The sequence below is a fragment of the Colossoma macropomum genome, unplaced genomic scaffold (assembly GCF_904425465.1).
Source record: "Colossoma macropomum unplaced genomic scaffold, Colossoma_macropomum, whole genome shotgun sequence".
NCBI classification, from domain to species: domain Eukaryota; kingdom Metazoa; phylum Chordata; class Actinopteri; order Characiformes; family Serrasalmidae; genus Colossoma; species Colossoma macropomum.
In genome coordinates, this window is record NW_023494784.1 from 36,317,164 (window position 1) to 36,453,877 (window position 136,714).

The 136,714-nt window shown below is 39.6% G+C and overlaps 3 protein-coding genes across 3 annotated transcripts in view; all 3 read left to right on the forward strand.

Annotated features, from left to right (window-relative positions):
• The first annotated feature begins 13,849 nt into the window (after positions 1 to 13,849).
• Positions 13,850 to 94,684, forward strand: fstl1b (follistatin-like 1b). Its single transcript, XM_036570665.1, has 11 exons — positions 13,850 to 13,960; positions 14,089 to 14,145; positions 68,963 to 69,064; positions 72,929 to 73,058; positions 77,193 to 77,225; positions 77,765 to 77,895; positions 83,485 to 83,603; positions 85,653 to 85,765; positions 89,829 to 89,939; positions 91,137 to 91,228; positions 91,956 to 94,684. The coding sequence occupies exons 1-11, from the start codon at positions 13,958 to 13,960 to the stop codon at positions 91,995 to 91,997; spliced, it is 933 nt and encodes a 310-aa protein (XP_036426558.1). The 5' UTR covers positions 13,850 to 13,957; the 3' UTR covers positions 91,998 to 94,684.
• Positions 94,685 to 96,387: 1,703 nt separating this feature from the next.
• Positions 96,388 to 110,750, forward strand: lrrc58b (leucine rich repeat containing 58b). Its single transcript, XM_036570677.1, has 4 exons — positions 96,388 to 97,073; positions 106,496 to 106,624; positions 108,049 to 108,326; positions 109,428 to 110,750. The coding sequence occupies exons 1-4, from the start codon at positions 96,619 to 96,621 to the stop codon at positions 109,619 to 109,621; spliced, it is 1,056 nt and encodes a 351-aa protein (XP_036426570.1). The 5' UTR covers positions 96,388 to 96,618; the 3' UTR covers positions 109,622 to 110,750.
• Positions 110,751 to 127,924: 17,174 nt separating this feature from the next.
• The window catches only part of gpr156 (G protein-coupled receptor 156), a 26,769-nt gene continuing 17,979 nt past the window's right edge, over positions 127,925 to 136,714 (forward strand). Inside the window, exon 1 of the mRNA XM_036570689.1 lies at positions 127,925 to 128,134. The gene's annotated coding sequence lies outside the window, so the exon portion shown is untranslated. The remainder of the gene's footprint in view (positions 128,135 to 136,714) is intronic.

A 136,714-nucleotide genomic window follows, 5' to 3' on the forward strand; every position in this document is an offset into this window, starting at 1 on the left:
CTTATTTCATTTCAGTACAGTAAACTCAACAATAAATAAAAATGAAGTGCTAAAACTTGTAGAAAAAATACCCTGTATTTTTGTTCCCTGTAGAAGATGTGTTACCTTATTTTCACTTAGAAAATCAATAAAACCTCATCTGAACAAGAGTATTCCAACTTTTACACATGACAGAATCATGTTATCATGTATATAATATGCAATTTATATATATATATATATATATATATATATATATATATATATATATATATGTATATATATATATATAACAATGTGCCTATTAAAGTGCACCTAGAAACATGTAAAAGGCACTGGATTATTTTGTATTGCTCCTAGGTAGCATAAGGATTAAAAATACATCACACAGATATCTTACACTGCGTTCTCTTACTATACTGTCAGTGTCTAAAGCATACAGCTGAAAAAAATATATTGAATCTCCTTTGATAATTTCAGGTTATTCATAGTTGACAGAGATATATGTGAAATCAATGCTCTCCTTTGTTGGTTCCATGTTCTTCAGTTATGTTTAATTTTACAAGATACACACATAAAGGTTTTTCACAGCATGTCTAGTTCTGATTCTGCTAACAGAGTTTTCTCCTTTACAAGTATGTTGGCTGATGAAGTCCGATTCAGGAGTCAGTGGACCCTTCAGTGCAGGCTCTAGAAAAGCAATAACAGAGTTCTTCAGAAGACTATAAGCCTACTTTACACATTTCTCAATTTTTTAATATATTTTTTTAGCCAATTAAAAACAGACAAACCAAAAATTACATACCACATTTGAGCATCCATTACAAGGTCATCAAGCCATCTTCCATCTTTAAATGACTGGACATATCAGTGTAAAATGGAATGCATGTGTTTAGCCATCCTCTAGGTCTTTAACTGCTCAGTTTTTTTTTTTATTTTATTTTGAATGAGAACATTTTTTGGATGGTGGGCTATTCTCAACCCAACAGTGGTCTTGATGTGTAAAAATCCAGCAACACTGTTAGGGCCACCATACAAGTACCATATCAGTGTCTCTACTGTTCTGATCTACCACTGTCTAGTCAACAGCAGTCCCAGAAACTGTCCAATAATTACAGGGGTTAAAGACAGCTGATAAAATGTGCATGACAACATATGGGCTACAGCATCTACAGTGGACTATCAAAACAAAGTGTAACTAAACAAGAATGCTTTGACTGGCACTTTGGAATGCTTTGGAAAGAATGCTTTGGCTGGCAATTGAATGAAGAGATGTCAAACTTACGTATATTTCCACAACGATATAGAGTCAGGTTTATAAATATTTTGATGTCAACAAGGTTATTTTTATCATATATTATATTAACATATTGGAGTTTTTATCAACGCCATTAGTAACAGGACTAAATTGCTATCCAGTATCAATAGTCATGAACTAGATTAACTGGCTGTCCATGATCAATACAATCGATGATGGAACTAACTGGCTATCCAGGATAAATAGAGCCAGGAATTGGATTAACTCATTAACAAGGACTAAAACAGTCAATTATAGGTGTAACTGGCTATCCAGAATGTATACAGCTATGAACTGGATTAACTGGCTATCCAAAATTAAAACAGTTAATAATATGACTAACTGGTTATCCAGGATCAATACAGTCATGAACTGGATTACCTACCTATCCAGGATCAATACAGCCATGAACTGGATTAAGTGCTCATCCAGGATCAGTACAGTCATAAAATAGATTAACTGGCTATCCAGGATCAACACAATCAATAAAGCAAGTAACTGGCAATTCAGGATCAACACCATCGGTAACAGGATTAAATTGCTGTCCAGGATCAATAGTCATGAACTAGATTAACTGGCTGTCGAGGATCAATACAATCAATAATATGACTAACTGGCTATCCAGGCTATACAGACAAAAACCAGATTAACTCATTAATAAGGATGAAACAGTCAATAATAGGTCTAACTGGTTATCCACAATGGATACAGCTATGAACTGGATTATTTGGCTACCCAAAATCAAGACAGTTAATAATATGACTAACTGGTTATGCAGGATCGATACAGTCATGAACTGGATTACCTTCCTATGCATGATCAATACAGCCATGAACTGGATTAACTGCTTATCCCGGATCAATACAGTCACAAACTAGATTAACTGGCTATCCAGGATGAACACAATCAATAAAACAAGTAACTGGATATCCAGGATCAATAGCATCAGTAACAGGATTAAAGTGCTATCCAGGATCAACACAGTCAATAATATGACTAGCTGGCTATCCAGAATCAATATAATCATTAACTGGATCGTAACAGTTTATGACTGTATTGACCCTTCAATAAATCTAGTCATCAACTAGATTAATTGACAATCTAGGATTAAAACTATCAGTAATAGGATTAATGACTTTCCAGGATCAATACTATCAAAAAAAGAATTAATTTGCTATCTCAGATTAACTCAGTCATTAGTTGACTATCGAGGATCAGCAATTATTGGCTACCCTGGACAAGCTGCTCATCATGTTGTGAAAAGTACTACTAAGTTTGCTAGCATGTTAACTAGATACGTTTTAGGTAGATCCTAAGTTGATCTGTTAGGTATTTGTGAATGTTGTCAAACATATCCTTAAAAAAAAGACACTTTTCTTAGATTTACTGTTTGGTAAACACAACCTAACTAGCCAGATAGCCAGGTAGCAATGCTACATGGTAAGATAACTGACCAGCCTGTATGAGAGACTCAATATTATCTATTCACACTACCTGTTAGTTGATGAAATGACTAAAATTTTGTACCCATTTGTTTTATCCTAATAGATTTCAGTATGGAAATCATAAACGATGTATTTGTGGAGTTGTTGCTCTGCACAAGCAGGAGGCACTGGTAGGAATTTGAAAAACAGCAAAGGCACAGGCTGATCATGTCACAAATCGTTGATCGGACAATAGTGGCGTTTATCCAGGAAAAGAAAATAAATGATTGTCCAGGAGGCGCCACTTATGAAAATCACAACGTGCTGGAGAAGTGCCCCAGTGGATTTTACGCAGTGCTGTAAAAGGTGTCCCTACATGCGTGAGAAGGTTTCCTAATGGATGCCCCTCTAGTGGAGAAAATATGATGTGGTGCCATATAGGTGCCCTTAAAGTGGGATAAACCTAACCTTCCCCACAGGTGCCTTTCTGATGGAAAAAATTCATGTAGTGCCCTCTTAGATGTCCTTCCAAGTGAAAACACGATGAAGTGCCCTTGCAGTGGAGAGAAAATAGTCCCAGTGAAGAAAATGAGATGCAGTGCCCTACAGTCTCCCCTACAACATGCCCTCTAGGGCGGGCTTTCCTAAAAGTGGGTGGTGTGATGACAGTCTAGAGGTGCCACTAAATGCTTTGATAAGACTTTGAGTTTCCTCTCAAACCCTGCTTACATTCAGAACATACTATATGGCTGCTGACAAGTCTATTTTGCATTTTTGCAAGGGGCCGATAAATTAGATTAATATCCAGCATTTTGATTTAATCTCAACTGCACTGTCCCTGTTTTTTATTTTTCAATGTATCCTTTAGGTTCGTCAGATTATGTTACGTTAATTGTATTTGGTAGTAAAAGACAAAGTAATCTGTTGCCAACGATGACACAAAGTTTAAAAAACTCATTTTCATTGTTAAAAAATGATCTATTTCATCCATTGAAGTTTTCAGCTTTAGCCATGCCCCTTCCAGAATGTTCAGATGTCAGAGTGTGTGTGTTTGTGAAATAAATGTTAATGGACTCCTTTATGTTTTACTTTGGAGGTGTTTGTGATTTTTTTTTTTAACCCTTTTGTGCCAAATGAAGGCTAAAGCAGAGGGCTAATAGCAGGTTTTACAGTGATCTGGCTATGTGTTTGTGTTGTATTTCTGGGTTGTGTGGTGATAGAGGTGGTTTCTCTCACTCTGGCTAGTGATGGCAGGTTCTGGTGTGTGAATCATGTTGCTATTTTTAACCCATTGTTTGTAATATGAAGGCTAAAAGCAGAGATGTAATATAAAAGTAGCGAGTGGGTTGTGGGTGTTTTTGGAGCTGGATTGCTGGCTGATGGATGGTCACAGGTGGATGAAATCACTGTGGATTGTAAGGTCAGAGTCTGATGAGTGATCTGATGTGTGACTCATGTCACTGTTTTAACCTTTTGTTGGAATATGAAGACCAAAAAACAGAGCAAGAATATCAGGTCTTTGGAGCCAAATTACTCACTGATGCTGACATCGCATCTCGATGACGTCATGTCTAGTTAGTTAGGGCCAAGTCTGCTGAATGGTCTGATATGTGTACTGACATTTTGGTCCACAAATTGGGCGCCAGGCTTCGGGCTTTGGGTTCTCAGGGTTAAAATCATTCCCTGTATGTTTTTTATCATATAGGTGTGGTTGTACTTTTAATCTGGATTGCTTATTAACATAATGGTAATCCTTAATCAAGGATGAAGACTATTTCATCATACATGATACATCACGGTTTTTAGCGCTGGTGGGGCCCCATGTCGTGCAATAGGTGCCCATGATATTTTTTTCGCCCGTGCCCTCCAAATAGCCACCACTGCTTGCAGTCACCAGGGCTCAACCCACTTCAACACCTATGGAAGATCTTTTGCTTAATTGAAGGAATATCTTCAGGAAGAGCTGTGTTTTATCCCTTCAACACAGTTCCAGAGATCTGTATAATCCATACCAAGGTGCATTGAAGCTGTTCTGGTGGCTTGTGGAGATCGAACACCTTACTATGTTGGTTTTTCCTTTAATTTGCCACCCATATGGCAGGTGTTTCCGATAAAATGGCCAGTAAGGGTAGGTACAAAGTAAGTGTACATAATAAACTGGCAACTCACTGTTTGTGCGTGTCAGTAATACTCAGCTGTCTGCCTGTTTGAAAAGCAGATCTGAGATTGGTGTCTTTACAGTGTGAAGAGTTTAGACGCTGTGCTTGTACAGTACATGCCTAACAGCTGCATCCACGTATCCCGATAAGAAATTCATAGCTGTGAGGATCCAACCCCGGCTAATCTCCTTTACAGCCGAGACAACAGCGGCTAGTAGCCAGGCTGTTTCAGCAGCATCATTAGCTACCACGTGCGTGTAGGAGACGTGCCTTTGATATCACACTGACGGCCTTTTCTTTGATGCCACAGAGATGTCTCTCACACTGACAGCACAGAGAAGTTACACAGTACTTTCTTCTGCGATCTTATTCAGGAGCATGACATCCTGTCAGTCTGTGTGGGACTGGAAGCACTGCTGTCAGAGTCACACTGACAGTGATAGAACCATAAATTAATGCACTGGTGAGGAACGAGCATGTCCTATAATCAAAGAAAATAGAACAAATTGAAATTCAGACTGTGAAAGCCTGGCTGAATCTTTTTTTATTTGAAGTCATTAATCTATTATAAGCACGAACGGCAAAAAAAAAAAATCACTGTATGCAGAATTATTCATCATATTAATTATTCAAACTACAATTCAGAGGGATCTTCAAAAAAGAGTACTAGATATGGAAGATATCACAAAATGGTCTCATACAAAATCATAATAAAGTATGCAATAAAATAGAAATCAATATCAACATCATGTCACACATACAATGTATGTAGCATTTAGGTGTGTTATGTAAGTGTCATTTGCATGCGTCTTTATAATTCTACTCAATTAGTTAAAAAACCCAGTGCATTAACTGAGACAGTAATAAGCTAAACAGATACAGAATCTTCCTTTATAGGATACTTTTTTGTTCTCTATCGAAACACAAAGAGTTTTAGTCTGTATTTATTATTTTTGCCACAGCCCCGTGTTTTAGAGCAGGACGTTAGGCTGCCTCTCTGTCCCTCATGGTCACGTGGTGAGCAGGTAGATCTCATTGTTTTGAAGTAAATGTGTCCCAAAGACTGAAAATCAGTGTGTAACATTAAGAATTGTCACTACCGAAACACGTAGTCTCTGTGATGAAGACAATTTTGTGTTTTAATGAAAAATATTTTAAGCTGTACTGGTTAGAGTTTTTGAGTTCTGCTAAAATTAGCTACAGTTGTCATTGCTTAAACATTCGGTAAAGTTTCTGTAATGTTATAATTGTTTTGTTAGTGAGAAAGTCACACTCTCGCCCTCTCTCTCTCTCTCTCTCTCTCTCTCTCTCCCTCTCTCTCTCTCTCTCTCTCTAGCTGTCTATCTAACTGTCTCTCTATCCAGCCCTCTCTCTTTCCTTGGTCTCTTTTGTCTCTCTGTATTTCTCTCTCACTCTCTGTTTGTCTCTCTGTATTTTTCTCTCACTCTCTCCTTTGTCCCTCTCTCCATCCCTCCCTCTGTCTCTCTCGAACCAACTCTCTTTTTCAGTTCAGTTCAGAATAACTTTATTAGACTGTGAGGTACAGTATTGCTACGGCATCAGAACAGTAGCAGTGAACATCATGAAAAGTAAGATAAAAAGAACCAACATAATTAATCACCATATTAATTATTATAATCACAATATTACAGTATTATTATCACTGTAATTATAATCATACTAATTAAACATACTAATTTTCTCTCTCTTTCCATCTCTCTCTCTCTGTCCAGCTCTCTCTACGTAGCCCTCCTTCTTTCTCTTTCTCTCCATCTCTCTCTCTTTCCATCTCTCTCTGTCTCCATCTATTTTTCTATATTTCCATCTTTCCCCATTTTTCATCTCCCTCTCTCTATCCAGTCCACTCTCTTTCTCTCTCTTTATATCTCTCTCTCTCTCTCTCTCTTTCTCTCTCTTTACATCTCTCTCTATCTCTCTTTCTCTATATTGTCTCTCTCTCTCTGTTGCTGTCTACCTGTCTCTTGTTTATCTCTCTCTGTTTCTTTATCTCTTTCTATTTTTCCCATCCTTTTCTACATCTTTCTTTCATCTCTCTTATTGTTTCATCTCTCTATCCACCTCTCTCTTTTTCTCTCTTTCCATCTTTCTCTCCATCTCTCTCTCTGCATATCTTTCTCTCTCTCTTTATCCCTTTCTCTCCATCTCTCTCTCTCTCTTCCTCCCTCTCTATCTTCTCTCTCTCCATCTATTTTGGTCTATCACACTTACATGTTTCCCCATCTTTCTTTCTGTTTTTCTTTCATCTCTCTCTCTTTGTTTCATCTCTCTATCTAGTTCTTTTTTCCTCTCTTTCCATCTCTCAGTCTCTCTGTCCCCTCCTTCCATCTCTGTATCTCTCTCTCTTTCCTCTTTCTCTGCCTCTTTCTCTCTCTCTTTTTCTGTATTTCTATCTCTTCCTTTCTGCCTCTATCTCCCCACTATGCTTTCTTTCTCTGCTTCCTCTCCGTCTTTGTCCTCCTTACTGAGTCCTTTATCTGTCTCTCTGTACCTGCCTGGTGGTCTGGCTGCTGTTTGTGGCAGACAGAGATAAAGGGATTTTAGAAAAAAAGAGAAAAAAAAGAAGAGAGAGAAAGACAGAGGGTTTATCTCATGAGTCTGTGTTCATAGACTCAAATGCTGTGTAACATCTTTTATCTCTTTATCACGTCTTTGCGAAGACAGACTATTTTGCTGAAATTACATTAGGATCCTCCGTTAGTCCTAATCTCACTCCCTACAGATAGAGAGATTTCAGACAGACAGCCAGCAGGTTCGTCCCTCCCCTGACCCTGCTGGCAGAGCAAGAGAGAGAAAAGAGAGACTGTCTGCAGTCACTATATAGAATGTGAACTCATTAGGATCTTATTTGACATGCAGTGACCAACAGCAGCTTTGAATAGACACTCATTACCTGCTAATGTATGGCATAAGTCAGCATGCTTGACTGAAAGGCATTAATGAGAACCCAACCGAGAGCAAAATGAGCAAACATCAGCACTTTTGTCATTTCTGTTTCCTTTCTACTGCTGTCTTCCACCGTGAGTACTAAGAGTGATTTGGACATGTGGAGTTGCTAAATTTGTTGTTTTAATATTGCTTTAAATGTGGATTTACTGCATTCATCTACTGAAAATTCACCCAGTAAAACAGGCTTCATGTGCAGGCCCATTTTCCTCCCACACCCCACCCACGCTTGACATATGCTTTGACATACAAGAATTAATGCTTAATTAAAGTTGCACCACGTAAATAGCGTTGATGAATCAGGAGAAAAACATGCTAAAACATGGTGAGCATGTGTTCTGCTGTGAGTCGTTTAAAATAATAATTTAACAAAGTCACAAACGTTGCACTGGATTTTGTATGAGTTTTTCCAAGATGAAAAGAAGGTCCGGCTTAATGTTTAGGTCTCAAATGCAAAATCAACATTAAACTGAGGAAGATTTGAGGACAATAGTGGACAATTCATTTACATGCTCAGGAGACATGTCCTCCTTTGAACACTCTCGTAATCATCAGATTTATCTTGTAAAAGAGGTCCAAAGCACAGCTGACATTACAAAATATTCTTCTGCACTTTGTGTGCAATTATACATGTTTTTATACATACATATAATTGCAGAGTGTCATTTTACAGAACTGGATTAAACCTGGGATCCTTTTGGAGATTGAATCTACTCAGAGTAGTAAATCTTAAACGTACAAGTTCAGTGAAGGGTAATTTTAATGTTACCGCATACAAAAATATATTTGTATGTATCCAACTTTGTGGGAACATGTTGGAGAAGGATCTTTCCTGTTCCAGCAAGATTGTGCACTAGTGCACAAAGCAAGGTCCATAAAGACAATAGGTTAACTGGGTTTGGAGTGTAGGAACTCCAGTGGCCTACAAGAGCCCTGACCTCAACCTCGCTGAACACCTTTATGAACCAGACCCCTCATCATTAGAGCTTAAACCAAGTGCTGGGCGATATAAATGCATTTAATATTACAATATTTTTGGAATAAACAGTTGTATGCAAATGGTTTGGGTGCCCCAGTCAAATAACTTGTTTTGTTGAGTGAAAATAAGTTAACATATCCTCTACAGAGAACACAACTTCTGCACCTTAACACACAGTTACTGCTTATCTAAACATTATGAATTTAACATATTGGGATAAAAATAAAACATAAATGAGGTCTGTGCAAAAGTAATGTCACAGTTTACATTTTATATTTGATTTTTTCGTGTTAAAACATATGCACTAAAATTAGCAGTATAAATGCTATATTTACATGTGTTCTCTGTAAAGGATGTTTCAACTTATTTTCAATTTGATCTGGGGTGGCAAAACACATGACTAGTGTAAAGGTACTTTTTAGCTCTTGATCTCTCACTTTTCAATCTCACTTTTCTTTTTCTTAATAGAAAACATGAACATTTTGATTTCTTGGGAACATCTACCTGTACTCAAAAACAACACACTGTGTCTAGTTAAGAAAAAGGACTTTCAGTTTTCTTATAAAACAGATAACATGATGCAAAATATGGTAAAACGGTTAACACAAAAGGTGTGATGCTGTTTGACGCATCTTTTCTGAGAGTGTGCAATTCTTTTTTTAATTAGAAAAAATAAAAGAGCCCAATTTTTTTTTTTGGTTGTCTGTCCAGGAAAAAAGGAACTTTGTCCTGGAATACAGGCATTTTCATAAGTTACCAGTTACAAGTCATAATTCATTTTTACATGACCTTTTTTTGACCTGTCTTTACCCCTTGCATAATACATCAAACTTGTATTTCTAAGAAGCTACAAAAATCCAGTTTTTCATGATGTGTGTCCTATAAATGGGAAGATTGGGTTCTGTAGCTGACCTGACATCTGTTCACCTCAGATTGAGCTGAAGTGGCAACCCAAGTTGCAGTCATTGTTGGCTCAGGTGTAGTAGCAGCGTTTACAGCCACACAGAAGCATATGGAAATACCCCAAAAGGATATCAATACAGTCCTGTGTGCATTTATGAGATGCAGCTGCAGCGATAAATCTGTTGAATTTCACATCACATTAAATCAGACAGTGACAGAAGAAGATGTAGCCCAGCAGGCTAATCAGTACCGAATCTGCCACACACCTGTCCCTAATCCACAAACACATTCAGCTCTGTGTGAACGAAAGAACCCAATAAAGCTACATCTCCGCCTGCCAGGCTCACTTCAAACACTGAACCCCTTAAAATGCCAGCCTTATTACATCCTAATGCTTGTTATTTTGTAGCTACATGGAAAACAAGGCAAACTGACTGAGTTATTCTTACGTTATAGAAGTAGGTAATGGAGGCATGGACCCTCTGGCAGGTCTTGGGCATTTAATGGGTTAAGTTTCTAAAAGCAAGGTGGCTGAGTTGAAGGCTTTTTCCTTTTCTCCATCATGCTGTGATTAAAAAAAAAACATATGACGCACACACACACAGTTCCTATGATCAAAACACTTGAAATACTGCGCAGCCCACTCACTGCTGAAGGCAAAAGTGTAATTATTACTTACAAAAAAATGAAATAAATAAATAGCAGCAAAGTCTTGTCTTTAAAAGTCTCTGCCCACAGTGGGGTTCTCGTATGAGGTGCATATTTAAACATGCTGTTTTCCTCTGATTATTGTGTACCTTTGTGGATTAGAGAGGCATTTATATTTAATCAGTCATGTAAAAATGTTGCCCCCCTCACCGTCTCCACCCAAAAACAATCAAAATTCAGCATCTCAGAATGTTTTGGCTGATTACGGGAGCAAAACACAGGCCACAGACTGTACTTGCATTTACTAAACAATAACAGCTACAAGCTTTTACGCTGCTTTGCCGCTTGAATTTAACGGTTTAAACCGTCATTCTCTTATCACGACTAGATTTAATTATAGCGTGCAGTGTGCCATGATTTTTTATTATTATTATCATAAATCAGATCATCTAAAATTTGGCATTCACAGATGGAAACTTAACAGTGAACTCCAGAAATCATTTCATGCTTATTTAAGCAGAGTATTAGACGTTTCCACAAATGTTTTATCACATCATCTGTAGCATTTCTCATGGAAGGCGCTGCTATTCTGATTATCCAGCACAAGTGTTCATTCGGTCTGGTTAGGATAATAATAGCAGGGGTCAGGATTTCCCACCTCCAGTGTCATATTCAACTACACACTGTTTTCCAGCAGTTGATCGATCTCCAAAGGGACCTGATCATAAGCTAATGATGATCGCGGGTACAGGAAACATGACAAAACACTGGACTACAGGCCTGAGATGGGGAAAAACTGAGACTGATGTACACTATATGGCCAAAAGTATGTGGACACCTTACCCTCACACCTATATTACCTTGATGAACATCACATTGTAAAATAATTAAAATAGAGTTGTCCTCCTACCTTTGCAGCTGTAACAGTCTCCACTCCTCTGGGAAGGCTTTCCACAAGATTTTGGAATGCGTCTGTGGAAATTTTTGCCCTACCCGAGGTCAGGCACTGATGTTGGACAAGAAGGCCTGGCCCACAATGGGCGATCCTGTTCATCCCAAAAGTATTCAGTGCGGTTAAGATCAGGACTCTGTGCAGGCCACTGGAGTTCCTTCACACCAAACTCACCAAACCACAGGGCCACAGTCATGCTGGAACAGAGGGCTGGAACATTAATTAAAGCTGTTTATTTTCTGGATTTCACACTCTAGGAAAATAAAAACATGAAAAGTGGCCTGTCCACAAGCATAGGCACATTTTTATTGTATGTTGCATATTTTTCAATATGTTAAATCAAGCAAATACATAGAAATTGTACAGAAAAATGCCATATTAAGTTGCCCTCTGTGGAGGATGTCTTCGCTTAGGAAGTCAACAAAACGCCACTTGACTGGGGCGCCCAAACTTTTACATACTTGATGATATTTACGCCCACATTAGAATTTGCCATAAAGTGTGTACATTGCGGTTGGCCTGGATATGATTAACTGAGTGAAAAACTAATAAGAACAATTGATCCATTCATAATAGGGTTTTAACACATTGTAAAGGGCTGCTAGCTTTTTTTCAAATTGAAAACAAAACAAAAAAAAATAAATAAAAAAATGGAAACATGTTATTCCAACAGTGACAATATGTAGCCATCAAGTTTCTTTGTTCTTTGTCTGGTCTTGTGTATTCATTTCTGTGCATTTGCTCTGTGGATTTGGTTTGTTTGCTCCTTGCCTGTGCTTTTGTCTCCTTGTGAATCCTTGTATAATTCCATGTTTGTGTTGTTGCCTCAATGATCTCCTGTATGTTGTGGTGTATTTGAAATAAAGTGTAAAGACTCATACACACATCCTGCCTCTACTCCTCCCTAACCTACACCTAACACAAAAGTCAGGCACTCTACACCTACACTTTTAGCAAACATGGTTTTGTTCATGGCTAGAACCATTTTATAAAGCTTTAAAGAGCCACATACTTTACATAATTTACAACAGCAGAACTTCTTTGCATGTTGCAAATGGCCTTTACAAAACAAAACAAAGCATTATTACAGCAATGTTGAAAAACCATAATCATAGTGAAATATTGAGTAACTGATGACAGATGTACATCGTGAAGCCTAGATAATCACAAAAAAAATGTTAGTATATTCATTTCAAAGGGTACATCGAGATATAAAGCAGAGATGTTTAGAAACAGACAAGATGAGCTGATTAATGTTTTAAAAGCAGGCTGTCCTACAAACAATGCAAGCAAACCTTCAGGAAGGCTCCAACCACCACAGTCCCTCATTATCTATGATTTATTACTGAGTCACTCTTCCTGAGGGTCCGTGGATTTTAGGTCCTGTGTGTGTGTGTGTGTGTGTGTGTGTGTGTGTGTGTGTGTGTGTGTGTGTGTGTGTGAGTGTGTGAGTGAGTGGTTAGCTTTTTTTGGGGACAAAATGTCCACAGGATGATGGAAAACATGAACTTTGATGGTTTTCAAGAGGAAAACTTTATTTTGTAGAAAAAAAGGATTATTTATTTCACTAGGAAAAGCAAAATAGGTCAAGCTTGCTTGCAGAGGTCAGGGTTAGGGTTTGGTTAGGTGTTAGTTGTAACATATCAGCATTTACATACAGTTATGCACATACAAAATACAAAAAGTCAGGAAAACACCCAATACAAACTTGAGGGGGTGCATGCATTTAGCTCTTTGTGCCAAACATCTCCAAGAGGATACCATTTTAAAGGTAAATCACACCGATTTTTCAAAATTTATGCACAATTCTGTGGTTAAGATGTAAGCAAAGTCATTAATTTCTAAAGAAACTTGCTGAGTCAGAATTGTTCAGAGTGGTGGTGAAAAGAACCACATCTAAAGAGTTTGACGTCTCTGAAAGCTCCCTCTCAGAAAGATATCACATAAAATGGTTATGAATACACAGTCTGCTGTCTGAGCCATTGTTTTATGATAGTTTTGAAAACGTTTTGGTCTAAAACATACCCGTTTTTTCAAAATCCATTCATGGTTGAGGGGTACATGCAGGTCGTTGAGAGGCAAAATAGCCCCCAGAGAATTTGTGGATAGTAAATAGAATGGCTACATTTGCATTGTAGACACTGTGACCCCTGGTTCCTATCACCACCACTGTAAGTAAAAACAGAGAGGACAGGTTTCTTTACAATGAGCTATTTTACAACAAACCAGTCTGAATGACTTTGATCACATCTCAACAACTGAATTATGCAGAAATTACGAAAAATTGGTGTAATTTACCTTTAACGTGGTGGGGAAGTCTGGCCATCATTAAATTTAAAAGGGGATGCAAAGAGCTAATGTTAGATTTAAGTATAGATATTGCATAATTTACCTGTATGTAATACTAAATCAATGGAAATACCCCATAAAGGGAGGAATACAGGGTTTCTGTGTGTGTGTGTGTGTGTGTGTGTGCGCGCGCGCTCGTTCTTCGGTTCGAAGCGTTTTCATTGGCCACGTCGCGGTGGGGGGCGGGGCCAGACCCAGCGCAGATCCCCTGATTCCTGAGCGCTGAGTTTCCTGCCTGAACTCCACCAGCAGGAGGATCACCGCTGCTCTCCGCTCACAAACCAGCCCGAGCTGCTCGAGAAAATGGTGAGTAGGCTAAACCGAGAACTCCACGCTCTCTCCTCCGTCTCACACATGCCTATTGTCTTCTCTCCGTCCGTTTGCTCTTCATTCTTCGCTCATTTTCTCTTTCTTTTTCTCCCACTTATCTCCAGATGTTCCGAAGTATCTCCCTGGTCGTCTTGCTGGCCATAGTTTGCTGTCACGCTGAGGTAAGTTACTCGGAAAGGGAAAAAAATCTTACATTCGTTTGTTTTAGAAGTATAAAGAAGAATATTTCCAAATAAATCCTAAAATAACTTGCAAAGCAGCTCTTATTTCAACTTGACAGTCGTCCTCGGTCTCTCCTTGGTGGTCGCTCCCTCGAGTAAACTGAATTCTTTACGTTAGCCCACCTCTCCCAAATACTGAGTGTGCTGGACGGTGTTGAGGTCATGAAACTGATAGCTTGTGTTGGCGAACTGATTACTGAGGAGTGTGTGTGTGTGTGTGTGTGTGTGTGTGTGTGTGTGTGTGCGCGTGTGTGTGTGTGTGTGTGTGCGTGTGTGTGTGTGTGTGTGTGTGTGTGTGTGTGCGCGCGCGCTCTCTCTAATCTCCTTTTAATCATTAGTTGGATGCAGTAAGGTTCAGGTCTGAGCTTCTGAAGAGAGAGAATTCATGTTATTGAGTCTAACTGTGGACCATCCAAGGAAAGGGGAGGTCTGGTATACTGACTGACACAAACACTCTTCCCTTCTGAGAAAAGACTGTTAGAAACACTGGAATTTAAAACATGATGGTTTTCTAATGACAATTGGCTTAATGATACCTAGAAACCACTAGTTTCCTGTAGCACACCTTCAGATCTTTAGTGGTTTTAGTGGAAACTACAGTGACCAACAGAAATGTTTACCTGTTACTATAAGTCTGTGATTGTTTTTTCAGGGTTAGCTCAGTAGAACAGTTGCAGAGATCTTTTACAGAGATGTTCCCGAGTCACTTTAATTGAATCCCAAGTCGAGTCTGTGAGGTGTAATTCTGAGTCGTGTCTAGAGTCTCTAGGGTGCAATTTTGAGTCGGGTCTAGAATCTTTGAAGTGCGAGTCTGAGTCGAGTCTGTTAGGTGCGAGTCTGAGTCAAGTCTCAAGTCTTTGAGGTGTAAGTCCAAGTAGAGTCTCTGAGGTGTGGATCCGAGTTGAGTCTCAAGTCTTTGAGGGGCAAGTCTGAGTCAAGTGTAGAGTCTTTGAGGTGTGAGTTTCAAGTCTCTGTGATGCCAGTCCAAGTTGAGTCCCTTAGGTGTGAGTCCAAGTCGAGTCTCTGGGCTTTATCTGAGTTGCAAGTCTGAGTTGAGTCTCTGAGATGCATGTCCGGGTAGAGTATCAAGTCTTTGAGGTGCAAGTCTGAGTTGAGTAGCTGAGATTTGGATCCGAGTTGCGTCTCCAGTCTTTGAGATGCAAGTCCAAGTCTCTGAGGTGCGAGTCTGAGTCAAGTCTAGAGTCTCTGAGGTCTGAGTCCAAGTTGAGTCTCTGAGTCTGAATCAAGTCTCAAGTCCCTGAGGTGCAAGTCCAAATTGAGTCTCAAGTCTTTGAGGTGCAAGCCTGAGTCAAGTCTTGAGTCACTTCATATGAGTCCTATCTTTAATTTTGAAGTTTCCAGTTTTAGGATATTAGAATTGGCAGATTCTTAATTTTGCCACTGGACGTATCTTTACATTCCACCGATATTTCAAACCAGTATTCGATTATGTATTTCTCTGAATCCAAGTTGAGTCTCAAGTCTTTGTGATGCAAACCCAAGTTAAGTCTCTACCACTCTACTAGGCAACTAGTATGTGTTACTGTGCTAAAATGTCTGCATTTTATTCAGTGTAATGCATTTATAGCCCTTTTTGCATTTTTGCTGCAATGCTAGTCCAGGTAGATTTAGTCCCAGTCTCAACATTTTATAAATGTATCGGCGTTAGTACCAGCAGACATCTACATGGAAAATATTGGATATTGACATCGGCCCACAGTTCCCTTATCAGTGGATCTCTAATTCTGATGGACACACACAAATAGTTGGTTCAGCAGAACAAGTGCAAATATTTTTGATGTCAGTGAAGATAACAGTGACGGCAGTGGTGAGATGAGACACAGGCAGATGCGGGACCCTGGACCTGCAATGTTCTCATGCACATGCAAACATTTAAATCAACAGGACACTTGCAGACGTGCTTGATACTATGGTGGTGGTGATGATGATGATGATGATGAGAGGCAGGCTGTGATGTATACAGTAAACACACAGCTGTTAAACCTATGCAGATGAGAATCTGTTGTGATGAAAGATGATTGGTGCAATGTGCTGCAGCCTCAGATGGGACTTGGATGCTGTGTTTGTTAGCATTGGCTCCAGCGCATTGTCACATACAGTGGTGCCAAGTTATGAAGCTCTGCGAACTTCAGCATAGGATGTTAACTTAAACCTCAACATTTCTGAGAAACGTACTGACTCAGATTTCTTTACAGTGGTGGTGATAGGAACCAGGGGTTGTGATGTTAACAGTAATATCACTGTTGTTGGAAGAAAACCTCATATCTCTAAAATAGTAACTTTACAGGAGAAGGAAAAAACCTACTTTACTTTTAATGTAAGTCATCTTTCCAAGTCATTTTGGGCCATTCTTCATGAAACTTACACATAATAAAAGGGACACAAGCACTTTCAAATGATGTCAAAAACTGAAATCCGGAAAAAAATGGCGATATAAGGTTTTCTTCCGACAGCAGTGATATGCAAATATAGCCATTTTATTTAAAATGACCAGTGAACCTGCATATGTCTTCTGAGTTTTTATATGTAATGGTATAAATGGTAACATAGCGGTAAATTCTTTGGAGACTATTTTGCCTCACAACGACCTGCATTTACCCCTCCGCCATAAATGGATTAAAAAAAATAGATATGTTTTAGACCAAAACTTTCTCAAACCTATTGTAAAACAATGTCCCAGACATCAGGCAGTGTGTTCATAACCATTTTATATAATAACTTTCTTCAAGGTTTTGTTTGTAATGTTGATAAATGAAAAAATAGAAGTAAATATGAAAAATTTTGTTTTCTTTGGGTAATATTTGTGTGAGCATGTGTGCACATTTAACAGTGAAGTGTATAATTTCTACAGTACAGCCAGTGTTAGCTTAGTAAACATATAGGGAACAATTTGGCCACTTAAGTAGCTGCATATAAGAAAGAAGGACAGAAAATTAAGTCCTTAATTGCAGATATACATATAACAGTTAGTCATCAGCTAAAATATCATAACTGTGACAGCACTAACGCCATCAGAAGAAGAGGCCTTGTTCACTAAATGGCATCCGAGAGCTGGAAGCATGATGGAAAATGAAGCATTTACTGAGAATAAGAATGAGGACCGGACTCTGTGAGAACGTTTTAATTTCATAAATGTTTGCCTTTGCAGTGATGAGTGAGCGTCTGAGCTGAGTTTTATTGTGTGTTAGGTTAAGAGCATTTCTTAAAAGCTCAAGGCTCATTCAAAGGCTTTATGCATGAAAATGTGAAGGAAGTACTTTCACGCTGAAAGGATAGCTGATAAAACATTCAAACTGAGACATGAGCATCTCTTAATGGGTGTTAATTCACCACTTACACCCCTCCCCTCCCTACACCCACACCACAACCCCCCCCATTTCAGGCTTCTCAGACTTCTTTGCTTATCCTTTTCACTGTGCCTAGCTCTGCTTTAGCTTTGCAGCCTGTCAGATGTTTAGTCCCCCCAGGGTATGATGGGCCGCTTACATAGACATGCTCTTAAAGGGTGTCGGCTCAAATTAAACCCCACTACCTTTCACTCTGTGAGCTTGAATGCCCCCCACCTCTTCCACACACACACACACACACACAAGTCCAGGCTGGAGAGAAGCTGTGTGGAGGACAGATGGAATGCCAGCCCTGGGATAAAGAGAGAGAAAGACAGCAATGCAGTTTGTTATTGTGTTTACAAGTATGTAAATTATTCCACATAAATGCGTAAGGGCTTTTTAGAAAACAATGAAACATACTGTTAAATGTTGTCTGCATATGAAAACAATGTTGTCGCTGTCGTAAGAAATCCTCTAACCTCAGAAACGGTATTTTTATAGGAGAAGGAAAAAATATTTTAAGAAAATGATATTCATGTGATTTTGGGCTGTTTCTGTTGGTCTATTCAACACCAGATGTACACACAATATAAAAGGCAGCTGGTCTTTTTTGAATGTTGTAAACTTTGTAAAATGGAAAAAGGGCACTCACTGTAATTTACTATTACACTGACTATCGTATTTTGTAAGATATTTTAAATATATTACTCGAGTGAATGTCTGATGCGGTGTTAATGCAAGCTTGTGTTACTTGATTTTATGTGTTCATAGCTGTCACATCTTCATGCCATAACTAGCTACGAGCACACAGAGTTCTGGACTTCGGTCATTTCGAAAGGTGAATCTCCAATCATGAGATTCATTGTGGATAACCGGATAATGTAATAGCTTCCATCCCAAGACCTCACAGTCAGCAGTGACCTGATTGGTTCTGCTGACCTCAGAACAGCTATAGTTTTCCACAAACTGCCCACAGTTTTTAGCTCTGCATTAGACTTTACGTGACTTGACTTCTTGTTATCATGTATAGTTTAGAGATGCACAGAGATATCAGAGTCATATCGGTCTCAATAGGTATCTGCTAAATAAACAAATATCGGGCAGATGATTAGACTTGGCTGATATTTTAAAACAGTATTAGATGATGCATTTATTGTACAGTGGAAAAGCAGAACGGTAACATTTTCTTTTAAGTTCTAGGTATTAACCAGGTAAATAAACAGATACTTCAAAGTAACAGAGACTTATTTTGGGTAACATGTTTCCAACTAAGACATTTTGCTAAATTACACTGGAATTCCAAAAAGGTTCAACTGGATAAGTTAACTTTTGAGGTATGAACTCAAGAGTACTGTGTATAAACAGTGATCTAGTAATTGCCTCGTACTTTAGTAAGTACCTAGTACTCTTACCTGGTTGATACCTAGAACATAAGGGACTGTGAAAAGAAGTGCTACTAAATAGGATGTTTAGGTGATGCTGGGATACTGTGCTAAAATGACTGCATTTTATTCATTCAAATCAAATCATGTTTTTTTGTCACATCACATTTACACAGGTGAGTAGAAATCTTAGATGCATAGTACCCTTGTAGTGCTTAAATACAAAATTATACAAGAAAAGAAAATACCACTGCTGTCAGAACAAAACCTCGTACCTAAAAAAAAAGGTAATTTACAGGAGAAGGAAAAAACATTCTCAATTCTAATGGAAGTAAATGGAGAATTATTTTTTTCAGAGTAATTTTGGACCATTTATGTTGATCTGTTCAACAAGAAGTTTTGATGCAACATAAAGAGCAACTGTCTTTTTCAAATTATGTCAAAAAATGAAAAACGACAAAAATGGAGATTTTGTCCCGACAGCAACGATATATACAGCAACAATATACATTAGAATCTAAATATATACACATATACACATTAATATACACTAATAATTAATATCATATAAAAATAAATGTTACATTTCTCTGTAATGCTAAGCCAGGTAGAGCTAGTCCCAATTTATTTATTTTTTTTAATGTTTACGTATCCATATTGGTGTTGGCAGATCAGATATTGGCATTGGCAATTGCCGTATCAGAGCATCCCTGGTACAGGTATGCAACGCACATTCTATAGGCTAATATATACAATAGCAATGAATGTGAGGGCTTGTGTAAGAACATATGATACAATGTGAGTGTTTATGAGGGCAATTAGCTGATTGTTAAATTGTAAAATGCCAACCCTATAATATGTTTTATATGGACTATTCGTAATGGGGCTAGATAAATCGGCGGAGAGAAAATGCCATCTTTGCTTTAGGATACAAACTCCATAGTTGGCTACATGTAGAGGTGAAAAACATAAAGGAGGTTCAGATTTGACAGTTGCTTTAGTACACATATTTTGCAGTTTGTTTACTGTTATTTCTGCAAAATGGAACCATAATTGTGAGCCTAGTTATGGCACTGCACATTTTCAGTGATTAAATTGGACACCAGTCCAAGAACTGTTAATAAAGGATTGCTGTAGGTCTCCCAGAGCGCAAAAACTGTTGTGTTTGCAGAAAAAAAGCTGACAGCTGAAATGACCAGGAATCCAGAAACGGCCTAGCGCTCTTTCTAACCCACTTAGAGAAATATCAAATTGAAATGAATAGGATGTTTTGCACCCCATCACACGGATAACAGAAGATGAAGGATGTCTGAAGCATATACTGAAACATGAGCACATGCACACACTGCAACAGAGAACAGATCTGAGCTCCTCTAGGCTTTTTTCAAAGAGGGCTGAATGACACCGAGGGAAGATAATACAGTTATCTAAATCTGATCCTGATAGTGCCGTACTGATAGAGGATTAGGCCTGAGAGAGAGAGGGGGGGAGAGGCCCTATTAGTGGTGCTCAAGCTCCGACCAAGAGAAGAGCCCTTCCCAGATAGCGGGAGAGGAAGAGATATGAAGAAAAAAGCGAGATGAGGGGAGAGATAGAGGTGGGGGAGAGTGAAAGGGGCTTGGTGGGGGGTATACGGGAAGGAGAAGGGGAGGATATAGAGATAAGCGCGGGGGAGAGAGCATGAGATACAGAGAGAGCGAGAGTCATTGGGTGAGAGAGATAGAGAAAGGAAGGCTGTGGTAGAGAGAGAGCAGTGACTCCCCAATGTAAGTGTAGCACAGATGCAGCTGAAGATCAGCGCTAGTCCTACAGTGATGAGTGATGTGCTCCCAGAATGCTCTCTTCTGCAATTAGAGCTAATCAGCATGCATACAGGAGCTTCACATCGGCCTAAACAGAGCTCAATGCACAGAAAACTCACTGAGCTTAAAGCTTAGCTTGATGAAAGGTCAGATTTCCATAACTTCTCCAGTTTACTCCGAATTTCGTCAGCCAAGATACGTTTAGAGTTGGAAGTTTTCTTCTTCAGTTTTGCCCTGGGCTACATGCTCTTTTACTGTCCTGTTGCGGCTCCACAGCAGAAATAGATTTTTATGTAAAAATAAAATGATCCTCCTTTGCAGCAAAATAAAGCTCTGCTGATCATTTTAACACAGTCTTAACAATAAAAGGTCTTAAATGCTGAAGTTAATGTATAACTGCTAATTCACCAACCTTTAACCTTGAAAATTGACACGCAGACTGCTGGTCATCATAGCAGCGCAGACAACTGTCTCGCCTAGCTAGTAGCTAATGAAAAGGCAAAGAGAGAGATTTAAGATAAACAGATAAATAATAATCTGCATCCAGAAATGCTGGTGCCTCAAGCACCATTTAAGATGGAACGGGAAATTTAGAACAAGAAGCTGGTGAATGCGAAGATGACTTAAGCCTCATAAAAAAATCAAACGTTGAGGGACATTTTACAAGAAACTATTCCACTTTTACAGAAAAGTTTCCTGCTGGAGATGTGAGAAAAGTGGCTAAGCTGACCTAAAGCATAAAGCAGAGCAAAGTCTGTATGCATTTTAGCCTATGCTAGGACATCAGCACATACTGAGACAGACTTACAGCCAAGATGGTAGAATGGACATAAAATATTGTGGCTCCCAAGGTGGTTTGATTTTTGTTGAAAGGACACAATGGCTCTTCTTAACATTTGGGTTGCCGACCTCTGCACTAGGCTAATACCTGACAAGCAATGACAAGCTTATACTGCACCAAATCCAAGCCTACATCATTACAGACTTGCCTGAAACTGTTAAGTTGTATAGTAAAATCAAATAAACAAGCTTATGTGGTTTTTGAAACTGTATGTCATTCTCTTATGTGTAAGAATGGAGAAAGGTACATCACATAGGTAAAAACCTGTAGTAGCAGCTATCAGCAGCTACTATAAACATTGAATTTTGTCAATGCTTCTGTCCATTTTAAAGATAGGAGTATCTCATACACTGTTACGGGTCCATTTGGAATTGCTTAACAACTCACCACAGTTTGAGACGAGTATATAATGGTTTAATCATGCAGCTTGTACAATGCTAAGCTTGCACTTTTTAGCTGCATTAGTCTCTTAACTCAAGTGCAAAACTACAAACACAAACTTTGCATATATTGTCTGTTGATCGATTATATTTAGAGTAAACTGAGAGAAACCTGTCAGCTTGAAGGACATATTCACTTCTATCAAAGCTATCAGAGACAACCTGGCTCCATTTTCTATTACCTCACAGACATTAAGTCCGATATTTATCATGCGTCACTAAAGAATGGCTGTAGTTTAGCTGCTAATTAATTTCCCCTTGAGCCAGTGCTGATGGGGATGCTCTGGAGAGGACAGGAATGTGTTCCCTCAGGCTGTTTGTGCTCAGAGCAGCTGGGCAGGGCTCACTTTCTGGCTGCAGACGATGAGGACCTGCTCTCTGTGGCAGCACATGGCCTAGTTATACAAATAGCTCGTCTATAGGGAGAATGAGCGCCCCTGAGTGAGAGCTGAAGGGTTTGAAGGAGTTAATCAGCCACTAGACTTCGGTGTGCTGCTTGCATTGTGGCGACTTCATTTCATGGCCAGAGTCGGGCTTTTTGCTTTCAGCCTATAATAAAAACCCAAGGCCAGTTTAAGATGCTTTGTTTGAAGAGTTGGAAGAGTGTGCTATACTGCAGTCTGCTGAAGTCTGAATAAATATTGCTGTGGCAAAAAAGGAGATGTTTTCGCTTGGCTTGGCCAAACATTCTCCGATCGCTGAAATCATGTTGTTTTCATACATTTAGGGGACTTCATAAAGAGAATGAGACTTAAAAAAACGTGGGATGAATGTGGGATGTGGAAACAACATGAGGTCACTTTCCAATGTTTGAATGCTGCACTTCATGTATTTATTGTACATGGATATATACATCAATGACGTCTGTAGTTAAAAAATCTAGAAGCATGGGGGTGAATTGAGAGATACTGTATTTCTTTCTGCTTTGTTAAAGGGGAGCTCCTCTGAAATTTCAAAATTTCTTTCTGATTATATAGTTAAGATGTAAATAAAGTCTTTCAGAGCAGTTTGGTGTGAAATGATAACCTTATTGAGTCAGAATTTTTCACTGCAGTGGTGTTAGGAACCTGACACGTGAAGCGTTCAATGCCTCTAAAATCTACATCACAGAAACGGTCCCTAAACAAAACCAGATTTAGATTTACCACTATTTTACCAATATTAACATTACATATAAAAAAGAGGACAAGTGTAGGTTTACTAGTTATTGTGTTTTTTTGGATAGTAAATACCACCAACACCGCTGTATGGAAATCTTTGTAAGGATGCAGTGACCAGGACTTTTTATGGCCCATTCCTTTTAGATGTCTCTACAGCCAAATTGTGTAATGGGCTTTTTTGGCTGATTTTCATTAGCCTTCACTGGCCAAAGCTCAATTTTTGTTGCATGTTTAAAAACAAAGACAATAAAGTGCTACATTGAAGTGAGATGTAACAGGCTATTTAATAAGGATGTAACAGTATATCATAATATCATGACACCACAATGCAGAACAGTGACAATCAGACAGTGGCATTGAGGAGAATGGAAAATCATTTAAACATTAAATGCAACTGCATTGTTGGAACATGTACAGACGACTGCACCAATTACACTCTAACACAGTTCTCTCCAGCACTCCTTTTCCTCTTAGCTCTGGTGTCGTTAGTAAGCTGTGCAACAACATGATTCTAATCATCATTTTTCTTCTCTGAGATTTTGTTTAAATATGGTCAGAAAACTGAATTATGAATTCAGTACTATAAATCAAACTGTATGCTTGCCCTTTCTGTGCATAATTATGCTATGACATTTTGGTGTATGAGCAGCATTCACATGCAACGGAAGTGCACTTACCTGACTCACATTATTTACATCATAAAAAAGCTGGCAGATTATCAGTTTGGAGCAAAAATCTGCCGATTCTGATCGTGCATCACTATTTCTTTGCTTGGTTAGATGTTGCATTTGTTACAAGTCCTAGAACCTCTTTACTAAGAGTGAGCATAGGTTTGCCTGTGTTCTGAATATTGCATTAGTATTAATATATTTGTTGTGAGTGCAATATCAGCTTCACTCGTATGTACACTCATACCCTGCATGCCCATATATGCTGATTCAGCACCATTTGATTGAATGCAAAGGTTCATACAGCAGCTTTTTTTAGTGTATCTTTTTCTGCCTCTCTCACTCTCTATTAGCTTTGCTTATATCTCTCTCGTCCCCTCACTGTTTCGTAAATTAGATTTCTGTGCATCTTGGCTCTGCTCTTTTAACATCGCTCATTTACCACCTGTCCTCTCCTGTTTTCTCTCTCTCTCTCTCTATCTATCTCTCTCTCTTATAAAAGTGCACTTGTCCTGTCATGGGCTTTGTGCTGCTGTTTTACAGCCTTAGTTTTGTGTGGCCATCCCTGCTGGCTCGGCTTGAAAGAGCGTCGTAATGAGAGGGAGGGATGAAAAAGAGCGAGGGATGAGCAGACGGAGGAAAATTACACCAGCAAAAAGAGAGGCTGGCACTTCTGCTCAGTTTGTTGCTCCTGATAGTGGCGAGGGAGGATGGAGAGGTGTAAGGAGGATGGAACAGAGAGCTGTACTGTGTGTTTGTCTGCAAATTCTCATCCTAAATGTACTTAGTCTCTCGATGGTTTACTGCTAGTGCTGGATGATATATGTATCATTTATCAGTAATTTTTTGTTTTAACATTAAATCCATGATAGCGTTGCATACCATAAAATAGCAGTGACCTCCATGTTACTGAGTAGATGTTGTTTTTATTGTTTTGTGCACTTGGTATCCTAACCTGGCATGTAAAAGCAATGTATGTAATTAAGGGGCATAACGATACATGGTTTCAGGTTTGATACTAACCTGTTCAATTCGATTGTTGATAACAAAATAAAGCCCAGGAATGCCAACCTCTTAAATTTATAAGCACCTTCAGTAAAAAAGACTAATCATCCGAGTGTGGGTGTGTGTATACCATAAGCCACACCTCCTCCCAGCCCATTTAAATCTGGTAGGGTGTACCTGGGTGCCTAGTTTTAATCACTGTCCATAGAGAAGTGTGAGTAGTGGGCCTCAGGTATGAGTTTTTTTACAACCACACTAAAGTTATCCTGTTTAGCTGAGCGGCCATTCATAAGCCATTCCTTTATGTCCACGGCCTCAAAAACAAAGTGGACTAGTTCAGATGCAGCAAAGTAGACAGCCGAAAGTGATTGACGGTCTTGTTTTAGACGCTTTTAAATGAAAATGGAAACACAGCAGACCCTTGATTACCTCTGGCTGTCTAGTTTGTTGTATCTGAAATAGTCCACTTAGTTCTCAAGACAGCGGACAGGAATGGCTGGTTGTGGTTAGCTTTAGCCTAACATGGATACCTGAATGATTGACATACTTTTGTTTCCTCTCATAAGACCTGAGAAGTTCCCCAAGTCTAAGAGTACCGATGAGTAAATCTCATGTAGTGGAGTTTTGTTTCATCTGCATATAACCCAGCATTCTTTGTCAGGCAGAAAATCAACATTATACTGGCATTAAGATATGTTTATAAGTTTAATAGTTTAATAAATTGTACAAAGGGAATAGTTAGATAAAGGCTAAGCAGAAACAGAAAAAAGACAATGAAAGAACAATAATTTTCATAATATAAGCACCCAAATGTTCGAGGTAATCCACTTTTTGAGGCAGTGGACATAAAGCAATTGCCAGTCTTATGATGTTAGCCTTGCCTAACAGGGAAGTCAGACCGATGAGGCTTGACTGAGGAGCCGCCTGACTCTATCAGCTACATCAAATGGTGTTACAGTCTCCTGGCCTTGTCTGCACAATAAGCCATAGACCAGCTCATCAGCTGATTAGCAAAGCCTTCATGAACTAAATTCAGAGCATTAGATGAGAGTAAATGATGATATCCATAGAACTTTGACCCAGAAAGTCCCCAGTTTGACATGTCTGCCACAGACCAATGGCTGCGATACTTTCCAAATTCCAGCAGTGCCTGTTTAGTGTTGATGTGTATGTGAAACACACATATGAGAAAAATGACATGAAATTTGGCAAAGCTGAAGCTGGCGTCTTACCGGCGCTGGAATATAAGTGCTGCTCCATTTAAGGTGGAGTGGAAAATTTAAACAAAACGCTGCTGAATAAGAAGTCAGCTTCAGCCTGGTAGAAATTCAGATGTGAGACAACGTTTAGCACCGTTCTGTCTGGGCCTGCTGAGCTAGCTAGAAAGCATTATTGACATATGTTTATCTCTAGATATTGTTTACTTTTGCTTTTTTGCACAATTAAATATTTCAGGTTTACTTTGGTTGCTAAAATGGTTGCATATAATATATGGTTATATACATAAATATATACACACTGTCATATAGCGTAACCATCAGAATTATGAATTATGCCATGATATAATTTTTGCCAATACCACCCACTGCTAACTGACAGTGGTTTCCAAGGAAGATGATAAATAAGAGATGCTCAAGAACCTTGAGGGCGTACTGCCAATATAGTTGTGAATTTTAACACACTATTTTGAATTTGATACCATGATACATTGATATATTTGTAAACTATTATAATATTGAGTTTTATCAGTACTTCTCAGCACTGTTTTCTCCTATTTGCCTCCTGGTTTTGCCTTCTTCCACCTCTCCTCACCCACTTGTCAGCAGTACTGCTTCCTTTTCATGGCTGTTGCTTGGTGTAGGAGTGTGAAGCTGCTTAACTGTAGCACATTATCATTTGTTTCTCATTTCTGCTTTTATCCACATTGAGAATAGGGACCTGAAGAGAGAAATGACTTCAGACGATGTGGAAAAACTCCGAGGAGTTCAGAGCCATTATTCAAATTTCAGTTTATTTAGAAGCTGTCGGTGATACAGCCGTCTCACAGCTCCATGACTCATTAATTGCATTATCATAATGTGCAGCTAAAGAGGTGTGGATGGTTGCTAAGGGAATAAAGTGCAGCTTGGGACTTTCTCTCTTTTAGAAAGCAGTGGCCTTCTAACAGAGTGGTGCTTGACTTTGCTCTGGTGGCCAGTGTAAAGAAGAAGGCCATTGTGGAGAATACAGGTCTGGAAATGAGCGCACTTCCTTCTGCAAACACACGTCAGCCATTACCAAGTCATTTCCCCATCCACCACCCCCACCAGGAGGACTGCTGTCTGGGGGAGCTCTTAGCAGGACTCAGAGAAACACAGAGAGAGAGATGGTGTTAAAGAAATAGCTTGTCGAAAAAACAAATGTAGACAATTTTCTTCTAACTGCAAATGTAGTTTAGCCCAGACGTGCCATCTGCCATATGGGCAAATGTATGGATAAAATCCAGGTTTTAAGATGGCGGCTGCTGTTTTTAGCTACATAATTTGTCCATTTCTATAGATAACAGTCTGTCATACAGTATCAGAAACCACATACGCAAATCTATTTGAGATTTAAGCAGGAATCTTTTCTTTGTAAGTGCATTACTCTTGTTCTTGTAGGCAATCAGTGTACACGTACAAAGAATGCCCTGTGAAAACGCTTTAATGACCAAGAAATTTTACCCTATTTCTCCCCTTTTGGTGTAAAATGGGCTGTCGTGTTCTTTTGTAAAGCTGTGCAAGCATTATTTTGTAATCTTCGAAAATCTTGTAATTTAGAAAAATAATTGTTGTCCAATTGATCCACATTCAGTTACAAAATACCACATGTGAGCATTACAGAGCCTCAAACTACAGCTTTTACGTCCCTTGATGGTAATACAATTGGCATATATTTACAGTCTCGGCTAGTTTCTAGCATTGCTTAGTCATTTATAACACTTCAGTTTGCCAATATTTTGGTTTCCAACCCAACAAACATGGAAAACCACTGGATGTTACATGCTGTGCTGAAATTAGATTACTTGTAATGGTTGTGATACTACCAGTTTGCACACACATATCAGGACACTTCATCCAGATCAATATGTTAAACTGAGTCTAGTCCATAGCGAATAGGAGGGCCTGTTAACGGCCGACTGGCAAAATCACCAAACTGGCACCCTTCTGGACAAGCTTGTCCAGTTCACTCTCTACCGAAGAGTAAATGTTGTGTACTGGACATTCGTTTCATTTCCATGGTCAGGCTTAAATTATTTAAATTTATTTAGGCATTTATGTATATATTTAGTTCGTTATTTGGTGATGTTCTGTTTGTATAGCCTATAATTAAGTTTACTCTTTTCTATTGTATAAAATTTTGATCTGACTATAGATGAGAAAAATTGTACAAAGGGAATAGATAAATAAAGGCAAAGCAATACCAGAAAAAAAAAACATATGAAAGAAAACAAAACAGTGATCATTTTCATAACATTAGCTCTTAGTAGTTTGCAGTATACTGGTTCAGAGTAATCGGACATAAAGGAGTTGCTGGTCTTTTGGAATTAGCTTTAGCTTTAGCATGGATACGTTTACATTTAAGGCATTTAGCAGAAGCTCTTATCCAGAGCGACATACAAAAACGCTTTGTTGTTCACACAGACTACCCTTGAGCTAAGACACTGCCAGAAACAAGAGTCAGTACTGGTACCTATAAAGAAAGACACAAAATACAGAAGTAAGACCTGGCAAAAGTGCAGTGCAAGACATTTCCATTAGTGCTAAACTAGTGTTCTTATTCTGGACACCAGACCAATGAGGTTTGATTGAGGAGTCTCGATCTTTTGCATCAGTCAGCTGTATCAGGCGGCATTACAGTCTTCCGGCCTTGTCTGCACAACAAGTCATAGACCACCTGGCACTGATAGCGTGAATGACTGTAATATTTTTGTCCGGCAGTTGGAGGCTTAAGTGAATGGGACGCAAGTATGAGACAATTAGGTTGGCTAAAGCTACGACTAGGGATGCATCAGTACCAATACTGGTATCAAGTATCAGACCAATACTGTGCTAATTTACTCGTGCTCATAAAAATTCACCGATACCAACATTTTGATACTAGCTACTCTGTGTGACGTAAGCTGAGTGTAGCCACCGTGCCAATGAAGCAACGACTTAAGCTGGCAGTGAAGGAGGCTCACACAGAGGTGTGGAACTAACTCTGTGGTGGTCAAACACAAAGTTACTGGTCATTTTAAATATTCCGCTTTAGTATATTCCCACCGGACTGACACAGATTTTTCCCCAATTTAAACACAATCACAACCACTTTCCCAATATGTCAACATTTCCTACCAAAGTCTGTCTGTGCTGACTTTACTCTGTTTGACTGAATAGAATAGCGAGGCTGTAGAGAGACAGTGTTGTCCTACCTTGTCCATCACCACCTGGTTTGCTTTCAGTGCTCAGTGTTAGCAGCGCTGCTCAGTATCTCTGTGCACAGTACTCGGTGCGCAGCGTGTTATTTTGAATGAAACAGGTTTAAGTGAAATTGATCATGGACGGAGCGTTTTCATACAGGGTCAGTATAAATCATAGGCTTTGTCTGTACATGATGGTCTGTTCAAACGTACAGAGTGACTCACCAAAGAACAAGATTTCTAAAATTACACAGTGTATGTCTGGCTTTAGAGGACATTCAGCTACAGCTCAACCAGCAAAACTAAATACTTCAGATGTAAAATTCCACAAGTGAGCTAATCAGATGCATTAACCTCTGATGTGATCCCTGCTGTCACTGTGCCATGGAGACTGTTGAAAGAGACAGATCAGGGTTCAAATTTATGAAAGATGCTTTACTTACAGCTGTACAGAAGCGATTTACTGACGTGGAACAAAACCTGCTCTTCTCCACTGCGGCGCTGCTCTATCCAAGACAACGAATGAAATCATCTAGATTTCAATGATTTAACTGTTAATGTACGTTGCGTTCATTTACACTAACTACTTAATTCTGCGTAGGTTACTCAGTATGGTATTGGACTTTGTATCGGCAAGTGCTAAAATATGTACTCATTTTGGTACTTGGTCTGAAAACAATTAGTAACGATGCATTCTTAGCTACAACAAAAGTTAAAATTGGCTACTTATTTGAATTTCCCATTCCAGCTTAAATGTGCAGCAGTTACATTCAAGGGCCTTTTAATTATCGGCCCCTGGCTGTTATCTTCGCCAACAGCAAAGTTGATGTCGCTTGTCCTGCCCACACAGCTTTAGCAAAACTATGTGTTCACCACTGTTTCAGTCTGTTTGAGTCTAAATATTTAGCAAGCAAAAGCTAACTAGCGAGCTAAAGACAACCCAACCCAGCATAACCAAAGCTATCAAGCGTGCAGGCCGGGAGCGTTTTACAGAGGGATGTCAGTCAAGCTCTTTAGAATATTAGGGCCATGTCCAGACAGTCCTCAGTGCTGATGAGTGAGTTTTAAGCAGCATTTTATGATATAAATCATTTATGATATGTTTTTAGCATTTAAACTTTGCTGGACATTTGATATAACACTCAATTTTAGTATACTTTAACAATATCACCTAGTTTGAGGCAAGAGTGTCAGGATTTAAGCATGCAGTTTGCACAATATTAGTTAGCATACTTTGCATTAGCTTTTGTAGCTCCAGTGTGAAACTGAAGAAGCAAACTTTGTGCTCCAAACTTGGCATTCGGGGTAAGAAAAATATGTAAATTAGATCCTCCATCAAACCATACCTTTAAGAAATAGTGTGTGAGAGATTTGGCAATAGGGTGAGTGCGTAAGACAGCAGAAGAAGAAGGACTGCCGGCCCAGGAAAAACCAGAAAATGAAACGAAGGAGGGAAAGGGTAAAGTGTGAGATGGATAAACTAGGAATAAGATGGATAGACTCACTAAAAAGAGAGAAGGAGAGGCTATAAAGTCATAGCTGTGTGCTTGGAAAGAGTGAGAGGGAGGACAGATAGAGAAAGTGTGTAATTAAACAGGCTGGAAAGGAGGACGTATAGAGTGAAAGAGGCTGTATCGGTGACACCCTGCACTCTGGCTGCTTGCCCTGTGCTGGCTCTCCCCCCAGCGGCCCACACCCAAACCCAGGCACTGCGCTGCTGCACAGCCAGCAAAATGGCCTCCAGTTGGGGAGTAGAGGACTTTTAGATTCACTCAGCGACGCTGGAGAGCATATTCACCGCTGATTTATTTTCTTCAGCAGGATGAGTGTACTGGCAGCAGCTGCTCTGTCCTTGTGGAGCCCGTCAGTACACTCTGCCACTTAAGGATGTCCTGATCCAACTCGAAAGATCAATATCAGAGCCGATCCAAGCATATTTTAGTGGATCAGAGTTGGCTGTGTTAAGCCTGACCCAGTTTCGGCCTCGTGATAAGGCTATTTAACCCCTTTTGCTCTATTTACGCCACTGTCAAGGAGGTGCAATACAATATTATCTACAACATGGCGCAATGAGGCATGTTTTCAGAACTTAACAATCGGTTTATATATCTATAATGTGGAACTGTTATTTTAAAGTGGAAAATGAATACTCGTAGCCGCTTCTAGTATTTCATCACTGTCCTTTACGTTGTATGAATATTTAAGGATGAATGACCCTGTAGAAATGTAACACTGTAACATTAAACTAAAAAATAAGGACGGATTTGCCTTTACCTGTGAAGGCACCATTTTGGAGATACATTTTAGAGATACATATTTCTTAATTAATTAATTTCATTATTTTTTGGACAGCAAAGATTTGCAATGTCAGTGTTTTGACTGTAATTAATCTAGCTGCTTTTACCAAAAGCTGTTAAAATTGCTATGAGTAAAGTTAGATTGTTAATAGCTGAGAGAAAGAAGTAGGCCACACATTATATATTCAAGATGCCATAAGGTGATCATTTAAATAAAGAACGTAGCCAAAAGAAGACCAAAACATATTTTGTACATAGTAAAACAGAAGTGATTTATTGCAGCATTTAAAGTCATTAGCAGCTTAGTGTTATTTGGATTGGTGTTGCTAACTTTGATGCATTCTGCAGCTGTTTTATCTACACAAAGAGTTCTTTGTAAAATGCCATAAAAGAGCCACTTTTCCCTGAACAACCGTGTTTGAAAAAAAAGATATGAGAGCGTGAAAAACATTTTAAGGTTTAAAGAACATTCACATAATGTATAGGTTTGCATTGTGTGGAGGTTCTCTGAATGTTAAAAAGGTTCCTTACACTCTTACATCTGATTTACGAAAATGGTCCTTTAACCATTAAAACGTTCTTTGGGAAGAATGCAAAAGTACTGTTGTAATATTGTATATAAAAGTAATACATAAAAGTAATATTGGATCAGACATAGTGTCAGCAGATGCTCACTGTTGGGTCCAGGTGTCCTTTGCACTCTCCTATAACTCAACAACTACTCAATCAGTTTGTTGTCTGTGTACTAAATTATAAGCCCTAGGATGTAATATGCCAGGAATTTAAAGGGGTAAAGGACCTGCATTGGGAAGGTGGGGAAAATAACTGGATGGGGACATTTGTACTTCCAACCAAAGCAGAATGAACAACCGCCAAAACCTTTAGCGGTGCTCTGCTGTGCCTCGTTGCCTTTCATGTGACACATGAGGTGGAAGAGGGGCTAATCTCCTATCTCACTGTCCACTGGGCCCTGAGTAAGAACCAAATAAGGACCTGGCCTGTAACGGCTACTCCTTGCTCACATGTGCTCTCCTTCTCAGCGTCTTTGTGCTGGTGTTGTGCTGAACTCTCTTTAGAGGCATTCAGACGGGATGACATCACTCTGTAATGGCGTTCCATTCAAATGAAGAACAGGGGAGCACAAAAAGCGGATCAGCTCCTCCGTTGATGTTCTTCTTTTTTCTCTGCCCTTTCTGTGCAACGTCTTTTGTGTCCAAGAAACGAGAGGACGGTCAGTGTACATAAGTGTGAAAGAGAGACCATCACAGAGAACTGGAGAGGGATCAACAGCTCACATGTGACAACGTCTCCCTCTCTTTTCCTCTCTCCTTCTGTTTTTTTTCTCTTTATCTCCCTTGCTTTCCTTCTATTTTCATCTCTTTCCCTCCTTCTTTTCTTTCGGCCTCTCTTTCCCACTATTCCTGTCTTTGCTTTCTTTTCCTCACTCAATTTCTCATCTTTTCCTCTCTTTTTTCTCCTTTTCCTCTCTCTCTCATTCTCTACCCTTTCCCCCTCTCCCTCTCTTTCCTCCTTTCCTCCCTCTCTTTCTCTCATTTCCCTTTTTCCCTTTATCCTTTTCTTTCCTTCCTTTTCCTCACTCTCCCACTCTTTCCCCACACCGCAATTCTCTATCTCCCTTTCCTTCCTTTCCCTCTCTCTCTCTCTCTTTCCTCCTTTCTCTCCTTTCACTCTTTCTCACTCTCTGTCCTTTCCCTTCTCTCTCTTTCTTTCTCTCATTTCTCTTATCCTTCTTTTCCGTTCATACCCCTTTCTGTCTTTCTCTTTCCTTCCTTTTCCTTACTCTCCCACACTTTCCTCACACCACAACTCTCTCTCTCTCCTCCTTTTTCTCCTTTTCCTTTCCCCCGCTTTCCCTCATTTCCCTTCATCTAACTCTTTTCCTCATGTCCCTCTGTCATTGTCTTTGCGTCCTCTATCAGCGCCTGTGTTCACAAATTGGACGTGAGGCGATTTGCTGACATGGTAAAACTGAAATTTGCATATATGCACGATTTTCAGATCATAAGAGGCTGTAATAATAGTGTTGCTTGATTAATTATTTAATAGTCTGAAGAAACAATGCACACTAGACACTTTTATGTATTGTGCCAGTGAGCTATAAACCCATCTGAGCTTGTCAAAGAAAGATCTCATACAACTTACTTACAATAATAGTCTCTTTAAAGGTACATATAAGTCTGTACAAGAAAGCATCACAACTTTAGGCAGACTTTGTACTTTAGCTTGAACATGAATAGAGGCTGAGAAAATTCCAGCTTCCACATGTCTGTTGATCACTTTGTTACCTCATAGCCACAATGACAGCCATTATCAGATAATCATTAAACAAAACATGAAAAATAAGCAGCCTGTTCATCATCTGTCCAAAAGTTGGCTTAACTTCCACTTAACATATTTTAATTGTCTGTGAACAGCATCCTTCACTTACAAAAATAAGTTTGTATATTATGTAAGCATTATTAGTACCATTCATGCCGCGATCCATATGGTCTTATGTAAGTAATCTAAGCTGCAGAAGCAGCCTGCTGTGACTTCAGTGTTTTTGTGATGTTACGAAAACCATCACATTTACCTGTATCTGTCACGCATCCTTCCAGCCTAGACTCACACAGGGACTCCATTTCCCAGAATTCCTTGGGAGATCATGTGACTTCAACCTCATCGTACAACCAATCGTCGCTCCAGCTCTCCCGAACACTGATCTGTTTCACCTGTGTTACCTGTCGTATGACTTTCCTAGTTTAGTATATAAGCCAGGCTTTGGAGTAGTATAATTCTGAGGTGTTGTTTCTCCTGTAGAACTACAGAGTGTTTCCATTGTGCTTTTGGTTGCCCTTTTTGTGTATTGGACTCTGGATGTTTGTTCATTGCCTTTTGTCTGGGCCCTTCTGTTGATGTTTGCCCTGTTTTTGCCTTTTTGCTGTTTTGGGTCATTGCTCCTTTAAAGGTGGTAGAGGAGAAATGTGTTAATTGAACCTGACCTTGACACATATTTAAGAAATGATGTCCAAACGTGACATGAATCCTGTCAGATTCAGACAAGACTTCAGTCTCTAATGTGGACACTACTGTTTTTTTTAATTCTGCATAATTAGATCATTAAGATGCAAACAAAGTCATTCAGATTGCATCGATATGAAATGCTCCATTCTAGAGAAACTTACTGAGTCAGACTTGTTCACAGTGGTGGTGATAGGGACCAGATGTCTGTAGAGTTGAGTGCAGGGGTGTCCAATCTTATCCGGAAAAGGAACAGTGTGGTTGCAGGTTTTCATTCCAACAAAGCAAAAGCATACCTGATCAACTGTTTTAAGACTGAGGCTAATTGAATAAACATGTCAGCTGAGCTACACCGGCCTTCGGCCACACTGGCCCTTTGAGGATAAGATGGGACACCCTGTTTTATTGCTTCTAAATGCTGTATCACAAAAAGTTTTTACATAAATTGGTTACAGACATGTTGCTTGATGCCTGACACATTGTTTTATGATAGTTTTGAGATGTAATTTTAGGCCAAAACATACTTTGTTTAATTTTTTTAAGGAGAGGTACATTGCGGGATGTGGTAAAGCAGAATAGTCAGTTGTTTTTCAGATTTTCCACTATTTTACAATTATCAGCATTACATATAACAACTCAGAAGACACATGCAGGTTCACTGGTGGTTTTGGCTTATAAATAAAATGGTAGTATTTGTATTGTAATTGGTTTCTATCACTACCACTGTAAAGAACAGAGTTGGTAAGTTTCTCTACAGTGTACCACTTTAGAGCAAACCATACTGAATGACTTTGTTTAATGTCAACAGTTGACTCATGCAGAAATTTTGGAAAATTGGTGGAATCCCCCTTTAATAGTTGCTCTTTTTAACGAGGTTTGATATCGACACTCATCTATGGCTAAACATGCGCCCAGTTAGTACAGTGCCGTTCTTGAGTGCTGGAGACATTCAGGGTTGTTTATTAGTCATAGTTCCTCTGACCCAAATAACAGAGAGTTTTGGCACGAGATGAGCCCAAATGAGAACGACCCGTGAGAGAATGTAGCAGAGAGGAATTTTGCCACTCCCTCCGTCCCCCCATCCTCCAATTATTTCTTTCTTCTGTCTCATTCTGTCACTCTGCGTCCTCCCTTCATCCTGCTCTCTCTCCCTTTCCCTAGCTTTCCCTCTCTTCATATGTCTCTGTCTTTATCTCTTGCTCTCCTTCCTCCCTTCCCTCCCTCTCTCAATAGGAAGCATGTGTGTGGAGTTGAAGCAGCGCGTCTGTAAAAATGAATCACGCTGTTGTTGGGTCATTTGTTGTAGAGCCTGTCAAGGTTTTTGGTGCTAAAGCGCAGTGGATGGTGGGGAAAAATAAATGAAGGACAAAAAACATAATTGATGACAGACACTTGGAGAAAGAAAACAAAAACATGATGTCATAACCGTGTAATGTTGATGGTACTGATTAGGAATCGCATCATCCTTCTAAACATCACGTAGACACTCACACAAACTCTCTAAAGAACGGCCTCCAGCTCTTCTGCACGTGCAGACGGCTCCAGTTTCACTCTGGCTTCTCGATGAGTGGGGAAAATAACGGCAGCTGTGCAGGACTCTGTGAGCGTTACTCGCCTGTTTGAACATATTCCGACCTTGATTTATACCTATTAACAAGCTAGAAGGCCTTTTTTCAAAATAATGTGAGATTTGACTTGGTTAATATGATTTAAAGTTCAGACAAATAATGCTAATGTTGATAACAGTGAGTAAGGCCTAATCCCTTTTCACCTTTTGTCTCTACCACTTAGCCCTTACCCCTCTGTTTTGCACATTCACGTCCAGGGGTAGGGTGTCCCGATTCTTGTTGAGATAGAGGGGTAGGGCCAAAGGCTACATGGCCCTCCAAAAGGAGGTCTTTCAAAGGCACACTCCAAACAGAGTGTTATGAGGGAAAAAAAGAAAATCCGGCAAGAATGGCTGGGCTGCGCAAGTGACCAAATAAACCCATAAATGTGAGCATTTTCTCCCATAAAAATTTATGATAGCCACTGTATTATCTTAGTGTAATGTCGTTTCAATGTTAGCTATGTTAGCGTTAGGGGTCCGCTGATCGTTAATTTTTACAGATTCTGATTTCTTCATGATCAATAGCTTGTTCTTATGTTAGGAATACACCGATATGGTCTTTTGGGCCAATTTGGGCCAATATTTTTCATGCACATATCTGCAAGTACCATCGTGTTTAGAAAATGTAGGAAGTTAGACTACGCCTATCTAGATTAGCATTATTAAGTGCAACATTTATTTCTATGGGGTTAAAAATGCCGTAAATGAATAAAGTACAGATATTTAAGCACAGTAGCTCAACTGGCATTTTAAATTTGTAGAAAAAAAATCAGCTGCTTGTTTAAATAACATGAATCAAATAAATTGCTACATCAAAAGTAAGATGTAATTGGCTATTTAGCATAATGAGTCTTGCATAATTATGTTACGATATTATGCAGCACGAGTTAAAATGCAGCACGCCTTGGCAACCCTGGGCAGATATTTCCAGTCATACAGGATTAGAATCTCTTGGAATGAGGAGAGACCTTTAAACCTAATGCAGACAGTCACATTAATGTTCTAAAAACATGCGAAATCACTGGTAAAATCGGACAAACATTGCATAGTTTGGCTCAAATAACACACAAAAATGTGTTTTTGCAGTTTGGCTTCTGTGCATGCGCATATCTCCACAACAAGGGGGAGCTTTAAGGCTTAACCAACTGTCTCCTCCTCGTTAATAACGTATCAGGTGCTGATCACTTGTCTGAAGCAAAAATTCGTTCCTATCATGCATCTGTAGTCAGCATGTTGGTCAAGTTAAGGCCTTTACTCGGCCCTGATAGCTGCTGAAGTAAAACTCCTGTTATCATCCATTCGTTCATGTTTTCGTTATTGAACGCTTGGCTTTGCTGTCGAAAAAATTGATTTGGTTAGTATGTGTGTGCGTGTGCCATCACAAGCAGGCAAACATGGATGATTCGATGAGTGTGAGAGGTTCATCGTGCTGCTGGCTCAGCAGTCCTGTCTAACAAGGTCATTGATTGGGTCAGCACACTCATGCTCATGTATTGGCCATTATGAACCTCACATACAGACGCTCACATGGCCTGAGACTCAGTCATTAACTATCACTGCTGCACTCTGTCTCTGCTTATTCAATAACATCTGTCAGCATCTGTTCACATGCAATCGGCTGCTGTTTTGCTCCTCAGTGTCTGTTCAGGACTGACGGATGTCCTGCGTGTTCTGTGTTTTATTCACTGTTCCATTAGCTCAGCTATTTTTGTTTGTTTGTTAGATTTTTTTGATGTTATGTCGTGATGTTCTGCTCTTTCCTGTTTTGTATGCTGAGTAAATTGCTTCTCCATCTGCTGGGTTCATTTGAGACGCTTTTTTTTTTTTTTAATAGAAACCATCATGTTTGGCTGTTTGCACAAACTCACGCACACAGAATCAAAACATGCAACACAACATGACCCACTCAGCCTCGCCGCTGATGGAGCTGGTGCTGTGTTGCAAAAATACGCTCACTTGCGTGCTCTCTCTCTCTCTCTCTCTCTCTCTCTCTCTCTCTCTCTCTCTCTCTCTCTCTCTCTTTCTCTCTATCTTTTCTCTCGCTCTGCTTCTCTGTTCCTATCCCTGTGCCTCTTCCCTCACTCTCTTCTTCTACCTCCCCTCTCTCCCTCCCACTACTCTCTCCCGTTCTCTTTTTCTCTCTGTATATTTTTCTTTTTCTCTCTTGCGCTCTCTCTCTCTCTCTCTCTGTCTCCCCTTTGTTTTTTCTCCCTTTCTTCCTCTCCCTAGCCATTCTCTTTTTGTCTCTCTCCTTATTTCTCTCTTTTTCTTTCTCTGTCCTTTCTCTATTTCGCTCTCCTGCTCTCTCTTCCTCTCTCTGTGCCTCTTCCCTCACTCTCTTTTCTTCTGCCTTCCCTCTCTCCCTCCTCTTCTCTCTCTCTCTCCCACTACTCTCTCACTTTCTCTTTTTCTATCTAGATATTTCTCTCTCTCTCTTTCTCTCTCTCAGATGTCAGTTGTGTGTGTTTGAGCCAGGCTGTAGCTCGGCAGTGCCAGTGTGGCATCGTCATGGTAATAGCACAGATTCTGTTTGACAGGCCTATTTGCTAAGATAATGGGCTGAGCAGGTAGATGCCAGATGGATAGAAAATGTGAAATGCTCTCTATCTGTCTCACTCTCTGTCTCACTCTCTTTCTGTCTGTTTCTCTAGGTATATATCTCCGTCCTTTCGTTTCTTCCACCCTACCACAGTCTTTATTTTTGCCCAGTTTGTCTTGCCTGTTGTCCCTGGCCTGCTATAAATTGTTCTGTGTTTTTCACTGCTAATGCTGTAAGTATGTGAGAGAGTGCATGTGTTGTCTGGTCAGTCTTCCAGATCTTTGGCTCTGTCTTCACAGGCTTGGTTTAGACTTTCCTTGCCATGAACAAATTACCAAACATTTATTCCTAAATATTGCTGAACTTTACTGAATATGACTCTGTGTATGAATCACTGTTTATCTTACCGGACATCTTGCTGGAAATACATTCATAGTCTTTCAGTTTGTCCCCTTTAACTCATTAAAATCTGCCCCAGAGTAGTTGGTGTGTGTGCATGCCCACATTGATCATAGTCAAATGGAACAGCATGTGGAATTAGAGCTTTCTGTGCGCTGCCATGTTTTCTATCACTGTATAAAAGACTCTATGCTGCCTTTATTGTTGGATGCACTGAGATTTTGTAAGAGACATTCAGAGAAGAACTCACATCAATATGGAAACACTTTATTAATCTGTTTCATTAGACTAAACGTAAAAGGTGACAGAGGTGTGAAGTATATTTCTGTTCGCTCGCTCAAAATGGTAGATTATAGCTGTGTCCCAGTTCAGGGGCTGCATCCTTGGAAGGATGCGGTCTACGAAGGCGTTTCCTTCAAAGGCTGCTTAGACCTGCGAAGGCTGAACTGAAATGAGATGGTCTGCTCTATGCCGGATTTCCAGTTTGCGCCACAGCACCACAGTTCCAGCCCTTACTGGTGTGTTACAAAAACACTGCTCCTGTCAAGTTATTTTAAAGTTATTTGAAAACGGAGCCAGAAACTTTTATTTTAGTTGTTTATTTTTTCATTTATTAGAGATGGAGATGCTTCTCTCTGAAGGACACGTTTCTCAGCCGCGTATGAAGGAGCCTCGAAATGGGACAGTCGATTCGCGCCGCTGTGACTCAATCTGCCTTCAAATGCAGCCTCAGAAGGACGCAGCCCCTGAACTGGGACGCAGCTAAAGACGCTCAAAAAACAGCATTATTAGATCTTGTTTATTAGCTTTTTGCCTCTGCATTCAAGAGATGACCACACATTGGTTATTTATTCCATCATACACGCCACAGCCTGTTGAGGAGGTCAGTAACTCTGAAGCTGATGATGCTCGTAAGGTCATAGCCCTTTAATCGTGCCTTTCCTTTCACACTCATTAGCAGGGAAGGCTAATGGCTAGCATACAGATTTCACTGCCCAAATATCAGCAGAGCTAATTGGCTAGCTCGTTAGCTGCCAAATGCGCTGAGAGAAGCACGCCAAGAGAAGTTAGCCTCTCCAGGCGTTTGCCTGCTGATATCAGTGAGCTGTATGCAGATAGGACCTGTGGAGGAGTGGTGGGAAAGGGATAATGGTGTCACTTCAGCTACAGCAACCAATTTACAGCCTGTGATTCATTCAGCTGCAAACAGGCCTGTTTACACTTTGCCTTAACTGCTGATCACCGGCACTGGATCTTCATCCAAGTATGTTTATGCTTGCCTTTTACAAATGTAGTTTCTACGTCCAGATATTGATGGGATCTGATTTCCCCATGAAATATTTACATTTTTAAACTATGATGCCTGTGCAGAGAATACATGTGCTGGGTTTGCTTTATAAGGCATTTTACAGTCACAGCATAGAGCATTCCAGACATCTGAAGTTAGACAACTTAAGAAAAGATAAGTTATATACATGGGGAGAATGTGTTTGAGCTCGCTGTAAAAGGGGTGTGGTCACTTCTTTGGTTCGTGTCCTCAAACTTTCAGACTTTCAGCTGTTCTTTGACGCTGCAGCCTGGCTCTCCTTTCAAAAAAATCTGCTCTTCATTGTCCCTTGTATGACCTCTAGTGACCCCAGGATCCTGACCCTGGGAACTCTTTCTCAGGTCTCCTGAATGTATTATATTGTGGATTGATGTTTAATATAAAGAGCTAAGGGGATATACAGTCCAGGGAACATAGGGCCCTGGAAACTTAGGTGCGCTCCTTTATGTGTTTATTTAACAGCTACAGCTGAAACACAGACCAGAGAAAAATATAGATTAAAAATTGCAGATCGGTGTGAGGGGACAACTGGATCATCTTTCACTGGCAGTGAACTTTTGCATTCGTAAACCTATCTCTAAATGCGCGTGCAGACACTGAACTATATGAGAGTTGAGAGCAATACTGAAAGTTGTGGGTTGGACTGCATGCAGCGTTGGACTGTGAGTGTTGACAGGCTGACGACACACACAGATTCAAACACAATGCATGATACAATACATACATTGCATTGTATACATCAATACATTGCAATCGCAGAGATGCTACTTTTGTCTTCTAAATGCATGAACAGACAGCATGCAGACATGGGAAGCATCAAAGGATGAAAATAATGTTAAATGATGCCAGCAGAGAACAAAATCATCACCAGTTCGCATCATCAAATGACATTGTGATAATTAGTGTCAACCAGTTCAACCACTCATTTGATAGCTGTGTTATTCTGTTAGGACCAAGCTCTTACAGGTGCTTAACTAAAGTGCTATAGGTACCACCTTTATCGTCATCCATCAGGGATGCACTGAAAGTCTTAAAACTGAATTTTAAAATTGGCCAAAATTTCAGGCCATCTGAAAAGCTGACAAAAAATTTTAATGGTAACAAAAATGACAAAGACATTTTTAAAACACGGTTTGTTTACTCTACTTTTGTCTACTGGTTAGTGCGGATGCATTCAAACAGTTGAAGATGCAGCAGATCAACAGTGATAATGTTGGCTGTGCGGAACTATTTTACATTTTCTATGAATGACGTTAGACAAGAGATGTGTAATCATTGTTTGTTGTGCCATGTTACTAAATGTACTACATGTATTACTAAACTTACTGTCATTTTCACTCCTTCACTGTTGTCGAGGACATTGGATTTTGTGGCACATGCTATAGCCTGCATACTGTAATAATTTTACAAAGTTTATTTTATATAAGCTCTTTTATGAGTTGCCAGTTTGTTTCAGTTTTATGGCCCAGCCTATCCCGAATTTCTCTTTCGGTTTTGGTCAAGAATTTTCATTTTGGTGCATCGCTAATAAACTTTAAATGTTTACACTTTTAGCGATGAAGAATTGGTTTATCCTTGCATTCCTGTGAGCGGTATGTCCATTCATATGGGCACCTAAAGCGTTATTTGTAACACACACACTCATACTATGGCGAGAGCTGTCTTACTCAAGGACCTTGCTGGCCTTGCTCATTCACACAAGAATAACATTATTACTGGGGCATTTTCACCCCCTGGTGTTGTTAACATTTCCTGTTATATGTACACACACACATACACACACAAACACACACACACACACACACCGTCTCACACCTTCTGATATAAATCTCCCACCGGAACTGCTGATTTCAGCATGCTGTGGTGTTTGCAGACAGCGTGGCATTTGCACTACAGTTATGGATATGTAAATGTCCCCATGGTGTGGAGGGATGGTGGGGTGGCGGGTTGGGGGGGGTGGTCGGTGACAGTTTTCCTATAGTCTTAGAAAGAAACAAGGGGGGAAAATATAAATATAATAAAAAAATAAACCATCTCCAGTAGAGTCTCTCCATCTGCTCTTCAGGGGTCTGAATGTGGAGCTCTAATCAAACTGGGTCTGTAGTGTAAGTTATTAAAGAAAAAGCGTCTCTCTCTCTCTCTCTGTTATCAGCTCAACAGGCCCACGGCTGTTCCCTGCTCAGCTCAGAAAATAATGAAGCCTTTAACCAAACAAGCTTTCAGGGGGAAAAGTGAAACATCCGGCTGTTGTGTGAAAAGGAAACGAGGCAGGCCTTAAAGTTTCCCTTCATTACTTTCTTTTTTTCACTGCAACTCTGTTTTAGACTAGTGTGTTTGTTATGGTTCATTTGGGAGTCTTCCAGATTCTTGTTTCCTGTTAACTGTGTCTGTGTCTGTGTCTGTGTCTGTGTCTGTGTCTGTGTCTGTGTGTGTGTCTGTGTGTGTTTTCTTGCATTTTCCAAACTTTGTAGGAAAACCAGAGATAAACAGGTTTAACCTACCAGACCAACAAAATGCCTTTGTTTTTAGTTACTGAGGTTAAGATTAGAGTTAGCTTTAGATGTAGATACTTTTTATATGTAGATACTTATATAAAATAGATTATATACGTGTGTGTGTGTGTGTGTGTGTGTGTGTGTGAGTGTGTATATGTGTATATATATGTATATATGTACACCTCCTCCACATCCTTCACCAAGTTCTGACTTAGTTCTCTTTGAATGCTCTTTCAACACGCTCATCAGATTCATCCACTCGGGGAAGGGGTCTGAAGCACAACCAACACTATAAAATGTTCCTCAGTACTTACACAGTGTAGCTTTAATTTGAGATTTTCCATTTACACATTTAAAATGCCAGTTTGGCTCATTAAAGAGCAAATGAATAATGTTATTTATACAGTGTTGGAAATTTTTACCTTGAAAATAATGTTATTTATGTTACAAATTTCTATTGCTAATGTGCTTCCTGTGTTCATTTAGTCCACTTTTGTGTATAGAATTCTCTTTGTGGTGCGAGTAACAGTTAAAATTAGTCTGTAAAGAAATTGGAATCAGTTATAAAAACTTAAATGTTTATATACAAAAAATGTGAGAAATGACTGTTATTAAATAGTTATATAGTGTATTATTATATAATGGCTGCACATCCTACCATTATATAAAAACAGATGATGTTTGTGTGCATGTATGCCTGTGTGTGTGTGTGTGTGTGTGTGTGTGTGTGTCTGCATGTATGCCTGTGTGTGTGTGTGTGTGTGTGTGTGTGTGTGTGTGTGTGTGTGTCTGCATGTATGCCTGTGTGTGTGTGTGTGTGTGTGTGTGTGTGTGTGTAGTGGTCTGTAGAAGACACAGGGATGAAGTGTGTGATTGGAGCAGGGGACTTTGCACACGCTGCCTCTTCATCCTTAAATAGACACCTGGATATGTGTGTAGCTCTGCGTGTGTGAGCAGCCACTGTGACCTCACATCTCTCTGTCCATCTGTTATCTCTCTCTCTCTCTCTTTCTCTGTGTCTCTCTCTCTCTCTCTCTCTCTCTCTCTTTCTCTCACTCTCTCTCTCTCTCTCTCTATTTCTCTCTCTCCTCTTCCTCTCTCTTTGTCTTTGTATCTCTCTTCACCCTCCTCACTCTCTCTCTCTGTTTCTCTCTGTCTCTCTCTCCCTCTTTTCCTCTCTTTCTCTCTCTCTCCTCTCCTATCTCTCTCCCTCTCTCTCTTTCTCTCTCCTCTTCCTCTCTCTCTGTCTCTGTATCTCTCCTCACTTTCCTCACTCTCCTGTCTCTCTGTGTCTCTCTCCCCCTTTCTTTTCCTCTCTCTCTCTCTTTCCTCCTCCTCTCTCTCTGTCTCTCTCTCCTCTTCCTCTCTCTTTGTTTCTATAACTCTCTCCACTCTTCTCACTCTCTCTGTCTCTTTCTCCCCTCCTCCTCCTCTTTCTCTGTCTCTTCGTCTGTCTCTCTCTCTCTCTCTCCTTTTTCTCTTTCCTCCTTTTCTCTCTCTGCTCTCTCTCTCTTTCTCTTGCTCTCTCCTCTCTCTCTCTGTATCTCCCTCTGTCTCTTCCTCCTCCTCTCTCTGCTCTCTCTCTATGCTCTCCCTCTCTTAACGCTCTCTCTATGCTCTCTCTCTCTGCTCTCTCTCTCTAATTCCTGTGTGTTTAGTCAGCTTAGCTCCTTCGCAGTCAAACTAAAATGCGTTTCAGTTTTTCCTCTGCCTCAGATTTCAGATGTGCTCTTCACCTCTTTCTCACCTTTTACCTTCAGCTGTAGTGTGTGCAATAAACAAAATCTGTGCTTTTAAAGTGAAAAGTCTTTGGCAACTTAAATTTGCACATTTGTGTACTGAAGATATGAGGCTAATGTAGCTACATATATTGGAAGCTTATAGACACTAATTAGCCTTGTGCAATATACTGCATACATTAGCTTTGTATCTCCTGTGCAGACTCCATACATATTTTGTTTGATCAAGTACATTTGGCATAAGGGGGGAAACTATATAAATTAGTCTGCAGACAGTGTCTTTAATTCTTTTAATTACTTTCTCATTTCAGTCTAATCTTTGTCTAAGACTATAGATTAGCTGGTCTTAGAAGAAAAGGACCACTTTTATCAGTCAGGATCAGAGCCTTTTCCTGTAAGTGCATTCAGCGTAAGAGCTGCTATTGAGTCTGATGAGAGCTTTTGCCTTGAAAGCACAACAAAGTTCTCTATGCAATTATAGTCTGATAGCTGAGACCTGCCTGTTGGAAATGTGCTGGATATTACAGCGAGACTTCACCCTGCAAGAGGGTCAGACGTGTTGCCTTTGTGAATAAAATTCTCTTTATGGTTCGAGTATTAAGACATATTATCGTAATTAAAGAGATTGCAGTTAATCCTACAGAGTTAATTAGGCCAGTTTCAGTGCTCCCTGGTGGATGAGCAGCTGTGTGATGATACAGCCGTCTGACCGGTGTTTACTTCAGTGCGCCTCTTGAAGAGATAACATTAGCTCAAATGCCCTGTCAGCTTCTTCTTCTTCTTCTTCTGGATGGACCTTTTAATTAGCAAGCGGCTCACCTGCTTAGAACGCAAACCACCAAGCAAGCTCGTTCTTCCTTCTCTCGCTTCTGAATGTCAAAGCGTTTCATACTCTGCGTGTAATTTTAGTATCATGTACCACATGACTTTTCTTGCTAATCGTTTTAATACCTGACTGTAAATGTTAAGGTGAAATGCGGATAAAGAGATGAAACAGAGCAGTGTGACGACTGCAAAGCTTCTCCGTGCTGCAATGCAGATGATCAGCAGTTCTGAGGTCAGATTCGAGGGCTTTTGGGAGCCCACTGAGCTTCATTACAGGGGCAAGAAGCGAGCAGCAGGGTGACTGGAACACATACGCGGGTTTAATCAAGGCCGTACTCTCAGCAGGCAATGGTGGTACACCATTCAGCACTCACTTAATGAATGCGAGAATATTTTTGCTCTCTCTGATTCATGCGAAGCGGTTTGTTCTTGTTTTCAGTGCTGCACTCTTTTACTCATTTCATTATTATTGTTTTTATTCTGTGTAGAGATACACAATATAATGTTTGTTAATATAACAACGCAATGTTGGGTGTTGGGATGAATATTGAATGGGAAAAAAAGAATTAATGTGATCCAGTCCTGCAGCATATCTATCCTGAAATCTAAGACTGTAATATAATAAGAGTATAATATAATAATAATAATAATAATTAATTATGTATTTAGGCTATACAAATTATATTCTAAAATATATTATGTATTAATATATATAATATATAGTGAATGATAACTGCAAATGAGTTGCTCCCCGGATAAAAAAATTACTCACCTTGCATGTTAAAGGTGGTAGTAACTTCAGGCTCCTGCAGATGGCATTGCACAAGGATGATCAGACTATAAATACCTGCGGGGTGAGCGACAGGATTCATGGATTGAGAAGAGGTGGTACAGTGCAGTGAATGTCTCGCTCGATGTGTGGAAAATGGGACGTAAAGCAGATGTTAATGATTAGCAAAAAGGAGTGACTGCATTTGGGCGTGCCAAAGGCCATAGTGTGAAGGAAGTAGCTGAATTTGCAGGTGTATCGAAGCGTACAGTCATACGGGTTGACCAGCAGTGGCAAAAACTAGAACTAGAGGACTAATTTAGTTTTAAACAACCATACATTCCTAAACACATCTGCAGCTTAATTGTAGACCACCTCCGCTATAATGACAGAATACAGTTTTGTAATATGTAAAGCATGTGGACATTTCTTTGGAACTCCCATCTAGCAGTCTGAAGGTTCTCCAGCAGGGGCGCTATGAACCACCTAAGTGTTTGCCATTTAAAAAGAAACAGCCGTAAACCTCAGCAGGATCTAACCAAAGCATGTGTTTGCAGCAACAACTGAGGTAAATCACAGGTAAAAAGTTTATCACTAAAGGGTATTTAATTACTCAGTATTATATTTGTTATTTCCATTAGAAATTGCATTAAATTACTTAATGCTGCAAAGCATCTAGACTAAAGACTGTAAAGAACGCAGCTGAAAAGGACCTGGTTTTTGTTTCTGCCGGTGTTCAAACTGTTTGTGTTGACCGGCACAGAATAGCATAGGGCACAAAAAAAAAATTAGTGTAGTAGTCATCTAAAGAGTCTGTTCATCTGAAGAACTGTAAATACATCATTAAATATCAGTTTGCAATATCTGTAAAATCCACACAGTATGATGTTTTTCCCATGTTTTCCAGCCATAGCATCGTGTGCATTTTCATGCACTGTATATTTTCGCTGCATCTTGACTGGAAATATTTTTCGTGAAGCACATAGTCACTTTCTCTGCTTTAATGGTGACGATGGTGGCAATAATGTCAGAGATGATGATAATGTGAGACTATTGAACAAACAAGATAGCTGTTTTTCTGAGAGGACTATGAAAGAGGGAGATAGAATGCGGGAGTGAGAGCAAGAGGACTTTAAAAGTCAAACTGAAATCATTTTCTTACCTTGGTAGGTTATGTTCCTGGTCATATAAAGCACGATTGATCAAATTATATGATTTAAAAGGTGAAATTCTAGGCTGGGAAAGATAACATTAACCTATAATGTCATATTTTACTCTCCCTCATAGTGTGCTTTGCTTGGAAATATGTCAGGATATGGAAGGAAAATGCTTATGATTTCCTATTCACATCGACTTTAAAGAAATACCCTAGAATTTTTTATCTGCCACTACGGTTGATTATCATTGAGGGTAATAATTTCCCTGTACTTTCCTGCATTTTGAAAGAACAGAAACACTGTTGACTTATAATGTACTTCAGAGCTGCCAGAACCACAGGGGGAGTGAGCAGGCATTTGACCCACCATTTATGATTGAGTTTAGGCCATTTACATCAAAAATAAACTCTACACTCTGTTTACACTGCACTAATTGCTGACCTATAGACAAGACCAGACAACCAGTCCAGGCGTTTTCACAATTACATGGTGCAGGCCTGTCGAACTTTTGTATTCACCCATTTTCAGGTCCGCGCCAAACACTTGAATCATGGTCTGGCAAAAACTGCAGGTCTCGGTCCGCTTCTATGCGAACGCTGCTTCAGTTCACAGTTGGTGGGAACGCATTTTATGAGGGTCCACACCTAAGAAGGGCATTCAGCTTTAGAGCACACTTTATTACTTCTTCTAGCAGCACATCAGCCCTGTACTCATAACGTTTTACTCTTCACAGACACCCATATCATTCTTGCAGCATGAACTGCAAACGGCACATGATTTTGGCACATGCATCGCAGAACATATTTCTGGCCAAGCATCAGCGACCTGAGGGGTTCAATTTAAAATGACAAACCTTTCAATCATAAAGACGCAGAGATACTAAGTTTTATTATTTCAAGTAATGTTTATTATTATTGCTTTGACTGTGATACGCACTGCTGTTAAGCATCTCTGTTTTCTAATTTTCAGTTTTTATGGTGGTAAATATGAGAGTAACAATAAACAAAGTGCAATTTGGAGCTTTTTGGTTTTCACATTACAGTGTGAAGCCAACCAGAGCAAATGAAAAAGATATAATGTCACAAAAACCCAAACTCTGGTGTCGACTTTAGATGTTCTTCAGTAATGTTAGCTAGCAGCATTTGCTATCTGTGGCTGGACCCAGTGAAGCGCAGGGTCAAAACACTGACACTGTTCATTAATAGGTCTATAGAGACGTGTTATTAGCATGAAGGTGGGTTTAGTCAGTCAGTGGCTTAGTTGCATTTAGTCACTCGGCCAGCTGTTTTTGTTTTTTTTTAAACAAGAAGTTTTGCCCCACCTGGTATACTTATAGTAGGACCCAATGGGAAGCTGTATTAGCAACTGTGTGTGCTTCAATGTCGATGGGTTTTCTATTCTTTTACTAACCACAGGAAACGCGTCAATATTACTGCCAGTTTTAACGGATCATATGCAAAAGTATTTCTTAAACGTTTTTTCCTAAATGAGCCTGCCGGAAAGGCCCCATGGAGTCCGTAACGGAGGACAAGATGGAGAATGATGTTTTTGAGGAGGTGGAGAGAGTGTAAAAAGCTGGCATTTTTACAGCCCTCGTTTTACTGCAGTGTGAGGTCAGGACAGAGCAGGACAGACACCTGCAGACCTGTAGAAACAGCATCAAACCTCCCCTCTTTCAACTGCTCTCCAAACACAAACTCTATTTTCTCCACAGCTGTTAATTACATTTCACATTCATTGGCATCTCCATCTGTTTCCAAGGACTTTTTTCTCTGTCTGTCTGTCTCTCTGTCTAAACAGCTATCTAATCTCCATCAGTTCTTCTTGATTGTATCTCATTTCGCATCTCTTGGTCAGCAGCGCAGAGCAGCCTGGTCTCCTGGGCCTAATTTAAGGTATTCGGCAGAGACAAGGAGGTGTTATCAAGACAGAGAGCAGGTGAAGAAGGAGTGAATGAAGCGAGAGAGTAAGAAAATTACCATCAGGCACTGAGACCGTCTTTCCAAAAGGAAAAAAAAACGAGGAGAGAGAAATTGAGTCAGGGAGAAAGGCATGATGAGATGAAAATTGTTCTGCTGATTTTGGAAGATGCTGAGTGAAGGAGAAATTTGGGGAGCAACATTAAAAGTGTACACTTTGTATGTGAAAAATACTGTCTGATAGAGTCTGTTATCTGTCACAGTGAAGGCTTTCTTAGGAGAAAGGTAAAGTAAGATATGTAGAGACTTTAAAGGAATATTTTTAAGAGAACTTCTGTCTGCTGCATCTGTGTCCATTCCCACAGGCACTATGGCTGGGTGATATGTATCTATTATCACAATATTTTCAAGTTAAGAAAACAGGATGATTGATTATATCTCTTTTTTTGTAATATTCAAGTAATATGCTGTCTTTAGCTGATGTGCTTTATATAGCATTAACAGTTTTAATGAAATTCTTTAGTGAAATTACATATTAAATAACAATACTGAGTAACTCAACATCATTTGAGTTGTTGCTTCGCCCCTCGTTTTGAAAATTGTGACTGCAAACATGCATTTGTGTGCTCCTTCTGGTGTGGGTTTCTTCTTTTTAAATGATGCATACAAAAGCGACTTGTGTGCTAATAGATCCCCCTATTGGAGAAACATTTGACTGCTTGTCAGTAATGGTTGGTGTAGTATAGTGGATAATACTGCTGCCTGCCACATGCCTCACTGGGGTTTAATTGCCTGCTCAAGCAAGCACACCACACTAATAAGAGTCTTTGGGCAAGACCCGTAATGCTACATTCACCTTCATTTGTCACACAATGCAAAATTGTAAGTCGCCCCGGATAAGACTGTGTTCCAAAAGTGTAAATGTAGTGCTAAGTGTGTGTAAGTAAATGAGTGACTTCTAAAGCCATGTCCACATGCTTTACATACATAAAAGCAAGGTAACAACTCAGCTATAGATGCCAGTGGGGAAACCATAAAGTATTACATTGTCATAAGTTTACAAATCATCCGAGCCATAGGGATGCTTAACCCCTTAAATCCCAGGCTTATTACATACTTACTAAGGCTTATTATTCAGTAACTACAAGGACTTCAGTGCAAACTGGCTATTCTTAGGTTATAGAAATGTGTAATAAAACTATGGGCCTGCCATTGGGCCCTCGCCATTTAAGGTGTTAAGCAGTACAGAAAATACCACAAATTTTCCTTAGGCGGTATGTCGCGCTGTGGGAAACCTGGAGCAGAGACAGTGGGGAATTTTCTCTACTGTAGCCTAAAAGCTTGTTCATTTTATTAGTGGATAGCGCTGTCGCCTTACAGCAAGAAGGGCCTGGGTTTGATCCCCCGGCTAGGCAACCAGGGTCCTTTGGAGTCTACATGTTCTCCCCATGTCTGCATGGGTTTTCTCCAGGTGCCCCGGTTCTCTCATACAGTCTAAAGACATGCTGTCAGGCAGACTGGAGACACTAAATTGCCCCTAGGTGTGAATGTGAGCATTAGGGGTGCAGGGATTCTTAGATGCATCGCGATGCGGATGTGAACGATTCTGAATCGATTAATAAATGTCAAAAATCGATTTTCTAAATATTTAATTTATAACATAATGTTGACGGATCGCAAAAGGCGTAACTGGAAGTGGGGAAGTGCAGCGCCCGGACAGTCTGTGGCGGCACATAACAAAAACACTACTGGATGAGTGAGAAGTCTGACCGGCTCTGCATTAAAGCCAGGTTAGGTCAGGAGTCACAACCCAAATGTTCAGAAGAGCCATTTTGCCTTTCAACAAAGTCAAACCACCTTGGGAGCCACAACATTTAATGTCCAGTATGTCTCAGTGTGTGCTGATGTCCTAGTATAGGCTAAACAATATAAACGAGAGCGCAGATTTACTCCGCTCTGCTTTAAGCTTCAGCTATAGCCGCAGAAAACCTTTCTTCAAAACTAGAAGAGTTTCCTGTAAAATGTCTCCGCGTCCGGCTGTTTTACGAGGCTGAAGTCGCTTCTCATTCGCCGGCTTCTCATTCTAATTTTCCCGTTCCACCTTAAATTCTGCCTTAGGCGCCGAATGTAACTGCTACACCATTTAAGGTGGAACGGGAAAATACGAAAGAGAAGCGAGTTAATTTTCGAATAAGTCCTCCAAATGTTCGTCTTGTCTCTGTTTTTTCGTTCGCTACTGGCGAGGCCAGACTTCGGTGCTATGTGACCTGCTGTCTGCTGTCTGTTCTCAGTCGTTGAGAACCAGGGCTTTCGCGTTATGCTGCACACTTTGGAGCCGAGATTAGGCGTCCAGTCTCGAAGGTAACCCCACACACACACACACACACACACACACACACACACACACACACACACACACACACACACACACACACACACACACGCTCTCTACAACGAGACCAAAACCGAAATTATAAAATCACTAAAGAAAACGGGAAGGACGGCTGCAACGCGCTGCGTGGACCCCCATTACCACTGGATCTTATATCAGGGCAACAGCGCATTTTATCGCAGATGAGTGGCAGCAGCGTCTCTGAATGAGAGCCTTCTAGTTCACTTACCACATCACTTCCATTTGATTTATTAATAAAATATATTTTAGATATGTAAAGCAAAGTATTTGTAATGATCCATAATGCATTTACATTATGGATCATTACAAATACTTTGCTTTAAAACTACCAAGTCCTCAGACAGTAGGAAGATAGAAATCCTGTATAGAGAAAAAAGATGCATCGAGATGCATCGAGATGCATCGATAATCGTTTAATAATCGCATCGCAGCCCTCTGAATCGTAATCGAATCGAATCGTGAGGTGCCTAAAGATTCCCACCCCTAGTGTGCATGAATATGTATGTTTGTGTGTCTGCTAGTGAACTGGCAAACTGTCCAAGGTGTTTCCTGCCTTCCGCTCGATGAACGTTGGGATAGGCTCCAGCACCCTCCGTGACCCAGAAGGCTTAGAAGATGGATGAATAGATGGATAGTTTTCTATCAGATCTATTTCCCACATCTCTTACATCTCCCTTACACTTAGGCCCAATACTTTGCTGTGTACTCAGGCAAATGCACTGAATTATTGTTCATGGTAGTAAACTGAATGCTGCAGAGGCAGCAGATGGACTTGGTTAAAAGAAAGGCTGGAGTATTCCTTTAAACAGAGAATCAGGCAATGATAAATGAAGAAGTCAGCAGCACTCTATTCAATCACACCGTGAATAGAGTGCTGTTGGCCTTTTGGGGTTTGTGGGTGCACATTTATTTTCATTATAGCCAGGTGGGCCACAGAAATTATCAGTCATCTTGCGCTTTGATCAATATGTAATTATTAAACTCTGTGTTCATCTTTGGACTGATAGCTGCTGAGCGGCCTAAATAAGGAAAAGATGAGCAATAACCTGAGGTGATTTACAGCGTTTTGTTTTATTGATTGCCACCATCTTAGAGCCACACTGAGCCTGTAGAGTGATTTTGCAGGAGTAAGACTGGCTTGGTTGGTTTTATTTATTTATCAACTTTCACTGACTGCGTGAGATGCACGTTGAAAGAAACAAGTAGTTTAGCATGGGGACGTGTCACTAGCAGCGTGTTATGCTCGCGATCAACCTGTGCTGGGAGGGGAAGTGTGAAAAGGTTTAAGCTCTGAGCAGAAAGCTAGATGTGCATGACTGAAGTGCGTTTCTCACTGGCTCTGTCATTTAATTAGAGCGTCCCGCACTCCCTCTGCGCGAAGCGTTTCTCTCTCTAACCCTCTTCTCTGTTCCATGCCTCTCTTGCTCTCACTCGCTTTTGTCTTTTGTCAGGCCCCCTCCCGCTTACTTGCTTCGTTCTGTTCTTCGTGTCTTCTGCAGTGTGTGGATCTGCTCGGATTTAGCTGGCTGTCTGTCAGAGGAAGGCTGCTCTAACCTGAGGCACAGAGCTCAGCCAGTCTGACATGGCATAAACAGGAACAGCTCTGATTTGAGCCAGAGTTTCAAACCCACACTGAAAACTGGATATCTGGGTATCTGACAATCATAGCATGGAGGAGAATATCAGTGAACTCTGGTGCATCGATCTAAAGGTGGTAACTGCATCAATTTTAGAATATTTCAATCCGTGTTCATCCTTTAGATTTATATGCAGGGAAGCATGTGCAGATTTTTTTTTTAAATAAAATTCTCAGGCTGTTTTTAAACTTTAACATTTGACAAATTTAAGCAAAAGTGTGTAGTCGTGTCTTGTTGTCCACTGAACAGTTCCTCCAGTCAATTTTGTGTATTCGGCTCATTTTTAAAAATAATTCTGAATAATAGAGTAATTTAATCAATCAAATTGTGGTGACGTGGAGATTTCAAGATGATCTAAATAATTTCTTAACGATTTATAATCGACACAACATACATTAGTGAAATGTAAATGTTAAAAGGAAAAAAATAATTTAATAAGTTATATATGGTATAAAAATTGGGCGAGGGGGTGGGGTTAGGGTAACACTGACATGTAGTCCACCGTTTGGGCAGCCCTGGTCTTAATGTCAACCCTGTTGATCAAAAGATCGCAAGTTAGATGTCCGGTGATGCCATAGCTGTCTGTGGCTAGGAGTCCAAGAGAGCATAGCTGGCCTCGATCTCTCTGGGTGAGTAGGATGGCCCTTCTTCTCCCCATCCCTGATATTAGCCAACACGGGCATCTGTTAGCTGATGTAACAGATCTGGCAGTTAGTGTTTTCCTCCAAGCATTTTGAGCTGTCCAATGATGTTGCATTTGACGTCAGTTTGAAAAGATGTAGTGGTGTCTTAAAGGAAGCTAAACTTAGCATGCGAAACTGGTCATGACTGAATTGCGTAAAATTAATAATTATAATTGAATTCAATCATTGCAAGAGTAGACATTTACACCCATTATGGCATGGTTTAATTTTTTTTAAAGTATATGTCTAAGCAGTAAAAGTCTTTTGTGCCCTTTTTTGTGACCTCTATCCAGTATTTTTTGCTGAAAGGATCATTTCTGTAAGCCACTTTAACCTCAATTTATTATCACTATATGCATATGAAGTCCACAGTTTCAATTATCCTGGACCTTGAGGCTCTGCTGCCTGATAACAGTGTATGCTGTCTATTAACTCTAGAGGTTCTGATACAGACTCTACCCTTCTTCACAGTCCTTACAGGCCTTATATCCTCTAAAACTTTACTTATGGAGACATGTCACTCTACATGTACGCAACATCTCTTTGTTCTGTCTGTTATGTTATACTTTGCCCCTCTGATACATGAGAATATTGCCTATGACGCGTTGTTGAGGATGTGTTTGAAAGGGCAGATGTAGCACAGCTTTATTGCTTACCATGCTAACTACTCTAGCTGATGTTAACTAGGTCCAGAAACAGTGTAAATACATTTCTCTGACTAACATGTTGGCACACCATCCACTAAGGAGAAAGTACCTTGTATAAGATGACGAGTCTTCGCCAGCATCCAGTGTAGCTGTAGTGTTAGCTCATCTGAAGAGGCAGCCTCCGCTACTCATCCAACACAAAAACTACTGATTTTTCTCTGCTTTTTTATAATAAAACATGTTTTTAAATGTATTTCTCTGCTTGCTGCTAAATATTTGTGTTACTGATTTTTTTAGCCTCTTAGCACCAAAGCTATCACCTAGAAGACTAAGCCTCCAACCAAACATACATTTTGACCAAGGTATTAACTTCTGCAAAAACTTGAATATCAAAATTAGTCTGAATACAAATCGCTTATGTTAACTGTTATATGTGAAAAGTATTTTTAGAGGGTTAATTTGCTAATTCCTTTCTGTGTTACATTGCTAAGGCCAAAATTGCATTAACGATTAGTAAATTATATGTTGTGCAGTGCTGTCACTATTAGTGAGACCATTAGCGAGAAGCATGTGTTTGGGAGGGAAGTGTGTGTTTCTCTGTGGTCTCAACTCCATAGACGCACTGTGTCCTACATTCCATGACTCCTCTCCACAGGGAATGTTTGCTCTCTGTCTTCTCTCCCTCTCTCTTCATTCCTCTCTCTCTCTCTCTCTCTGTCTCTCTCTCTCACTCCATCATTCTTTCTCTCTGCCAGAACAGCCCACAGGATAAACAACGGCAACACTGTTCACACTCCCTTACAGTGCATGTGTGTCAACATTTCCAATACACAGAGGGAAAGAAAGACTCATATCCCAGAATGCCACTGGGCCATGTCTGCAGCCATAACTCAAAGCTGACAAGAGAATGAAAATGAAATGCCAGAGCAACTGGGATTTGTGGTCCTCTGACAAGGGCATAAGAGCATGTGTTCACTGGCAGCGTGTTGGTTTTATGAATTTTTTTTAGAGTTGATCTAAAGGATGTGTGGCTTATTATGGGAAGCTGAATAAGAAACCTCCACTAGTATCTTAGGAAAATAAAAGTGAACAACATTAGGGATGCACCGAATGGTCAGCCACTGAAAACTTTTGGCCAAAAATGGTCAAAAATGGCACTTTCATTTTCAAAACATACCCATAAATTAGGCCTACAATGAAGTGTCCAGATCTAACACTTTACAAATATTTTATGGTGATAAAAAATTAGAACTAGTGATTAAAAAACGCTGTTTACTTCCTTTGCTTTCCTGCACTGGTCAGCACAGACACATTCAAACAGATTGAGCGGCAGCAGATCAACAGTGAAATTTGTTAGGCTTGGAATCATTTCACAGTTTCTATGAAGGACATTAGACAGGAGATTTATAGTCACTGTTCATGTGAAGTATCACTAACCAGGACGTTCTCCATTATAGGTGTGATACCACTTGAAAATACGATATCCCTCTCGATCCACAGAATATAGCAAAATAACAGAAGCAGAAAGGAAGGTTCCTGCAAGCACACCGTCTGTAGCCATAGTTGGTAGTCTCAAAATGGTCCAGAGAGGTCCACCTCTGTCAGAAGACTGTCCCTGATTGGTCTAAGAGCTGTTTATGATCTGAAATCCCGAACTTCACCTGATCTGGAGCAGGTATGGTGGGTGATGCAGCTCAGTGATGAATTATCCACCATCCAGGGTTAGATTGAACAAAGCTTAAAGTTGGCTGGCTAAGCAGGAAGTCTTGTTTCGTGATCTTCCTGCTTTGTTGTCTGTTCTGTATCTTTATAACAAATTCTGAGTTGTCGGTTGATTTTTTAAATTATTGAGTGAAGCTACAACCAGCGTGTATAAGCAGAACTGTAAAGGTCCAGTATAGCAACCCCCCCTCATATCCTTTCCTTTAATTACACCATGGTGCAATGAGCTTCTGAACTTCTGACCTTGACATTTGTGGTTTAATGAAGTGTTCTGGCTTAGGTTATTGTGCTGTGTTGATTTATTATGCACTTATTTTCTTTGCTGTCAACAGACTAGAAACTTTTACTACATTGAACCCAAACTCAACTGCCTTTTATGTTGGGAAATGAAATGGGGCCAGAGGGAAGAGTGCATGACTTGTCAAGTTATATTGCGTGTAATTATGCACAGTCGTGCTGTGTACAAGTTACTGCTTCTTTTCAAAGCTGATGTGAAGAGGTTTGGAGAAAAGTGGGGGGTTGGGGTGGGGCACAGTGCAGCACCCCTGTGGTTAATTAAATTGATTAGGAAGATAATAGCAGTTGGTCATTAAAATGTACAGCTCTGTGGCTAAATCTGCATCACTTTGAGAAATCAAACCCACAACGTCCAGCTTCTGGGGTGGAGGACCCCCACAGTGCCACAAATGATCTTAAAAGTGAGATTTTGATGTGAAGTGAGGCTTTTCTTCAGCCAACACTATTCTGTGTTCTCAAATACAGATTTATAGGCACATGCCATGCGAGAATTGGGATTTTTTGCTTTTAGAGTCGCCCTACAGTTGCGGAGTGTATTTCACTTTTACACCACTGTCATAAATACAAGTCACGCTGTGAGCCCCCTCAAGGACAGCTGTACATGCGCTTTTGTTGACGAGCTTAAGGATACAGAATCCAGCTTCCCATTGTGTGCATGTGTATCACACAAGCATATGGGCACTACAAATTACACTATTACATATAGCAATCTATGTTGCTATATCTAAATACCTGAAATCGCGAGTGTAATCTGTATTATATGCCTGTGTGATGAGCATGCACATGAAGGGGAGTCAGATTCTGCCAGGGAACCGGAATTCCCAACAACTCCAGCAAAGAGAACATCAGAAAACAAAAAACCATGTTGACTTACAAGGTAAAGTTATATTACAGGATTTTATTACAGGAGGTTGCAAACTTTCAAGGCTTATTTGGCCTGAGATTGACAAAGACTGACCAAACTTTCTGACCTGAGATGAATTTAGTTTTGCATGCTATCTTAGCCTGAAACGGGACTGAGGTTAGATGATTTTTGCCATCTAGAAAAACTACAAAACTCCATGAGACAGGGATGACATATATATGGTTACAGCCTACATGGCATCAATAACATTGGCAGGGATGAGCACTCTGCTGTCAGATATTCAGTGTTTTCCTGTTAGCTGTGACGCTGTCTTACATCCTTTTATCTCTTTTAGCTCTGACCAATGAGTGAAAGCCAGTCTGAGATTTACTCTTGTCTGGTTCTGTTCCTCACTTCCTCCGACAATGTTTTCTAGTGCCATAAAGCGTTACACAGATTTCTTGAGAGGTCTCATGCCCACTCCTCCAAAGTTACATAGTGCTATAGGAGGCATTCGAGGCCAGAGAGGTAATGACAGAGAACGCCGTTCACCCCATTACAAGTCAGCGTGCAGTCAAAATGATTTTGAAGGTAAAATTGTTGCATAATGTTGCTTTAAAGCTGCGTTCCAAAGCCTAGGCTGCAGCCAAGGTGGGGCGCGTCCTCGGTGGGACTGTCCTATGAAAACTCTTCCTTAGTAGCCTATTGGTCACACAAATGGAACAGTCCTAACGAGGCTGCATGGTGATGTCACCAGAGCGGCGCGAAACTTGAGGGAACTGGTGACAGAAAATGGAGCCTGTTATATTGTTCTTATGTAGTACGATAAACTATATATATATATATATATATATATATATATATATATATATATATATATATACTTGTACATAAAATACGACATATGGATGATATAAGACATATGGACGAATGATTTAATTAATCAATCATTTTGCACTTTATAAGGTAACGAAGATGAATTAAGGGATGTGAACAACTTACATTTCTTTTTACATTTACATTTTTTTTTTATTGATTTACTAAGTTTGTACCTCCAGATAGTCCACACATTTCCTTCATCCCTATGTGTTGCAAAAATATGGGCCGTCTGGGGGACCCTGAGGACCGAGTGTGAGAAAAATATAATTATTTTTTTTATTTCTTCCCCAATTTAGTTGTGTCTAATTCCACCCACCAGTTAGGACTCCCCCAATCACATGATACTACCAATGCTAGGAGGATGAAGGCTTCCTCCGAGACCTGTGAAGTGCCTCCACATCTTTTCTGCCACTCACGCAATGTCATTGAACTAACAGACACCTGCACTGAATAGCATCGCGTCCGGTGTTGGGGGAGAAAAGGGGGGGGCATCCTATCCACCCAGAGAGAGCGAGGCCAATTATGCTCTCGTGGACTCCCAGCCACGGATGTCTGTAGGAGCCGAGAACCACTCTTCTGTGGATAAGTGGATAAAAAGTTTACACGTCCTCTACTGAAGACACACATCTACATATGTTAATGCACAATTATATGTTTATATGCTGAATTTAACATATTGAGGAAAAAATGAAACAGAAAATAAGGCCAGTGCAAAAGGTATAGCTCATTTTGTGTTTGTTTTATGTTTCCCAACATGTTGAACTCAGCAAATCAATAGAAAATAGTGCATTTGAGCAGGGTGACTTTTGCATACCCCTGTATGTAATGTCCAGGAGAGAAACAGAACTTATTTTGCTTTCAACTGAGCCATCAGTTCGCACCAAATATATAAACAATCCTGATACCATTGGCCTGTGTGACATCAAGTCAGACCTGGCTCTGAAACTTCGAATCAGTGGAATTGATTCATCTTGCTTGAACGGTTCAGATGATTCAGTAATGCAAAGTTTCTCCTAGAACTGTGCATCCAGGCCAAGAACCATTTAGGAGCCTTTAATTTTAAAAGTGTAGTATAGATGGTTCTGCACCACAAATCCAAACTGCTTCAGACTCTGTGAAGCTAGTGGGGGGTGAATTTCCCTCTTGTCTTATGAGTCAGGCAGTTAGAATCCATGATTCTCAGTGCTGATGCTCCTCCTGCTCGCTCTTTGTGGAGCCTAAGCTGCTCTTAGAAGCCCAGCTGAAAGGCAATGGGGTTGTAGTTCAAAGGGCTCAGATATGTCTCTTTCTTTCTTCCTTTCACTTCATCTCTCCATCTGTCTACCATCCGTTTCTCAGCCCCCGCTGTCTGGTTGCCATGGCAACTCCTGAAGTTCAGAGTTTTTGATTTGGTTGAGCTAAAAGTGCACCACACCACTCGTTAACTAAATGTCAGTTTCACTCTCCCGGTTCACCAGAGGGAGAAAGATTCGTTGCCCGAAATGCCGAAAGTCCCTCCCCTTCTCTCTCTCTCTCTCTCTCTCTCTCTCTCTCTCTCTCTCTCTCTCTCTCTCTCTCTCTCTCTCTCTCTCTCTCTCTGTAACTCCAGACTCAAACGTCTCCAGCGAAGGTGAAGAATTGCAGAATAACCTTTTACTTTTTCTTAAGTCGCATCTGCAAGGCTTTTTTCATGACTTAATAACAAAAATTTGTTTACTCCTTAAAAGTCAAGTGTCAGATCAAGGTCTTTCGAGGTTTTAAAAGTCCCATATTACAGAAAAGCGACCTCACATTTTTAAAAATAAAATAGTTTGATGTAATATATAAACACTGTTAAAGTTTCAGAGTGTACAGCTCACTCCTAGTCTGTACAGTCCATATATGGAAATCAAGCTGCAAAAAACAGACTGTTTTGAATTTATTGTTTCAATGATGTCATCAAACCAGCACATCTAAATATGTCCACCTATTCAGGATACAGCAGTTAGGCTCTGCCTGTTCATGCTGAAGTTATAAAGAGTGTTTCAGCACAAACTGCTTTTTGGAAGGAGGCACAATCAGAACAGAGATCATTTGTATATATTAGTCTTAAAGACATAGTCTGTTTAATTCTAAGGGATAAAGACAGGTTGGAAAATGGTCATGTAAAATTTAATTATGATTATTTGTTCTACATTAAACCACACAAGTGTAGTAAGTGGACCTCAGGGAAAAAAGTGCAAAAACTAGAAAGTGTGGACTCTTTGTGTTCTGTGTTTTTTGCACATTTGCGTTGGTGTAGAATAACTATTATAATGCATGTTTGTGCTGTTTGTCTTTGTTTTTGTTTGTGCTCAGAAAACTGAACAGCCTACAGCACTAAAAACCCTAACCAGTGGAAAACTCAGCTAAACTGAATGAGTCATACATGGAAGAGAATGTGTGTGTGTGTGTGTGTGTGTGTGTGTGTGTGTGTGTGTGTGTGTTCAAGCTTACTTGAATAAAAATTAGCACACTCTAACTCACACACGCTGCCTTCCTCCAACAAACACACCATGAGTTCATGAGAAAGAGAGAGAGAACACGTCAGAATCCAGATGTGGAAACAGACCTTATAGAAAACACACAAGCGCAAAACCAGAGAAAGAGAGAGAGGAGATAAAGAGAGAGAGCAGAGACAGAGAGGGAGAAAGAGAGAGATAGAGAGAGGAAAAAGAGAGGGAGGGAGAGCAGAAAGACAGAGTATGAAGAGAGAAAGAGAGGGGGAGGGAGGGAGAGAGGGAGCAGAGAGGGAGGGAGGGAGAGAGTGTGAGAAAGAGAGAGAGGGAGAGAATGAGAGTAAGAGAGAGGGAGAGAGAGTAAGATAGCAGAGAGTGAGGGAGGGAGAGTGTAAAAGAGAGAGAAAGGGAGAGAATGAGAGTAAGAGAGAGAGATAGAGAAAGGAAAGAGGGAGAAAGAGAAGGAGGAAGGGAGGGGGAGAGAGAGAGAAAGGGAGGCAGGGCAGAGAAAGAAGAGGGAGGGAGGGGAGAGAGTGAGGGGGAGAGAGAATGAGTAAGAGGGAAAGAGAGAAAAGAAAGAGGGAGAGCAGAGAAAGAGGGAGGACAGGAGGGAGAGAGAGAGAGGAAAGAGAGGGAGAGAGAAAGGGAGGCAGAGCAGAGAAAGAAGAGATAGGGAGGGAGAGAGAGGAGGGAGAGAATGAGAGTAAGAGGGAAAGAGAGAGGAAAGACGGAGAGAGAAAGGGAGGCAGAACAGAATGAAAGAGAGTGGGAGGGAGGGGGAGAGAGGGGGGAGAGAGGGGGGGAGAGAGAGAGGTAGAGAGAGAGAAAGAGGGAGAGAAAGTGGGAGAGAAGAGATAAATAGAAACAGAGCCATACAGAGGGACTTAGAAAGAGATAAATAGAAAGAGTGAGAGACAGAAGGAGAAAGACAAAAAACAGAAAGAGGAAAAAAACAGAAAGCAAGATAAAAGACATAAGGTGACAAAAGTAGAAGAGAAAGTGAGAAAGAGAGAAAGACGAACAGGCAGTGAGAGAAGTAGGATAGGTCAGGGTGTGTGTGTCTCATGCTGCATGTATGAAGATGCAGAAGACGTTCACTTTCAGATATTAACTCAGAATCAAACAGAAATGATTCTGATCCACTTTTAATACAAACTCTACGTTTTGCTGCTCTTGTTGTTTGGAGAAACTGTAGTTAAGAGGCCACACTTCAGCTCTCAGACTGTCCTGTAACAGCTCTTTAGGAGTGCTGGACACAGAGGAGAGGAGGGAGGGGTGTGGGTGTGCTCCAGTAACCCTAAATCTTAACTTCCAGCTCAACTTGGCAGCACGTGATTGGCCAGCCTTCTGCTCACATGACCGTTACCTCAAGTGGAGAAAGAAGGGAAGAAAGAAGGAAAGAAAAAAAGCAGCCTGAGTTCTCTGCAGGCTCAGAGTAGAAACTAAACGTATGTGAGAGATAAAGACAAAGGAAAAAAGCAGAAAGGTTTTGGAGGGAGGTTACATCAAAGATTGTCATCTGCTGGAGAAAGAGAGAGAAAGAGAGTGAAGGAGGGGAAAGAAAAAGCAGCAGAAATGGAAGAAAGAAGCCAAAAAAAAACTTGAAAAACTGCTTATAATGGATACGATTTTCTCCTCAGTGGCTCAGTGCTGCCCCCTACAGTGGATGAACTCTGTCTGAAGGGTGTTTGTGTGGTAGATCACTCATAGAGCAGGAATGTAATGTTGTAAGGAGAGTATGGAGATCATTAAAAAAGGCGTGGGCTCCATTTCCCAAAAGCCTCCAGTGCTACGTCATGAGTGTAATATGTGCTCGTCATGTTGTTTTTACTGTCGCCATCTGCCCTAAAATCAGTCTCCCCTTCACAGATCAGTGAAGTGCTTTTACGCTTTAGTACAAAAGTTTGGAATCACTTTCCACATTAACAGTTTTTGTTATATGCAACAATAATTTATACAGTTATGAACTATTTACCAAAATGTATTTTTAGATTTTTTTTTACACTTTCATGAATTCTGTGAACAATAAGCTGTTCAGTGACAAATAGTATACTATAATTATCTATTTCCATTCATATTTGTCTTGAGATTTAATCCCTGCTTTTGAAATATGAGGAATTCTGGATTTTAATTTCATTCAAAGCTAATTCTTGATGTTGTGTATCTTTCTCAGTTATGTTCTACAGCTCTGTTTATTATTCTGGACACAGCTAACATTTCTAAATTTATATTTACAGCTTCCTACTGTCCTACTTATTATTTCAAATTTGTGCTTAGGGACATCAGTAGGTTTTACATTTCTCATACAAAAATAAAATATTGCTGCTTCGGAACAAAACCTTGTATCACCATTTTTGCCGTTTTTCATTTTTTTACCTAATTTGAATATTCCTGTTGCCCTTTACATTATATATAAATTTCACAATGAATGGACCAAAGGAAATTACTTGAAAAAAATGTCTGGTTACATTGACATTAAAAGTAAAGCATGTTTTTTCCTTCTACCATAAAGCTATCATTTTGGAGATGCAAGGTTTTGTTCCAACAGCAATATGTGAAGTGTATTTGTGAAATATGTTTGAAAATGTATGAATAAGGCCTTATTCTTTTTATTTATTGTACTTTTATGTTTGAAATACACTTTGGAATGAAATAATACATTAGAAATATATTTCACATATACATAAATATGCATAAAAAAATACATGCCCTTGTATTTCTTTTCCATATGGGGTTGGATGAGTTACGTTAACAGAGGCCTCTTCAGATAAGCTAATGAGCTAACAGTGCTAACAAACGTCTCGTTCGACGCTGATGAGGGCTCCACGTCTGCTAGACGAGATATTTTCCTCTCAGTGGACGATGTGCCGAAATGTTATCTGTCAGACAAATGTATTTTCATTGTTTCTGGACCTAACTATCATCAGCTGAGGTAGCAAACCTAGTTAGCAATACAGCTGCACTATCTCTGCCTTTTCAGCCATGCAGTGTTGCCAACAACTTTCAATGGAAAGTGGCTGAAGCCTGTTTGAAAAATTTGCTAAATGTTGCTTGATATCATGCGCTAATTAGCACATTATTGACGTCATTGTGGTGTATTTACATTCTGCCCAGTGTCAGAAGGTGTCAGCCTTTTGCTTCTCTCCTACTCTCTGTGCTCAGATACTCTGTATTTTAATACAGCCGAATTCCCAATAAAGCTGTTCTCATTTACATATGAAATACGTATGAAATACTGAAACACAGCCCATTGAGACTACATGTTAACCAGTAGTCACTTCTAAGCATTTTCCAAGAGAGGGGTGTGACTCTCTCTTGCAGGGCAGCACTGGCCACTCTCTTCTGTGGAAAGCGGTTTGTCCAATAAGTCACTAAATGTGTCGCTAAAGGCGTCTGAAAAGTCACTAAATCTAGCAACAAAGTCAATAAGTTGGCTTCATTGCAGCCACATTCTTAGCAACGGATCCTTGGAAATGCGTTTAACCCAAGGCACTCGTGTGCAAAGTATAACATAACATACATACTCACAAATACGTGCAAAACCATCATGTTTGGCCACGCCTGTGTATTTTCTCTGTCCTCCCACAAAGAAATGTAACAGTGATTTCAGTGTTTGAATATTGGCACCTCGTGCAATAAGAAAAACACTGATTCCAAACTTTTGAACAGTAGTGCATATTTGAATTTGGCGTGTGTGTCATACAGTGAGAGAGTGTTTAAAATGAAACTCTCGCTGTCATATTTTTGGGTGAAACTTTGCCCCAATGTGTGTCAATTTCACAGACGCTTCTGACTAATCGCACTATTCAGAAAGGAAAAAGTTTCAGAGAGGAAGGGGGGGGTGAGGTTTTACAAGTGGTTTTCAGCCCACGCTGAAAAAGGCACAGTGTGAGACTGCCCTCAAATAGACATGATTTAGTATTATGTGGAGAATGACTTCTTCACTCCTCTCTATATTTTTCTTGTATTTCTTGTATCAGTCCACTTATATCAGTATCAGTCCACTTATAATGTATGTGTGGTTTTATGTCTGTGACCATTTTGGAACCTTTTTTATCCCTTAGAATTATCCAAAGCTGTTTTTTTGTTGCTGTCCCTTGAAGACCTCTGTGCTGATTGGCTTCACTGTATTTTGCCTCTTTCAAAAATCAGTCAGTGCCGAAATGTGAAATAAACTGTTTAGTCTGGACTGAAATCCTAAATCAAACTCAACCACTAAAAGGGCCATATTAAAAAATCTCAGCAAATCCGTAGGTCAGCTGTGTTTTTATTTCATTTTTACTTAACACTTTGCCATGACCCGAACGGGTCATTGTTTATTCAAAATATGCCAAAACTGCAAAATAGGCATTGAATGCTTATTTAAAAATAATTCAAAATAAAAACAAATTGTTTTAAAATAAACTGCCTTTTAAAACTGCCTATTTGCTTGAACTAGACACCAGGCATCTTTTCTTTTTGTGTAACCGCTGACCCACAGATTGTTGTTGTTGGGTCAGAACGCACACTATGTTGCAGTGCATGCTGGGGACTGCAGTGCATCTCAGGGTAAAACAGGCTAATAAGAATAGAAGAGTGACCCTCAGTCACTGTTGTGGATGTGTGGATCCTTTGAAAGGCTGCAGTCATACATTTACATCCAGACAGCCAGGAGCAGCACAAGGTTTAATCCTTTACCTCACATCTTCCACTCCAGTAAAGCTGGGCCCCCACTGCACTACACTAACGGATTTAAAAGATGGTATCACACACTGAACGGCCATTTTTAACAGAATTCTCTGTTATTTTGACGTGAGGACCCACAACTAGACGATAAGGCCAAAAGAGGGTAGAACACACATAACAAGTTTTGGCTATGAAAAGCACTCTGAGTCGCAGAGCCCGGTATCATGTGACACAAAGCTAAACCAGACCGGACCTGTTTCTGCTTTTTTCTACATGCACAAGAAGTCTAGCGAAAACACAAACTGGGGTTGAGGTTGAAACGCAGATATTGTAATCAGAGCTGGAGAAATACTTTACTATGAACTGGCTGCTGACCTGAAATTTTAAAGAGAGTGATTTACTCTGAACTCAACAAGCAGCTCCTCTGTCTCCCAGACCACTGTTTACACAACAGAGTACACACGTCTCTCTTTGTCTTTTCTCTCTCTCCTTAGTCTCTTTTTGGCTGTTTCATGAATCACTTGTTCAGTTACATCATTGCACTAAAGGACTTGTGAATGCTTTAAGCTGTAAAGATTAAACATGTTTGAGAAAATCAGAGGGCCTTACATACTACCTCAAACTCAAGGAAGGAAATTTAGGTTTTCCCATTTAAACTCAAGTAAAAGTCCCAAGTACAAAAAACGAACATCACAGAGTCAGACCTGGCTCTTGCTCTAATTCTGTGCCGGTATGGTTCCTCTTTCCTATCTCTCATTATTTCTTGCAGCTGAGCTCATTTTCTGGATGTCAGTCATTTCCTCTGCATTGGTAACTGTCCTTTGCTTTGGGGGGCCCTTTCTTGCGTTTTTGGAAACTCTTCCTCTTTGCTTGGCTAGCTCATTTGCTCCAGTTGGAGGGTCGGACATGCTGTGTGGGTTTGAGCACATTTTATGGCTTTTGTCCCCCAGAGGAGTGCCATTTATTATGGAACAGGAGGGGAGTGTGTTCCACTCCACGCTCGCCCTCTTTTTCACCGAGAACATCTTGTTGTCAGGGTAACGAGAGGCAGGCGGCCTTATGGGAGTTCATGGGGAGCGGAGAGGGTTCTGCCATATTTAGAGACAGATATCTATCTCCTCTCCCCAGACACCATATGACACAATATGTGTATGTGTGTGTTTCCTGTGGTTTAGAGACCTTTTGGTGTAATTCAATAGAGATATCAAGCCAAAATTAGTGATTAGAGGCTACTTAGGTGGTTCGGGGCTACTTTTAGGTCTCCTAAGTGTGAAGCCAGGCTGTGACCAAAACAGCATACTATACTATACAAATGAATGGACTTTGAATGGTGGTGCACTATTTTGACCCACTATTTATTATGGTAGTGTATAGTTTTGGATGTAGCCTGAAATGAATGGATACCTCCAGTCTAAAAATCTGATTGGTGTATAAAGCCATTGTGAAATACTCAATATATGGACATCTGTATACACTCAGAACAATGCAATTTACAACCTAGTCACTAGAAACCATTGTGCTGTTAATAGATTGGATTGTGGTCGCATGGACCACCATGTGTATTGCAAATAGATGTGCAGATGAAGTAAGATCCCATTTTTGTTTCAATTGAGGGGCTCACAACTTATTTTCTTAACAACTAGGCAAAAAGATAGGAGGCTAAGTAGGCAGAGATAGCTAACAGGCCAACCACTCCTCCATTCATATTCAGCATGAGGCCTTGTATTGAAGTATTTAGAATGAAGTAAACAGTATGTTGCTTGAATACTTTAAATGTATATTCTGTTAGATCTATTTAAATTTTAATTTTAAACCCAGTGTGGGAAAACAAAAGTGTGGTGCTTTTAGCTTGATGGTAACACAGCACAGGAAATTTCATTAGGGTGCTAATAGAAGTGATTTTTCATTGATGAATTTTCATTGTAGTGGCAATTTGGTGAGCAAAAACTACTTATAAGGTGAAGTTTTCTGCATTAAACACCACTATAATAAGGAGTTATTATTATTATCAAAAAAAAAAAAATCAGTTGTTGGCTAAATTGTTGTCTTCCTTCAGCAGTCTGTATAGTTGCTTGGCAACAGCCTATGCTAAATGAACTACAATCAGTTTTAGTGGTGGAAAAAGTTGAATGCGATTATCATTAATCATAACTTAAATTATCCATGGAAAATTGTGTATTTTATCATATTTCAGGGTGTTGCCATTCTATAAAAGCAATAAACCACTTGATGTGTGTTAGTTATTTTACCACAGGTCAGGGGTGTCCTTAGGCAGAGCGTAGCGTGCGGCCTCTTCCGTCTCATTACTTTAATACACTGAACATGCCTGATTTAAAAACGCAGTGACCAGTGAGAGCTTACAGCAGTAGTTCGCAGTTCCAGTCTTTTGTGGGCTGATGCTCTGCATATCTTTTTTGCTATTCTCTGCTCTAACACACCTGACCCAGCTCATTAAGGGCTTAGTAATTAGCTGAGAGAGTTGATGAGTTGACTCAGCTGTATTAAATCAGGGAAAACACTATAATGTGCAGTTCACAGAGTCTCCGAACCTGAGGGAACCAATGACCTTAAGGATATTTAGAGATAGCCTGACATTTGTTTAGCTGCCTGTTTAGAATTCCTTGGTGCTATAAAGAAAACTAATTTGATGCATAATGAAAACCACAGTGCTTAGACTTCATCTCCTGACTTGTTTTCACTAACCAGTTCTCCTGCTTAATAAAGAAGAAACCTAATTAGTCAAATCAGGTGTGGAAAACCTGCACATCCTGAGGCCTGAGGCTCTTAGGAGTCTCTTTATACACATGTGCAAGACACACAAACCACCTGCTTAATCTCTTTATTACCCTGACAGTGTAATAACTCCATCTAGTGATGACTGGGTGTAATTGTAGCACACTTTCCTGATGGCTCCTTTGATTTGTATGTACTCTTACAGGTCATTGAAACCCCTGCCTTGTTGGTACACCTTGTAAGTTGAGAGTACAAGTTATTCATATTTCCAGGAAATATTTCTGAGGAGATTAGATATAAGATAATCCACTTGAACAAGGAAGAGGAAAGTCAGAAGAAAATAAGTGAAAAAGCAGAAGTTTTCCAAAAATGTAGTTCAAAAAATTAATAAAACATAGAGAGAAAATGGGACTCCTACCAACCGTGCAAGACATGGTAGACCACCAGAACTGTCCCCGTCAGACAAACAGTAGTTTTGGCTTGGAAATAAATAAGTAAAGGGTGATCTCTGACTTTTAGTGTTTCTGATAAACTTTGAACTCATTGTATATGTATTTGATCTCACATCTCTCTTTTAAGACCTAATGTTTCTATATGTGTGTGTGGTTCTCTCACAGGACACTCAGAGCAAGTCGAAGGTGTGTGCTAACGTATTCTGCGGTGCAGGGAGAGAGTGCACAGTGACAGAGAAAGGAGAGCCTAGCTGCTTGTGTATTGAGGTAAGCAATACTCTGAATACACTGTCTGCTTAGTGAAACAGATGCTCACTAATATAATCATTTTGACATCATAGCTCCTCTACATTAAGTAAAATCATAAAGCATGCACTAAATTGAATGCTTTGAATATGTAACACTTTGAATTTACTTGATTTAAATGTGTACATCATTTTGCACATGAATAAAATGCATTTCATCAGCACAATTTCCTTACTTTTGGCAATAATTGTGTTGATGTAATACATTTTATTCATGTGGAAATAATATACACTTTTGAATTCAGTGCATCCCTTCTTTCTAGTGTAGTTTTAATAAAAATGCAAATATGGAAATGTTAGATTTCATGCTTTACTGTCTTCCATGCATTGTTAGCCACATAAGCAGCTTTTCCATCTACTGTTTTTTTGCGAATTTTGAAAATGCGCCAGAAAGAGCCTTAATGGAAAAAGCCCAAAATTCGTCAAAACACCCAAATATCGCAAAAAGAGCTTTATGCTTGGACGTGGTGGAAAAATTTGAATATCGCTAAAGCCAAAATGTGAGAGTGATAGAAAAAGGTTTTTCCAATGAGCAGTGATGTATTAGGCCGTAAGTCACATGATTCCCTGATTCCTACAGATGGTCGAATTGTGGCCCATAGCTTTTTTGGAGGCTGCTTTCAGCATTCTGAAACGCCTTATTAAAGCTCATTTAAAAATGGCTCTCCACAATGTGCTCCCAGAACTGTCTGGTGTGCTTGTGTTCCCAGTTGTGTCGTTGGGGTGGCACTGTGATTTCAGCCCTCATTAGGTGGGCCGTGGCTTATCCTGCACGGCTTCTTTGAGCTGCAAACAACACGGCCATAAAAAGATGGCAGATGGCTTTAAAGATAATTGTACTGAAGCAAAAAACAAGTTAAATCTCTCCATCTTGCTTGTTTCAATGCTGCCTTTAATCATGGTAGCCTTTGTCATCTAACATTTCTTTGCATAAGTGTAGTGGATGGAAACACAACTGTATTTGCATTTTCCTACTAATTTTTAGTGCATATCGTTTGTGAAACGTTTCAGTGGAAACCCAGGCCATTGTTTGGTGAAGCTGTTCCCTTCAAGCCCCCCTCGGTGAAGCATGATTTTTGTTAGTGGCAAAAAAGCTGTTCTGTTCAAAACCCAAATGCCCACCCAGTCTAGAAGTCAGATTTATAAAGACGCTTTTGTTTCCACCCTAACTATCAGTGAGCCTCTAAGGCTATGGTCAGACTGCCAGCCCAGATCCTATTTTTGGCATATCCAGATTTTATCCAGATTGATTTTTGATAGTCTTGACAGCAAAAAACACATTAAATCCGATTTTTCACGTTTCGAGGTGGTTTGAAATGCGATTCCAGTTGGATTTTTACAGATGCATCTCAGTCTGGATGCTCTGGCCACTCAAATCAGATTTCAAAGTCTTTTACATCACTCGCAACATGACAAAGTCAGCCGGGATTCAAGAAAAGCACCAAAGATTCATGCTTACTCCAAAAAATTTTGAAGACTTTGGAGGGTGAGATGATGCACCTCCATCTGTCCAGCATCGGCATTTGAAATCTGCATCACTAGCGTAGCTACATAGTTACTGACGCTTACGTTGTTACCACAGCAACCCATGCAGATAGACTTGTGATATCTGGTCACACAAATAGATGGATTAGAGAAACAAATCTGATTTGCCTGCAGTCCGAACACAGCCTAACACTAGACCAAGGATATGGTTCCAGTATGGCCATAATCTACTGACCCCAAAAGGCTTCCAGTAATCATTATTAGGACTGTCTTAATCAATCATTTACTGATAATTTAACCTTAACTAAAGAAAAACAAACAGTGCAAACTCAAACCAAGCCTTTCAAAGATTCCACCCAAGTTTACTGGGAAAAATAAACAAGAAGTAAATGATATTTGTCGAAAAGCATCCTGACATCTCTTCTAATGAGTGAGTATAGCTTCTTTAAGGTACATCAGTTGCTGACACAGGCTTTTGATTATACTCACACGGCTTGTATAATCTCCATAGAAAAGCATTGACCAATAGAATGGGACGCTCTGGAGCAGCCGTACATGAGCTCACCATGCCCAGTGCCAAGCAGCAGTTAGAGGGGAATAAAGCCCCCTCCCAGCACTGGGCTGGGGAGCAGTGGAACTGTGTTCTCTGGAGTGATGGAGCTCCATCCAAAACCTTGGGGATGAGTTGGATTGATCCAGAGCTGATCATCCATCATCAGTACCTGACCTCACTATTGCTCTTGTGGCTGAATGCAATCAAATCTTCACAGCAATGTACCAACATCTAGTATAAAGCCTTCCCAGAAGAGTTGAGGTTGTTACTGCAGCAAAAAAGGACAAACTCACTATTAATACCCCTGATTTCAGGAGAAATTTCGGATGAGCAAACGTTTGGTTATATAAGTGTATAAAACACATTTTGTCCAAATAAATCATGTGTGTGTCCACTTACTGTAATCATGACAGTGGTAGTTATAGTAATTCTATCCCTTAGAACAATTTGCAATGATTATTAAGAGTAGATAGATTAAGTAGCCTAAAGCATGTACGGAATTTGGGTCAGGTGCCGTGGTCATGTGGAGTAATAATGGTCATTACTCTACAAAGGGTGTGTGTGTCGTGTGTCTGCCACACAGCACGGCAGATTATTAACTTCAAAGGCTCGTTTAACACACTGACACACAGAGTACTTTCCTGTCACAACTAGCTCCCCTTCATATGAGCAGGCTTAGTGTAAGCAGCTCTGAATGGAGCTCCTACAGCTGAATAGGGATCATTCTGTGCCACAGTGCACAATGAATGATGGTATTTAAACACAGGTCATGCTGTACGAGCACAAAGAATACACCACTGTTTATTCCTTTGCTCTAAAACGTCATACAATATGGTATGGAGTGCAAAATTACACTGTAAAAGTTACAGGACATAACAAAGCTGTGAACTGAGTTTCACCCGACTGAATGGGTTTCACACTGAATGGGTTAAACTGGGAGTTGTTAGACTTATCAATCACTGTCAGAAAAAAAGGTACAAAATGGTATATTCTTTTCACTATGGTGGTACCTTCAAGGGTATGTCGTCATTAGAGTGTACCGTAGAGTGAGTGCAGTAGAGTGTACCGTTAAACTCATTTAAGGTAAACCATTGCACCTTAAGGACCGCTGTTGTACCTTTTGAGGGTAAATATACATTATTTGTACCCTAGGAGACGAAATTGTACCTATACAGTATCATTTTTCTGACAGTGTTGTTAAGCTACAAAGACAATAAGTAGCCAATCACAATGACATGTCTACACATGTCAAGCCCTTGCCCTGCTAGGCTGGTAGCCGTCATGCAACAGGTGGGAGCTATGCAGCCCATCAAAAGTTTGGGGACACTTTGCATACTTGAAATTCAAAGTGCTATTCACTGTTACTGTTCAACTCAACAATACCTACAAAGGTGTTGTTAACATGAAACAGAACTTTCTGTTACACTTCATATGAAGAGTAGTTCTTTCACATATATTTACATGTGCAGTATCATTTTCCTTATTAAAAAAGTGCTAAATATTATTAATATATTAACTTTTTACAAACCAACGAAGAATGAAGGCCTATTTATTTCAAAGCTACACTTTAAAAAAGAGGTTCCTCCAAACTAATGGTGTAGTCAGTGGGAGCTGGTATTGGCAGAAAATATCTGTCTCACCACATGTATAAGTGTTCGTGACTTGACTGTGCTCTCTCTCTCTCTCTCTCTCTCTCTCTCTCTCTCTCTCTCACTTTCTCTCTCTCACTTTCTCTCTCTCTCTTTCTCTCTCCCCCTCTCCCTCTCCCTCTCCCCCTCCTTCTCTCAGCAATGTAAGCCTCACAAGCGCTCTGTGTGTGGCAGCAATGGGAAAACATATCGAAACCACTGTGAGCTGCACAGAGACGCCTGCCTCACTGGACTGAAGATCCAGGTGGCTCATGATGGTCACTGCAGAGGTGAGATAGGGGCCATGGGGTTCATAAACCGCAGATGAAAATGCATATTGTGGTTGAGCTGTGTATACATAAAGCGTATATTTATACAGCCTCTACTGTGTCTGTGCATAAGGATTGTCTCAATTCCAGAGGTTCAACTACAAAACTGATACTAACTGCATTGTTTTAGTATCAAGGGTAGTGATACTAAGTTTGATACCAAACCAATACAACAGAAAAATATTAAATGCACTTGTCCTCAATGGAAACCCGACACTTATTATACCGACCACAGAAAAAGATTCAAACTATTACAGCTTGCATTAACATGTCTGGTTTTCAAATGTGGCCAATACAAACCTATCTAAGTCATTCACCTGTGCAAAGAGTACAACATTAATGTAAATAAAGAAATGAAAGCATGAATAGCTATTGAATTAATCATCATGTAGCATTTAAAATGCATTGTCTTTTCAATGTCATGCAGCACTACTGTACGTAACAAATAAACCTGCAGCCTGATTTGCTCATGATCCTGATGATGGTCCATTTGAGAGATATTAAAGGCCAGTGGACAATGCTTGTCAAATGTGACTGATGACTTGCAGCAGGCATTACATTTGACCTCTGCAGTGGTGTTCTGATTTAACGAGTACAAAAGTCCTACGTGCCACTAGTCTGCAGCTAGAGGATTAAAGATTTAGATTTTATGGCTCACTGAATAGAGGATAAGCTTCCTCTATGGACAATCAAAGAAAGACATACATGTGTAACGAGATATTATATGCATGCTTTCTTTTTATTGTAACCCCTTAAATGCCTGTATATGGGCCCACACTTCAATCCCTCACTCTCATAATTACATAACTCACATATTAGTGTCGTAGTAGTTACTGAATAATTTATAGTAGTTACTACTATAGATATGTAGTCTTAACGTGAATATTGCAATAATAAGCCTAAGGTTAATCGACAGGAGTATGAAGTTTTACAATTAAAATTAAATACAATTAAATGGACCCTTTGGGATTGTTTGGGATCATTATGAGAGGTGAATCGACCAGAAGGTGGCAGCAGCTGGAAGGTTGTGGGTTTAAATCCCAGGATTGACTGGGTATTCCTGGTCGTGCCCTTGTCAAGGCACTTAAACCCTTCACTGCTGCTTGTGCTATGCTGCTCATAGACTAGGCATAGTTAGGCAGCAAAATTACAAATTTCCCTTGTAGGATCAGTAAAGTACATAACACTGTTCCTTTCTCAGTTATTTGAATTTGCATCAAATGACCATCATATATTTAGTGTCGTAATAGTGGGCATGACTCTAATGTTCACACTACTATCAGCAATCATACTGGACAAAAAAATGCACCTGTAATATTTGTTACATTCATTTGGCTGATTTCTACATCAGAAGCTTGTGGTTTATTATTTGTTTTTTGCTTATAAAATGTTTCAAGCTGGCAAATATACACATTTATTCTGTATCTCCAGCATTGCCAACATGTTAATAAATCAAAAGACATCACAAAAAGTGTTTGAGAGAAAATACTGCACATCGCTGTAGCTGTATGGTTCTGTTTGGATCAGATTACATCATGGTGGGTGTGTAACACGTGTGGTGTTTGTTCAGATCTGGACTGATCTGGTAGTTTATCAGTGAACTGAGCTGTGTGCAGATGTGAACCTACTGGAACCTCAGTGAACTTGCTGTACTCCTTTCTGACAGTGTTGAAGGGCTGGACATTGACCAGGCTGTTCTGTCAGATCTCAGGGAGATATCATTATATCATTTCATATTGCGACATATAGCTAAACTCTCCCTCAGCTGAAGCTTCCTGGCTGCTGCTGCTACTTGAATATTGAGTTGGTGTCAGACAGTTGTAATTAGCTTAGATCAGGGTACATCCGGATGTGACTTGTCAGTGTTTGTCATGGTGTTGGATATTTTAGATCATTGCTATTTGGGGAAAAAAACTGGACTCAAAAACAATATCTCTCAAAGAAAGAAGAAAATCGGAAGTGTTTGTTGAATTGTCAAGATGATTGAAATGTTTTGTGAGGTTTTCACACTAGTGGTGAAATACATATATGTATATCTACAGAAAGTTCCTAATTTCCACTGTCATGTGATTAATATATCTACTGTATATTTCAGGCCATAATAAGCACGCTTAAATAAGGACCCGTCCTGCATCCGTATTCTGTAATAATGTACAGAATATAACCAGTGCTCACAGCTTTAACTGTACTTATTGTGTGTATGTCCTTTATAACTCTAGAAAATGGCAATGCTTAAAATGTACACTCACCGAGCACTTTATGAGGAACACTAGACTAATAGTGGGATAGTTTGCGGTCAAAACAGCCTCAATTTTTTGTGGCATGGATTCCACAAGATGGCGAGTCTCCTGTTTTACCACATCTCAAAGTTGTTCTATTGGATTGAGATCCAGTGACTGGGAAGGCCACTGAAGAACATTAAACTCGTTATCATGTTCATGAAACCAGTTTGAGATGATTTTTGCTTTGTGACATGGTGCATTATCATGCTGGAAGTAGTTAATTAATCTTCTAAGTAAATAGAAGATTAGAAGATGGATAAATTATGACCATGAAGGAATGCACATGGTCAGCAACAATACTCTAACAGGCTGTGGTATTCAAGCATTGACTGATATTATTAAGCATTGTTGATATTAACAAGCCCAAAGTGTGCCTAGAAAACATTCCCCACACCATTAGTCACCTCCACCAGCCTGGACTGTTGACACGAGGCAGGTTGGGTCCATGGATACATGCTGTGATGCTGTAAGCCCTTTGCAAAAGCATTCTATATAGCTCCAAAATGGCTTCTGTCATTGTTACAATGTCAAGCTTGTAACAGTAGAAGAACCCTTTTTGGTGCTATATAAAACTGTGTGCCTCAGCAGAAATCTACGTTCATCAGACCAGGCTATGATTTTTTCAGTCTTCTACTATCCGGTTTTGGTGAGCCTGTGCCCACTGCAGCCTCAGCCTTCTGTTCTTGGCTGACAGAAGTGAAGCTTGACATTGTCTTCTGCTGTTGTAGCCCATCCACCTCAAGGTTCAACGCGTTGTGAATTCTGAGATGCTTTGCTGCTCAGCACAACTGTACAGAGTGGTTATCTGAGTTACCGTAGCCTTTCTGTCAGCCTAAACCAGTCTGGCCATTCTCCGCTGACCTCTCTCTCATCAACAAGGCATTTCTGTGTGCAGATCTGCTGCTCATTGGGTGTTTTTTTTCTGTATTGCACTGTTCAGAGTGAACTCTAGAGACTGTTGTGTGTAAAAATCCCAAGACATCAGCAGTTATAGAAACACTCAAACCAGCCCGTCTGTCACCAACAATCATACCACAGTCAAAATCACCACATATTTTCCACATTCTGGTGGTTGAAGTGAACATTATCTGAAGCTGCTGGCCTGTATCTGGATGATCTTATGCATGGCACTGCTGCCACATGATTGGCTGATTAGGTAACTGCATGAATGAGTAAGTGTACAGGTGTTTCTAATAAAGTAATCGGTTTGTGTGTATGTAACACAAACACTGTACAAACACCCGTTGTATTTTTGTTAGCTGTCGATTATTTTATTTATCACATATTTTCTCTGTGTTATACTGGAATTTACACGAAAAGTTTAGGTTCACTTTTCATTATTGTTATTCTTCGTAATTGTTATACATTTTATTATCATAAAGTCGACACTATTTTAATTAATATTTCAAATACTTTGGGAACAACAGAGTTATTAATTTAATGAAAAGTTTAATGTAATGATATATTTACAATAATGTGCATCAAGGTCACTTTTCAAATATAAATCATTCTAGATATTAATTATATAACTGCATTCTTGATGTTCTAAAGCATTTTCAATTTATGATCAGCCGCATTTCTGTTCATCATTCTGAACACACCTAAATTGTTTTTATTTTACTACTTTTTTTTTTTTCATTTTGCATATTAAAATAATTTCATGCATTTATCTGCATCCAAAATTGTGTTCATATTATTGAACATAGTAATTCCAAGCTTTTGAACAGTGGTGTATGATAGTTGCACCAAGAGAAATTGCTTGTACATCTTGTGCTTGGCTGATGAAAGATTCTGATCTGATTTTCTGTTGCAGAGAGGAAAACGGAGAAAGCGGCCGCCAGTCCAGGTGAGTGTAGCGTCCTCGGGGCCAGGCTGATCTCTCCTATCTCACTACTTATCAGCCTGGCACACTGATCAGTTCCTATAGTGCTGATCAGCAGTATGAGCTTATAGAGGAGATTGAGCTGCTGTGAACGAGGCTGCAGTGGAGTGAGCTTAGTCAGCATAGTGCTCTCTGGACGTACAGCAGGTTCATAAGGGCAGCTCTCTCTGTCTCTGTTTCTCTTTTAGATCATAGTGGAATTAATTAAATGTCTGGATACCAATGTTAGTAGAATAAACTAAAGAAAAAGCGCTGAAGGTTTTGATGAATAACTTCATTTGCTCTTGAATCATTTGTTTGTTATTGTTTATTTGTTTAAAATGTACCTGAAGAAATAAAAAAATGACTTACATATATGTGATGTGGCTTTGTAAGTGCCATACTGTTTATTAATCGCTGTCTTTTAGCGTTTGTATGTTAAACTGGACTTTTATTCTAATGGTCAGTGTCTCTCCACATTTGTCTTGATTTTAATTATATGTGTATGTGTTGTGTTTGTGCAGTGGTTTGCTATGTGGCTGATCGTAATGAACTGCGTAGACGTGTGATTGAGTGGCTGCAGACTGAGGTGGTTCCAGACGGCTGGTTCACTAAGGGCTCCAACTTTACCGACACCCTGCTCAAGTACTTCAAGGTTAGTTTGGACAGTTGCAATAGCAGGAAGGTTCACCACATTTCAGAGAAACACATACAGTAGAGTTTAAAAGTGAATCTGTTTTCAATAATGATAAAAAAAATATTAGACTAGTTTTACTGGTAGGATGCTGGTATTTGAAGCAGGTTTCAAATAGTTTTCCAGAAGCTGAAAAACAGAACTGCATTTAATTTTAATTACATTTATTTTAATTTCGAAAAATGGCAGAGAAGGCTCTAAACCATCAAGAAATTGTTGTGTTAACATCCAGGACATTATATTTCAAAAGTGGTTGTCAAATTTCAAGTAGATGCACCATTTAAATGGACTTTGGAAATCCTGTTAAAAATCACTGTTGTCAATAATATTAAACCAGTTTTTGTTGTAGATAAATGTATAAAAGGATGCTAGTCCCATACAACTTTACAGGTTTCAAATAATTAGTAGGAAGCTAGATAAAAAGGAAAAATTTTAAGTGTGGACAGAGCTGTAGATGATTCTGAAATGACTGAGGAAGCTGTGTAGCATCAATAATTAAATCATAACTAATAAATAAATATCCAGAATGCCTCATATTTAAGTGGTCATCAAATCTCAAGGCCAATACTTTAAACGTACTGTAAATGCATAATTACAGAAATATATTTATCATTTAATACGTTCTTGCTTTTCCCAGCTTGAGATAAATCTACATTGTGGTGTATAAAATAACAAGATTATTCATGTGATTCCAAATTTCTGAATGGTATCATAAGTTGACAACAAATTACTAAAATCTGATAACTACAGTCTATTATCTAGTACCTCTTCTTGATGCTCTACATTATATTATCTACATTATAATAATTTATTATAATCATTTAAAACGTTTAAATAAAATAAGAATTATAACACATGATTCCTGGCTTTTGAACAGTTATGTATTTGTATGGTTGCACTGACTCACACACACATAGCCTCAGTCACCCACAGATATGTTATGATATGTTGTTTTGGACTAGGACGTCTTCTGTCCTACACTAATTCTGATTCTCTCAGTCTCCTATGTGTGCAGTCATACACTTGGCACTGTCACAGTGTATACATATTACAACAAATGAAAGAGTTGGTTTGGGCCCCCTTTCCTCCCTTCAAGCCCTGTTCATTTTGTGTGCATTAACCCCCACAGGGGGTATCAGTGACTCCTCTTGAATCCTGCAGCAGTCTCAGGACACGCTGGAACATTTTTCTGGCAGTGGTGTCAGCAGGAAGACTACTGTTACGTTTTATGACTCTTATGACGTCTTATCCAGTCTGCTTGGCTGAGAGGCTACCAAAGTGTGAGTTTGTAAGAGGACTGTTACATACCTCTCCTCTGCTCTGTACTTTATGCCAAGGGCTGTCGTCACTGTTTTTCCACAGATCAGCAGGTGTTTCCAGCAGTGGAATTCTATCCCCCTTCAAACTCCTGCATGCTTTTCATGGCTTTCCCTGTGATTAACGTGTGAAAGTTGAGAGTTATTACTGTCATTTTGCTCAAAGGAAATTACATACATACATACAGTTACTGTCCAAGGAAAAAGAAGTATCTCTATTTTTTATATTTTTATTTATCTACGTCATTTGAGCACAGCAGCTACTTTATAGTGTGTGAAGATTTTCTGATTAATAGAGCAGTAGAAATGCTCCAGAATTGCTTTGAATAAAATCTCTTTATATTAACTTATATAAAAATTTAACAGTGACCTCTTTTCCACTGCAGAGCCGAACGGTTCTGAGCAGGGAGGGTAACCACTTCGGTTCTGAATGGACACGGTTTGACACAGAATGCTTAAAAACCGGGTTCAGCCCTTTTCGGCATGGTTAGCTAGCCAAACTTGGGCCACAGAACTATTCGGTGGGATGACATAATGACATAGCTATTCACTGATTCACTGATTGGTTGTTTGTTTATGTGCCACAGCATCCTGCTGCGTTATTTCCAAACCGAAAACAATCAAGTTCCGTTTGCTCACACGGACAGGAGCTGGAGTCTCCTAGCTAAGCTAATGCTACCCAGGTCCTCTCTCCTAGCTAACTTAGCTTAGCTAAAGAGATCCAAACACCCCAGCCCGAGTTCGATTCGACTAACCAGTGCTTTGCTATCACACACATAGACAATAAAAACTTACAACAGTGAAAGCAAAGTCGACTGTTTGGCGGTGGAGTGAGAGAAAGTGGAAATCGGACCTCTTCTGCAGTGCTTTAAGCTGTAGCCTGCTAGGCTAAGCTAATGTGAGTGTACAGTGCCTCCCACAGCAGCGAACAAATGATTAAAAACACCTGTTTAAAGGATAAAGACTCCTATCTGAGAGCACAATATTGGAATGACTGGTGTTGAAGTGACAAAAAAATAAAAAATAGAATTGATCTGTGCTGCTTTGAGCTGTATCCTGCTTGGCGATGCTAATGCTACTGTAGTTATCCGGCTGCAGGTGATACCAACGTCAGTACAGTAGAGAAGAGGGCAAAGCTTTGGAGATACTCGTTTTTTTTGGACAGCAACAATTTTTAGTTGCACAGTAAGCAATGCAGTGAATTCCATTTATATTCAGTTTGACAGATTTGAGTCTGTACGTATGACTTTTTTCTGTTTTTTTCCGTTGTCCAACACTGGGCGCACAACAGTAACAAACATAATAATAATAAAAATATCTCCTTTGCTATGAATGAACAAGAATGTGGTATCAAAGGAATCAGTCTGTGTTCAGACTGAATTTCTCTGCTTGTTTCAATGAGGTACAAGTGAGAAATTCTTAATATTGAGTTACGTCAATGCTTCTAAGAATATATAGACCTGATTCAGCTCAGGAAATATTTGATAATTAGTTCATTACTAATTAGTTAATAACTAGTTAATAGCTAATTACATAGTTATGTAATGAATTGTATTTACATTTGACTTAAATTTTCTATTGACATGTTTAAGTCTACATTTCTGATTCATTCTGTTTCTCTTGATTACATTTTCGTGTTTTGTCTTTTTTAAAGATATTTTTTTTATCAAATTCAAATCATAATAAAATATCTCCTCTTCTACTTACCAACACAAACGTGGCTTTAATTAAAGGAACAGAACCCGCACTTTCAACAAAATTTCTTCCCTTTAGAAAAAAGTATTAAATAACATGTCCTTTGCTTACATATCTCAGCGCTACATGACCAGACACTGTCCATATCAGGCAGAACACCCTTCATTGTGAAGGCAGAGAGATTAGATTAGAATACCTGTGATTTGGAGTGTCAAACTGAGTGTCATCTTCTCTAAACCTGTGAGAGAGTATATGTGTAATAAATGTGTGCTTGTTAGCTGTTACCGGGCTGTATCTGGTTGTGTGGTTCTGCTAACAGCATGTAGATAAACTGGCTCTGCCCTTTTCCACACTGTCCACCATTGCTCCATAGTAGATCACCCAGTGGATAAGCCTCTCAGAACAAACTTCACCACACTGTAAAACCAAACCATGGATTTCTACAGCTTATTTCTACTGGTAATTGACATGGAAGGCTCCAGAGACCCCATACCCAAGAACATACCTAGAAGAGGCCCACCAGTACTACTCAACACCAACCAAGAACAAATAGATGTATGAAACCAGAACATTCCTAACAAGGTTAAACACTTTTTAAAGCTTTTTTTTCCTAAAATATCTAACACACATCTAAAACATCTAGATGTAGGCAGCATATCTGTCAGCTTGCAATTCTTAGATTGATCAATAGTTGGAATAACCATTATACATTTTAGTAACGAACACACAATTTAATTTAGGTCCACTGAAATGAGTCCCAGCAATTGTATTTCATGAGCAGTTTGAGTACATCATCATCATCATCGTTAACCGCTTAGTCCAGCTAGGGTCGCGGTAGCAGTTGGGAGAGCAGAGAATCCCAAACAACCTTGTCCCCCGCAACTTCCTCCAGCTCATTCCCAGGGACCCCAAGCTGCTCCCAGGCCAACCTGGAGATATAATCCCTCCAGCGCATCCTAGGACAACCCCGGGGTCTTGTCCCGGTAGGCCGTGCCTGGTACACCCCCACCGTGAGGCGTCCAGGGGGCATCCGGATCAGATGCCCCGAACCACCTCCGCTGGCTCCTCTCAATGCGGAGGAGTAGCAGCTCTACTCCGAGCTCCTCCCGGATGGCCGAGCTCCTCACCCTATCAAATAGAGTGTAGCCCGCCACCCTGCGAAGAAAGCTCATTTCCACCGCTTGTATTCGCGATCTCATTCTTTCGGTCATTACCCATAGCTCATGACCATAGGTGAGGATCGGGATGTAGACCGACCGGTAAACTTCACCACTACAGTCCGGTACAGCGACCGCATTACTGCTGCCGCCTGTCCCAGCCTGCAGTCGATCTCACAATCCCTCTTCCCATCACTTGTGAACAAGACCCCGAGATACTTACACTCCTCCACCTGGGGCTCCTTCCCCCTTACCTGGATCGGGGCCTTGTTGAGGTGGAAGGGCTTGTGTGGTCTAGGGATCTTCAGAGCTAAGTCGTCGGGAGCAGTATGCTCCTGGTAGGGTCTCCCAGGGCGAACAGGTCTGGAGTGAAGACCCAGACTAACTTGATCCAAAAAAATCCTCTATGAGAGATGGACACGGACAATCGTGTACCCTGCCCGGGAGAGGGTCACCGGGACCTACCCCTGGAGCCAGGCCTGGGGGTAGTGTCCCCCGGCGAGCGCCTGGTGGCCGGGCAGCCCACGTAACCCGGCCGGGCTCAGCCCGAAGAGGCAACGTGAAGAGGCCATGTGGGCCCACCATCCGCAAGGTCCAGCATGGGGGAGCAGTGCAGTGCCGTATAGGCAGTGGGAGATTGCGGGGGGGCCCCTGCGGCAGAAACTTGAGTACAAACCATTCATTATAATTAACCGTCAGTAATTTGCAGATTAAACACGGGATTAAATTTTGTAGTAGACCAGTTTATTGATCCTGGAGCACCAATAATACACACCATTTTAAAATGATTGTTTAGTTAAAAATCAAATGTACAAAATTTTCACAATTTTACACAACGTATGCAGTCGCTCAGCTAAGATATGTTTTGTGTCCTTTTTTTCTGTTCTTTGTTTTTGTCCTGGAGCTACAAGGCTAATGTAATGGAGACCTAACTGTATACCTTAATCATCACAGGCTTAGGTAATCTCAAATCTCAAGTCTTGTTTATGTGGTTTCTGACACTTCTGATGTTATCTATAAAATTGACAAACATACAGACAGAATTCAGGCTTCTGGATGGCAGCTTCTCCTGTTTTTAGCTATGCAATGTGCTTTTGTCCATATTTATAGAGAACAGTATGTCAAACAGTGTCACAAACCACAAAAGCAAGTCTATTTGTTCACCCATCAACTTGATGCAGTTGGAGGCAGCTTTGCGGTTCACTGTCCTATCTTTGACAGTCTTTGTAGCTTTGCTAGCTCTGTTAGCCCTTTTGGCTTTGTAGGGGTATAAGGAATTGTATTTAATGCATTATTCTGAGACTCCAGTTGAAATGTTATTCATCAGAATGAATGTGTTATATGTGTTGCTGAAGCATGTTTGCACTCTGCTTTTGCTGTAGAACTACGATAACGGCGACTCACAGCTGGACTCCTCTGAGCTGCTCCGCTTCATCCAGCACAATGAGACAGCTGTAGAGCTGCGCTCCTACGCAGAGGAGGAGAACAACCGCCTGCTCAGGTAACTCACAGACACGCTCACATATCCTCATACATTACTGTGCAAAAGTCAGAGTCCCTTCATTTATTTAATTTCCAGCCAGAACAGCCATTCAGTACAAGTTATTCATTTTTCAGAAGATATTTCTGAGATGATTACATAGAAGATAATTCATCTGCATAAGAAAGGGTCAGGAACAATGTGAAAAAACAAGATTTTTGTAAAACAAAAGTTAAAAAAATATAAATGATTCAGAGAAAACGGTAATCCAAACAACCATACTAGACCTGGTAGACCACCAAAACTGTCACCAAACTGCCACCAGCTTCTAAGACTGAACTTTGGAGTTCTGAAAAAAATCTCTACAGATTTCTTTGAAAAACTGAAAGCAAGTGTCCCAAAAAAAGAAGTCTGTAATAAGGGCAAAGAGTGGACACAGTAAATACTGAAAAAAATGTTAATATTTTTAGTTGAGGCTTCTGTGTAATTTGTGTAATTTTTCCTGATGCTGAAAAATGAATGACTTGTAATTAATTGCAGTTTTTTGAGTTTTCACTGTAAATTAAATAAATTAAGGGTGGTACTATTAAAATACATGTATGTATGTATATATGTGTGTATATGTATATGACACTTCTACACTGCTGTTATTTGTAGCAGGTCAATATGAATATTTAATCTAAAAGTTTGAAAGTATAGAGGCTGAGACAAGTGTTACAACCCTCACCAGTTTCCTTTACTATAACCTCTGCATATGGGTTTATACCTAGAGGGGTCTAAAGTCTGATGTGATAATAATGATGTTTATATGCTATTTAGCCCATACTGAGGGAATACTATGTAATTACTGGATTAAAACCTGACTCTAGAAAAAAACAGCTCTGCAGTTAAGAAACTGCATTCAGGATCTGCCCACACACATTCCACCACACAGCATGGACCCTTATATTTTGTTGACAAAGAAAAACTCCACTGTGAACTGCAGTGAGAACAGAGCAAGTAGACGCCAAGTACAGGAGATAGAGAGAAGAAATAGATCAGAGAAGAAAGACACTTAGATAGGTGGAGGAAGGGATCCAGTAGATGAGCAGAGGCAGGTACAGACTGTGCGTGCCTGTGTGGCAGTCGGGGTTATATGAGTTCAGAGTTCTGTATTGTGAATAGAAGCTGAAGAGGAAAATCCCTGCCAACAATCACTGGACTGCAATAGCTAAACATTCCACTGCTGCACAGCCACTTCCTAAGAGTGGTGAGCTGGACACTGAGCTTTTCATCCTGGATTGTGAAAAAATGAAATAATAAGCCGTTAAGGAAAAGCTTCTCCTTTAACATTCAGCTCACTCTTTGCTCCAGTAGAAAAGAGTGGATACAAAATGTGTTTCCAAAATTTCAGTCTGATTCCTTTCAGTTAGACTCAGTTGACTCATAAATAACCACTAGCCATTTTGTTGAATCCCAATTTCTCTTAGTTAAATATAGATACAGTATATATTTAAAATCTTCAGAGTAGCTGCCCTTTTGTCTTTAGATGTTCTTGATCATTCTCTCAAGCAGTTTCATGAAGAGCCACCTGAGATGATTTTCCAACGTGACTGAAAAAGATACACGCATACTGAGACAAATAAATACAATTTATTTGTATTTGTTATTTAAACAAATTTCAAGCCATGTAATCATAAGCTGTTAGATCAAAATATCCTTAAGGTTATGAAAAACGTAAAAAGATCCAATCAGATTTGTTTGGATTTTTAACTTATGCTGTACGTTTCCACCGTTACTAATTGGGGATCTTATATTCATACAGATCATAAAACTCAGTTGAGTACAGTCACTGTCACCACACATCTTGCTGTTTCTAGAAAAGCTTTTCGGAAGTCCGCCACCTGACCTTCTTGTCAAATGTTTTGTCAGTGTAAATGCCACAAAATAAGCAGAACAAATAAACACAGACATTTTATTTTAGCAGAATGTATACACCATTTGAGAGTTTTAAGGATGTACTCTGCACCCAACACCTTTAAAGCAGGTAAATACAGTAAGTAACCCTTTTCCTCTCTGGCTTTGTCTCAGGAGCCTGTGTGTGGATGCCCTGATCGAACTTTCAGACCAGAATGCTGATTGGAAGCTGAGCTTTGATGAGTTCCTCAACTGCCTACGTCCAGGATTCAACCCGCCAGACAAGAGTGAGTGCACGGACTCAAATGATCATAATACACATTAAACCCCACCGCTAAACCAGTGATCACTAACCCTACTCATGAAGATCCACTGCCCTGCTTCAAACGTAATCCATCATACTTGATCCGTCTATTATTCCCTTTAGAAATCCTTTATTCCTTGGATCTGATCTCTGAGATTTGGGTTGAAACTAAACACTCACTACACTCATAATAAACCCTCAGGAATTTACACACTACACCCTCAGAAACTCACACACTACACTGTCTACCTCTGCAATTTGCACATTTATCTCTCAGAAACTTATAAACTAAACTGGAAACTCACACTAAACCCTTAGAAACTCACACACTAAACCTTCAGAAACAGAGGGCGACTGCGGCGAGGCACCTCAAGTTCAGGGAACTCCAAATCCCAGAAGCCCTCGGGCTGATTAGGCCCAACCTGGCACACCTGTGGACTCCTCTACTTAAGGCCATGGCAAACAGCAGCCCTTTGTCACACCTTTATAGAGGGGTGACCAGTAGGGTACTTAGCCCAGGTGGGTATTTAAAAGAAAAGAAACGAAACGAAAAGAAAAGAAAAGAAACGAAACGAAAAGAAAAGAAAAGAAAAGGGGGCTGGAAAAAAAGAGAGAAATTGCCCCAAAACAACAGAAATAAAAATAGGGCCAAAAAAGAATAAATTGCCCCAAAATGTCTTAAAGGCCAAAAAGAAGGCTTAAATAAGAAAAATGTCTCCAAGCCACACCGAAAAGTGTTTGTTCCACAAAGAGCAAACATAAAGCTGACCTTCCTCTCATAGTCACAGAGGAAGTGTCTTTTGTTTTCTGATTATCTTTTATTTCACTTTTCTATCTCAGCCTTTGTTTGTGCACACTGTTTTCAGCGCCCCCTTTGTTTGCCCTTTCCCGCCGTTTTTATTCTCATTCGTTGAGCTGTTTTTCCCGTTTCTGCCTGTGCTTCCCAGTGGCGCAGCAGTAACTCCTCAGACTGTGAATCAGAGCCACCTCAACCCCAACATGCACAATCGCTTAATTCACACTCCATCACTTCATTAAATTCACCTTTCTCACGGGTTTTCCTCTCTGCACTTGGGTCCACTTCCCTGGACCCAAGAACTAAACCCTCAGGAACTCACACTACACCCTCAGGAATTTACACAGTAAACCCACAGAAACACACACTAAACCCTCAGAAACTCAAACACACTAAACCCTCAGAAATGTACACTGAACCCTCAGAAACTCACACACTAAACCCTTAAACTCACACTGAGCCCTCTGGAATTCACCCACTACACCCTCTGAAAACACACCCTAAACCCTCAGAAACTCCCACACTAAACCCTCAGACTGACACACTAAACCCTCAGAAACCCCCACACTAAACCCTCAGAAACCCCCACACTAAACCCCCAGAAACTCACACCAAACCCTCAGAAACTCACACTAAACCCTCGGAAACTCACATCAAACCCTCAAACTTGCTCTGAACCCTCAGAAACTCATATGCTAAACCCTCAGAAACTCACATGCTAAACCCACAGCATCTCGCACACTAAACCCTCAGAAAATCACACATTTAGCCCTCTGAAACTCACCAACTAAACCCTCAATGTCACACAATTAACCCTCAAAAACAAACACACCAACCCTCAGAAACAAACAAAACCCTCAGAAACTCACACACTAAACATTTAGAAATTCACACCAAACCCTCAGAAACTCACACTCAACCCTCAGAAACTCACACTAAACCCTCAGAAACTCACTCAACCCTCAGAAACTCGCTTTAAACCCTCAGAAACTCGCTTTAAACCCTCAGAAACTCACACTCAACCCTCAGAAACTCACACTAAACCCTCAGAAACTCACTCAACCCTCAGAAACTCGCATTAAACTCTCAGAAACTCACATTCAACCCTCAGAAACTCACACTAAACCCTCAGAAACTCACACTAAACCCTCAGAAACTCACTCAACCCTCGGAAACTCGCATTAAACCCTCAGAAACTCACATTCAACCCTCAGAAACTCACACTAAACCCTCAGAAACTCACATTAAACTCTCAGAAACTCACATTCAACCCTCAGAAACTCACACTAAACCCTCAGAAACTCACTCAACCCTCAGAAACTCACACTAAACCCTCAGAAACTCACTCAACCCTCAGAAACTCACACTAAACCCTCAGAAACGCACACTAAACCCTCAGAAACTCACTCAACCCTCAGAAACTCACACTAAACCCTCAGAAACTCACTCAACCCTCAGAAACTCACATTAAACCCTCAGAAACTCACACTTAATCCTCTGAAATTCACACTAAACCCTCAGAAAGACACACACTAAACCCTCAGAAACTCACACACTCAACAGTCTAAAACTCACACATTTAGCCCTCAGAAAAAAACAAACTAAACCCTCAGAAATGCACAAAATAAACCCAGACACTTGAACAGCTAAACCAAGTCAGGGAGCGTATGTGTTGTTCAGCTTTCAAACGAACATCCACAGCTCTGCTTGTACTGTGATAGGGTGGCATTTCCAAATGTCCACAGTCCGCCTCTTAATTCCTGGAATTTAAAATGCAAGTATTCATTTTTAGCAGGCAAGATTTGAAAGAGATAAATGAGCCTTCATCATGTGCTGCTCCTGCTTGAGCTCTGGGTGAACTGAAAAGTAGGTCAGAGTTCACTGAAGTGGGACAGTGGTTTTTCTTCTCTGACATCACAACTCACTGCACACACACATTCCAGCCCACAACATGGACTCTCAGTTTTGTTGTTTCAGGAAAGCTCCTCGCCGAATTGCAGCTAAGAAAGAAGACAGATGTCAAAAGAAAGAGACAGAAAGAAAGAGAGAAAGATATGCTCTAAGATAGATGGAGGAAAAAAGCAAAGACTTACTCTTAAGAGAAAGGAACTTGCGCCAAAAACAGGAGGTAGATGAAAGGGAAAGATATCCACAAAGATGGAGGCAATGATAATGGCACACATACAGAAAGCATGTAAACTAGGAACCAGGAGTTCTGCTGGTACAGCTTACACAAGATGTACACTTTGCTGGACTGTGCAAAGCTAGAAACAGATTTCTAGAAAAGCTGAGTACTGAAATAGTTACTGAGAACCAGAGCACGTGGACCTGTATATTGAGTGGTTCTGTTTTCCACAGAGGTTCTTCTCTCTTTACATTTCAGTTCAGGCAGTGAGATTTCAGCAGTCTGCCCACCTTTACTTTGGGAGCTTTGGGAGCTTCTACCTAACACAGTTGTAACAAAGTTGCTCTGAAAATGTAAACATGGTCAGTTCTGCATCATGCTTGTTGCATTGCTTCATAAGAAAAACCTTTAGTTATGTTTAACATGATTTTTTTTTTGTGAGCATTGTTGTTCTTTATGTAAACTTGAAACTGATCCAGGAACTAAAACCAGCTCGAGCATTTTGGAATTAGGTTAAAGTCTATCGCTCTCTTCTCTGTTGTTGTTTTGGAGATGGGAGATTTCCATGTGACTAAAAATATGATATACAGTGCATTCCAAGCTTCCCTGCAGAAGGATCTACCTGCAGATGCTTATCAGCAAATTCTTAAAGCTTTAAGGAGTGTATCTCCAAATATCTTTTCCAGGAAAGTACTATGTTTCTGACCCTCCCCCAGCAATAAAGACATGCCCTCATCATATTAGGCTTCGTAGCAAAAACGTTTCAGACAAAGTGCTTGTAGTTTTTTCTTTTCTTCAAAAGTTCCTCCAACATTCAAGATACATCATCAGGAGGGGGTTTTCAAAGTCTTTAAACCAGAAAATCTCACTATTGAGACTATTGTGGCTCCACTGTAGGAGACGAGTAGGCATGTATGCAACAGATGTAATGTTTTTTTGTTTTTTTTTCATTTTGGCCAGAGTGTCCATTTAATCTGTAATATGGTGAGTTATTGCAAACCAGCAAAGAAGAAGAAAAATTGAAAAGAGCTCATACTTTTTATAGGTAGTGCACTTGTGGATGGCTGTAATCTGAAGTGGACTGAATGGTAGCAGTGAGTGTAATTACTGTATTGTGTGCCGCAGAGTGCGCTTTGGAGGATGAGACCTATGAAGATGGATCAGAAACGCAGGTGGAGTGTAACCGCTGCGTCTGCGCCTGCGGCAACTGGGTCTGCACTGCCATGACCTGCGACGGTGAGACACGACACAACAGATACAGTCATATTTAATTACTGATAATTAAAATCAATCTGAAAACTGGTCTGATTGACACTGAAGTAAAACTGCTTCACTTTAGTGTTAAAATACAGGCATAAGGGCAAGTAGAACTAGGGTGTCCAGCTTTAGTCCTGAATGACTTGAGTCCAGAACACTTTGGTGATTTACCTGCTCAGACACACCTACTAAACCTGGTAACTAACTGATGATTTTATTCAGAGTTGAGCAGGTAAATCACCAAACCCGTGCTGGACTTTAGCCCTCCAGGACTAAAGCTGACCACGCTTAAAACTGAACATAGAATGAATGTAATGTCATTAAAGAACTGGGAACACTTTGTTTTGTTTTACTAGGGAGGGTACAGTGATGTTGTATTGTCATTTCCAGACAAATGCTGGTATAGGGGAGTTTGTTGACAGCTACTAAAGGAGACATCTCAACATTTCTGCATAAGTCAATCATTGAGATGTAAACAAAGTCATTCTGAGTGGTTCATTGTGAAATGGTTCATTTAAGACAAACTTTACTGGCTCAGATTTCTTTACAGTGATGGTGATAGGAACCAGGTGTTGTGATTAGTGAATACAACACAAATGGAGCCATTTTGTTTACAATATTCGACAAGTAAACCTACATTTTTCCATTTTTACGTGTAATGTTGATAATGTTAAAATATGCTTTCTGTTGCTTTATTACATGCTGCCTGCCATGGCCTCTCTGCCATGAATGTATTTTAAAAATGGCGTTTTAGGCCAAAACCTTATCCCAAAACTATATTAAAACAATGCCTCAGGTATTCTGCAGTGTATTCATAACCATTCCTTGTAATAACTTTCTGTGATGTAGCTTTTTAGAGGCGTTAAATTCTTCAGACGTCTGGTTCCTATCACCACTACTGTGAGCTATTCTGACTTGGTTTCTCTAGAACGGATAATTTTGCATCAAACCACTCTGAATGACTTTGTTTACGTCTGAACTATTTAATGATGCTGAAAATTTTTTGTTTAGAGTGTCAAAGCCATTTCAAGCTGCAGTCCAGTTCAAGGTCCAATTCTCATGCTTCTCATGCTATTAAATCTAGACCAGCCCTGTAGCTGCTAGTTGGTACCCCTAACCACTCAGCCAAACACTGAAGACATATAAAGACTTATAATTGTAATATTCTGTCAACAGAGAAAAGTCCAGCACCTGAGGCAGCTGCTGGTGATGAGGAGATGACGGAGGAGGAGTGGAGCCTCCGCGTGGCTGAACTCAACAAACATCAGGTCTGTTTACTGGCTTTTTCACACCTCAGTCACATATATGTCTCACTAGAAACACGGATCAGGTCAGTGTGGTTTATAAGTCATTGACGAACATTAACAGATACCCAGCACAGCAGCTAACTGTCAAACTCTTCCAGTAAATAAGCACTAAGCTGTGTAGTTACTGCTTTTGCTGGGAATAATAAAGCATGCACCCTTGATGTGTATTCAGACCCCTGCAGGTTTGAAAAAAACTTTTAGAGGTTGAAAACTAACCCAGATCCCCAAATAACAGCAATAGACTTTGTCCCTGTTGTTTTATTAAGTGTGAGCCATTGGTGTGGGGTTGTAAAAACAGGACTCTTGCGTTCGCAGCCTGATTTAAAGTCAACAAGGTCGTGGCCTTGGTGCGTTTACACACCCTATAAACTTAATGCCCTGTCAAACTGGTGAGGGATTTCTCATGGGCAGCAGGTTGCATGTTGACATATTTTGACGTATTTGGGTGTAAATGCTATCTGTACTTAATATTATACTGGCCTTCACTTATTTTGTGTTTGGCTAGGTTTGTTTGCATAGTGGAAAGTTTCACACAGGCTAGTAATTAAGGATTAGGTTGACATGCATCTAGTAATAAAATTAGATTAGATAAATAATAATATCAGATCATATAAATAAGATACAATTAGAGTAGATCAACAACCAAAGGTTGTACAGAACCTTTTTAACCATGTCCTTTCCTCTTCAGGAGACCATGGAGAAAATGAAGTCCAGCACAAAAGAGGTTTAAAGAGGAAGAAGGAGAGAGATGAGGAAGAGGTTCTTCTCCTACTGAACACAATCAGGACTCCTGAGATTACGTACTGTTGCTGGGAGAATCACATCATTTTATTGTTTTTATCTCTATGAATATAGTATGTTTATCTATTATTACCTTTCCGTGTAACGTCATTATAACCTAGTTTTCGGTTGATGTTTGTTAGGCCGCAGTTGTAGCCGAGTATTACCTTTAGCCTGATGTCTGATGTTTTGTACGTTTGCGTATCACCAAGTGCTGTACTTTGTTTTATTGTATCACTCTAAGCCTTGCCTAAGAGGCCCCAGCACTTTATACGGGGGCTATTTTGTACGCTGTTATTTTCTATGTATTATTATTGTTTTTTATCATGTATTTGTTTGTCTTTTTAGATTTGGATTTTGTATACATGTTGCTTTTGATTGAGACAATGGAGTGAAAAAGAGTGCTGGAGGGAGAAGAAGTCAGTAGGAAATCAGCTGAGATGGTATGCTCTGCGTTTTTCCGGGTATTAAACCACGAGATGTCTGAAGCATGAAGGTCAGCAAGAATATCAACGTCAGCTGAGTCTCCCTCACACTCTCTCTCCACGTAGACAAGGCAGTCATAGTCTTGAGACCTTTCGAAAAGGTGCTAATATGTATTCTTCTGTTTGCAGCATTGCCCACTTGCATCAGTTTTTCTAGGTTGCAAAGTAGAATTAGTTAGCTTATAGTGCTAAAATAGAGAGCCAGAAGTTACAAAGCACTGACAGAATTGTGTTTTGGTCAGAGTTAGTGATGCTTTTTGGATGATACGCTGCATGCCTAAAAATATCCAGTCGCCTCTTCTAATTAGCAGATTCAGCTAGGTTAAGGCGCGTTCGTTGCTGAATCAGGGCTTGAAATGTGCACACAGTGATGTTATCTCCTTAGATAGGCTTTGGAATTGGAACAGAATGCTGTGGAGCATGACACAAGCCTAAGGTCACCATGCACAATGCTAAGTGTTGGCTAGAGGGCCTTCAGACATCTGGACTGTGGAGAAGTGAAATGAGTTGGAGTGATGAAGCTCTATTGAACACCTTTTGGCTTGAGTTAAAATAACGAAGCTCCGTCGAACAGCTTTTAAATTAGCTGGAGTGAAGAAGCTCTGCTGAGCACCTTTGGGCTTAGATGGAGTGTTGAAGCTCTGCTGAACACCTTTGGGATTAGGTGGAGTGAAGAAGCTCTGCTGAAGACCTTTGGGTTTAGATGGAGTGAAGAAGCTCTGCTGAACACCTTTGGGATTAGGTGGAGTGAAGAAGCTCTGCTGAAGACCTTTGAGCTTAGATGGAGTGAAGAAGCTCTGCTGAGCACCTTTGGGATTAGGTGGAGTGAAGAAGCTCTGCTGAAGACCTTTGGGCTTAGATGGAGTGATGAACTTCAACTGAACAGCATTGAGATGAGTTGGAGTGAAGAAGCTCTGCTGTACACCTTTGGGATTAGGTGGAGTGAAGAAGTTCTGCTGTACACCTTTGGGATTAGGTGGAGTGATGAACTTCAACTGAACAGCATTGAGATGAGTTGGAGTGAAGAAGCTCTGCTGAACAACATGTAGAGTTCTGTAGAGTCTTTTACTGCAGCAAAGGAGGACCAACTCCTTATTAATGCTCTTGATTTCAGAAATAAAGATTGAAAGATGTGTCTGAATACTTTTGGATAGTCCACCATAAGCTTGATTTCTTCAGGTCTTTTGACAAAGGCCTGTGGTCTGAGCCAAACAGCGCATCCTGTTCCTTTTATCTCCATACAGACAGGAACACTGACAGCACAGACGCTTCTGCTTTGCTTCTGCTTACTCTGCTTATAGTTTAGTCTGATTGCTTTATGTAGAAGTAGTAATTGTTAAAGCTCTATTGCTGTGCTCATTTCTGTTTGAAGGAGCTCATTTGAACAAGGGGGAAAAGCTACACGGACCAACCAGGTGAAAGAAAGAGAAATGCGAGCACTGCTAAATTACGACTAGCGTTATTGTGCCATAATAGAGCTGTGTTTTCGTCATTCCCTGAGCATTTTGATGGCACTGAACGGGATGAGCATAGGCAGGGTCGCTCGAAACCAAAGCGTGATGTTTAAATGTTGTACAAATCCTCCAGGTAAACCACTACTCTGGACCCAGCAACAACACTATACCTTTTATTTCGAAGAGCGGTCAGGATAAGGATTAGAATCGCTGTCACCTCTTTAGCTTCGATGCATTCTTGCTTGAGTGTGTATGCACCTGCTACATGTGTATTTGTGTGTGTGCGTGTGTGTGTGTGTGTGTGTGTGTGTGTGTGTGTGTGTGTGTGTGTGTGAGCAATAGAGAGAAAAAGAGAATGTGTGCTGTTTTTCTTTGTTTTTTCACTAAATTCCACTAATATTAAGGATTTTTGTGGTAATGAGTGCCTTAAATATACGTCCTTGGTGCCACAGGTAGAACAACCTTCTTTTACGTAAGTAACCATCTGTTGTAGGAATCCATGAAGAACTTTGCAGTATTATGGTAGTTAACCAGATGTCCTGTAGAGTGACCGACTGAGTTCAACAGGTCATTTCACACTAACTAGGACAGTTTCATTCATTTCAATGTAAAGACTATCTCGTTAACTTTTGTTTGAGTTTACTTGTATTATGACTTTTGGCTCTGTACTGTACGTCAATAAAATAATTGTTCCACAATTTTGTTATTATTATTATTATTATTATTATTATTGTGATCAAATAGTGGATTTTTAGTCCAACTCTGCTGGTGCCAAAGTTAAAGTGAGCATTTCTTGATTTTGCAGCAGGACCCATATGGTTCATGGTCAACAGGTTTGACTGGATCACATGTGAAACCTCCACAGATTTTTCTCTGAATCCCTTCTGAAATGTTAAAAACTGCAAATGCATTTAATTCATGTGCATTTACACACATTTGCAATGTGTCAGCAAGTTAATTGTGTAATTCCAGACTGAAAAAAGTGTGGCTTTGCAAAAAACTGTGTGCAATGATTCTACATTAATAATATACATCAACACAATTCTTACCAAAAGTAAGTAAAATGAACGACAGTGATTGTGCTGATGTAATGTGTTTCACTCATGTGGGACCATGTAAACATTTGAATGAAGTAAATCCAAAGCAAATTTTTTTTTCAGTGCACAAATATGGGGCCATTCGTGTCCTGCTGATATTACTTTTACAAATATGTATGTTCCGTGAAGGGAAAAGGCATTTTAAACAAAGGTCAAGTGTCCTTCACAACAACCAATGTGCATGTTTTGGGTAAATAACTTAAAACATTAATGAAAAAAATATGCAGTATGTATAAAACTGTATTTTTGGGTGTCCCCATCCACCACCACTACTTCCCTTATAATTATTTTAATGCTTTGAAAATCCATTTAACATGCCATGCTTAAGAAAGTAAGAAAACGGTTAAACTTGACATTTTGAGTTCCTTGAACTTGTATTAAGTTAACCGAAGAATAATTTGTGTTTTGCACTTGTTAACTTAATATTACGAGTTCAGTGAACTCCAAGTTTCAAGTTAACCCAGTTACTTACTTTTTTAAGCTTAAAAACTACACAATATTTTATGGTGAATCCTGTTACCTGAACACAGTTACTTCTGTGAAATGTCATATTTCATAAGTCACATATTCAACAGGAATGTGCATCATAAAGACCACAGGAAGCAGGAAAGTGACTTGCTTTCTTTTTTCATTTGTTTTCAGTGATATTGCGATGTTTACTGACATTGTCACTTTGGAAACATAACCATGTTACCCAAATTATAGTGGAAGTAAAAATAATCCGTTTTAAAGAATAGCAAATTGTAAGTAAATCACCAGAACCTCCTTAATGTCTGTGTGTCATTGGCATGGATGCAAGCGAACCACATTTTGTCTTTGCTAATTCAATGCTTAAAAAATGTAAAAAAAAAACAAACAATGGTAAAAATAAATCATAACATATTTTTTTACGTTTTTTTAAAGAGTTTCAAGGACTAAATGGCTCTTCAATGGTGTGATTTGGCTATAATTATACACGAAAAGGAGCATGAGGCAAGCTTCTTGCCCTCTTGCATAAGGAAATCTTAGCAGCAGGTGCAGTTGTGTAACCACTGAGGGGCCAGGGGGCTGCAAAAACTGCATTTTAAACTCTTGCATAAGACACCAGTTTGTAGAGCACAGCTTTACTGTCTGATACCTGGACTTAGAGTGCTCCTTTATACCAATGCATTATTATGAATGTGATCTATTGCCATAGGAATACTACACGTGTCTCCATGTTGCTGGCAGTAAGGGGTTAATACAGTAGGGGCGGGGACAGGGTGGCCAGCCCCGGAACATGAACTGCAGATATTTTACGCTGGCCTGGTTTTGGCGCTGTGGGGGATTAGGCAGGTTTTGGGTTTCCAAACATCAGCCTACACTTTGAGGATCCTGCAAGATGACCTACATTATGGGGGTGTAAGTGTAGGAGAAACTGAGATTTAACTTGTATGGATGAGCCTGGACCGCAGCTGGTATTGATTGTGAGAGTCAGCTGAGCTGGACTGACCAATCTCGCTAGCCATCTGGACAAAGACTCCTTTTATTGCTGAGCATTACAGAAGAAGGAAAGCATGGAGGGCTTCGAGGGAGCCTGCAGCGGCGAGACCGTGCTGGATTTGTCTCATCTGAGCTTCAACAGCGTGAGTTTCGACGCCCTGAGCGACAAGAGGAGAGAAGTGACCAGGCAGCTCCATCTGTGCTACAACAGGCTGACGGACCTTCCAGCCTCCATCCAGCGCTTCAGCAACCTCGAGTTCCTGGACCTGAGCAACAACGGACTCTCGGTGCTGAGCGAGGGCATCACCCGCCTGACCAAGCTCAGGACCCTCATAGCCAAGAACAACCGCCTGGACGAGTTCTCCCTGCCCAAAGAGTTCGGCTCCCTGCAGCTGGAGGTGCTGAACTTCAGCGGGAACCGCTTCGAGGAGATCCCGGCGCAGGTCCTCCAGCTCCGCCGCCTGCAGTCGCTCTCGCTCGGGGGTAACAGGCTGAAGAGCATTCCGGCCGAGATCGAGAATCTCACCAGGTGAGGACATCGCGAATCCTGTTCGCCAGCTTCTTTTTCGAATTATCCCGTTCCACCTTAAATCGTGCATCAGTTACATTCTGTCACGTCAGGCTTCTTGTTCGATTTTTTACGTCCCACCTTAAATCGTGCAGCAGTTATCATGGTACCTCAGGCTTCTTGTTCGAAGTGTCCCGTTCCACCTTAAATCGTACAGCAGTTACATTCTGTCACGTCAGGTTTTTGTTCGAATTTTTTCGTTCCACTTTAAATCGTGCAACAGTTGCATTGTCACCACAGTTTTCCCGTTCCACCTTAAATCGTCCCGCAGTTAACATGATGGCACTTCAGGCTTCTTGTTCGAATTTTCAGGTTCCTCCTTAAATCGTGCAACAGTTACATTCTGGCACCAAAATCTAACTGTTGCACCATTTAAGGTGGAACGGGAAAATTCGAACAAGAAGCTGGCGAATAAGCAGCTGATTTCGGCTGCGTAGGAGATCCGTGTTCAGTTTATCGCAGCTGGGCTTTTAGAAAAGATCAGCCCAGGCTCGGTTTCGTGGTGACGTCCTTTATTTCCCTCATTCATTGCCTTTATTGTGAAAATGGTGATTGGGATCCCTTGTTTGTCGGTTCCACGATACGATTTGACGATTCGATATCGTGTTACCGCGAGACGATAGTTTCGATATAATTGATACAAAAAGTTTGAAATGACAAGTTGTTGTGTTGATTTTTTTATAATTTAAAATATGTCAACGTCCTCTACAGGGACAAACCTTAATGTGGCACTGCACTTTCTGCATATGTTAGTATACAATTTATTTGCTGAGTTTTAACGTATTGGAGAAAGAAAATCATAACATAAAAGATCTAACAGAATATAAAATGGGCCGTATCTTTTGCACAGGTCACATTTTATGTTTTATTTTTTCCAGTATGTTCAATTCAGCAAATAAACAGTAACTGTGCATTAGAATGAGTAAATGTGTTCTCTTTAGAGAATGTGTTAACTTATTTTCACTTAGAAAATCAATAAAATCATGTAATTTGACTGGGTCATCCAAACTTTTACATACAACTGTTAATCCAGCTAACACACTAGGCCTATACGTTTTCTTTTCAGGCTATAATAAACTACACAAATTCAGGATGATTGTAGGCTAAGCTTTAATGAAGATCTGCCTGAATGTACAATGTGGATAGAATCATAAAGTGCATTTAATTAATGAATTCATACACATTTAAACTGTACATAGGCGTTTACATTGTAACGGCAGTAGGCCTATATATTCTCTCTAATGTCTGTATTTATTTCTGCCATTATTGGCATTAAAGACATTCATTTCTTTAATGCCAACATGAGTTGTATTATAATGAGCTAATTCCTGGATTTTTAACCTGTACATATTGATGTACAATGTGATGGCCTGTATATTGTTTATCTGTAATTTCTGCATTTATTTATGGCATTAATTTCTACCACTGAATGTATGTGGTAACACTGCCAAGACGAGTATTTTCACTGTCCTGTTAGGATTTTTTGATCCTGCATATTTTGTTTTCAAAACAACAAACACTAGTTAGGTCAAAGTGTTGTTATTTTGAAAAACAAAAGTACTTTGGGAGCAACAAGAACAGTGTAGAGCTGTGTCTTGACTGCTTTTGATTCTTTTAAAGTAGGAATCTGGGGCCCTTGGACTGCTTTTGAGGCCTGAGTCTTGGACTAAACACAATAATAACAAGGATTCTCCACTGCTGTTACTGTTTTATGTAATGATTAAGCTTAGTTCTGTCTGCAAAACGGGCCTTTAAAGTTGATGCATTGCACCACACAAAGGAAAGGGCCATATTTAGGTTCTTTATAACCTTCTAGACTAAAGAAAAAATATCTAATGTGTTATAAGATTTTAGTTGTGCTCCATAAAACTGTGAAAAGTGACCCACTGGCCTGTATGCCAGATCTGTCATACTGATTGTTGTCCTCAAACGTGAAATGCCCTCATGCAGATGAATCCAGGTTGTGAATCCATGAGGAAGGGTGGATCATAAGCGATCTCTGAACATCTGAACGTCACTCCCCTTTACACGACCCTGCCCTCAGTAGAGCTTATCTTAACGTCTGTGTGTCTGTCCCACTGACGCACTCTGACCGTGTTAGCTGAGCTCAGCTGTCAGATCCACAGACTCAGTAACGATTTAACAGACTGATTCGAAAGACATCCTGTGGGTTGTGATAACATTACCCAGCATATCAGGATGTTTGCTTTGCTTTATTGATTCGTTTAAGAATCTCAGCATGTAGATCTTTGAGAATTCAGGCAGAGCTGTTTTCCTGCCCAGCGGCCAGTGTAGGAGTAAGAGATGGCAGTGATCTGATACCAGGTCAGGGAAAAAAAATCAGCAAAAAAAAATTGGTTTGCATATCAGAAAAAAAGAAGAAATCTGATCTGCAATGAACACAGCCTGAAAACTCACAGCTTTAAGGGCAAAACTGTGTAAAACGAAAAAAAGTAGGCCGGCAGATAAGAGTGGCCACATATAGTCTAACGTTCAATATAAACTAGTAGCTGAATGAGTATTATAATAGAATGACCAGTCCTTTGTTATAAATTGAGGAAGCTACTCAAACTGAATTTAAAATAACTGCAACATTTTAAAAGCTGTTAACTGTGTATTTGGACCTTTTTAACCATTAAAGTACTACTTTACGCACAAATGTTTGGAGACGTGGCATTTCATTACAAACTTAAAAAAGATGGTTCTTTTAATAAAGAAAATGGTTCTAAATAGAACCATGAACACTCAAAGAACCCTTTGCATGATTAAAGCGTTCTTCGTCTCAGTTTTTTTTTTTCAGGTTGCTGGAGAATGTGTTTTATATGGTTCTATAGAGAACCTATATATATTATATATATCATCACTGTCCAGGGAAAAATATGTATCTCCACTTTTGTCGATCTTTAGTTTTCTGCATCATTTAGGCACAGTGGCTGTCCTTTTATATTGTGTGAAAATTTCGTGATGAAATGGCAATGCTCTAAAATTACTCAAAATAAAATATCTTTACATTGACTTACATTAAAAGTACAGAAGGTTTTTGCCCTCTCCTGTAAAGCTGCTATTTTGGAAATACTTGTTTTTCTTTGGACAGCGACGATATATATTACATATGTTCAATACATATATATAAATATTGAAAAGGGTTCTACATAGCACCAAAATGGTTCTTCTGTTGTTACAAGCTTGACATCGTAACAAGATCCCTTTTTGGTTCTGTAGAGAACTCTCTACAGCACATGTCAGGCTTCAATCCTTGTGGGCCAAAACACTGCAGACTTCAGCACACTGCAGACTTCAGCACACTGCAGACTTCAGCACACTGCCTCAATAAACACACCTGATTCAGCTCATCAGCTCATTAACAAGGCGTTCATGAACTGAATTTGGAGTATTAGATGAGGGTAAACGCCAGTATCTGTAGCACTTTGGCTAGGAAGGTCCACAGTTTGACATGCCTGGTCTATAGCATATTCTCCATCAATCTGAAGAACGCTTTAATCATGCATAGGGTTCTTTGTGCTCATGGTTCTGTACAGTACCATTTTCTTTACTAAAGACTAAAAACTGTGTATTGGTAAAGTTTAATGAAGTTCTTCAGGTCACTTGAACAAAATATTAGTTTCAAAACACGTTGAGCACAGCATTGAACTGATTAGTGTGGAGAAAGCCTGGAGAAGAACTCCAGCCACACTGATCTAAGGGTGCTGTGAAGCACAGAGGTGTAAACAGAGTCTGGGGCTGTTTTTCTTACAGTGGTGTGAGTGAGTGAGCTTGAGTTCATTAATGGGATCATGCAGAAGTCTGCAGAGAAACTGCTTAAAGGATAACAATCTGAAACACACTGGCCACACTTTGAAATGATGCAATACCAAAAAGAAAAGCCCCGAATGGCCTGCTTAAAGGAAATGCCACCTGGTTTGATATTTTGTTTGCCAACACATAGAGGTAGGCAGTATGATGATATTTTATTGTTTTCATGATAAATCCTGTTATGCTTTCCTGAACATCTTGTGGATATAATCAGTACTTAAAAAACACTGACCAACTGAACGTTTCATTAAAAAGAGAATATACTTAGTCCTGTTTGTTTAGTTTTAGTGCAGTACGGTATGTACACTTATTCAATAGATAATACTGTGCCTATAGAGTTTTTAGCTGTTTTCAAGTGTGGCACTGCTAGTGTACTGTGTCTGTGTGTCAGAATATCATGATGCATATCATGTATTGTGAAAATGTCTTAAAAATTAGTACAGTGTAGTACAGTGCTTGTAGTTTCAGGATGGTCACCTAGTTTAGATTTAATCTTCAGTTAAAAGTAGCTTATTTTAAAGCCCTGTTATTTTCAAAGACAAAGTAGCAGTTCGATCGATACTACTCGGAGTCAGTATCAGAAGAAAAAAATGGTATCATGCCATCTCTAGTTGTAGTGCATTTTCAGTTTACTGGAGACTTTGTTTTCTCAAGGGCTTGACTCGTGCAGGAGACACACATGGTTTCAGAGAGAGATGCATTCCACTGAGTAAACAGTTTACAGCTGAAAGTCTGCAAACTCTTCCACATTTTATACCCTTCTTTTTTCTGCAGAGGTTGGTTGTGTTTGTTCAGTTTTTTGGTTTCACTCTGCACCTTTTCTCAGCTCTCCACTCAGCAGGGTCGGAATATTAACAGGCAGAGAAAATGCAGACAATTCCAAGCTAAAGGCTAATTAATTTATATTGGCAGGTTCCTTATGAGCAGGGCCTCTGCTTCTCTCTCTCTCTCTCTCTCTCTCTCTCTCTCTCTCTCTCTGTTTGTCTTTCTTCCATGTCAAATGGATGCATTGAACTAAATAGCTAGATTCACTGACTTGGCTGTGTAACTAAGCTAACTCAGTTACGTAATGCAGCAAGTTACCCCGAGCCAGTGGGACTGGTTTCTAGCTAAAACAGTTGCCTGAGCTTTCACACAGTCCATATCAGCTTTAGTCCTTTAATCCTACTGTTAATGCAGATGCTTCGGCTAGAGATACAGTTGTCTTAAGTTTGTGTTTAAAACCTTTATTTTTAAAGTTACTTTAAAATGCTACAGTAATCCACTTCATTATGATGACACATGATATTTGAATATCCTTCTTTCATATCCACAATACACACGGTAGTGAAAGCAGTACTTCCAGGTAGAAATAAGGTGCAAAGTAGTCCTACTCCTTGCCTTCAGCCTTTAAATTGCTGTGAGCTAAAGGTGTATTAATTACACAAATTTGTACATGTGATCAGATCACCCACATTTTAATGAAACGTGCTTTGTTTAACTGCAGTCAAATCATAACTGTTGCAGAGATTATAAGTACAGTACTGTGCATAAAGTCCAGGATCGCTCTTCATTTATTTAATTTCCAAAACAGCTATTAGTACAAGTTACTTATATACTTAAGTACTTATTTTTTGGCATCAGGAAAAAAGCAGGAAATGTATATTCAACGGAAAAATTCACAGAAGCTTCAACAATTAAATAAAATATCACTTTTTCAGTTTTTATTGTGTCCACCCTTTATCTTTACTGCAGCATCAATACGTTTCAGGAGGCTTTCTTTCAGTTTTTCAAAGAAACATGCAGAGATGTTTCTCCACACCTCCACAGTTCAGTCTTAGAAGTTGGTTGCATTTTCTGCTTCACACAATCCAAATAATCCCAAACAGATTCAGTGATGTTGAGGTCTTGACTCCATTTTTCTGAAGACAAAGCAGATTCTTTGTTTGATTTGAAAGGATGGACAGAAACACCTGTGGATGTTTTCAGATCTGAAGCAAGAGTGGAGCTTGATTTTCTCTTCTCTCTCAAAGATGGAAGATTTAAGTGCTGTTTATCTGATGGAGACAGTTTTGGGGTTCTGCCAGATCTTGAATGGTTGTTAGGAATCATGTTTTTTTCTACATCTTTTAATCACTTTTTGAAGTCCTGTTTTTTCATTTATTTTCCTTTGACTTTTCCCTTCCATGTACATACCGATCATATCTCTAATCTTATATAATAATAATAATACTAATAATAATAATAATAATTTATATTTAATGGCTGTTTTGACTGGAAATGAGAGAAATGAAAGATGATCTCAGACTTTTGCACAGTAAAGTAGCTGTTGGGCTGTTTTCACTGTTTCACCACTGCAAGTTATAGATATAGTTTGATTATATCACCTCTGTGACAGTGGCATTAATAGAGCACAGCTGAGATAAAATAGCCTTAACGCAGGATCGGATTTGGATTAAACTTAACATAGCTGATAACGGTCCAGGAGAATATGTCCTGATTGGCTGTGATAGTGATCTTTCAGACTGGGATGTCCCATCCCTCTCTTCCGCAGCATTAGCGTTTGGGTAGTGCCGCAGTGTAAGGGCAGCTGATGCAGCAGGGAGTTCTGCTGGAACATCGGGTCAAAAAGGTCCAACTGGGCCGACAGCCAACCACTCACACACACCCATGGCTGCCCTTTTGGCCCACATTACACTCCAGGTCGGTCCATTAGAGGAGCCGGGCCTCTCTCTCCTCTTTCTTTCTTGCTCGCTCGTTCTCTGGCTCGCTTTCCCTCTCACTATCTGGAGCAGTAATTGTGGAGGTTCGGTCATGCTGGCTCGGCAGGAGAATGAGGTATTGAAGCAGAAATGAATGGCTCTTTTGGGCAGTGCAGAGAGAAAAACAGCAGGCTCAGTGGAGTAGAAACGGCAGCACAGCTCTCACTGCCTTCCCAAATACCTCTCTCTGTCTCTGTCTCTCCCTCTCTCTCTCTCTCTCTCTCCCATTCAGTCTCTCTCTCTCTCTCTCTCTCTCTCTCTCTCTCTCTTTCTCTCTCTCTCTCTCCCATTCAGTCTCTCTCTTTCCCTTGAAGTTCGTCTCCCTCATTTTTCTCTTTTGCTGACGATTCTCTCATTTTTCACGTCAGACTAAACAGAGGGAGATGAGCAGTGATATGATGCTGCTTTAAAGCTGAGCTCTCTGATGTCTGTCTGCTCTGTGTATTTGTCTGATCTCTCACAGACGCAGCAAACATGGACGATCAGAGCTCTCTGAGAAAACCGAGACCCTTTTAGTTGCCACAAACTCTCTCTCTTTCATAAACACCCACCCATGCACAAGCTAAAGTGGGAGGAATCTCCTCACATCTCTGAGCTATACTACCTCCCAGCTTCTCCACTCTCCTTCTATAGAATATAGTTGCTCATCACTGGAGCAGCTCTGTCTTTGTGTCATTTTGATTTTTGCTATAATAATGACACCTACTGGTTGTTTATGCCTGCCATTCTAATAATAAGAATATGTTGGGAGAAAAAAATTATGTTTTTGTTTTAAAAATAGTATCAGTACATGGTGGCATAAAGATCAGTTTTAAAATGTGATTAATATTGTACCATGTATTAACCTCATTTTTACACTAATATTCCTAGGGCTGGGCAATATGATGATATTTCATTGTTATTGTGAGAAATGATGTCACAATATGCTTTTTGGAGCAGATCATCAATATCATTGCTTAAAGAACACTGAATAACTGCATGTTTCATTACAAAGAGAGCATTAGAGAGTTAGTCCTGTTTAATTGGATTTAGTGCACTATATTATAGTTTTTGATAGTATGTAATAAATATGATAGTAACTATGGCTTGGCTTTTTTGTCCATTTAAACTTATCTTATCAAAAATGAAATATGCACTGTGTATCATGTAAATGATTTGTGTCATGTCATTATATTTTTGCCATATTGCCCACCTCTAAATATTACCAAATTGCATTCTTGTCTTTATCCACGAGGTAGTGCCATTTTTTTTCCTGGTGAGATCAAGGTTTCAGTCAGTACAATGCTATTTATGAACAGATAGTGTGGTCCAGGGGTCGCCAACCCAAATGTTAAGAAGAGACATTTTATCCTTTTAACAGAAATCAGTCCACCTTAGGAGCCACAACATTTATATGTCCATTTTAACGTCATGGCTGTAAATATGTCTCAGTATGTGCGAATGTCCTAGTATATAGGCCAACAATAATGCAGACTCACTTTATTCTGCTTTAAGCTTTAGCTCAGCTATAGCTGCTTTTCTCGCATCTCTGGCAGGAAACTTTTCCTCAAAAGTAGAACAGTTTTTCTTGTGAAATGTCGTCTTGTTCAAATTCAAAATACACTCCACGAGAATGTAACTGCTGCACCATTTAAGGTGAAACAGGACAATTTGAACAAGAAACTGACTTCAGCTTCACAACTTTTTAATGTTTGACAGTTTCTTGTTGCAGATTAAACGTATCAGGAAACCAGCTGAGTGCTTATAAATACAAATAAGTAAATTGTCAATGTTTGCCTTAAATCTTTCTCTTTGCCTTTTTATTAGCTACTAGCTAGGCAAGATTTTTATCTGCATTGCTATGGTGACCAGCAGTCTATGCGCCAACCTTCCGTGAATTAGTAGTTATGCAGTTATACAACTACAGCATTTAAGACCATTTATTGTTAAAACTGTGTTAGAATGATCAGCAGAGCTTTATTTTACCACAAAGGAGAATTATTTTATTTTTGCCTAAAAAAACAGGGCAGTAAAAGAGCCACATGTTGCTTCGGAGCTGCATGTTGCCGACCCCTGGTGTCATAGATAACATGCTCGTCCCTCTGAGGAAAGGGATTTGAGCCCACTGCTGAGGCAGGAATCATAAAAGCTATTAAATTAAACCAAGAGTCATTTTGTGAGACTTCTAACATTGCATTCACTCACCTTTTATAAATCACTCCAGATATAAGCATACATTTAAAAATGAAAAAATAAAGCATCCGCTAAATATGTAAATGTAAATGCTGATTTATTTATTTTACAGTTTTGTTTTGCTTCAATAAAAAGATTAGGGTTTTTGCAACCATAAGAAAAAAATCCTAATATATTACATTGTGTCACATTACAATACTTAGCATATCACTGCAATCTGCAAATATCACAATAGACTCATATCATGATAACGTCATACCGTGGGGTCTGCAGCCCTCACTCTTAATAATAAGTACAGTTTTACTGGAGGAAAATAATAGTGATTCATTGTCATGTTATCAGTCTACAGGTGACAAATCAACTGCACTGATTTTGAAACATTAGAATTGATTGTAACTGATTATAGTAATATTCAATAAAATGTTCACTCACTTCCACTAAAAGAAGCTTGGTGTATTGTTTTTGATTGTCTGTATCCGCTTCCTGTGTCACTAGTGCTTTCAGTCCAATTTTTAAAAATGATTCAGAATCATATCTTAGTCAAACTGAATCATTTTATTACTGAATCCTTTTATTACCCTGCCATTATAGTATAATAATGTTACACGTTGGTTGGTGATTTATAGTATTAATAGAAAGTTGTTTATGTGCCTGCAGTTTGGAGTTGCTGTATTTGGGAGGGAATCTAATCTCTGATATTCCGGCGGAGCTGGCCGACCTGCCTGGCCTCAGCTATCTGGTGCTATGTGATAACCGCATCCAGAGCATCCCCCCACAGTTCACCAGGTACGCACCCCACCACGGCACACACTTCACACTAAGGCGCTGAATTCATCCTTTTGCAGAGTTTTTCCATTGTGCGTAGTGAAGCACTCTGAAATAAGAATCAGAATCACTTTATTTTGACAAGTATGTCACACATACAGGGAGTTGGTCTTGATGAGTCACACATGTATGACATGTAACATACTGATTAGACTAGACAAGCACACATACTGGTAACAAACAACTTCTCTCAGGGATAAATAAAAATAAAATACGATCAGTAGAATAGAGTGATAAAGGGCCAATGTGAAAGAGAGTTCAAAGAGTCTAAAGTATGAATGTCTGTACATACACTAGGTGGACAAAAGTATTGGGACACACCTCTTAATCACTGAATTCAGCTATTTCATTCAGTCCCATTGCCACAGGTGTATAAAATCAAGCACCTAGCCATGCAGTCTGTCTTTATAAACGTGTGAAAGAAGGGGTCGTTCTAAAGAGCTCAATTAATTTGAGCGTGGTGCTGTAATAGGATGCCACTGTTGCAACAAGTCAGTGTGCAACAAGAGTGGTGTAAAGGACCGGTTGGCTTGACCCACACAGAGCCCTGATCGCAACCTCGTCGAACACCTTTGGGATGAGCTAGTACAGAAATTGCGAGCCAGGCCCTCTCGTCCAACATCTCTCTGACCTCACAAATGCTCTTCTGGATGAATGGGCAAAAAGTTCCCACAGACACTCTCCAAAATCTTGTAGAAAGCTTCCCAGAAGAGTGGAAGCTGTTATAGCTGCAAAGGGGGACCAACTCCATATAAATGCCTATATATTTAGAATGGGATGTTATAAAATCTCCCGTAGGTGTAATGTGTAGGTGTCCCAATACTTTTGTATACCATATAGTGTATATAGGTCTAAGTAGACTTAAAATAACTACAGAATATGAACATTTGTAAAAGATATAATTTGTAACAATAAACAGTTGTCCAAATAAGCTTTATGCTATAAATGTTATACTTTAATACAGTAAGGGAGGCTTGTTAGGTTCAGTAAATAAACGATCTATGGATAAATCAATGAGCAGCAAAGTTGGAACACTCCAGTATCCCTCTACTGTAACAAGAGTCTACAATAAAAGCGAGAGGCCACACTGACTGTATGGGACATATGCAGCTGTTGTTCCGTTTGCAAGCTTTGGCTGCTATTATCAGACAGAGGAACAGAACAGCATAGTTGTTTATCAAAAAAAGCCTCAAATGCACAATAGAAGTATTGATAAAACGTTTGGTTTTGAAAATTATTGTTCTTCTTTCTTTCTCTCTTTCCCTTCATTTTCTCTCTTTCTCCCTTTTGTTTTCTTTCCCCATTTTACTCCGCTCTCTCTTTCTGTGCCTCTCATTCTGTCATCCCTTTTTCGTTCTCTCTCTAAATCTCTCGGTCTCCTCCAGGCTTCATTCCCTGCGTTCCCTCAGTCTCCATAACAACCTCCTGACCTATCTGCCCCGCGAGATCCTCAGCCTAGTGCAGCTCCAGGAGCTCAGTCTCCGTGGCAACCCTTTGGTCGTGCGCTTCGTCAAGGACATGACATATGACCCCCCTTCGCTGCTGGAGTTGGCGGGTCGTACCGTCAAAACACGCAACCTTCGCTACTCAGAGCAGGACCTGCCAGGCCATCTGGTCAATTACCTGGACCTTGCCAGCAAGTGCCCCAACCCCAAGTGTGCGGGTAAGACAAGCTGAATAAACCCATTACAGAGAAAGTGAGAGACAGAGAGAGATTAGGATTAGAGGAAATCAAGGGACTAGGAAAAATATTTGGTTGCTCAGTTGATTAAGAGAAATAGCCAAATAAATCAAATGTAGTTGATCAGCCAAGACATGTTTTGTGTTCACTTCTTTAGGTTTTCACTGGAGCTACGAGACTAATATAGCTAAGTAATGGAAAGTTATACTCCAGTGATGAGCGTTGTGCAAACTGCCTAAATCATCACACACTTTCCTCAAATAGCGTTGTAGTCTCATATAGACTATAGACCAAATACTGTTGTTTGGTGCGTAAGCACACACAGCAGTCAGAGTTTTCCTCCCTGTGATTTTAATTGGCATTGAGGTGACCCTCTTGTCCACCGGGACAAACTCCAACTGCGTGATAGCCAGCTGAGGGCTCGTGAGTATCCTGAGTAGCAGAGGGACCAGCTATCAAGGGGTTTGGTTCCAGAGAAGACTCTGTAAATGGAAGTAAGCCCACCTTTATGTAGTTGGTACCTCTCAACCTCCCACCAGAGCTCTGGCTCCTTCCCCCCAGTGAGATTACATTCAGCATGCCAAGAGCCAGTTTCTGCTGCAGGGGTCCATGCCATCAAGGACCTCCCTGCCATCTCCATGACAAGGCCCCAATCCTTTCTGGATTCTTGTTACTTCTCTTGAACTATAATAGGATTGATTTACTTATTAATTCCTGGAAAAACGAATCTCTCTACTTTACTTAGTAGCTATGTTAGCCCTGTAACTCCAGGGCAAAACTAAAGAAGCAAACTTCAGACACCAAACATGTCACAAACAGACAGAAACTTCAGGACAACTGAAAAAGCAAACTTAGGACACCAGAGTTTTGGTTCCATTAAAATTTCCCTTTAAATCCAGACTGTCCAGTTCCAGGCTTTTAAAACCGCAAACACTGTACTGTTTATATTGTCTTTGCTCTGACATAGCAGATTCAGCTCACAGAGGATTTGATGATTTGCTGAGTTTTAGTTATTTTTCTATTATTCATGGAAGCAGAGTGTCCTGCTCTTCCTCCTATCACAATGTATCGTCTCCTCTCCAGGTGTGTACTTCGACTCGTGCGTGCGCCACATCAAGTTTGTGGATTTCTGTGGGAAGTACCGGCTGCCGCTCATGCAGTACCTGTGTTCCCCAGAATGCACCTCTCCCTGCAGCTCCAACCCACAGAGTGACGCCGACTCGGACGACGACCAGACCGTGCCAGTTGACCGCCTGCAGAGAGTGCTGCTGGGATAGCGCTGTTCATTCACTCCTCCTATTCTTTCTCTCTCTCTCTCGCTCACTCTCACTCTCTGGTGCTACTTCACCAAACGCTGAACTATGTGACATGTTTCAGGTCTGCCAACTGAGGCCAAAAATACTTTTTCTTTGTTCATTTTTTGAAGCATGTTGAGAGTGAAGTGCTCCTGAGTGATGGGAGAGCTTTTCTACACTACACACTCCTAGTAACTCTAATAACTGTCTTTTGAAAAAAGGGACATCTGTTCCTTTTGTAACCAAGTAATTCAGAGTCCCTTCGTTTCTTTGTTTTGGAGACTGAAGAGAGCGTGACGGGCCTGCAGCGGTGTGTCTTTCCCTGCTCGTTTGTGTGTTTACACAATTAAAGACTGTTAAGGCGTTAAAGGGAAATTCAATCGTTAAGATGTAAACAGTCATTCAGGGTGGTTTGATGTGAAATGGTTCATTTTAGAGAAACTTCCAAGCTCAGATTTCTTTACAGTGTTGGTGATAGGAACCAGGAGTCTGATGCATACAACACAGATGTGGGTTATAGGGTTGGGCGAAGTCTGCCTAACTGGCTTAAGTTGGGAGGGTGGGGGTAGTATTCTTTATTTTTCTCGACACATGTTCATCAGTTTAGATCTCTGGGTAAGTAATCAATATAGTTTTCCCTGGATTTAAAGCAGGCAAAGCCTGTTAGTGAGGCAAAGTGGGAGCAGAGAAATATGATTTTTTTGCTTGGAGCGCAAAGCGGCTTTTCAGAAAGCGTAGCATCAAGTGTTCTGTCTCGCTCTGAAATCACGCTCTATCCCATGAGCCAGACAGTGTTTTCTTCCACACTGACTACCTCTGCGTGACATTAGTGATGCGGCAAGGCTTATGGTGAAAGGGTGGAGCATCACAATGCTGTCTCATCATCGCAATTTTCGGCAGCCATTGACAATGAACAGTGGCATCGTCTATCAGCCTGTTAGGTTGCAGTGTAAATATGTATCTAAAATGACCACACATGTTTTCTCAGTTTTTGTATGTAATGTTTATAATGGTAAAATGGGGAAAGGGATACGTTTTCTTTGGGAACTATTTTGCCTTAATGATTTAGCTTTTAGAGACATTAAACTCTTCAGACATCTGGTTCCGATCACCACCACTGTGAACAATTCTGACATTCTGACTGTTTCTCTAGAATGAAGCTTTGGCAAAAGTGTAAAAGATATTTCTTTCTGCAAAACAAGACTTTACAATAACTTCTCACAAATTCAAACCATAAAATATCTAAAGGCAAAGTATTGTATAGAATCTGTATTTTAACAGTATTACGTTTTTTTCAGTTAGCTAGGAGTCAACTTCTAAGGGTTAAACAGACAGCCTTTACCATGTAGTGCCAAAATCATCTGACACTGTTAATTAAAGAACAGTCGTTGTAATTAGTAGCTTTTTATTTTTATTTTAACAAGTTTTAACCAAGGTGCCTTGGTGTATGCATGAAAAATGAAATCTTTTGAAGTGCTTAGCTCTTATGGACTTTATAGCGCTCAGTGTGAGACTCTAAGTCTCTAGTAGGTGGAACTGTGGAGGTGTGGGGGTCTCTAAATGCTGTCTTATTCTTGCTAAACGACGCACAGATCCATAGATTTACTGTGAAGTTAACAAAAAGGAAAAAAGCAACTGAAATTGATATTGCTTATATAGGTTGAGGAAGAGGTTTAAACATGTGAATGTGTGTGTTTGTGTGTGTTTTTTTGTGTGTGGCCTTAAATGGATTTACCAGTGGCCTCATATCTTTTGGCCTTACAGTTACTTTTTAACTGTCGTACTTCTCTGAGGCCGTTTATCGGCCTCCGGCTGCAGACACGCACATCTTTCATTTGTGTGTTGCTTTTCATGTTTCTGTTTGCTTTTTATGCGCATAAAAATGCATGTGCTGTCTTGTAAGATGGCTGTTACATCCCTTTTAGAGCTTAAACTATTGACACAGGAAAAAAAAATAGAAAATATTACATTCAGTTCCAAAGGTCACTATTAGCACACAGTGATAAAACCATCTTATCTGTTAAAGTATGTCAAACTTTGCTGTTTGTAATGATAAATGGCCTTTTTTTTGGCTGGATCAGCCAGGATCAATCAGCGTCTGCATTATTTCATGTATTTATTATTATATTCTCAAATATATGAGAACTAAACGCATTCATTATTGTTAAGGTACATTTCTGTTCTATGAAAGTATTTTAATGCAGCTCATTATCCACTCATTCGCTTTCCACAACTGGTACTCAATTAGAAACGCACCATTCCTGCTTTATTGCAAAACTATTGCAGTTTTTAATCACATATCTTTGACTGAAAGTCGGGATGTTAGGCTACAGAGAGCGCTTTGAATGTTGTGCCTTGAAATTTCATTAACCAAGTTGAGCTCATTTTAAGTTTTACTTAAATGATGATATTAATAACTATGCAAACAAATAATGTTGATCTGTATTTTAATCTGTATTTAACTCTGTATGTGTTGCTTTTATACCAAGTAATCTTCTATCAGTTGTTCTAGATCTCTATGATATGGAATGATAGAATATATTTCATTAAAAATAATGAAGGCTGAATTAATAGTCACTATTCTCACCTCTAATGGTTTGTAGAAATGCACTTTTTCCGCTAAAACAGAAACTCACAATAAAGTTTTTTTATTTGAAAAATGAAATGTATTTTTTTGTATTTTTGAACACATCTCAGATTTTGTATGTGCTCTGATGATCATTCTGGACAAATCTAAAATTTCTTAATATAAATGTCATATATATCGTTGCCATCCCAACCATATGCACGTATACAGTAGGAAGAAACACTGTTCCTCCACGACCTCAGTACAACATATACAGAGGTTAAGTTTACAGCCACAGTCATAAAGACATAGACTATAAATAGAGCAATTAGAAAAGACAGTAGTACTGCAGTATAATACTAACTGCAGTGTGGCAACAAACGCCATTTATCATGAAATATTCACACAATATACCTGATTCCAAACTTCTGAATGTTGATTGCAAATTACTGAGTGGCAGAATACAAACAATAGATTATTCTTTATTATTCATTCTGTATAAGTATCTCATTAGGAAGTACATATGCTATGTTTTGGGAGAACATAATCTTACTGAGGGCAGAGTTACAGTTAAGGCCAAATCACCTAATTAACTCTTAACATTGTGTAAGATTTTGGGATTTCTGGTGAAAATGTGTAAAACTGTCCCAGAGTCTCTGACTTTTAAACTATTATTTCAGGCTTTACTGACTGCCAGCAGTGCCACACACCATATTTTAGCAATATTTTTTTTTCTCCTCAGTAATGCTGCATATTTCAGTTTCAACAAAAAAAATTGAATTTGAGTGTCTTTAGCCCTGGTGTGTGCAAACATTTGGCCTTAACTGGACATCCATCACATAAACTGTCATTTCAGGCAGAGAAGACTGGGTGTTTATTATCTCTTTCTCGAGTGATTACCCAGTCAGCAAATCTACTGGAGCCTGAAACTCCATGATAACAGACTACCTACATTTTTAGATTTCTACATTGTTAATACGTTTATGGGTTTACAGATTTGACCACACAGGCCCATCTCTAAGCACATATCCACCTCCCTCTGAGGTAATGTGTATAAAACCTAAGTTAGCAGTAAGTGATCTTCTACCTTTGGTTAAACTGCCCTCAACCTAGGCTGGACGGCAAGCAACATCCTGGACAGTTTGCCAATCCATCACAGGACAGACACACCCAAGGGGCAGTTTAGGATCTCCAGCGGGCTTGACTGCATGTCTTTGGGCTGTGGAAGGAAACCTACACAGACACAGAGAGAACATGCAAAGGACCCCACAGAAAGGACCCCAGTCACTCGACCAGGGAATCGAACCCAGGCCCTTCTTGCTGTGAGGCGATGGCGCTACCCACTGCGTAACACTGTATTGAAGGGCAGCATTCGTAAGTTATATAACTCCCACATAAGATTTTCATGACAACTGCTATAAACCCACATTCACATTTATAAAGGCCTATTCCAACAAGTGTCATTTGTCATAAAGCCTGCTTTTGTCAACTTTGATGTCATTTCACCTGCTGTTGGAAAAAGCCTTTCTAGATGCCTATACAAGTTTATTTCAGTTGACATTAAAGGTTTGTGTAGGTGTCGTCCTAAAGATCAATGTCCTTCAGTAAAGTGTCATCCACTTTTTAAAGTTTCCTCATGTGAATGAACTTGTTTAGAGAATTACTTGTTTTAGGTGGCTCTGCTGTTTTCCTGTGGAGTGCGCAGAGCAGATGCTTGTCAGAGTGGAAAAGGGTACGCAGTTCATCATGTGCCTGGTTAGTGTGCAAGGCTGGGTTTCCTACATTAGCATATGAATGCTAAACGCACCAGTGCTACTGAATACAGAGATCTCCTTTTCACCTCACACCCCAAACTTTTAGTCCATTACAACACACTCTTTCTTTCAGCTCAGAATCATGCCAGGACCTGCTGAAACAAACCTCTCTATTCCTTCACTGCGTGTTTAGGCTATTCTGATGTTTGAGACTGTCGGGACTTTGATGGCTTTGAACGACAGATATGTTGTTTGCTCTGTGAGCTATTTGACGGCTCTTTAGATGCTTGTTGGAAGCTCCGAGCCCCCTGGTGCCTGACTGACAGTATAAAAAAGAGGTTTTTTTTTTTCTCCTCTTAGTTTTCTATGTGTGGTTTAGCCAGTGGGTGTTTATGTCTCTCTCTCTAGTGATTATCCAACAGTCTCTAAGTCTACAAATGAAGGCTGAAAGCCCATACAGACATCTTTTTCATGCTTATTATGAAAGTGGACAGAACTTAGAAGCCCTCACTTTGTGTTGTGTTGGACAGTATGTGACAGTCTTTTGTGGTGCTTGCCACACAGAAGGACATGAAATGTCCCCCACCATCATGAGGTTGTGTGTATTAACCTGCTTAAAAAACAAAGTAATCAGTGGATCTTGCTGCCTATAACCGAACAAATAGTTCAACACTGGTGATTTTTGGTTGTTTGCTTGTTTTGCTCAGTGTTTTGACTACATGGACTAAGGGTGTTTTGGTTCATATTTTCTCACTATACAGTATGGTGGTGTCTCAATTCAAAACATTTTAAATGCAGCAAAAATGCAGTCTAAATAAGGAGTGGCTGAAATTGCGCCTCCTGTTAATAAATTCACTTTATTATATTATTCAATACTATAAAAGTACAATATTTGAAACAAATGTTGTGCTTTATAGTGTCCCAATCTAAAGATTTAGCCACAAGCAAGCACAGATATATAGATAGATAGATAGATAGATAGATAGATAGATAGATAGATGCAAATAAAAAAGCAGTGATTTGTAAACTTTTTAAAGGATATTTGATTGAAAACAGCACAATGCTTTTTTGTAAATATATGGTAATTCCAAATTTGATGCCTGCCAGATATTCCAAAAAGTTGGGAGATGATGACGTAAGACAAGGAAGCTTGTGGAATGATCATAACTGCTATCCTGCTATCCATAAAACGTTTCTCAATGCTCAATTGCAAGCAATTTATATATTTTACCCTTTACAGTCCATAACATAACTCAAAGATTTGGGGAATCCGGGGGAAATCTGTAAAGGGCAAGGCCCAAAACAAGTATGAATGCCTGCGACCTTCGATCCCTCTGAAGGCACCGCATTAAAAGACAAACAAGTTTCTGTAATGAATATAACAGCATGTGCTTGAGAATACTTCAGAAAACTCTTATCAAAAACCTAGTATGTCGCTGCATCCACAAATAACATCCAGAAACTTCTCTGACTTTTCTGGGCTAAAGCTCATTTGAGATGAAAACGTGTTTTGGTCTAATTAGTCAATTTTTCAAATTGTTTATGGAAATAATTGATGCTGTGTTCTCCAAGCAAAAGAGGAAAACGACCATCTCAGTCATTACCAGTGTAAAGTTCAAAAGTCAGCGTCTGCCTTGGTATCTGAGGTGTTAGTGCCAGTGGCATGGGTAACTTGCACATCTGCAGAGGCACCATTCATACTGAGGATATGTACACATTTTGGAGCAATATATGCTGCCATCTAGACAATTTCTTTTTCAGGGACGTCCCTGCTCGTTTCAGCAGGACAATGCCAAACCCCATTGTGCACATGTTACAACAGCATGGGTTTGTAGTAGTGCAGGTGCTGAACTGGCCTGCCTGCAGTCCAGACTGGTCTCCCATTGAAAGCATGTGGCACATTATGAAGCACAATATACAACAATATATTTGTTGTAATTTATATACAGAAAACAATAAAGATAATTAGTTGAAGTATTACATTGTGGTATTGCATGTTGTGTTTGTACTATTTTCAATTGAATACAGGCCAGACTTGCTTTCTGTTTTTATTTACATTTTTCCTACTGTCTCAGCTTTTTTGGAATAGATACTTTGTAGATCCTTTGGAAGATTGCAGGGTTACAGCAGCAGAGCATATGTATATACAGACATACAACTATATATATATATTTATATGATATAAGTCTAAATGCACAGGACTGTGGAATTTTTTGAGCTTTAAACGTTTATTTGTTTTAAAAAAATTGCATTAGAATAATTACAAATAAACACTACAACATGATTTGTGTGAGTTAGCTTAACCATTTCCAAAGCTCTCCTAGAGGAAGTCCAGTATTTACTTAGTATATGTAATTGATCCTTTAATCAATAGTTATTAAAAGGGTTATTAACACCTTACAGTCATTAATAAGCAGTTTAAAATGGCAACAGTGAGTTGCTACTTGTCAAATAGTCTGTCTACACTGTTGAAGTTTATATCTTGCTGGTTACTGATCTTACTTTGTTCAGCCCATCAGTCAGCATTAAACCTGTTGTCTTCCTCGAAAATGTATAACCATCAGACATAATGGCTCACTGTTGCCCTTTTACTAATGGATTATTTTTCCATCCATAAACCAAAGTATTAATCATTAATACAAATTTTAAACTGTTCATTAACTCTTTTTAAGGGTATTCTTATTCTAAAGTGGTACTGAGGTTTCTAAGATTAATACCCATGATAAGGTCTCAGCACACGAGTCTTCTTCAGTGCTGTTGGAGAAGCAGCTCAGGTGGCTCCTCATGAGAGAATGATCAAGAGTTTGCAAATCTGTATAAAGACAAAGGGGACAACTTTCTAAAATGATCTAAAGTGGATAAATGCTTTGCTTTGGTCTGTACATAATTCCATGTGTTATTTCATATTTCTGATGTATTTAATTCTAAAATGTGGAAAATAAAGAAGCAGTTTGAGTAGTTGTGTCCAAACTGGTATCATGTGTTAGTTTAACAGCTCTAAGTACGAGTCAAGCTTTACATAGACATCAGAGCATCACTGCCATTGTCTAATAGTAGAGCAAACACAGCAGACTAAAATATTATTTTTAAATTATTCTGATAGCACATTGGGATAAACCATAGCTGCACATGTGCCAATGTCAGTCACTTCACAATGTGCTCTAATTCATTCAGGTTCACTCCTTAACTTCACACTGGTTTCATTCTGTGCATGCGTCTACCTGTACACAGCAGACTGGATCTCTGACCACAGGAATGCACAGCCAGACAGTAATGTGGGTGAACACGGGCTGGTCCTTCACCGTTTTAGCCAGATGTATGTATAGAAGACGAGAGAATCAGACTGAGACTGGAGGGATGAGGACTTGTGCTTACAGATTTACATATTTTGTATTTAAAGAGCTGCTGGACCTTTTTAAGTCTAAGAGCTTAACTTTCCCCTGTGCAGGCTGTAATTGACAGAGGTGGGTAAGAACTAGTCCAGTTTACTCAGTTACACTTACTTGAGTTCACTCTGAATGTACTTGTTGGCATTTTGGTTGGATTTGATGGCAGATGCTCACACATTTACTTCCACCTTAAATATGATTGAGAAGAAAAGAATCTACTATCAACTTTAGAGTTTAATTCCTTTCCTAGGTTTAATTTAATGCAGTTTTGTTGGTTTAGTAGCTGGACTGCTTTGTGTTTGGTCACATCTCTCACTTTGGAGCTTTAATGTTTATTTTAGAATAAATAGGAAGCAACAAGAAAAGACTAGAATGAACCTTCAGTTCCTGTAGAGATAGACGCTGGATGTTCTAAGAAGTCCCGCTCCCGTTCTATGGGGAACTCAGCACTTGAGGTGTCTTTAGAACTGATAGTCTTGGTGGTCTACTAGGTATTTTGAAAAAATGGTAACTTCACACTAGAAGTTCTTAAACTGTAATGCAACTTAATGTATTGAGATTTTTATTCCAAGTAATTTTGGAGCATTTCTATTGGCCACTGTCATGAATTGTTCACATAATGTTAAGAGCAGATGCTATGCTTAAGCAGATGCAGCAGAGCAGATGCAACGCCCACCACCCCCAAAAAATGCAGTGGTTTTGATATGATAGTGATGATATCTTGCATATCTTTTTAATCAAGATGCTCAATACAAAATAACTTTCGTTTACTTTATTTTGAATTTTTTACGTCTCATCTTCTCAGAAATATCACCTTAAAAATGAATAACTTGTTCTTTATGGCTATTTGGACTGGAAATGAAATAAACAAAGCTTTATCACTGAGTTAGTAGCTGCTATTTCAGGTTTAATTTCATTGAATTCTGCTGATTCAGCCCTTGTGCTGCTTTGTAACTTGTCACACCTCTCACTCAAAGATCTTTATTGTTTTACTTTAGATCAAAAGAACCCAAACAGAGGAGAACAGAGCCTAACAAACTTCACTTCCTGTGCTGATCGTTGCTGAAGTTCCACTGAGCACTTAAGTTTTTGGACTTCATACTTTTTACTCAGGGCTTATTTTACTTCCACTTGAGTCATTATCATTTACCTGAGTGTTGATTCACGCTATTCTACCCGCCTCTGATTATTAAACACGCCGTGGTCTCTGGAGGTCTGTGAGGGTGTGTCTGCTGCAAGATCTCCCGGCAACAGCTAGGTGTGTGTATATTTGCACAGATGTTTGTCTGAAAGCCTGCTGTCACCGCAACTCGAGCCAGGGAGACACGTGGAAGATGCCAGGATGAAACCGTATCGTTCCTGTTTAAACGGCTGTAAGAGGAGAACAGTGAACAAAGTGAAGCGCTCACTGACGTCCAGAAGGAGAGGCGTTCATTTAAAACAGTAACTCAGGAGCAGTCGTTAATCTAAGTGCTAATCCCACTGGTGCCCTTGTACACACCTGGAAGGATGGAATACAGCCTGGATGATGGACAGAAGATCAGCAGAGCATCATTGAGCTTGAGATAAGCATCTTTGAAGGCCGTCTGGAGTTCTTCTCCTGTTGCTGATGTTACTGCTGGTAAGCCAAGTAAGGTAAACTGCTTATTATTCAGTTATTTATCTTAACGGAGCACTTTAGTGTTTTCCAGCCTAATCTTTCTCTGTTGTGACTGTGGCGTATGGTTGATTGTCAGGGTCAGGCTGTAATGGAAGTATTGGGAGTATGTATTCAGACTACAGAAAATAGGTATCTGCATTCAGTCCAAGTTACATTTTGTAAAGGCAATGTTCAGAATATAGTTATTGTTACTGTTATTGTTACATTTATTTAGAGAATACTTTACCCACAAAATAACAAAAAAGCATACAATCTTTGAAAGAAACACCGTCAATGCTTGTTTATTAATTATTTTAGAGTCAGTACATGGCATATAGCAAACAAGCTCGTTGGGACAAGATGGATTTTAAAGAAGACCTAAGTTAGCACCTTCTTTACAAACACTGAAGTTCCTACTAAAGCCTGAGTAGACTGATAAATCAAGGTGATAAGCTGGTTATTAACTGCAATGTTACTGAGCTCTTTTTTAGGTTGATCAAACTAATAATCTCCTCAGTAGTGGACATGTTTGTGAGTCATAAGTTTAGCACTGGTGTTGCACTGAAATCCTGCTCAGGAGATTGTGGGAGCAGCAGTGGACTAAAGCAGGCAATGAGAGAACTTCAATTGAAATAGAACTTTAATTAAATAGGAAAATTACATTAAGAAATCTGCCAACCAGTAACAGCAAGGAATAGTGTGAACTAAGTAAATTTCCTTATTAATATGTATCCTAAATATATTCAAAATGTATTCCGAAAATGATACTAACGGAATATGTGACTGAACACAGCATATTCAGTATTCAGCCATCACCAAGTATTTTGCCCAGCCCTGTCGATTATCATGGACAAGAACATGCCTGTTCTTTAACTCAACATTTTTATAATAGAAGCCTGCAGGCAGATTCTTGAGACAAAAGTTTTTCCGTTCTTTTACTAAATACAGGGAAAAGCACAGAGTGTTATTGTCCATAATCATCTGTAAGCTACAGATGCAGCAGATGTTGAGGTTTTATAGTTTTGAGAGTGAGGAACTGCAAAGTCATCCTACAGACAAAAAACCAGGGTATAAAGAGTCTTGTGAAAAGTCTGAGACTGTATTAATTTATAGAACTTTCAAATGGCAATTAATAAGTTATTCAATTTTCAGTGTCAGAAGAAATGCAAAGACATATTTAATAGAACACTCAACATCACACAAAAGCCTCAACAACTAAATATATCATCACGTTTCATTATTTAGTGTGTCCACTTACCTTTATTACAGCTTCCATTCTTTTCCATGCTTTTTCTTTTTGTCACAATCCGATCCAAACACTTTCAGTTATGTTGAGGTCTGGACTCTGGGGTGGTCAGTCCATTGTTCTGAGAACACCAGATTCTTCGTTTGCCAATGTTCTTCTTTTTTGTCTGTTTCCTTCACCAGACATGCTCTCAGACCCATAGTGTTGAGTTTTGTCTCTCTCTCTCAAAGATGAAAGTTTTTCTGGTTATCTGATGGTGACAGTCGGTATCAGGCCTTAGCAGTTCTACCAGGTCTTAGGAGTCCAATTTTCTCTGTATATCATTTAATATTTTTTTGAACACCAGTTTTGGAAACTCTTTGTTATTGTTGTTGTTGTTGTTGTTGTTTTACTCATTTTCCTTTTACTCCCCCCCCCTTATGCAAAGTATTAATCTCTATCTCCTGAAAAATGAATAACTCATACTTGTTTCTGATGGCCTTAATCTACTTGATGTACTTAATAGCCATTGTACTGTAGCTACACTATTTAAAGCAGGTGAAGAGTGTGTATATATTACTGAGGTGTTTTAAAGACATTCTTGTCTAACTAATTCAATAGTTCGACCTTCAGTCTCATATGGCACGACTAATTTCTTATTAGCCCTGAGCGACGGCCGTTTTAATCAAGCCAGGATCTTTTTAAGGATCTGTATGTAAAAGACATGTCTCTTCTCCTTGCTGTGTCACACGGGGGTGGGGAGGTGGGCATTTGATACTGTATTTACACATGCCTTCAATTTCCATTGAAACGCTGATTCAAGTTACTACAAGATATTTTAAAGTGGATTATATTTCGTATACAGTGACCACACTGTGCTTGAAGTTATTTGTAGACATTTGTGTTCGCTTATGGGAAAAATGGGGTACGCAGGTACTCAAAAATCAGGATGCAGTATAGCGATCAGTATAGCGATGCACTGTTGCACATATTGTTTTGTATAGTATAAATAAAGTACTATGAACTGTAACTGTAGAAAGTCAATGGCATAATCGTGTAGTGTGTATACAACGCAAAACAAATGCGGGCATCAGAAAAGAAACTAAAGACTGCTTCACTTTCAGAACAGTGACAGCTTTCGGAGAACAATTCATTTCCTAAATATCCGTTTATTCATTTCCGTTCCTAAAATTACAATAGAGTGGGAAACGGCAGGCTTCCCTAGACCTTGAACCTTACAGGAAAAGGCGAAATCTCATGTTCTTTCCGGGTCTTATGCTTGTTACATTCAGTGAATACTGAAATTGCCTTGAAAGTGATGGAAGAACAAGAACAAAGCAAAACGATTTGATGCGGTTTGCAGTATGGCTTATGTTTTTCTTTTATTACACCTGCCATAATTGCTTTAGTATATCTACATATATTCCTTACATCTTTGGCTATAACAAATTAGACAACAAATGATCTAGTCACTGCAAACTGTTTCCTTCATAATCTTTTTTTTTTTCTTCCGTGCACTTTAACCATCTACTGCTGGCTGGCCTGAATGAAATATTTAACAGCGCTGTGCAACCTGAGTCTGGAAGCCTTACCCCTCCTCTCCTGTGTCTAACCTGATCTGAGCTATGAGCTCTGATCCTCATCCACACGATATTACGATAACTGATCTTCATCCACAGAACACTATGAGCACCAGTCCTTATTCACACAGTAGCCATTACTTCAGACTGTGCCAACTGACACCAGTACAGTTACATGCGTTTAAGGCATGATGTTACATGGAGGATTGTGTTGGGCTGAGAAACTAAGCCATATGATATGTGGTTATATCACCCAACCATGGCATTATATAGTCTACAATGAAAGCAGAATGAACACTTGATTCAAATGTGTACATCAGGGGTGTCCAATCTTATCCACAAAGGGCTGGTATGGCTGCAGGTTTTCATCTCAACAAAGCAGAAGCACACCTGATCAATTATTTTAAGACTGAGGCCAATTGATTAAACAAGTAGAATCAGGTGTGCTTCAGCTTATTTGGAATGAAAACTTGCAGCCACAACAGCCGTTTGTGGATAAGATCGGACGCACCTGGTGTACTTCACTTCCACATGGTTAAAATGTATGATATAAAAACTTAGTCTTTCAGTTCACCTCATTTTGGCAAGTATTCATGTGGAAATAATGCATACAGGTGATACAAGAAATTTAACACTGCTCTTTTCAGTGGAAGTAAGCCTTAGTATGTAATAAGCCTGGGATTTTAAGGGGGTAGAAGAAAAACAAAAGTGGACACAGATTTCATATCACAAAAATTTAAAGCTGTTTTGTGGCAATATTTATCCATCAGAGATCACTAAGTGATCAGAGAATAACTAGAGATAATATGATCCATCACATCACATCTGCCTAACAAATTTCAACTTTGGTAGAACGGAACATTGACACCTGCTGGTGGATTATCACACCAGCACACTGTCTCTGCCCAGCACAAGGGTGTAAAACTCATCCTGTCCTGCTGAGCGACAGACCTGCAGAGATCACTGATTATGCTCGTCTAACATTTCTGCACAGACTCAACTTTTCACTCTTAGAAATGAAGATATGAAAATGAGTTTTGGAGCAACGCAGCAGAAGAACCACTTTGGTTCTCTTAAAAACCTTCCAAGGATGGTTCTTTAGGGAACCATTTCTGTAAATAATTGTGAGTGTGAAGAACCTTTTTTTAAAGAACCTCCACATAATGTAAAAAATCTAGCAAGAACCCTTAAATTGGTGTAGAAGCCTTACATCATGTGTGTAAATGTGTGTAAACCTCTTTTTCTTCTTCTTCAAACTCACAATTCTCTTTTCAAACATTGTTCTTCAGGGAACCAAAAGTTGTTCTTCTATAGCATTGCTCAGAGAACCCCATGACACTTTTATATTTAAAGGGCCAGTATTTACCTCACTTTTTTAACTAAAAGAGTTTGATATAGTATGAAAACACTGTTAGGTTTGAAACCTACTGTTCAATCTCCAGACCATACCATCCACATATATGCAACCTAATCTGCTAAAATAGCCCTTTTGAATTCATTTTTTAATATCAGAAAAAAGCATCTGCAACCCCATTTCCAAAAAAGGTGGGACGCTGTGCAGAATGTAAATAAAAATATAATGCAATGATATGCAAATCATGTAAACCTTATTTGTAAAGGAAAATTTTGCAAAGACAACTGAGAAATTTTATTGTTTTTTGAAAAATATATACGCATTTTGAATTTGATGCTAACAACATGTTCCAAAAAAGTTGGGACAGGGACATGTTTACCACTGTGTTTCATCACCTCTTCTTTTAACAGCACTCTGTAAGTGTTTGGGAACTGAGGAGACACTGCTGTAGTTTTGAAAGTGAAATATTTTCTCATTCTTGTTTGATACATTTGATACTCATCAGTTCGGGGTCTCCTTTGTCATATTTTTCATTTCATAATGCACCAAATATTTTCAGTGGGTGACAGGTCTGGACAGCAGGCAGGCCAGTTTAGCCCCCGGATTCTTTTAATACAGAGCCATGCTGTTGTAATACATGCAGGATGTGGTTTGGCATCGTCTTGCTGAAATAATCAAGCCCTTCCCTGAAAAAGATTTTCAAGTTGAGTTTCAAATGTTGATCAATTGGACCTCAGGACACTTTTCCCCTCAGTTCATTTTAAATGAGCTCAGGCCCAGAGAAAGTGGCAGCATTTCTGGATCCTGTTTATGTACAGTTTCTTCTTTGCATTTTAGAATTTCAACTTACATTTACGCATGCGGCAACAAACTGCCTTCACAGACAGTGGTTTTCAGAAGTGTTCCTTAGCCCATCCAGTGATTTCCACTACATAGTCCCAACTTTATCCGTCCCAACATTTTAGGAAAGTGTTGTTGGCATCAAAATGGGCATAAATTTTTCAAAAAACAATAAAATTTCTCAATTTCAACATTTGATATGTTGTCTTTTACTATTTTCAAATAAATACAGGGTTAAATGATTTGCATACCATTGCATTTTGTTTTTACTTACATTTGGCACAGCGTCCCAACTTTTTTGGAAATGAGGTTGTAATTCACAGACACCCACATAGTCAGCCTACAGCAGTTAAGCCCCGTCCATTCACACTAAAGTTATAAGGAATGTTTCAGCATAGACTGCTTTTTGAATAAGGCACAATACAGGACAGCCAATCAAAACACTTACATGTACCAGTCTTAAAGGCACAATGACAAACAGTATGTTTAATTATAAGAAATGACAAGACACTGAAATTCATTTTTGGTGCATCAAACCACCCAAATGTTAAGTGGACTTCAGGGTAAATGTAGAATAAGAGCGCTGAATACTTTGTGAAATAACCAATCAGGTGTGTTAAATGAGGTGGAGTAGTAAACTGTGCTGTGGTTCACCAGGACTGGAACCTGAAACCTGAAACACAGGCACCTCTGCCTTCATTACTCATGGGCCAGCTTGGTATTTTGTTTCTATCTCCATGTTTGTGGATTATAACATTTAAGGGAGCAATCTAAGGTGCAGACATGCTTGAAATTAATCAATTTTGTCCCTCAAAATGAGAGGCTAAGATCCATAAAATAGAGAACAAGAAAAGATGTAGAAATGCATTAATTCAGACACATCATTATAAGAAACTGAGAATATCTTTAACATTTAATGTGCTGGTTTTCTCACTAGACTCTATTTAAATGATACTGTCAGTGTTCACTTATGTGCCTCTAGAGGGCAGCAGTGGTGATAGGTGGTCATTGAGCTGAAGCTCTGTATTCAGCAGGCAGTTAAACAACAGTGAGAAGCTGTAATTCACAATTTATTAGTTTTTTTTCTGCTAAATGAGGATAAAATAACCAACCACAAACTTTTCACAAGCTCACTAAGTAGGCCTACAATATAAAGTAAAATAAAACAGCATTACTATAATTAACAACTAGATAATGTTAAAATTAAATAATTACTAGATAGCTTTTTTTAGCTAGCTAACAAGCTAATTCGGCTTGATCTTGGATGTAACACTAACATTCTACCATATTGTTATTTAAAGGACACTTTGGTCAAAATTAAAAATTGAAATAAGTAGTCTCAGAAGTTTCTAGAGTGAGATTTTCCCATTTAAAGACTTGGAAAGCGCTCTGTTGAAGTATTTTGGAGGTGGGAGAAACTTTGGCAAAACCATAATTGCTTTGTGGAATCTTGAATATGGACTGTTTGAAAGCAGTCAGGATTGATTGACACCACAGAGATTCCCTATAGTTGAATGATATATTTGTAAAATGCATGCCTGGATCGTAGTCAGAGACTTTGATGAAAGAAGACATGGAATTAATATGAAGTTGCAAATTCTGGCACATCTTTGAGGCTGACGGACAAAATGCTGCACCATAGAAAACAGCAAATAACATTTTAAACAAGTTTTTTGCCAGAAAACCCCTTTAATACAGAATAAGTGCACAGAATAAATAATCATTTAATACTTCCCAATTTGGTTCCTGTCATTTAGAAGGCTATGAAAATAGTCTCTGCTGCTAGATTGAAGTTGTCTATCCTCCATCAAGTTTGAAAACATTTAGAGCTCTCATAGAGAAGTGTGTCATGGCGTGCATTCTGGTGCAGAACTGTAGAAATGTCATGAAGTGGACCCCCTAATCTTCCTTCCTTTCCTTTTTATTTCCTTTCCTGCTATCTGTTAAGACATTTGTTGACTTAACAAGTAAACTGAAACCCACCCATTTGACTGCGAGGAGAGGGAAGACCAATATGGCAGCTAAGTGGCTTCTTGTCGCTTTGTTCAGAGTGACGTTCATCTGCAGGTCTATGTGCGGCACTCCCTCAGTAGGAATGACCCCATAAATCCCCCTAGGGAAGTTTTAATTACACCTTTCGCCTCTCTGGGGCGGGAAGAACGCTAGCTTTGAATAAATATGTAGGAGAACAGAGGCCTCTGCGCATGATGGCACTTCTTCAGAAACCACTGAACTTTCAAGATGTTGACACGCATGTCAGGGCATAGAAGTGTTACAGTCTCTCTCTCTCTCTCTCTCTCTCTCTCTCTCTCTCTCTCTCTATCCCGCAAGCACACACCTGTGCGTAATGGAGCTGGTGACACTCATAAACATGTATTTCTTTCCGCTGGCCCAGCTGTGTGTTATGATAGGACCATATTTATTTAAACAGTGGCCGGCATATGATAGCATACACCCTGTCCCACACGCCGCCCTGTCCCACGAGACCTTGCCACGTGAACTGACTTCTGTCGCAAAAACCATAAACTCAACTGGACAAATAATGATGTAATAAACAAACTTCATGCGATGCTCCATACAGAATAAGAATAATACACTGTAAAAATAAACTGTTTCAACTTTTCATTATCACAACTTCTCATGTTTTGTCAAGTCAGACTCTCTTCCCCACTGTTATTCAGGCAGCTGTGATGTTGTTCTTGTTAACTGCCGGAGTTCCAGTGAACTCAAAATTCTGAGGCAACCGGGTTAAAGGGTCCATATCAATGAGAACTGAAATATCCTCCCTTTTAAGGAGCCCATATCCTGCATTGTTCTTGTATTTCATTTTCCCTTGAAGTTCACTTATGACATTTGTTTAGTTTTAGTTATGTAAAATGTTCTTAAATCATTTTCACAAGACCACTTTTCTAGCTCTCTTTATTCCTTAAAATTGAACAGGATTGTGGTTCCTTTATGACTGACATATGTAAATGACCTCTTTTCTGATTGGCTGCTCTGTATTGTGCCTCATTCAAAAAGCACTCAGAGCTGAAATGCTCATTATAACTTCAGTGTAAGCAGGCAGAGCTAAACTGCTATAGGCTGAATAGGTGTATATATGCAAATTAGTCGGTTCTTGTGATTTTCTAGTATATTCCATGTACTGACTGTTTAAATTGGGGAGTGAATGAAACTTTAGCAATGTTTCTATATTTTTAGGCTACATATTAGTCGATTTTCCTGATATGGGCCCTTTCAGAGTTTGATGTACTATGTATATGGTTAAACTTGCAAAATGTACCATTCACTCCGCAGACCATACAGCCCATATATGGAAATTGAGACTCCAAAAGAGCCTGTTTTGAGTTCACTTTTACACATTTACATAAATCCACCTGTCCAGCCAACAGCAATTACACTCCTCTTATTCACAGTATCTGAGGTTACAAGAAGTGTTTCAGCACTGACTGCCTTTTGAATGAGGCACAATACAAGGCAGCCAATCAGAGCACAGCTCATTTACATACATTTTAAAGGCACAGTAACAAAAACAGCCTTGAAGCACAAAACAGCCTGGAAAATGGTCATGAAAGGATGGATTACTGCTATGTTTGGTGCACGAAACCACACAAACATTTAGGGTGAAAAAATATAAACAAGAAAATGTAGAATGTGGCCTTTAATCATTTTTCGAGGTTCAAAAACGGTAATTTGTACGGTGTCTGGGAGGAGCACGTCTACTCTTTTATTATATGATTTAAGCTCATGAGAAAAAAGGATGTCTTGTGTCAGTTGATGTGTCCCAGTTGCCCTCCCAACAGAGGGGTAAACCCACGCGCACACGCCCATCCAGAAAACTTTCTGCGCAGGCGCACTGGGTCCGTACACGACCCACCAATTACTCTGCGCGGTTCCAGCCCATTTCCATCCTTCTCTCTCTCCTCTCCGCTCACTATCGCTCGCTTTCACACTGTCTGAAGGGCTGGAGGCGACTGACTGCCCGCGGACGTTTACTCAGACAGCAGTGGCGAGGTGCTCGGCTCTCAGCGCGTCTGCTCTCCTCTACTCCTTTACTTTTATGGCTGTGCGCTAAACTGGACGTTTGGTTTCGATTCAGGAAGGATGGCGCGAAGACGGAGAAAAAGTTTTTGGATGATCCGCCGCAGGTCTGTCCGCTCTGAGAGCTTCTCTTTCTCCATGTGCGCTTTGGCTGCTGAAGGCATGATACGTGCGCGCGTAAACGGTGACCAATCTGTGCGTAAAGAACAGGTTAACACAAAAACCCATCCAGTTTCCAGATAATGAGATGGTTAAGCAGGACAGACTGTTATAAATGGTTGGAATGGTCATTTGCACTAACCCTCGCTACTCCTAGGCTCATAATAAGTAAATGGACCAAACTATGTCATGATCACTCATTCTTCCATTCATCATTCATTCCAGTCTGTTGAGACATGTTTGTAAATGCATCCAATCTGACACAGAGTAGAGCTCTCAATGCTTTCTCTGTCTTCCCTTCAGGGCTTGGTTACAAACCTGCAGGAGCTGTAAAAAAGCTTGTTTTGCCTTAAAATAAAGGCATTAACATGGTTGCCTTAAAGGGGAATTCCACCAATTTTCAGAATTTCTGCATAATTAAATGTTAAGATGTAGTAGAGAAACTTACAGAGTCAGAATTGTTCACAGTGGTGGTGATGGGAACCAGACATCTCCCTCACAGAAAGCTATTACATAAAATGGTTATAAATACGATGGCTGTTGTCTGAGGCATTGTTTTATGATAGTTTTGAGAGGAGTTCGGTCAAGAAATATATTTTTTTTATTCATTCATGGTGCAGTGATACATGCAGGGTGTTATAAGCCAATGTAGTGAAAAGAAACTAAGTAACTAGAAAACTTAGTTTCTTTTCAGATATACTGCTGTTTTCCCATCATCAACATATTAAAACCCAGAAGACACGTGTAGATTCACTGGTTATTTTGGAAAAATAAATAAAATGGCTGTATATATTTGTGCTCCTATGACTATCATTGTAAAGAAAATTGAGTTAGTAAGTTTCTCTAGAATAAGCCATTTCACATGAAACCACGCTGAATGACTTTGTTTACAGCTCCACCACTGAATTATGCAGATCTTTTGAAAAATTGGTGGAATTTCCCTTTAATATTTAAACAAAAAAAAAAGAGTAATTCTGTTATGTTACAGTGGCATCTAAAGATGTGAGAGCACAAATATCCTTGACTAATCTTTTTCAGTGTATCTAACAATAGGTTATGTTATATTTTCCAAAGAAGATGAAGTGGCCGGGTGGGGGGTGGCTTAACTGGCATTCTTACTCGATCAACTGCTAATCGGATTAGATGGGGAATGTTTCAATATTACCCCCCAAAGAGCACGCCGTTTCATTCACTGCTCAAAATTTAAGAACTTAATCTTTAGAGAAGGATCAAGAAGGTCAATCAGTCAAGAAGGAAAATCTGAGTAAAATACTGGACATTGAGTTTGTGTGGTCAACTGGATTTGCCAACACATCTAACAGAGTGTAAACTGAGCTTTTACTTTTATATTAACTTAGACACTTATACTGAAGTTCATGATTAAATTACACTGCTAAAATATTTAAGTGGTAAAACTGACAAAACAACCCGAAAACCAGATGAAATGGATTGCACTGGGTTGGGGAAGCAGTTTCCACTGCGTTTCCGGTGAAATATCTGTCTTTTCAGTGCAGCATTGCAATTTAATGATGGATGAATCCTCTTCAACAGGAAAAGACACACACACATACACACATCTGTCAGCCCACACAAAATCCCATCAGAAGAGTGATAAGGTCCCATGTGTGCAGCCAGACTGTAAAAAGGGGAGAAAATGTTGTTTCAACTGAAAAAGTAGCCACACTAACCTGGTTGCCTGTAAAAAGTAATGCACTGAGTTTGGTTTATTCAAATGTGCATCATTATCAGACCAATAAAATGGAGTAGCTACACCAGAGGTGGCAACCGAAATGTTAAGAAGAGCCATTTTGTCCTTTCAACAAAAATCAAACCACCTTGGGAGCCACAACATTTAATGTCCATTTTACCGTCTTGGCTGTAAATATGTCTCAGTATGTGCGAAGGTACTAGTATGGGCTAAAAATAACGCAGACTCACTTTGCTCTGCTTTAAGCTTTAGCTCATCTACAGCTGTTTTTCTCGCATCTCCGGCAGGAAACATTTCCTCAAAAGTAGAATAGTTTCTTGTAAAATGTTTCTCAACGTTCAATTTTTTTATGAGGCTTAAGTCAGCTTCTCATTCACCGGATTCTTGTTCTAATTTTGGTGCCTGAGGCGCCAGAATGTAACTGCTGCACCATTTAAGGTGGAACGGGAAAATTCGAACGAGAAGCTGGCGAATGAGAAACTGACTTATTATAAATTCAAATAAGTCAGTTTGTCTTCAAATTATTGATGTTCATCTTAAATCTTATTTTATTTTTACCTAAATATCTAATTCTCGCAACAGGGCAGTAAAAAAGCTGCATGCGACTCCAGAGCCACATGTTGCTGACCCCTGAGCTACACTGTGATCATCACTAGTTTGTCCTCCAGCTGCCTTATTTTGAGCAGTAACCGTGTAAATGTAATACGTATATATTATCAAGTACACATTTGAATCTACACTCTTAAAAAACGATTTTCAAAGGTTCTTTAGTAAAGGGAATTGAATTACAAGTTCCACACACAACCAGTTCATGCTTAAATGGTTCTCTGTATGGTGAAATGGTTCTTCAGATCGATGGAGAATGTATTGTGTATGGCTCTATATAGAGGTTTTTGAAAATGGTTCTGTACAGCACCAAAAAAGGGCTCTGCTATTGTTACAAGCTTAACATCACAATATTAGCAAAACCCTTTTTGGTGCTATAAAGAATAATTGTCTTTAGTAAAGAACTCTTGAACAGTCTTATTTAACAGTGGTAAACTCGATGTGTCAGTTTTTTCAGTGTTGAGTTCACTGAAACCTCGATATTAGCCTGCGCTAACAACAACAGAAACAAGTTAGGCTAATGAAACAACGTGAAAATGTTGACTCGACAAAAGAGGAGCAGTTATTAGACTGTAAAACACTGTTTTACAGTCAAATCTGGGCCAAAGCTAAAATGCTAGTTTTAATGCTTATTTTTCAGCTTTTTGACCGTCGTCGTTGTCTTTTCCATTGGGGCGCGTCCCGCGAGCTCAGACCGTTAGTAGGTGTCCGGTTGCTAGGCGACCTCTGGAGATCCTTCATTCTCCTGATAGCGTTATGAGTTTTTTATTCCTACCCGTTCTCAGACTAACTCCGCCTTCTGCGCTAGGATTGGCTAGCAGTTCCCGCTCCTCCGAACTACTAGCCAATCCAGACACAGGAGGCGGGACGGCACGAACCAGTCCTTCGCGAAGGAGGCGTGTCTTTCCTGAATACGGGTGGATGAACAGCGTCAGGCCCGCTGCTGTGAGCGACATCCCCGCAGACTGTGGCTCAGTTTTGTGAAAAATGGTCGGAAATGCCTTTCTCCACCGGTTTGGCCTGCAGGAAACCGTCAGCTACAGATCTAAATTTGGGAAGGTGACGATAGCATTTGAGAAAGGAACTGGAGGAATTTCCAAACCACCCACACAGGAGAAAGCACATACATTAGGCCTATGGTTTACAGGAGAGTGTCGAGTCTAAAAGACTTTCAGATCGTTATTAAGACAAACAACACAATGTTGAACTGAAAACACTGTCAGAGACTGTCAGTACATTCAGATGTAAGACCAGATTCAACAATGGCTCATCAAAATAAGAACCGTTAAAACTATTCAAACTACCTTCTTATACTTCATTACAATGGTTAAATAGTGGAGCTTTTTACTTACAACAGTACAGTCATGAACCAAAATAGAGCAGTAAAGTCTGCTCTTTCTCACTGAAGGTAACCTAAAACCACTGGGATTAAAAAGTACAAACAGACAGCTATGAATTAACTTATCTAGCAGACCTGTTTGGCAAAATGCTGGAGGCAGACTTCTGTTCTTGGCGCATTAACTGAGTTACTATGTTCACTTTGAATAAACCTCCAGTCTGATTAGTAATGGGTGGTGGATGCTATGAATAAGAGCTGTGGTAGAACATGTGTAGCTTCCCTCTATAAAGACACAAAGCGATGTAAGTAAATGTACGTTAACTTCATTCCAGAATGTGCTGCTGTTTTCCCTCCAGCAGAGAAACCTGCTTTTTGGCACAGTTTCACTTCTACACCATGCTATTCTGAAAGACTAGCAGACTAACAGTAATAATACAAGGCATAAAAAATTATGGGAGGACCTTTACTTTTTGAGCTTGACCGTGTAGGCCTGTAGCTGCATTAGAAGACTTATACTTCAAACAAGCTAATCCTGAAGAGATCTGTTGCTGTTTTGGAAATCAGTCATAAGGCTTTAGTCTCAAACTAAATTATGCTTTCGCTGTTTCTCCACTGAAAATCCTTATTAGGCCTAGGACTCGTCTGTGGGTGCAAACCTGGCCCTTACAGACTAAATAAAGATCATAACCTGTGAGGAAAATGCTGTAGTTTAAGGATTGTCAGTGACTAGATATGACTAGACTATGCTGTGTAGGGATGCATGATGGTATCGAAATTGAATCAATTATATCAAGTCAAGTCAAGTCAGCTTTATTGTCAATACTACAATATGTACAGGACATACAGCGTATTGAAATTGTGTTACTCTCAGACCCCATGGTGTAGCAATAACATTAAATAGACAGTAAACAGGAAATGTGTGAATTAAATATACACTAAATAAACACTAAACCCTAATCGTAAAAATAAACACTAATTGTAGAAATGATTTAACATAATATGATTTAACATAATAGTTAAAACCACTGAATACAAATATTGTACTGAATACAATATTTGTACTTTATTATATTCAAGAAGAGCAGAACATTTAGGCAACACTCTGCTACTATACAGTAGTATATCTAAGTTATTTATTTTAATGCATTTGTAACCATCACCAAATAAAGTGTCACTGGTGGAACAAGCCTTGTATCTCCAAAATGGTAATTTTATTGGGGTCGGCAAAACAATTCTTTCCTTATAATGTAACAATATTGTTTTTCCAAGGCATTTTGGGCCATTTCTGTTGTTCCATTCGTCATTAAATTAACTTACACATGATATAAAGGTTTTGTTCCGACACTGACAGAATGTTAATTATCCTTAATGTTAGTCCAAGTGGATCTAGTTCCAGTTTCCATATTTAATACATCAGTATATATTGGCATTGGCATTGGCATCGGCATCGACAGATAACCCACACAAAAATATCATCATTGTCCCAGATTTCCCATATCGGTGGTATCCCTAAAATTAGGTGCAGAGTCATTTACTGTGTTTTTCTTGCCTGGTAAAATGCTGAGCGTTGTCGGCTGTGAGTGATGGTGAGTGAGTAATGCTTTCAGCCTCCCTCCCTGTCCTGAGGCCTGCTGCACCGCTCACTTTACTGTTTTGCCCACTTCTAGGCACCTGATTCAGCTCGCTGGATCATTATCACACATTTTATGAGTTTAATGAGGTGTATTGGAGCAGACAGTGTGCTAAAAAAGTGCACTGCTGTGGCTGTTCAGGGCTGGGAGTGGATGTTGGCTTTGAGATCTATACTGACATTCTGAACCAACACCCAGGCCTGAATGCTGTTTAAATGAAAATTACAAATCACTGTATAATAAACTCCAAGAATGAATACTGCTCTTTTTTCAAATGTGTTCCTTATTTTCTGTCAGTTTCCATTGCTACGTATGCTTCCTCTTGCTGGGAATTGATCTTTTCCTGCTGTGTCTGGATTGCTGCTAGGTTGGACAAGTTTTACAGAATGTTGACAAACATCCCGTTTAATATAATGAGAAATTTTAATATAATGTCAACTTTCTGGTTTACTACAGTCATATGCAAAAGTTTGAACACCCCCAGTAAAAAGACACGTTTTATTGATTTTCTAAGAGATAATAAGTGAACACCTCCTCTACAGCAGGAGTGCCAAACACAACCACTAAAAGGGCCATATTAAAAAATCTTAGCAAATCTGTGGGTCAGCTGTGTTTTTATTTCATTTATACTTAAAATGACCCAAGCGGACCATTATTTATTCAAAATATGCTAAAAATAGGCATTGAATACTTATTAAAAAATAATTCTAAATAAAAATAAATTGTTTTAGGTATTTTTTTCAAACTGCCTATTTGCTTGAACTAAACACCAGGCATCTTTTCTTTTTGTGTAACCACTGGCCCATAGACTGCTGTTGGGGGAACACTATGTTGCAGCGCATGCTGGGGACTGTAGTGCATCTTAGGGTAAAACGGGCTAAAAATAACAGAAAATTAAAATAATTTGTACGGGCCAAAAAGGACTGTGTGATGGGCCAGACTTGTTTTGGTAGATGGTCTCTACAGAGAATGCACTTAAATATGGCCCTTTTTATTAATTTTATTTTTCATTTCATTTCATTTTATTTAACATATTGTAAACAAAGCTTATATAAATGTGCTGTAATGTTTGCACAGGACCCTTTTTATATGTTAAATTTGTTCAACTTAGCAAAGGAACAGTAATTGTGCATTAAAATGTGCAGAAGTGTGTTATCAGTAGCAGGTTGTTTAGTTTTGGATTTTTTTTTTAATTTAGTTTTTAAGTTTCAGTTTTAGTTTATTTTTTAGTGTGATGATGAACACTCTGATAGTGGGTGTTTGGTAAGAGTAGATTACAATTAGACCAACAGTAGACTGAGCTCAGCTCAGCTCCAACTCCAGAAGGGATCCACTTCTAAACTCTCATACAGTAATTTTTGTGTTAGTTCTGCTGTTGACATTATAGTTTTGATTTCATTTTAGTAATAATTTATTGTTAACTGTAATAACACTGATCCGCAGAGGATGCATTAACTTATTTTTACTTTTACTTAAAATCAACAAAACATTTCACCAGGGGCGCCCAAACTTTTACATACGACTGTATGTCTTGTTGACTGTGTCAAAGTGGGGAGAAACTGGACAGGCTGGAATTTGCCACCACAATACTGTTTGGTCAATTTCATGAAATTAAAACTGATATCCAGACTTTCACACACCTACAAAATAGATCTCATTTAAAACTAGTAAGACTCTCTAAATGCAGATGTTTTAAATCTCTAAACCTCTAAATTTCTCATTACACTCTACAGACTAAAAAATTAGGTCAACTAAAAATGATGAAACCTGTTTGACAGCTATGTACATGAACCTTAAATGTAAGTTGCCTCATGATATTAAGATGGTCCGACTTTTATTTTTTATGTAATTGAAATCATTATTTTTTTCAACACTCTGTAAAGCTTGTCCAACATCACAACTGTTGCTGTGAAAGGATGTAATTGTGGACGGAGCATGAACAGACAAATTGAACTACAGTTTCAGCAATACAGCAATAGGGCAACCTAACCTTCTGCCTGCTGCATCACTCAAGACCCCTTTTCCTAAAACCTTAACACCTTTATCTACCTGGTGACTTACAGTAAGAAACATACAGTAATAAGCATAAACAACCTTATTTACCTCGTATGTTCATTGGCTGGAATTTTATTCTTTCCATGAAAGTATTCCTAGTGGGATTATTTTCCACAGTCCAGTATTTATCAGCACACTCTTCAGTAATAGCTGGATTTCAACAACAGTGACACTCTGAGCGATATTGGTGCAATATTAATCAAACAAAGAAATTATGAACACAAGCAACAATGTCTTAAAACAATAGTAATACATTTGATTTACTATACAGTGCAAAAGTCAGCCGTTACAGAGAAAATGAAATAAAAAATGAGAACATTTGCACTGTGGAGATTTGGAGGGAGGTTTTATGGGATTGCTTGGATTGTGAGAAACAAAAAAAAAACTTCTAAGACCGAACTTGGTGGGAAAATATCCCTGCAGATTTCTTTGAAAAGCTGAAAGCGAGTCTTCTGAAAAGAATGGAAGCTGTAATAAAGGCAAACTGGACACATGAAGTACTGAAAACTTTGATATTATATTTAGTTGCTGAGGCTTCTGTGTAATTTTTTGTAAACTGTATGTTTTCTGCTTTTTTTCGTATGCTGAAAAATGAATAACTTGAAAAATAATAATGAAGGACTTAATAGCTGTTTTGACTGGACACTAAGGTTATTAAAGTGCTTTTAACAGATATAAAAGCAAACAAAATAAGAGGGAAATGCTATTGAAATAAAGAGAGAGTCGTATTTATCCAATCGCATGGATCCTATCAGTAAAATTCACCGCTGTTATAATCCAGTGATAAAATGTTGGATTGTTGCTTTTAGACGTTTATGTGTCTGTGCCTGTTTGTGTATGAGTGGGTGAGAACGCCTCAAGGCTTTTCAGCGGAGCTCAAATTCATAGATACACTCTCGAGCAGAAGCGTTTAGTCATTCTCAGAGAAGGTGACTCAACACACTAACAAAGTGTGTAGTCACACAAACAGCACCATCCAAATAGATTCAGACAAGAGCTTACTCACAATATCAGAACACAGACCCGCACAGGTGCTTCCTCATAAACACAGAGACAAGAAACCTTATTACACAGACTTCTAATCATACAAGGCAAACAGACAGACATGTGTCATGTGTCATGGGTGATACTATGATATTGTATGAGGATGATGTAGAGCTGTTTTTAATCCCTGACAGTCATTGAGCAT

Coding starts and splice junctions, on each gene's coding strand:
- fstl1b (XM_036570665.1), top strand. Junction 85,766..89,828: donor ATTCAACCCGCCAGACAAGA/GTGAGTGCACGG, acceptor TGTGTGCCGCAG/AGTGCGCTTTGGAGGATGAG. Junction 89,940..91,136: donor CACTGCCATGACCTGCGACG/GTGAGACACGAC, acceptor TTCTGTCAACAG/AGAAAAGTCCAGCACCTGAG.
- lrrc58b (XM_036570677.1), top strand. CDS start 96,619: ATGGAGGGCTTCGAGGGAGCCTGCAGCGGCGAGACCGTGCTGGATTTG. Junction 106,625..108,048: donor ATCCCCCCACAGTTCACCAG/GTACGCACCCCA, acceptor GGTCTCCTCCAG/GCTTCATTCCCTGCGTTCCC. Junction 108,327..109,427: donor CCCCAACCCCAAGTGTGCGG/GTAAGACAAGCT, acceptor TCTCCTCTCCAG/GTGTGTACTTCGACTCGTGC.